This window comes from Telmatherina bonti (assembly GCF_933228915.1).
Source record: "Telmatherina bonti genome assembly, chromosome: 3".
In the NCBI taxonomy this organism is placed as follows: Eukaryota; Metazoa; Chordata; class Actinopteri; order Atheriniformes; family Telmatherinidae; genus Telmatherina; species Telmatherina bonti.
Window position 1 is genome coordinate 17,851,143 of NC_136621.1, and position 144,179 is coordinate 17,995,321.

At 39.4% G+C, this 144,179-nt stretch overlaps 9 protein-coding genes across 9 annotated transcripts; 5 read left to right on the plus strand and 4 right to left on the minus strand.

Annotated features, from left to right (window-relative positions):
• Positions 1–960: 960 nt before the first annotated feature.
• On the minus strand, positions 961–26,627 carry b3gntl1 (UDP-GlcNAc:betaGal beta-1,3-N-acetylglucosaminyltransferase-like 1). Its single transcript, XM_079261790.1, has 12 exons — positions 26,426–26,627; positions 26,036–26,152; positions 25,842–25,941; positions 24,197–24,261; positions 21,789–21,854; positions 17,104–17,199; positions 9,754–9,849; positions 7,175–7,299; positions 2,574–2,709; positions 2,421–2,489; positions 2,222–2,296; positions 961–1,523 (listed from the first exon to the last, which is right to left on the minus strand). The coding sequence occupies exons 1-12, from the start codon at positions 26,498–26,500 to the stop codon at positions 1,443–1,445; spliced, it is 1,101 nt and encodes a 366-aa protein (XP_079117916.1). The 5' UTR covers positions 26,501–26,627; the 3' UTR covers positions 961–1,442.
• A 5,374-nt stretch (positions 26,628–32,001) lies between these two features.
• epn3b (epsin 3b) lies at positions 32,002–42,377 on the minus strand (the record flags this gene model as incomplete). The annotated part of the gene is made up of 11 exons (XM_079264814.1): positions 32,002–32,294; positions 32,386–32,679; positions 34,632–34,727; positions 34,840–35,010; positions 35,096–35,219; positions 36,328–36,414; positions 37,033–37,151; positions 38,145–38,445; positions 41,604–41,687; positions 41,916–42,074; positions 42,309–42,377. 11 exons carry the CDS (start codon positions 42,375–42,377, stop codon positions 32,002–32,004), a joined length of 1,797 nt encoding a protein of 598 aa, XP_079120940.1.
• Positions 42,378–46,721: 4,344 nt separating this feature from the next.
• On the minus strand, positions 46,722–65,910 carry mycbpap (mycbp associated protein; the record flags this gene model as incomplete). Its single annotated transcript, XM_079262679.1, has 19 exons — positions 46,722–46,861; positions 46,911–47,003; positions 47,246–47,392; positions 47,552–47,621; positions 50,260–50,405; positions 51,885–52,012; positions 52,125–52,267; positions 52,468–52,566; positions 54,483–54,629; positions 54,774–54,961; positions 55,079–55,271; positions 55,594–55,642; positions 56,267–56,391; positions 60,606–60,724; positions 60,903–61,053; positions 61,134–61,249; positions 61,393–61,570; positions 61,670–61,776; positions 65,880–65,910. 19 exons carry the CDS (start codon positions 65,908–65,910, stop codon positions 46,722–46,724), a joined length of 2,370 nt encoding a protein of 789 aa, XP_079118805.1.
• Positions 65,911–65,920: 10 nt separating this feature from the next.
• On the plus strand, positions 65,921–67,187 carry rasd2b (RASD family member 2b; the record flags this gene model as incomplete). The annotated part of the gene is made up of 2 exons (XM_079262691.1): positions 65,921–66,536; positions 66,649–67,187. 2 exons carry the CDS (start codon positions 65,921–65,923, stop codon positions 67,185–67,187), a joined length of 1,155 nt encoding a protein of 384 aa, XP_079118817.1.
• A 4,455-nt stretch (positions 67,188–71,642) lies between these two features.
• Positions 71,643–73,678, plus strand: LOC306773014 (GTPase IMAP family member 9-like; the record flags this gene model as incomplete). The annotated part of the gene is made up of 3 exons (XM_079262704.1): positions 71,643–71,768; positions 72,798–73,526; positions 73,632–73,678. The coding sequence occupies exons 1-3, from the start codon at positions 71,675–71,677 to the stop codon at positions 73,676–73,678; spliced, it is 870 nt and encodes a 289-aa protein (XP_079118830.1). The 5' UTR covers positions 71,643–71,674.
• A 2,541-nt stretch (positions 73,679–76,219) lies between these two features.
• Positions 76,220–79,231, plus strand: LOC306774572 (GTPase IMAP family member 9-like). Its single transcript, XM_079264667.1, has 3 exons — positions 76,220–76,327; positions 76,563–76,634; positions 78,049–79,231. The coding sequence occupies exons 1-3, from the start codon at positions 76,318–76,320 to the stop codon at positions 78,981–78,983; spliced, it is 1,017 nt and encodes a 338-aa protein (XP_079120793.1). The 5' UTR covers positions 76,220–76,317; the 3' UTR covers positions 78,984–79,231.
• Positions 79,232–79,782: 551 nt separating this feature from the next.
• On the minus strand, positions 79,783–80,682 carry LOC306773023 (GTPase IMAP family member 9-like; the record flags this gene model as incomplete). Its single annotated transcript, XM_079262715.1, has 1 exon — positions 79,783–80,682. The coding sequence occupies one exon, from the start codon at positions 80,680–80,682 to the stop codon at positions 79,783–79,785; it is 900 nt and encodes a 299-aa protein (XP_079118841.1).
• A 2,006-nt stretch (positions 80,683–82,688) lies between these two features.
• On the plus strand, positions 82,689–84,417 carry LOC306774339 (claudin-4-like). The gene is made up of 2 exons (XM_079264353.1): positions 82,689–82,778; positions 82,899–84,417. The coding sequence occupies exon 2, from the start codon at positions 83,023–83,025 to the stop codon at positions 83,689–83,691; it is 669 nt and encodes a 222-aa protein (XP_079120479.1). The 5' UTR covers positions 82,689–82,778; positions 82,899–83,022; the 3' UTR covers positions 83,692–84,417.
• A 2,739-nt stretch (positions 84,418–87,156) lies between these two features.
• On the plus strand, positions 87,157–102,354 carry slc25a10b (solute carrier family 25 member 10b). The gene is made up of 11 exons (XM_079238152.1): positions 87,157–87,576; positions 94,435–94,554; positions 96,654–96,768; positions 96,848–96,896; positions 97,596–97,637; positions 97,722–97,765; positions 97,860–97,930; positions 99,056–99,148; positions 99,249–99,326; positions 99,423–99,479; positions 100,633–102,354. The coding sequence occupies exons 1-11, from the start codon at positions 87,487–87,489 to the stop codon at positions 100,732–100,734; spliced, it is 861 nt and encodes a 286-aa protein (XP_079094278.1). The 5' UTR covers positions 87,157–87,486; the 3' UTR covers positions 100,735–102,354.
• Positions 102,355–144,179: the final 41,825 nt, after the last annotated feature.

Consider the following 144,179-nt stretch of genomic DNA (forward strand, 5'->3'; position numbering starts at 1 on the left):
TCAGCAGAGGGAAGGGGCTTTCATCTCAAACCACACTGTCAGTATAAAGCCGTCACAAAGTGGCGTGGTGTTATTTTTAGTCGATGATAAACTGAAAATATCATTGCTGCCGTCTTCTAAACTACTGTGGCCAGTTTTACAGTAAAGGAGACCACGTCGCAAGAGCCCGGAGACGCCAGGGGGAGATTTTTTGCAGTGGAAGGTCTGTTTACCTTTGAGCTAAAAGCCCTCCTCTCTCTGTGAGGTAAAATAAACGATTCCATGTGTTTATGTATCACAACTGGACCTTAAAGAGGTTATTGTTCTATAGATTTCATAAGAGACGCGGTGAAAGAAAAACAAGTTTGAGCAGAACCATGTTTGTTCATGTGTAGCAGATGTGTGGGTGTATCTGATTTTACACGGTTGCCTCATAGAAGGGCTGTTTAGAAATCTGGTTGTAAAACAACCTTCCTTCCCCATTCTTCATTTATGAGTTGAATCTTCTGTGATGAGAATCTCTGACTTCCACACAAGTTCAAGCATAAAGTTTGGTAAAGACAAAAAGTCCAAGATTAGAAAACACAGTAACACCCCGACTGATGATTGTTCAGCATGAAGACGCGCCGCACCATCTTCTTTTATAAATCAGTCACTAAAGCATCTTTTATGTCTGACAGGGTTGCAACAGTTTATAGTAATGATGGCTGATATTCAAACATTTCTGACCTTTAATCAGTAATTTGCAACAGGGTGTGAAATCATGAAAAAATGTAAAAAAAACCCCACCAATTTATTATTTTAGTTATTTTAAACTGTCGTATAAATGCAGAGTGCCGTCTGAAGAGGCCAATCGCATCAGATGAAGGACGATTTTGATTGCCGTCTCTATAAATAAACAGGCAGGATTGATATTTTGTGCACAAAGGTGAGGGAAAAAAGACCCCATCTCGTCCCAAATTGGAGCAAAAAACAGCTGATATATTCATCCAACAGCCAACTTATACAAACTGAACAGATAAAAAAGTGAGACTTGATTGTGATGGAAAGTTGATTCAAGCTAAGCCATCTCCTTACTTCATCTAATTCCATCTTAATGCTCAGCAAGAAAGTCAATAAGCATATTTCTCTAAAATGTGGACTCAGTCCTAAAAGGCTCCACAATGAGAGCCAAACTCTTGTGCGGTTACAGAGAGAGGCAGAAAAACACGGCCGTCAAACCTTCCAAGTAAAACTATGATTTAAAAAGTTTTCACTGCCTTTTAAGACACATAAACCCCCTTTTTTTTACACTTCAAACTACACAACCCCCTCCTGTCCTTCACAATACTGCAGTGTTTGCTTCATCTCTCCTTTCTTCCCAGTCCGAGGCTCCGTCGGTGTTTGCTAATGCGATCCAGTCCTCTGCATTCCTCTGCCTGTTTAACCTGCAGGCCTGCCGGGCTCTGCACCACCACCAGCCCTCAGTTGAAATGGTAGTAATCTTTTCCTTCCTTCAGCTGCAACGAGTTGAGGTTTTCCTCTAGAACACCTCCTGTCATGTCCTGCAGATTAGAAAACACCAAGAAAAACATGGTTAAAGAACAGAAACATCCACCATCACACAACTTAAAGGTTCGAACAAAAGTAAAGGTATCGTTGCACACCTACAGGTCAAATGAATCTACTTGTTGAATAAAGTTATTTGACAACTGGCTGAAAAGCCAGTGTGATTGAGTGCAGGTGATGACAGATGTGTGTGGGTGTTGTAGCGAAACGCCAGAGAAAGCGTGATTGCGACCAGGCCCCCTTGTTCTCCATCTGATAGCTGCTCACAATTCCCATAATTGAGCAATTAGGAGACCCCCTTAGGTGGGGTCACCCCAGATTCGAATCTGACTCGGTGATAAAACAGTAATTGTGGATTTAACTGTGAGAACAGCTGTGAGTGTGTGTTGAAATTATTAATATGTTAAAAAAAAAAAAAAAATCTTCTAGCTGTGAGTATCGCAAGAACCATGACAAAATATTGGCACGTGTAAAGTGAGCGGTACTAACGGTTTCAGATGTTTAAACAAGCACCATGTGATCTGAAATCAGGCTGCCATCTGTACTCATTTCCTGCTGGCCTCCTGCATGTTTGTATGTTTTACATCCAGTACAGGGAACACGCCTTCAGTCATTATGTTGTTGAGTTGGCTCGCGGATCTAAAGAACAGGCGGACAGGAGCAACAATCACACAGAAACACTCCTTCTGCTCACCAGTTTAACACAGATGATGAAGGGGCCTGAGGCGTCTCTGTAGTGAAGTATTGGCACTTTGGGCTTTGGCCTTTCCTGGTAGGATAACGACAAAAAGAAGCAAAAAAAGCTAGATAAATGTCAGCCACAATGAAATTCACTGTAATAAAGAAGTTGAGTGATTATCAGTGTGAATCCGAGCTTTAAAACAAAACCTCACCTTGGATTCCTCGTATGTGTAGAAACCTTTCTGGATCTTATTCTCATCCACATCACAGAAAGCTTTGACCTAAATGCAACCGAATGGAGAAAGTCAGAAAACAAGGGAAAAAAGAAAGACTTAACTGGTGTGTCACATGTGAAATGAACATACTTTCATCTGATTGGTTTGGCTCAGGCTTCGGTACAGTTTCCGGCCCTGTTTCCCAGCATTCCATATGGTGAAGTTCTCCCACTGGCAGAGAACTCTCTCCTGCAGGAAGTCAACACGCAGCTTCCAGATAGTCTCTCTGGCAGCAGAGAAGAGTCAAAGCTTTAATGAGAGACCACCTCAACCAACATCTGTTAGGAGTATTTTATTTATCCTCTGGTCAACTGTTGGTTTGTTTATTTATTTTAAGTCTGCAGCAGGTATCAAACTACAGCCTGGATGTAGTTAGCTTGGTGTAAAGATTGGGAAAACAACCTGGATCTGCTGCACATGCTCTGTTTACATGTGATTGGCCTACTTCTTGGTAGGAAGTGTTAATTTAGCAGATTTTCCAGAGGTCGGTTGGTAACATCGCCTCATGAAACGACCTGAGTAAGTTGAAACCATTTATTTATCTATGTTATTATCGTCCCGACAAAATTCATTTCTGTCCAGACTTACATAAAGTTTTTTCCAAATGTATTTAACTGATGGGGAGTGGGCCCATCAAAGCCTTCTCCAGTATGATCCAAAGACTCCCAGTAGGAATCTGGATTATCTGGTGGCCAGTCAATGTGGGGAAATCTCTCTCATACTTTCCTCTGAATCCTGAGTCAGTCATCCTGGAAGAGGTCATGACATCAAGAGAAAATGTCTTGCATTGGGAGAAGCTACTCGGACAGTAAATTCAGTTGGTCAGCTGACTTCAGTCATTGTGGGCAACCACAGATCATGGCACTGCGTAGGCAGACGGCTGCACAACTTATTGCCCATTGGCTGAAAGGAGCAGCTCTCAAAGTAAATCAGGATTCATCAGACTGTGCGACCTTTTGCGACTGCTCCAGTTTATTCTTAGCGCTCTCCAGCCGATTAAAGCCTTTTTTTTTTTTAAAAAGACTTTCTTTCTTCTTGCTTATTTCCAATCCTTTTTCTCTGCATTAATCACACAGAAATATTTGTACTTCCACTCTTAACCACATTTATGAATTCTACTGTTGATCTACTTTAATTTTATGTTGCCAAACCTTTAAGTGATGGCGATCATTCAAGATTTTCTTACAACCACCTTTCTTCCTCATAGACGACTTTGCTTCCCAGTTTTCATTCGTGTTTAATCCAGTCTTGAGTTTCTTTATTTGCTTGATGCAGAGCAGTAATTCGACTCTCGTGAAACAGATGAACATCTTTTCCACAAGCAACAGGATGGGTCTTTGACACGGTTGTTTAAGTAGAAGCTACTCACTGCAGGAGTCAGAGTTAAATAACTCGACTCCAGCTGATTCATATTAATCACTACAGTATTTTTTTTCCCAGAGAAAGACTCACATATCTTCTTAGTTATATCCAGGTGGTGGCTTTTTTTTTTTCTTTTCTTTTTTTAGTACTAACACTGACAGATGGAGTAAAGCTTCCCGGTGAAATATTTAAAATTCTCTCTGCAGCGCTGGACTGGAAGGCCGTAATCTCCAGCTGCAGGCTGCTCTGTAGGAGTTCGCTAACCTCAGGAATGATCCTGGATGAGCCCAACTTGTATCTAGCTTCCTTACTTTCTAGGCAAAGTCAGAGAAAGCCTTTAAGAAGCATTTACACAAGCCGTGTGGGTTTTTACATGTTTCCAGTGAGGAACAAGGACCTTCACTTCAACGTGTCGTCTACATCTACAAAGCAAACCAAACAAATCCTAATTAATGTATGAATGAAATGGCATCTTTGTGAGGACATCACAAAGATGCAGAAACTATGGATGATGTCAGAATATCTGAAAAACCTAAACAGATGTGTTTAAATGAAAAGACACAAAGTATCAAAGCAAGCGTGTTTAATGTTCATGTCATCAGGGGGCGAAGAGGAAATACCTTGGTTCGCTTTTCAGCTGAGCTTCTTCTCCAATTTTATCTCTAAAAAGTGGCTTCAAATCGTCCGTTGTTTGCACCCAGTTTCACTGAGACGACTTGGGTTTTAATTCAATTCAATCATTTAATTTAATTCATCTCATTAACGGGCAGAAAAGTCACCCCCCACCATCTCAAGCTCTCTTATCTCAGCAACCACTTTCAGGAGCTTGAAATCAACTTCAAACATCTCGTGGTTGAAAAGTTTCTGCATCTCAGTGAGTGGAGTGAAATGGTGGGATAGAAGTGTACATGTAAAAAGGTTTTTATTTCGGTGGGTTATTAAAATGATGCAATGTGGTTGTCTGTAATGAGGATTTGGGACAATTTCAGACAGGAAGTAGCAAAGATGATTTTTAGTTAATAGTGGGGAAAAGGTTGCATCAAATGCTCCCTCCATCCCTCGTTTCTATTATGTTAAAGAAGGAAAAAACTTGACAGATTTTGGCACTTTGATGCACACTTTGTATTACCTCCGCCAAGCTGCCGGTCATATAGCGGTGTTGGTCTGTTGCTCTGTCTGTTAGCGACGTAGCTCAAAAATTTAAAGACAGATTTTATTGAATCTTGAGGAAATCTTAGAAATGATATTAGGAATAAGAAATTAGATTTTGGGGGTAATCCTGATTCCTGCCTGGGTCCAGTGATGTTTTAAATGATTCTTTATTAAGGGGAGGCAGGGATCATTTTGCCATCAGAGCTTCGAACTAAAAAAACAACAAAATAAAACCCCACACAATTACTGTCAATAATAAATAAATAAATATTCAAAAGTTTCATTTTGTTTGTTCTATTAATCAGGTACAATGAATACCCGTGTTGCTATCATTGATGCACTGAACCAGAGTTAGACAGAGGCGAAATAAAAAAATCCTACAAAAACAAATCACCCCTTCTGAATAAAAATTAAGAGTCAGTGGTTGGAGGTTTGAGTGGTTTCCAAATTTTTCTTGAGTTGAGATTGGATCTTAGAGAGCTAGCAGGGTGATAGCAGACAAGATCTAGTAAACATGCATGAATCAATATTTCTTTTCTCTCTCTCTCTCTCTCTCGCCAGTAAGTCAGTGCAATGCTGATCTTTTTATCTTTTTTTCTTGCAGCGTCAGTTTTTCTCTTTGTTCTAAAGCCCAATAATGTCCTCTTGACTCTCTTTGCTGTATCAGTCATGTTCACAACAACCTTGATGTTCATGTCCGGTTGCCGGCATGTGAGGCAATGCTGTAAAGCAACACACTGCTGCCATGTGACAGTCCAGGCTGAAACAACAGTTGTGAAGTGCAGTTCCTCAGCATGGCAGTGACAGGTCTGCTAATGTACATAATGAACATCAGTGTGCCGTCAAAACGACTCAGAACGGACTTTCCAAGCCAGAAACCTTTTTAATGTTGTCTAAAGTTCCTGTTACTACTAATCTCATTTCTTTCATTCAGTTTTACTTTCTTCCATGTTTCTTTTCTAGTCATAACATTTTCAAAATAAAGTATGTAATTACTGATCACACTTGGAGTCAGATGCAAATCGAGCATCAGCTTTAGCCGAAATGTGGAGCTTTAGGTATGTAAAACCTGTTCTGTATCATTACAAGTCTAAACAGACTGAGGCTGCTTTAAGCCTGGATGTGTCTACAGATTGTCTTTGTTCTCTTAACACCTCTTCCTCGTCTTGTCACTCACACTGATATGGACACTTTCATAGAAAGTACTTCCGTCATCTAAGGGTTTCGTATCGTGTCTGACAGGTTTCACATGGCGAACTAACTACAATCCAGCTCGTTAAGCCCAGGTGGTCTCCACACTCTATACAGGCTTTGCTTTCAAGACAGCAATAAGACAGAGATTTTCTATATAAATACCTTCCACTAACATTGATAAACACAGCCCTTCAGTGTTTCAGTCACTGTTCGCGCCTTTTACCATCTACAGTTATATCTATGTGTGAGAGTGACAAAAACAAGAAGGCGGGTTCATTTGAGTGAAGTGAGGAAGCAGGTAGGTGACGAGAGGTGGGGCAGAGTGGAGAAATTCCTGAAATAGAGCCCTAAAAATAAAGAGATGAAGACACAGAGGAGGATGATTGATGAAAGAGTGCGTCAACGCGTGCAGATATATGAGCAGAGGTGGGAAGGGAGGAAGGAAGGAGGGAAAAAGGAAAGGAAGGAAGGACAAAAGGGATGAAAGGTAGGGAGGTGCAGGGGAAGGGGAAGGGAAGGCAGGAAAGACCTTTTTCTTTTGTCTGATTTACATCTAGAAGTACATGCAACACACACACACACACACACGCGCAAATTCTGCTTGGTGAAAAACAGGCATGTCACCTCCCCCCCTCAACACACACACACACATGCACACACAACATGCCAAACACTTCTGTTCACACTAGGATCCGATTCCAAGCAGCGTCGGACAGATACTGAACATTCCAGCGAGAGAAAGCTGAAATACGCAACTCAGACGCTGGGAAAGTGACTGGAATTCCAAAAACCGTCTGAAAATCTCAAGATTATGAAAACATGCAAGCGTGTGTGAGTGTCTACGTGCATTTTTGGGTGTGAGAGCCCTGAGAAACTTTAGGATGCCAGTGGGCAGCTGTGTGTAGGTGGAGGATCAACACTGTGTCCAAGTATGAGTGTGTGAGTGCAGAGGAGCGCGGACGGGAGTGTACGGTTGGACTGACTCTGTTACAGAATGAGTGGCAGCCTTCTCATGGTAACGGTAAACCAGCAGGGACTTGTCCACCCTGAGCAGACCCCCTCCTTGGCGAAGAATCTGGTAGAAGAAGACCAGATCCTCCGGGACTCCCTGGAGACAAAGAAGTAGAGAGAAAACAGCGACATAAAATCCTAAAACAGCAGCAGCGTATTTGGTGCTGGTGCTCAGACTGGTTTAGACTTGGTTTAGACAGGAACACTGAAGTAAATTTAGGATGGGAATTAATTACTATTTAAATGGCTGATGTTTTATTTCCATGTATAATTTGAATAAAAAAGTGAATGTAAACACATTAAAAAAAAAACGAAAAAAAAAAATAGACGTGACTCTTTTGTAGGGTGTGACGATATGCTGTAGTCCTGATTTGATTCAGATTTTTTTTGGGTGCTGATTCGATTTAAATTGCGATTCTCACAATCCTTCAGTATTGCTAATTTTGGTAGACTAAAAGCAATAAACATGTAAAAAACTTTTGATGCATTTCATTTTTGATTTTAAAATTGTAAAGTAGAAAAATCCCAAAATTTGATTTTTCAATTCAATTTCTCACCCCTACTCTTCTGCATTTACATCTAATTTGGCAAAGATAAAAAAAAACAAAACATTACATGCTTCCTGTTTCTAGTCGAGTATCATTTGTCTAGAATATAATATTTATAATAAAATAAAGAGATGAAGGCATAACTAAAAAGTTGTGGAGATACACAAACAAAATAATATAAAATAATTTTATTTGTGTATTTTTAAATCATTACAAACAAACAACCGTCTAGATAGGTTCAACGTGAAAATGCTGCTTATCCATGTTTAGTCTGGACTCTGTCCTGGTCTACTTGACCTGAGCTCGGCTTGTTTGTATTCTGCGAACATATCACAGATGTATGCTGGGCCTAAACCGCTCTGGGATTTGTAAACCAACAGCAGGGCTTTGAAATCTATTCTGACTGCCAGGAAGCCATTGTAAAGATATTAAAACTGGTGTGATGTCCTCCGATATCTCAGTTAAAGCTCTTGCAGCAGCGTTTTGTATAAGCAGCAGGTGTTTAATGCACTTTTTAGGAAGCCCTATTAAAAGACCATTACAGTAAACTGGAGAGGAATGCATGGATGAGTTTCTCCTGGTCTCAATGGGAGACTAGACTTTAAGTCAGTTGATGTTTCTGAGTTGGTAAAAAGCTTCTTAGTGAAAGGTTGACGTGGCTGCTGAAAGTCAGATCTGAGTCTATCAACACTCCAAGCTTACAAACTTGCTCAGTGATTTTAAGAGCCTGAGTGTCAAGATGTTTACTAAAGCTGACACTTCTCTCTGTGTGACTGATCAGAAAAATCCCAGTTTAAACTTCCAAAATTCTCTTTCATGCAGATTTTTATGTCCTGCAGACACTGACATAGCAAGTCAATCGGAAGAAGCAATGGTCAGAAAGAAAACAATAAAGTAAAATTTTATTCCAGATATTCCCAGAAATGAATACAAGGCCTGGAGGGGAACTCTCCAATCTCTTGTGGATGTACGCCACAGTTATTTTATTTTTTGCATTTTCAACGATTCTTTCAAGGTAAGACGAGTGCTACTTCCAGGAAGTAGTATGAGGACGCAAGCCTGTACTGCAACCTGCATTTACAATAAACCAGGCTGAAAGAATTTGGACTTACATTTCTGTTTCGCAGCTTTCGAAGAAATATTTACTTCACTCATTAATATAAACGACTGGTGAAAATAGTTTTTCTTACGTTTCTTTGTTTCACATGAAAAAACCCCCCCCAAAATTAACCTCCAATGGTTTTATTATTGTTGCATTGACTTGTGACATATTTGCAGAAACATTACAGACCTGATGAAATTCCAAATGATGTTTTCCTGTTTTATTTTTACTTCTTTACCCAAATTTAGCTTCCATTTGGCAACCACTTTCCTGTTTGCTACACCTGGCAGTAATGCAGTTTGATGCCTGCCTGCTGAGCCTCATCCCCCCGTGCATCCTTGCTGTGCGTTTGTGTGCATGAAGCAAATTCTGCGTAATGTCAAATAGGAGAAGGTGATCTATGATAAAGCTTTGATTTGAGGCTTGTATTATCTCTGAAAATTCATCTGACTGATGGTGAATAAATAAGTTATTCACTATTTAGATTGCATTTTTTCCCCCAAATATATTATGTGATGCTGACTGGTGTTTGCTTGTCTAAGCATTGCTTCTATAAAGTTGCTTGTTTTTAAAAAGTGGTGTTTTCTCTGAGTTTCAGCAATCAGAAAACTTCCAGTTATTCAGGGATCCTTTACTTTTAGAAAAACCTTTTTAAAAATCTGTTGTTCTGTAATGAAAAACCACCTAAAAAAAGACAAATCCTTGAGGGGGAAAAATGTCTGAGTGTGTTTACACCTCTCTCTGATGGGAGGATTTTCTTTACACCAGAGTGTGTAGATGTTTTGCACAACTATAAACATGTCAGACTAGGTCAAATGAAACTTTCCACACGCTTCTTTTTTTTCTCATTATGGGTGTGCTGACACCTTTCAGAAGGAGCAGTGCGAGAGCAAACCCTTACCTTGCCTCCCTCGTCAAACGGTCCAACCTTCAGGAATAATTTCCTTGAGCAGAACCATGTCGGCATGACGACTGTTGGCCCATGAGAGGTGTACACCTGAAACCAAAAACCAATAGAAAATATAAAATGGACCACTTTGTCAATACATATGATTCAGTAATCATGACTAACATACCAGAGACAATACAACACACATTTTTATGTAACATTTATAATAGATACAACCGTATAACATCAATAGAAAATATTTTCAATTCAATTCAACTTTATTTATATGACGTCAAATCACGGCAATGCCATCTCAAGACGCTTTACAGACAGAGGGGAAAACATAATGAAGGCCAATTCATAACAGCCTATATAAGGAAACCAACTGATTGAGTTGAGTCCAACTCAATCTCCCATCCTGAGCAAGCACACTGGCAACAGTGGGAAGAAAAAACTCCCTTTTAACAGGAAGGAAACCTCCGGCAGAACCCGGCTCAAGGAGAGGCAGCCATCTGCCTCTGCTGTGGGGGGGGAAGAGGACAGAAAGACAACAGACAACAGGAACTGCTACTCCCGGCCAGGGAGACCTGCTGAGACAGGAGACATACATGTTAATGATGCAACACTGTTATGGGGGGGGGGGGGGTAAAAGAGAAAGATAAAGAGAAAAAGAAAGAAGCTCAGTGTATCAGGAAATGTCCCTCAGCAGTCTAAACCTATAGCAGCACAACTAAGGGATGTTAACCAACCCTAGCTATAGGACTTATCAAAAAGAGAAGTCTTCAGCCTAGTCTTAAAGGTGGGGAGGGTGTCTGCTTCCCTAACACTAACTGGGAGCTTATTCCATAAGAGAGGGGCCTGATAACCAAAGGCTCTGCCTCCTGCTCGGCTCTTTGAGACTCTAGGAACCACAACTAAGCCTGCAGTCTGCGAACGAAGTACTCTGTTTGGTATATAAGGAACTATAAGGTCTTTGATATATAGTGGTGCCTGGTTGTGGAGGGCTTTATATGTGAGGAGAAGGATTTTAAATTCTATTCTAGATTCAACAGGCAGCCAATGAAGAGAGGCTAAAACTGGATAAATATGATCTCTCCTGCTGGTTCTGGTCAGGACTCTGGCTGCAGAATTCTGGATCAGCTGACGGCTTTTCAGGGCATATTTAGGACAGCCCAGTAATAGAGAGTTACAGTAATCTAGTCTCGAAGTAACAAAAGCGTGAACCAGTTTTTCTGCATCACTCTGAGACAGAATGTCCCTGATTTTGGCTATATTACGTAAATGAAAGAAGGCTGTTTTAGTAACCTGCTTAATATGTGGGCCAAAGGACAGGTCAGGGTCAAATATTACTCCCAAGGTTTCTCACTGTAGCACTGGAAGCTAAAGTAATGCCATCCAGGTTCATTACAAAACCGGAAAATTTAGCTCTGAGTTTTTCAGATCCAACGAGAATTACTTCAGTCTTATCTGAGTTTAAGAGGAGAAAATTTCTAGACATCCAAGTCTTTATGTCTATGAGACAATTTTGTAGCCTATTGGGCTGATTTGTTTAATCTGGTTTAAAGGATAAGTATATATATATATCATCTGCATAACAATGAAAGTTTATGAATGTTGTCTAATAATTTTGCCTAAAGGGAGCATATATAGCGTGAAGAGTATTGGTCCAAGTACAGAACCTTGAGGAACTCCATGACTTACTGTAGTTTGGGAGGAGGACTTGTCATTTACATGAACAAACTGAAGTCTATCAGATAAATATGATTTAAACCAGCTTAACGCTGTACCTGTAATTCCAATCACCTGTTCTAGTCTTTGTAACAGAATGTTATGATCGACTGTATCAAATGCAGCACTAAGATCAAGCAAGATAAGTACAGACACAAGTCCTTTGTCTGAGGCCATAAGAAGGTCATTAGTAACTTTCACCAATGACGTCTCAGTGCTATGATGAGCTCTAAATCCTGACTGAAACTCTTCGCATAAATTATTTCTGCTCAGGTGGGCATGTAGCTGAGCTGAAACTATTTTCTCCAGAATTTTGGACATAAACGGGAGGTTAGATATAGGTCTATAATTTGCTATCACCTCTGGATCCAGAGATTGCTTTTTAAGTAAAGACTTGATTACAGCAGTTTTAAATGATTGTGGTACATATCCTGTCACTAAAGACATATTGATAAGATTTAGTAGTGATGTATTAATTAAAGGGAAAATGTCCTTAAAGAGGCTCGTTGGGAGAGGGTCTAAGATACAGGTGGATGGTTTAGATGAAGCTATTATTTTAGTTAATTCAGAGGGTTGGACAGGACAGAAACTATTTAGACACAAGTCAGATCCTGGTTCTAAGGATGCTTCGGAGACCACAACAGGCTCAACATTATAGGTAGAAGGAAGAATATTGTGAATTTGATCTCTAATAGTGTCAATTTTATTCCTGAAAAAATACATGAAATCATCACAGCTAAGTGAGAAAGGAATACATGGCTCCACAGCGCTCCGGCTCCTAGTAAGCCTAGCTACAGTGCTGAAAAGAAAGCGAGGGTTGTTTTTGTTTTCCTCTATCAATGATGAATAATAAGCTGTTCTTGCCATACGTAAGGCTTTTTTGTATACAATTAAACTTTCTTTCCAGGTTAAGCGAGACTCCTCTAATCCTGATGAGCGCCATCTGTTTTCCAAACGCCTTGACGCCTGTTTTAGAGCTCGAAGCTGGGAATTAAACCAGGGAGCCTTCATAATCTTACCTAATTCCTTCTTCTTTAGAGAAGCAACACTATCCAAGGTTGTACGCATTGAAGCTGTTATAGTATCAGCATGTTGATCAATCTGAGCAGGAGTAAAGCTTAAAGGGGGACTCTCAGTCATGCTAACACATGGTAGAGGTGAATAAATTGATTCAATTGATTGTTTAAATTTTGTATTATTGTCTGATAAACATCTGCTATAGTAGAATTTATTTTTGGTCAGTGAGTAATCAAATAAAGTGAATTCAAAGGTTAATAAGAAGTGATCAGACAATACCGGGTTTTGAGGAAATACTTTGAGCTTATCAGTCTCAATACCATATGTTAGAACAAGATCAAGAGTATGACCATGAGAGTGAGTGGCTCCATTGACATTTTGTGAAAACCCAATTGAGTTTAGAATAGAGCTAAAGGAAATGTTTAAACTATCATTTTCATCATCAACATGAATATTAAAATCCCCTAATACAATGACTTTATCAGTAGTCAGCACTAACTCAGACAAGAGATCAGAGAATTTGGTCAGAAACTCGGAGTAAGGTCCAGGTGGGTGATACACTAATGCCAAAAGGAGCGGTTTCTCTGAATTCCATTTTGGATGAGATAAATTTAATGTCAGGAATCCAAAGGATTTATAGTTCGTTTTGAGCTTAGGATTAATTAATAATTCTGACTGTAAAATAGCTGCAACACCTCCTCCTCTGCCTGTAGTTCTAGGAATGTGAAAATTTAACAGCAGCAGCACCAAAAATCAAACATTTTCTTGCATATGACTTTGTAAAACTTTACCGGAACATTTTAAAAGAAAGGGGCCAAACTGTGCACATTTAGTGACTCTTGAGAGAATTTTACCCCAAATTTCCATCTGTATTTTTAGCCACATTAAGCTTTGACGTCCCATTGTATTTGTTAGAACCAAAGAAATGCAGAGATCACACCAGATTTAATGCAGAGACAACTGATAAATGAAAAAAACATCAACAACAACAAATGAGACTGCCAATCAGACTACGTTGGAAGAGCACAGGATCAAACTATTTAGATGAAGCCACACACTTGCCAGCCAATTTGTTAGGAACATCTTTTTAATGGCGTGTTAACAGAAATAGCTAATATATCACATGACAGCAGCTTAATGCATTTTAGGCTTGAGACATGGTCAAGAGCAGGGATCCCCGACCTGCGTCTTCGAGGACACCTGATTCAAATCAGTGTGTATTTAGCAGACATGTGCAGAGCTTGACTGAATCTGAGTCAGGTGTTTTCCACCAGGAACACGTGGAAAACCTGCAGGGCGCCGGCCCTCGAGGACCAGGGTCAGGGATCCCTGGTCAAGACGACTTGCTAAAGTTCTGAGCATCAGAATTGGGAAGAAAAGGGAATGAAGTGACTTTCAATCTGCCATCGATGTTGGTGGATCTGAGCATTTCAGAAACTTCTCATCTACCGGGATCTTCTCGCACAACCATCTCTTGGGTTTAGAGAAAATGGTATGAAAAACAGAAAATATCCAGAGTAGCATCTGTCTAGACAAAATTACCTTGTAGATGTCAGAGGTTAGAGGTGAATGGGCAGACTGGTTGGAGATGACAGAAAAGCAACAGGAATACTAATTACCACTGGTTTCAACCACAGTATGCAGAACTCACAAGATGTACAACCTGGAAGCAGAGCTGCATAAGACCACACCAAGGAACCTGAGGCTAGAAGTCATGCAGACCCACCAACACTAGACTACATTGCCTGGTCTGATTTGTCTGGATTTCAGCTACACACACCCTGTGTCTTTTTAACCAATGCAATCTCCAACTCATGTGTGCCCCCCCCCTCCTTGCAGGCCCCATCCCATTGCAGGAGACCGATGCTGTGTTAAAAAACACTCATGTACTTTTCTCTTTATCTGTGTGTAGATTTTAACAGTGATGTTTTTTCACCGTGGAACCAGGACGTTATTCTGGTTTGATCCGCTTCTTCTTCCAACTGTTCATACACTGTGTGTCTGAATGTGTGTATGTGTGCCTTTTCTTGGTTTAACAAGAATACTTCTGCCTGACAGAAATGCATCACAGATGAAGGAAATTGTGCAAAACATCTGGACTCAGCCAGCTGAACAGCTGGACAAAATCAAATCTGGTGTGTGTGTGTGTGTGTGTGTGTGTGTGTGTGTGTGTGTGTGTGTATGTGCCTGTCCACCTTAGTAAATCTATTCGCCCTTTTGTTGTAATATTGCAACATTTTGCAGATGTAAGTTGTGGCCAAAACATGAATAAGAGGAATAAGAATGAGTTCTGGGAAACAGGAGGTTTAGAAAGGGAGACAAAGAAGTTTAGTGAGCAACTGGAGGGTTGGGAGGCCTTTCTGGCTGACCATATCTCACTCTATACAGATAGATTCTTCAACAGAATAAACACTGCAAACATCACCGGTGTAAACAGGTTAAAAAGGACTAAGCATAAGGGCAGATAAATCTGGAGGGACAGGAAGCAGCTTTCCAGTCTGCAGACTGAGTGAATGATCTCATTCTCGAGCACCATGAAACTTAATATCCAAATATCCTGGAATGTATGTTGAGTAGTTACGCAGACTGTACTAATGTACGTGTGCCAGAGAGACCGAGTCCTTGCTGTCTCGTATCCTTAGTGACGGTGTGTTTTGTTCATTCAGAAACATCAAACCTTCGATAGAATCAGAAAATTAAAGCCTTTGTTTATCAAGATGTTCACTACTCCACCTTCGTCAGCAGGCCTCTTAAGTTAGTCAAAAACAGATATAGTCTGTTATTGTTAAATATCGCACTGAGCCAGGCCTCATTTCTTAGTTTTACTGCCAAGCAGCCAGACATTCTTGTAATCTTTTAAAGTGGTCTTAAAACAGGGTTAAGTAAGTACTACTTTGAATACTGGTTGTTTTTACTCCACTAAAAAATGTATCTTTAAAAATTAAGTTAACACTACCTCAAAGGCTGAACCAGTGCTGTGCCTATAGGGGAACAACCAAAAGACCCCGTTATGAATGGTGTCTAAAGACACTTTGCCAAAGATAAAGGCTAATACACACCTGGTTCCCCCTTTTTTTTTTTTTTTTTTTTGGCTTTTTCTTTGAAAAACAGCAATGAATACACATTTTCAGAAGAGTAACAGAAGCTGTTAATGGGAACTAGTTTGTTTCTATTAATTTTTTTTATTTTTTATCTCACACAATATATGTGTTTAACATGCAACAACATAAAGGGTGTAAATACATCTACCTGTGAATAAATAAAATGTATATGTGTTATTTTTCATCTTTCTGATACTTAAAGCAGCACTTCTGATTAAATTTTCACACTTTGGTACTCATTTCAGGCCAATTCAGCACGCGTCTTACATCCCATTTCTTTTCTGAGCTCTCTGCGGCCCGTAGAAGTCAGTTTGATACTGGCTCTTGTTGCGACATGCAGAACGTCTTGCAGTTCAAACAAAATTGTCACAAGCTGCTCAGAGCTGGAACACAAATTTGTGAAGTGAGTTTTCTCAGCTTTGGCTCACTGGAAGGGCAACAACAGCTCCAGGAACATACATAATCTGTCTTGGTGCACCATCAAAACAAGTCAGAAGCACAAAGTCCTGAAGTCTAAAAGTTATGTCCTGTTGCTTTAACTACGAACATTAAGGAAGCAACAAAATGCATCAGATCAGTCAAACTAAACGCATTTTAAATAAGCACATGCTTATTTGTAGTTATAATCTGAAAACTTGGTTTTTACCAGGCAAGTTAACCAATAAAGAGATTGTAGTCAGCAATGAAGGTGGATCATGTCAGGAGCAGACAACGCTGCCTCAAACACAGATTAGAGGTAACAAAAGTCTGGAAAGTTCACTTCTTTCTATTCCAATTATGTTTCACTTATTCAATTAATTTCTAATCAACGCTGACTGGCACCCAGTTATATTTATCAGGCTGCTGTTCCCTCAGGAGATACATAAAGCTTTACACACCTATCAATAATTCAATCTGAAACCAATGAAGAGATTTTGATGGTTAAAACGAGTGTTTTCCTTCAGAGTTACAGCAGAGTTTCTTCCTGCTCTGACATGTCAAAACGACTCAGTGTGCTTGGATCCAACATTCGGTCACAACGACCCACACGCGTTTCGCTTTGCTCCTCCATGTTTCTGTGCTCACTTTGTAGTGCAGTAAGAAAAGAAGAGCAAAGTCCATTTCTTTCACCATTTCACACAGAAGCTCTTCATCCAGAGTGCAGACATCTTTTTCCACTTTGGATTTCGTTGACAGGACTCTGCGGCTGCAGGATCGGTTGGGAAACAAAATCTCCACAACAAGCTCACAACTTTTTCCACTGCAAACAGTTTCTATCACCCCCCCCCCCCGCCCCACTCCACCCCGCCTGACAGCTGGCAGCGTGACCCACTTCCTCTGCAGTGATGTACAGCGAGGTCAGGAGTGATGCTGCCTCCGCCCTCCGCGCCGCTGACATTTCCGTGGAAACTGCAAACAGCAGGTACGTATCCTGTTTCTGTCTGACCTAGTAGCTGCCTGACAAATGACCTCTCACACACACATTATGCACACATTCATCAACATCCAAACACTGTTGCGAGGCCGGTCTGTTTACCTGTGTGAGGAGCTGATCCGGAGTCAGTGAGTTGATCCAGCGGGTGTACCGCTCTGTAGATCCCTCTGGCAGCCTCTGAACTTTACAGCCAATGAGCTGTCGTAAAAAACAAAAACACACACACACACATGCAGACCTTCTGAGTGCAATACAAGTGTTTATTGGTCTTTGTAAGTCAAGCTGCAAAGAAAATCCCACATCACCAGAGATTCAGTCAGAAAACTTTACAATAACAAACATTTTGGGCAGTCTGCTTGAACACAACATTAAAGTTAACTTCACCCAAAACTTGGATGTCTTGTGTTGGGAATTTCTTTATAAAATCTTGTGTTATTCCTCAAACAATTCAGCAAACTATAAATAAAGACTATAAGGTAGAATAACCAAGAATGGAAAAAATGGGGGGAGTAGAAGTTCCAGCCACTAACAAGATGGTCAAAATTAGGATAACCCAGAAAAGACGGTGAGTCTTCTAAATTGTGAGAAAACTTAAGTGTGTCATTTGTTTACTTATTAAAATCTCAATATAACAAAAGTCCAAAGAAATTCTTTTATTGTCTTAAATGACGTGCTTCACCGGTTTATAAAATATAAACAAATCTCTCATTTCCTGCCAACAACACCTGCAGATACATCTGGAAGGGAGGAGAAGAGAGAGAGAAATTTATAGAATATATCAACACTGTTGTGGAGGCTTCTACACTGCATACAGGACAGGGTGTGAGGATTTGGATGCAACAGAAGCATTTAAGAAAAGATTAATTTGATGATCAGAGAATTATCAGTAAGTTCTACAAATATTATTGATTGAGAAATATCTTGTGTTTCTGAATCTGAACGACTTTAGTCATTCAGTATGCACAAGACATAACAGAAAAGATTTACGGAAGGTGAAAATCCATGTGAAATCACTGATGCATGGCTGACTTTGGAGGCCTAAGGTGGCTTCGCCTGAGAAGAAATCATGTCAGCCTGATCAGTGCAGCTACACGGGTTTGTTTATTTTCCAGTAGATGCCGATTAGCTGCAGTCAGCAACTGGCCCCATTCTTCCTGGGGTTCATCCTGAGGTTCAGGAGGACATTGGTGCTACAACCAGAAATTAAACCTGAAACCTTTTAACACATAATATTTGTTTACAACATCATCTCAGATAGACAGAGGATACTGGTTCTGTAGACAGATGACCCCATGTTTCAGCTCATTTACTGGTAAAAAAAAAAAACAAACAAAAACACTGAGGAAAAAGTCCTTTGACAAGAAACCATGAAAGGTATAAAAACTAGAATCTATGATAGTTTGGAGGTGCATAGATACCCATCATGAATAACTGGTATTTTAGCAAAGTTGAGAGTTGAGATTGATACAGAGGCCCACCCATCTTCTATTCTATTCTATTCTATTCTGCAGTGGGGATCGAAAGTTTGGGCACCCCTGGTAAAAATTTATTGTATTGTGCAAAAATAAGCCAACAAAAGGCGGAAAATATCCAAAAGCCGTCAAATTACAGAATAAACATTCTTATAACATGTGAAAAAAAAAAGTTCAATCTAATTTCCATCATTTAACCTTTCAAAATAACAAAAGGGCATCTGCAAAAGTTTGGGAACCATGCAGAGTTAGTACCTTGTACTCCCCCCTTTGGCGATTATGACAGCTTGTAAATGCTTTTTATAGCCAGCCAATAGTCTTTCAAATCTTGCTTGAGGCATCTTTGCCCATTCTTCCTTGCAAAAGTCTTCCAGATCTTTCAGATTCTGGGCTGTCTGTGACGCACTGCTCTTTTAAGGTCTATCCATAGACTTTAATTATGTTGAGATCAGGAGATTGTGAAGGCCATGGCAAAACCTTCAATTTACGCCTCTTGATGTAATCCACCCTGGATTTTGAGGTTGTTTTTAGGATCATTATCCATTTGCAGAAGCCATCCTCTCTTTAACTGCAGCTTTTTCACAGATGGCATTAGGTTAGCATCCAAAATTTTCTGGAATCCCATTGAATCCATTTTTCGTTCTATTCGTGACATGTTCCCCGTGCCACTGGCTGCAATGCAACCCCAAAGCATGATTGAACCACCCCCATGCTTAACAGTAGGATAGAGGTTCTTTTCATTAAATTCTGTGCCCTTTCTTCTCCAAACGTACCTGTGCTCATTCTGGCCAAAAAGTTCAATTTTAACCTCATCAATCCACAGAACTTGTTTCCAAAATGCATCAGGCTTGTCTATAAGTTCCTTTGCAAACTTCAAATGCAGATTTTTGTGGTAAGGATGTAAAAAAAATGGTTTCCTTCTGAAGACTCTTCCGTGAAGGCCATATTTGTACAAGTACCTCTTTATAGTGGAATGGTGTACCATGACTCCAGTATCAGCCAGATCTTCCGGAGGGATCGTGCAGTCAAACTTGGGGTTTGACTTGCTTTTCTTACAATTCTGCAAGCTGTTCTGTCTGATATTTTTCTTGGTCTTCCAGATCTTGCTTTAACTTCCTCTGTTCCCAATGACCGCCATTTCTTGATTACATTCGGAACAGAGGATATTAGCATCTGAAAACACTTTGCTATTTTCTTACACCCTTCTCCTGCTTTGTGAGCATCAACTATTTTCAGTTTCAGTGTTCTTGACAGCTGCTTAGAGGAACCCATGGTGCTGATTGTTGAGGCAAGGTCAGATGAGTCTGGGCATTTAAAACCTTCGAGATTGACATAACCTGGTCTTTCCAGACACCTAACAATCCAGGACACTGTCAGGTGCTCAGCTGTCCAAATGTGGGAGTACAAGGTACGAACTCTGCAGGGTGCCCAAACTTTTACAGGCACCATTTTTTGTTTTCTATTATTTTGAAAGTTTAAATGGTGGAAATAAGATCAAACCTTTTTTGACATGTTAGAAGAATGTCTAATCTGTAGTTTGATGCCTTTTGGAGATTTTCCATCTTTTGTTGACTCCTTTATTTTAACATTAAAGGGGTGCTATTATGGTATTTCGAGTTTTCTGAGCTTTCTACAGTGCTACAGTGTTGAATCCTCATCTGACATGTGAACAGCACAGTTTTTTTTATCACCTAAACGCATGTTTGAGTTTGAGTTCCAGCACTCTCTCCGTTCGGTTTCCATGGCAACGAAAAACGTGTCCTTTTAGAGAGTTTTTTCTACTTGGAAATCCTTGTGATGTCCCGGGGGATAAGGTTCGGTGATTGGTTACCTTCTACTGGTTAACAAGGGCATGTACAAATACACCAGGCGGGTGGAAAACGTTGGATATGGTTATTTCCAACGATGGCTGGTGAGTTTACCAAAGAGAAACATCCTGCTGCATTCGTTGCTGTGGGTTGCTGTTTTCCACTTCGTTTTCAGGGTCTGATTCAGGTTCCAACATGTAGGGCTGTATGCTATGTGTTGACATTGTATTTTGTTTTTTTTATTGAGTTTATATTAGCCTAATCCTTCTGTTTATGAGATGGCGGGGGCTTAATGCGGAAGAGTCTCAATCCACTCGTTTTGCCCGCAGGCTGATCTGACAGCCTACGGAGAGGGTCGGTCTGAAGTAAATAAAGCGATTTGTGACAATAACTCGATCAATCCCAGCCCTTCTGGGCTCAGAAATAAAAATAAATTTGCCTGAAATGCACATAATAGTTCCACTTTAAAATAATTTTTGTTTTACCAGCCCAAACTTTCGATCCCCACTGTAAATCCAATTCAGAGTTGCAGAGGTTTGAGGCTATCACAGCTGTTACCAGCCAACAGGCAGGTGGGATATTACATCCTGGACATGTTGCCAGCCCATTACAGGACCAACACAGAGACAAACAACTGCTCACAATCCCTCCTATGATGAATTTAGGATCACTAATTAACCTAACAGCCATATTTTGGACTATGAGAGGAGTCATCAATGTCTTTTTCCCAGGATGTCAGTGTTTTATTTTTCAGCTGAAATTTGGTATTCAGCCAGAATGGACAGATTTCTCTAAAACAAAACATAAACAAGTTGTATCCTTAACACCAAAACCTTGAATTTTATTCAAAGGAAGAATGATGGAATAAAACAGCAAACACACGTCTATATCCCAACATTTTTACGTCTCTGGTGTAACATCTGCGTTTGTTTACATTTTCTAGGGAAAAAAATTAAGTTGGTCACCATTTCTATAGACTTGTGTTTGTTAAACAGATGATAAATTTAAGTTTCATAGCATTTAGAAAACGGTCAATCCTCTCTAGAATTTAAGCTTGTACACACTGATCTCCCGAGGAAGGGGGAGAAAAGCTTCTGTCATGCAGGGAGAGACAACATAAAAAAGGAAAACAGGATCACTCTTTTTTTTCTAAATGATAAAATATTACAGTCGCAGCAGAAACGGGCAGGTTGTTTATGCAGGGCAGCAAGCCTGCTGTCTCCACACAGTCTTACTCACTTCCCCTCACACACGCAACCTTTAACCTCTGACCTGGCACGCCAAAGAAAGCATCAACACCGGATACTCACACTGTTCTGCGTGCCAGCTGCATGAATGCGCTCACATGCTCACTCACACAAACAACATGGATATATTTTCATATCAGGAGAACAAGAGAAAGGGAAGAAGAGTAGGAGAAGTGAGAAGAAAGAGGAAGCAGGAGTGACAGCAGTGCTCCGAAGAGAGGGAAGGATGTGAGTAAGCATCTACTGAAGCAAGAACTTACAGAGTTTTGATGGAGGACAGATGCATCATACTGCAGACGAACTCTTTGAGGAAACATAATGTCATCCTAGGGTAAAAAAAAAAAAAAAAAGGAAGTATTTATATAATTATAATACAACAAAAACACTTTACTTTCCTAAGAAAAAAGAAAGCAGTCTGTGCGTGTGCTGTTTTGTTTCGTTTACTTTCTGTAACTTGGCTAAAACAAAATTACTTGAATATTCTTAAATTGTAGTTTTTTCTATGCTTCTTTATTACTTAGTGTGCACTTTCAGTTGCCTGCGCAAGAAGAAGAAAAACCAATCTAAATAAAAGACTTCATAATAAAATCTTCCACTAAGACTTAAGAGGAAAAAACACATAAATATAAACAGAACCACTTTGAGCCAAGCAGCTAAGAATAAATACAATCCTAACTGCAATGAAGTCTGGACATGGTGCAAAACATAAAGAAAAACAATGACTTTCAATTCCTTTTAAACCCATATTGTACTGAATACATTACAAAGACAAGACATTAAAGGGCTACCGTGTAAATTCTGACCCAAATATCAGCCTAATGGATGATTTCTGGGTTATTATGCCGTTCTTCTAACAGCCACATTGATGGCCTTTAACTTGAAGGCTGTATCATACTCATTTCATCGTGTTTTCCATGATGAACGTGTGTGTGCATGGAGCACATTCAAATTGTGTGAATAAAGCATTGACTTTTAGTCAATATATAGCCCGGACATTACAGTAGCAACAGGCCCAGTTTGTTTTATGGTGTTTTTCATGCGCTGTTCATTAGGAAGCGGTATTGTAATGTCCCATAAGCTACGGGCTAATGCTAATGTTTTCATAACAATAAGTTATTGACAAGAGTTGTGCCAAAGTTACTGCTTCAATTGATACCTAAACTCTCGTTTAAAGGTGAGACTGTTTAAGTTGTTTGACCAGTGGGAAATGAAAGGTTTAGCTCCCCCAGTGGTCAGATGTTACACAGGATCAGTTTAATATTCAAACTAATAAATGTAATTGGGTTTTTTTTTGCAATTAGTCACACAATGTGAATTAGATTCCTGTTCCAACAAAGACGGGATAGAGACACATTTACCTCTTTGTTACATCATTTTTCCTTTTAAAGACAATCAAGAGACATTTGGGAACTGATGTCAGTAATTGTTGAAGCTTTGCAGTTGTCTCCGTTGTTGTATTTTCACATCATTGGGGGACATGTCTGGACTGCAGTCTTTCACAATCGGGTGCTTGGTATTGTCCTGCTGAAATTAAGTAGGGACTCTCCAGATAAAGGTTGTGCTTGGATACAGCATATGTTGTTCCAAATCACGCAAGTACCTTTCAGCATTAATGGTGCCTTCATAAATGTGGAAGTTACCCACGCCATGGGCACTAACCCACCCCCACACCAACACACATGCTGGCTTTTGAACTTGAGCCCGGAAGACACAACTTCCATAATTTCATAAAACAATTAAAATGTAGACTTGTCAAACCACATCACACTGTGATGTCACTGTGTGTCCATCTCAGATGAGCTCAGGCAGCGTTTCTGGGTGTTCTTGATATATGGTTTTTGCTTTGCATCATAGAGTTTTAACTTGTAGATGCAGTGATGAACTGTGTCAACTGGCAGTGGTTTTCAGATTTCTCCAGATTTTCTGAATCTTTTAATGATATTATGGACTTTATATATATATATTTTTAACCTTTATTTTACTAGAAAAAATCAATTGCGAAAAACTTCCCATTTACATGATGACCTGGCAAAAGGACCCATTATATGACAAAATCCTTTTATCTTGTAATTCTACGTTGAGAAACATGTTCACAAAGTGGTGAACATCACCACATCCTATCATGGACGTTCCTTTTAGATCCAGTCATGACAATTACCCATTTAAACCTTCCCAGTCTTTTATTGCCGCTGTCCCAGCTATTTTAGATCATGTTGCAGACATTAACTTCAAATTGAGTAAATATTTGGAGAAAAAAAGTTTAGCAGCTTAAACGCTAAATACCTTGTCTTTGTATTCAATTGAATATAGCTGGAAGGGCATAGGACTTTATTGGAATTGGGGTTGTATATATCTGTAGTGTGAGGGATGTAAAAAAGTCCCTTTAGGACCTTTTTTTTTTTTTTTTTTTTTTAACATTGTGTATATTGTATATAAAGTGCGGTGCCCAAAGCAGAGCAATTGTCTGATTAATGAACATTGTGTATATCAAACATCTTTCAGCTCATTAATTATGTTTTCTCTTGACAAGTCTGTCAAATAGTTTCTGGGCTGCTGCTGAAAGCCCTGTTGTGTGTGTGTTCGCTAACTGATTTGACTTCATTAACTCTGACTTACTACTGTTTGTATTATGAAATACATCTGGGCACTGAAACAAAAACACACCTACCGCATCCTGAAAGCACAAGTATCGTCCACAACTCTGAGATATCGCTCTATTCTTTGCATATCCCACTGAAAATAGAAAAAAAAAAAGCATTATTTTAAAATGAGGCAAAGCATTGAAAATGGCCTAAAATTCAAAGAAGTTATCAATAAATAAAATTATCAATAAAAATGTCAAAAACATCAAAGAATTAATGGGAATCCCCCATTTTTAAGTTGCATTTCAAGATCATTTTACCATCCTGCCATTATTCCAGTCAGTAGAAGGGGAAAAAGTGGATCCCAGAGATCCCATTCTTATTTTACACACTCCATGATTCCAACCACCACTGTCATCAGGGAAAACGGTGTAGAAGGAGGCCTAAGGCCTGCACAAAGCTGCCATCACATAGCTCATCAGGGGAATCGTCATGCATATTGATTGCTACATGCTTTCTATGTTGTAGCAGCGCCTGCCGGCCGAACCTGCATGGATTTAAGTACTGTTTAAGTAGTTACGCGACTTGTGCAGATTAATCCTGGAAATATATTGTGAACTGTCAATTGGAAAGTGATTCAATGGCATAGATGATGACATGTGAAGCCTTGCTAACGGATTGCACCATGTGACCAAGTGGATCATGATTATGTGCAATAATGAGAAATAATCCAAGCCTCTTGCAGTTTGAGCACTCTGTCATCCATTGGAACTACAATTTGTGGATGTCATTTACATGTGTACTGTGAGATCATGGAGCCAGTGAGAAAAATGAGGATTTCCTCTGTTTTCCTGAGTATTTTGATCAAATTTTTCCCAGAAAGATATGAAAATAAAATGAAAATAAAAAACCCTTTGTTTATCCGAGACTGAAATTTCAATGTAGTACATGTATGTATGCATGTACTGCATTTATGTATTTAATTATTTATGTATTTATTAATCTACATTCACTATCCCACGACCCAATTCACTCTGATCTGAATAAACTTTATGTACAGTACACTTTCCTTTATTATCACTGTATTTTGAGAACAAAACAGAATAACAATAAAAATATTAACTATACAAACCTTTTTCAAATAGATGTTTATACATACCAATGTTATGGACAGTAGATTTGATTTAATTCAGTAAGTTATCAACAATATTGTGTGCTTAAGCTGTTAATTTCTTTGTCCACTAGATGGCCTTATAGAGCAAATGAAACCTTAAAGGCTTTGGCCTTGAATGAACTCATTTAATGAAACGCTTCAGCGCTTCAGGAGGCTTCACCTGCAGAAACAAATAGGATGCCTTCTGCTAAGGCTGTTTATAAAAAAAAAAAAAGTCATCTTTAACATTTGATAAAGGCCTCGTTTTTCATTTGCACTCACTTCAGGCTGGATTAGACTTTTTTCACAACAAAAAAATGGATTGCTACACAAATTCCTTCTTTAATTAAAAAAGCTGGTCTTCGAGCACCACTATCCTGTAGCTTTTAGATGCATCCCTTCTCCAACACACCTAAATTGAACGGCTAAAAAGCATGCTACTCAGCTCCTCAGAGGTCTGGTAATGAACCATTAATTTGAAGGGAGGTGGTTTGCATCTAAAAGTTTTGTTGCATCTAAGAGGATAGTAGATCTCGAAGGACTTGGCTTGGGCACCCTCTGACCTAAAGTCTATTTACCTCCTTTGGGTTGGGCAGAGCTGTGACCAGAAATGACCACAGCAATGTCCTTCGCTTCCAGCCTTTTCCTCCAGCTCTCCACCACTTTCACAGAGTCGTCCTGAATTAATTGGTTTGAGAGATTTCACTTTGTGAGGTCTCACATTCTAATGCAAACCACATATTCAGATATGACGGCAAACAGAAGAACATACAGTGCTTGCATCATTGAACACTGACAGCTCCATGGATCCAGTAAAGTCCTGGTCTAATATGGCCTGCAGACACTCATCCAGCCAACATGATGCGTTGTACACTGGCATGATTATACTCTGAGGACAAAGGAAAAAGAAAATTCACACACAGTGTCACTATTGGGACAAGCAGACAGCAACCAGAAGCAGTAGCACAATCTGAAGCCGGGGACGAAAAGGAACTTAAAAATGACCAAAATAGTTCTTCTTACAAACTTCTGCAAGCAGAACCTTTGTAAAACACGAGCAGCTCCGCGAGTTAACTTCAGGAGGACTGCAGATGGTGTATCATCCAAAATGTAAGTGGTGGTAACTGTGACCAGCAGGAGCTGGTCCATCATCATCACCCACCACATCCACGGCATCTCCTGTCTGTGTCGTCTCTTCTTCCGCTGTCCGGAGCCGCTTAGGCGGGTTCGGCTCCATTTCTGACCCCGCTGTAATACCTGCAACCCACGTGCCGGATCCTTGACGTCAGGTTAGGTTGTTAAAAAGCATTGAAAAGTAATGGAAAAGCGTAACGAAGCTTTCTTAGCGAGACATTTCCTGTGGAGAAGCGAACCATGCGGCTAACACGTGAATAACATTACAACTAAATGCTCAGCTGGTGACTTTTTTTCAAAATTAAATGAATATCAGTAATCAAAGAATGTAAAATAAAATGGGTATTCTAAATTATCGAGCTCATCTCTGTATCATTTTCACAGACGTCTTGTTTAGCCTAAACGTGCAGTGCAGCGGCCACTTCCGCAAACAATGAGTCGAAGATTCTCATTGGCTCTTATGAAACACGGATGGACAGTTGATTGGCTGTACAGTCTGTCAATCATGTGAAACGCAAAACGTTGACAGCATCAGACTGAGAAAGGCAGTAGATTGTCCTAAAAAAAATACTTATATATGTATCTGCGTATATATGTATGACTCATTTGATAGTATAAGGAAAATGAGTTTTATATATGTCCAAATTTAACTAACAACTTATAAATTCATTCCGCAATAGCAGTCCATGATTGCTCTAGAGAGAGTGGGCAATAACGCTTTTTTTTTTTAATGATACAGAGAAAGAAATCCGCATTATTTCCTCTTGCTGCCTCGTTTAACATGTTTGCTACTAGAATTTATTTATTTATTTATTTATTTATTTATTTATTTTAATTCCTACTTAAGTAAACAGCTTTGATCTTTGTCATATTTGCTCACACTCATAGTAATGGCATGTTAAAAGCTCTATCTAGCTTTTATGTTATGTTGAAAGGAAACCAGTTAATGTTAGTTTTGGCAGTGGTGGCACCGCACATTTGTCTTGTTGAGAAGACAAAAAAAAAAAACCAGGATGGGCTGAAATATTATTCTGGACTGTTGTTTTCATTTTTTACTGTAACATAATCATGTGAAATGGGTTGTGTGAGTGTGTCTCTATGTCTTTGTGTGTGACTCTGGTAAAGATGTGATTTTAAAATAGATGTACTGGACTTTTAAATGGCAATGTTATGTTATTCATTGAGGCTATATTTACTGTATGAGCATGTTTTTGTTACACTTTTTGTAAAACAAACAAACAAAAAACAGGTTTATTACACAGTAAAAAGACCAGTTGCTGGACTTGCGTAAACTAGTTTATATTAACATGTCAAATAAGTTTTCCTCCTTTAGCTTGTGTTCTTTTATTTTATTACACACATGCACAGATATCAAATGCACCTCAATCAGAAGCTGTAGTTTTTGAACTGCTTTGGATGATTAAATGCTGTGTGTGTACATGTGCAAAATGAAGTTAGCTTCTTCTGCAGACTAATTGTTCCCACACTGCAGAAGCACCTTGGTCAGACTGAACTTGATTCATCACTTGAATGCTTCTTAAAATTGGATGACTGACTCACTGCAGGCCAGGAACAACAGCTCCAGGGGATAAGATTTGGAATTACTGTCTCATGCTTGAGTGCACATTGAGAAAAATCAAGAAAATGTCCCACCTTTTTTCACAGATGCAATGACTCACAAATACTTGTTAAACAGAAAAGGAGAAGGACTATTTATGCTTGTGTACATGACAAACCTTTTACTCTTGTGGATTTGTCTGCTTTCATCTGTTCCAGTTTCTCTGCACTGAACTGACGCTGAAAAACAAACCACTCAGTGAATTCTGACTAATAGAGACAGATAGCTGCTGAGAACCATGCACAATTAACTACAATTATATTATTTGGGAGTTTCTATCTTAGAAGTTCACATCAAGGTTAAAAGTCTATTCTCAGTCTTGACGTCAAGTTCCATACTCTGCAGGTTCACAAGGTCACTTATGATTTCATGGGCACTTTTGCTGTATTAAATAGTCTTCACTAACTCCCACAACTGTTCCCACAATAACTCTGTCTGTTTATGCCCCTCCTCTGCCAAATCAACACCACATGGCGAAGTTGCATATCAAGTGTGCACGCCAGTTGATTTACTGTATCAGGAGGTCGAGACTGCAGCTGTTTAGATCTGTGTTCCTTGATTCTGTTGGACACAAAAGCCAGACATTGAAAATAATGGAAGTGCATGTATGTGTGTATGTGTACGCGTGTGTAGGAAAATTATTTACTTGAATCAAACAATTTTGTTTTGAGAGTTTTTTTTCTTTATATATGCTATTATTTAGACAGATGCACACAAGCAGACACACATCAGTTAACGGTATGTTGGCAACCAAGAGCAGCTGCGTGCTAACAGCGGACATTCTGCCACAAACAGTAATATTACAGCTGCTGAAATACATGGAAATACAGAACAGGGTAATGAAACTTTCTCTCCTTTATCTCCCTTTTATTTTTCTTCATTCTTTATTTGTTGGGGTTTTCAATTACATAAAAATGTGACATTTAAAATAATTTTTAACTTGTTCAGAGGAGAGATGAGTGATTGATTAAGTAATTTTTCAATGAGTATTGCCGGTATCAATGGTCAGTGGGTTGTTGGGTCAGTTAGCAGTGGAGATCAAGCCTAAGATCAGATGGAATAACAATAATCAGTGTTACTACTGTGGAAGCTGGTTTCAGACCTGTGCTGACTGACTGACTGACTGACTGACTGACTGACTGCCAGGAAAGCTGTCTTAACAGTGTTGAGATCTTTATGGATTAGCAGAAAACCTGCTGGGTACCTTTGCAGAACTATGATTCAATACTACCATCTAATGGTCAAATGTGTAACTTTACTCTTTTGGTGCTCAGTGCTGAAGGAAAAGGCTTTTGTATACTGTATATATAAAAGGAAGTATTTTATTTTACACTAAAGTTACCTTTGATTAGGGGAATAAAGTGGGTGTAAACAGAAGATTTATTAAGACAGTGAATGTTATGACACAAATGGTTATATTTAGGTAATATACACTTCACAAAATTGATCTGTTTATCATGATAAAAAATTAAAATGATTATGAGCTTTAATTTTTGTATGACTAATCTGTAAACTCTTCTGTCTTCAATAATTCCTGCTGACTACTTAAAACTCAATGTAGAACACAACAGTACGATGACTGACCACTGATTCAGATTCATTTTTCAGTTAGATGTGTTGAAAGTATGGACATGATTATCTGAGGTGCAAACCAATACAGCACTGAATCATATCCTTTCACAGCTCACGGTTTGGGCTCTAGATGTCAGGCTTCACTTAGAAAATATTCCTTGTAATTCAAATTATTTTATCAGAGCTGCAGAGTCTCTATATCCTTTGTGTGGATATTTATAATGGAAATTAACTACAAAAATAAGGAAATTAACTATTTCAGCTAGTTTTGTAACATGTTAAATGTTAAAGTCTATGAATGAAATGTGTCATGTGGCTTGTCTGGAAGGGTTTCTAGTAGAAAGATTCTTTCTAAAAAAAAAAAAAAGAAAGAAAAAAAAAACAAACAAAAAAAACAATGTGACACTAAACCTGCAGTAAAAAGTTGTGTCTCAACAATGAATCAAGGTGTTGCAATGTTCTGGTCAAAATTCAGACCTCTGCCTGAACAAAATGATGTACTGACTTTCTAAGAACTATGCATAAACAAAGGCCTGTAAAACCTCATAAATTGAAGCACCTTTGTAAGAATGATGAATAAATACTCTGTTAAAATGATGGGACCAAAACCATAGTTCAGAAAACAATAAACAAATTGCTGCTGCTGAAAGAGGTTCTACAAGCTGCTGAATTTCGGATTTCACTTCATTTTGTCACACCGTTTCTGAAATCTGAAAAGCTCATTAATGATATTTTAAGTAAAAAATTAGAACTACGTTGTAGAACAGGGTGCACTTTCTTTTGCACCTGAATATAATAGTTTGCTTAGTTAGAAAAAATGTGTCATCAGCCCACCAGTGTATGCCACACTGTCACATGTGGTTATACTGGAGGCCAGACTCTTGGAGAGCACAAGTAGCGCATAATGTACAACTAAAACACACAGTGGTTTTTATTTCAGTTTGTTCAGCAGCACATTGTGTATCTTAAAAGTAGAATTCTTATTTATCTTTTTTCCACTTAAAACCTTCATGCTGCTTTTTCACAATTATGATTTCAATCAGGACAAAACTGTGGTTGAACATTGTTGCATTACTGGTTTGTGGGTCCTACCTGTAATCTAAATAAATAAATAGTGAACACTAGAGATTATAATGCAAACACCATCCATTTATTGGTATTATATTTCATAATACAGTGATATATTCTATTAAATACATATGTACTAAGCCTGTGTGTATTTATAGGCAGGCATTTCACATTCATGTTTGGGTTCAATGCAGTGATCAAACACCAAGTCACCTGACTCATGTCAGATAATCTTGTCCTCAACACAAGATCAAGATGCAATTCATCAGTTTACCATCTGTAATCCCTCCTCTTTCACATATTTATCTGTAATTTACCCATTCCGCTTCCTGTGACCTTCTCTGCTCATCCTGCATTTCTTTCTCAAATATAATCACTGAACTGCCCATATTTAATTTTCTGTATTGAGTAGTTGTCTATGAATAAGGTCAAATCTCATTGAAGGAGGGGCAGAGCTGTCTCCCTGAGGTCCTCCAGAATGATGTAGGGAATGTGGATCAGGTGTGGAAACAAGCACGGGTACAATCAAAGATCAATGTCCAGATTAAAACTGGAAGGTCCATCGTGATCTGGCTTGGGCCGGCGTTGAATCTACCGTGATTCAATACTGGACTAAACTCTGGAGCTATTTGCCTGAGCAAACTTAGAATCAGATGCTTTTGAGCTTGAAAGTTAACAAGACAGTAGATACTACACATCATTACGTATATGTGGAAAGGAGCTCTGTGCTTTCTTTGGACTTTGGACCTTCTAGGGAGAAATTCAGGTCAAGATACTGTTTGACTCGTAAGACAAAAAGGGATTTATTTGAGGGACTGATTTCAGGTGCTCTTTGGGGAGGTGGGGGAGGCATTCATGCTCTTGTCGGTGAAGCAGCAGTAAGGATCCTGGTGAACCTTGATGGACAATCATTAAAGTGTGTGGCTTCATCCCAATTTTCAAAAGGAACAGATCTGTGGTCAAAGGGTGCTCGGAGTCGTCGCTGTTGATGAGGAAAAGGCATCGAAGGGACTGTTTAGATGCTGTCAGTTTGGTGTTGCGTACACGTTTGTGTTCATCCTGAAGTGAGCCTGAGTGCATGTTTTTGTGTGTGCATGAGTGAGTGAGCTTCTTTTTTTTTTTTTTTCTTCAACAGTTTGTGTTATATAGCAGCTGGCGTGTCTTCATACAGACACGAATACATCCTATCCAAGTTTTATCCACTTCAGGTGAGTACAATGACATCAGACCAGGTCTCAGTTCAAGCTCATTACCACTAGTCTCTCTGTAGTTAGCATAGATGAAACCAAAACCAGTCTGTTCTGTCATCATCCTCTGCAGACCAGAGGGATGAGGGTGGGGGAGTCTCAGAGGAAAGGGTTATGGCTGTGCGTCTGTGTCTGAGGGCGAGATGCTGGCCGTGGAGAAAGAGGGAGCAAGGGCTGTGGGAGGTTAGCGGGGATGTCCAGGAGTCCAGTGGGAGGTTGTGTGAGGGAGGAAGGGAGGACTGGTGGTTGGTGAAGCAGAGGAAGGGGCAGCGATGGACTGTAGGAGAGCATGTGGGGGGGTAGCGGAGAGGTGGACGACGGTCGCATTTGGTTGAGGGTGAGGCGCGGCTGGTCGCAGTGGAACGGGTTGGTGGGAGATGGTGCGCTCAGACCTGGAAGGAGACAAATGGCAATTTAAAGAAAGAAATTCCTAATAATGTTTGTCTGAGCAGACAAGTGAATTCTACTGCAGCTGGATGTTACCTGAGAGGAATGGGTTGTTGTGCGTCTTGCTAGGGGGGTTTGGTGGTATCAGAGTGTCCAAATTGACCAATGATGCCCCGGTGGGTCCCAAGAAAGCCTCTGGTGTCCGACACATGCGTGTAGCCGGAGCGCTGAGTGGCGGAGCAAGTCGTGACAGGTCAAACATCTCCGGGCTGGCGGATTCCCGTCCGTTTACCTGTGGTTTAAATAGCGGATCCGGTCCAAACGGATCCGGCTTGGAGTTTTGTTCAGGAAAAAGGTCCGCTTCTTGTTTTGTTCCAAATACTTCTTCATCTACAAAACCAATGGAAAAGAATCTCTAAGTAAATGTCGAAATACAAGAGGCTAAGTACAAAAAGGTCAGAAAAATGGCTGAAAGAAAATACATACAGAGTGACAGACTAAACCTTAAAATGTATTTATTCCTATATAATTTAGAGATTGATGTCAGCAACAAGTTGGGACGAGACCTTCTACCATAAAGCCAAATGTTTCCTGATGTAGGTTTTTATCTGCCCAGTAAGTAGTGGCTCTGTCTGGAGACAGGCTGGTTCAGCAGCTGCACTGTTTACAAAACAAAGATGTGATGTAATACCTGCAGAATATGATAAAGTATGGTGCTACTGAAATGAATAAGGCATCATCTCAGTAGTAGGATTACTTTCTCCTAATCCTGTGAAAACTGTTGTGCATTCATGCTTTATTTACATGTGTGTACAGCAGAAATTAAACCAGTTTTCAAGGATTATGAATAAGGAAAAAGGTTGCACTATAAAGCTTGTCTTTTGTGCATTTATTCAGACAGAGACGTTGCAAAACAAGAGCAGCTGGAGTCCTGGTAGCAGAGTTCCCCCTTGTGGAGAACAAAAGTGAAAAAAAGGGCATCCTGACTTTTCCATCACAGAAGCTTCCAGTGTACTTATTTTCCACCACAGTGATAAATTTGCCACTTTAATTCTGGATGTGAAGGGTTTTGTTTTTTTTATTTTTAATGCAGTCCTGCAGGAGGACATGGAGATTAATACCATTCTGTTTATTGTTTCCAGCCTAGTCCGATGAATACAGTGGTTTCTTCAAAATCTCTTTCTCTATTCATGGTATCATACAACCAAGATATTACTGAAACCCCCAAACTCTTTGTACATAGAATGTTTCACGCGGCAGTTCTGAAATGAACTGCTCTGCATGTCTTGGACATGTTCCCACTCCAGCACACCTGATTCAGATTAATGACTTCTCCATTAAGTTCTCAGCAGCCTGTTAATGAGCCATTCATTTCATTTATGAGTGTTAAATTGGGGTTATCTCTAAAACATGCAGGGAAGTGGTACTTGAGGATCAGGACTGGGAAACACTGCTCTGGAGAGGTGGAATACACAAATGCACATTTGCAGAATTCACTGCAGACTTTTTCACAGTTTCCCAGTCAGTTGTGCATCAAGCGCTCCAGAAACTCACAGAGGAGACAATGTGTGAGTGTAACTGTTAGTCTGTGGGACATTTACTGAGACTGTGCAAATGAGCAGCAAAGCATGCTGAATAATTGGTTGACACTTTTTCCTGATGACTGGTGTAACTTCTGCAGCCATATTGTTTATAACTCACAGCAGTGTCAAGCCAGATACAGATGACAGAATCATAAAGTTATTAGTTTTTATTTTGGCGTCAGTGGTCGGAGGAAGGGTCGGGTTGTGTGCATGTGTGGGTGTGTGTGTTTTTAAATGTGAAACTGTTTTTAACTTTTCATTGTGAAGCACTTTTATTTGCTTTTGTATGAAAAGTGCTTTACAAATAGAGTTTGATTTATTTTGATTTGATTTGATTTGATAACATGTTTATATTTTGTTGCTCACTTTGGAAGCAAACTGATGAAGTTAATGAGTGAACAACAAAGTCCAGACCAAACTTTCCATGTGAGTCCCAGTGCTTTTCCAGTGTGTACGTGGAAAACTACCAACCTAATACTAAGGAACTAATTGAATTGACATTTGCAAGCAGCTTCTCTCATGACACTGACCTCAACATTTTTACTTCTCGTAACCACATTTTTTAAAGAATCATGCAGATTTATTCTACTTCTGTTTCGCATCAAAACAAGTTTACACAAGATTTTGTAGAATTCTTCTAATAATCAGTTCAATAAGAAAATCTTTTTTTTGTCTTCAGTATTATTTCATTACTGCCTCCGTAATGCTCATATGTAGCGAGAAACACACACAGGGCGTGTTTGCTTTGAGCTTCTCTACCTGTTGGGCTGGCAGGTTGAGGGGAGGACACTCTGGGAACCTCCTGCTTGCGTTTCTCATCTTCTTGTGCAGTGAATGGATCTGTGCCATCACCATCTGCAAAGGAAGAAGAAAACTGAATTAAAGGAGAAGGAAAACAAGTAGTACTTGCAAATTTGCATTTCAAAGAGAAAAAGAGAAGAATGCATTTAGAAAGAGGACAGTTCACCTCTGTTTGTTGGGCTGTCCCATGCATTGTTAAGAGGGCTTGAGGGTGCAGGTCCTGCCTCCCAGGGGTCTGTGCATGAGTTGGCACATGGAGCCCAAGGGTCAGTTGTGTTAGAGGAGGTGGGAGGAGCCTTCCATGGACTGCCGACTACAGGAGTACTGGACTGGACTGCTGTGAAGACAGACATGATTTGCTTTAAGTGTAAAGAAGCAAACAGCTCTTGTGTGGATGTACAAGTTTGTGATGAACCACCCACCTACAGAGTCCCAGGGGTTTGAAGTGGTGTTACAAGAGGGCTCAGCTGAGCTCCAACAATCACCAGTGGGGGCCTGTGGCTCAGAAGAAGGCCCAAATATGTCCACCAGGTCCAACATGGCCGACTATCGAGAAAGTACAAGGTCTTAGAATCTAAGTTTCTTTTTCCGTTTTTTTTTTCTTTTTAACTTTTTAAAACAAAAAAATATAATATGTGACAACATATTATATAACGTGAAACCAGTTAAAGTCTAAAAAACTCTTTTAAATTTTTATATATATACATGTATATATATATATATATATATATAAATATAAAATAATATAAAAATATATTTTATATATATAAAATAATATAAAAATATATTTTTATATATATATATATATATATATATATATATATATATATATATAAAATAATATAAAAATATATTTTATATATATATATATATATATATATATGTATATATATGTAATATATTATATATATATATATATATATATATATATATATATATATATATATATATATATATATATATATATATATATATATATATATATATATATAATTTTTTGTCATGAAACTTTAGTTTTGTAAGCAGATTAACTTTAGGTAAGTATTTGGTTCTAAAATAATTCTAAGTTTAAATATGTGATTATCACAAAACAATACATTACCAGCCAATGCAATCAGTAATATGTGTGAATATGAATGTTGTGTATTTTGTTGGTGTGAGAACCACAACATTCAGATTTTCCTAGTGTTTCTTTGACGTAGTAGAAGCACCTGGCTTTCTATCATAAGAGTAATATGAATGCAGCATAATGTGACCAATTACAAGCCACGTGGAGCTTTACATAACACAGATAGTGAGACTAATTGGCTTGAGGACAGATTTTTGAGGGAAAGAGCTTGTGCTACAAGATAAGGGGCTGTGCTCTCAGGGAAATGTCCTGCTGAGCTCAAGGTCAGATGAGACCAAATTATTATCATTCAGAGCGCTCCTCTTTCCTCCTCTCTCAGCCTTCTGCTGTTTCTCTCTAAAAAAACCCTCCCTTATGATGCTCTTCTATGTATTTTTGTCTCATTTACGCTTCTCATCTTTCAGTCCAAACCACATACTCAACTTCATGCCATCCTGCAGCAGTGAACCCACCTTCAGATGCAAATACACACTTCAGTACCATGAAGTTACCCACACACACCAGCTTATGCATTTTTAAACTAACCTCGTGTGTCCCTGACTGGCTCTCTCGCCTGCTCTCATCCAGTGCCTTCTGTAGCAGTGAGTCGTCTCCTTGGCGACAGCATTGCTCCTGCAGGGGTGGCATCGTGACATCATCATAACCATCATTGAAAACGAGCAAGCACTCATACGAACGCACATCCATAACCCAAAGAACTCCCTTTTGGCTCAGCTCACAGCAATTAATGCATTCTTTCCTTTTTTTGTACTAAATATTCTGCTTTGAAAAGCAACTGAGATTAAAAAAGTTTGTGCATTAGAGGGTCTGAAAATGTAAAACCTGACAAAAAAAGGAGGAAAGAATCACAGTGTTAGGAGGAAAATTATTAGTCAGGTGCACAGGACTATTTTAGTCAACACATATGATATTATACAACAACACACACAGCTGAGGTGTTAAAAAACACATAAACTGAGCCATTAGAGGTATGTTTCTGTGTGTGTACCTGCAAATGCTCCTTTTGGCTAAGGCTTTAAGCAATCTGTAGATCTGTCTTCATCCATCTCTATGGTAACAGGGGAAGAAGAGGCTAGCTGGATGATGGTGGGCGAATGTTCAAGACATTTGTAACATTAACATGGTTCCAGTAAAGAGGACCTCCGTGTGTGTGGATGGAGGCGATGCAATCATACTGGAGGGTCTGCGTGTTATTACATCATGAATATGTAAATTTGTGTGCAGTTTTACCTTCTGACTCTCCTCCCTGCTCATGGCTAAAGCCAGCTGGAGCTGCAGTTCCTCCTCCCCGCTGGTCTGCGGTCGAGCCTGCTCCAGGTCTGAGGCTGCGCGAGGAGACGAAGATGAGGCTGCAAAGGAAGCAAGCCAGAGAGTTTAGAAGGAAGGCAGGAGAAAATGTGAAAAATTGTCAGACTTATGGACAAAATCGAGAAGCACAGGAAGTAGCTAATGTGAATATTCTCATCCTGGGTTTGGCAACCACTCTGCTCTTTGGGATCCCCAAAAAGCAAAGGCAGTCCCTGAGGCTTTGATCATTCATAGCCATTGTGATTAAAGATTAAGACCTTGTCCAGACAAAGACAAGGTAAATGTGTAAACTAGTGTATACTGTATAGTCTGGACAATTTGCTCAAATGAAACTGGCATTTTTGTGAGCCTGAAAACACAAACTTTTTAAACAGATTTGATCAGATTTCTCCAAAGTAATTCAAATCAGCTATGCACTATTTTAACAAATGCATCCTTAGTAAAAATTAAAGTATATATACATAAAAAACCCACTTATATGGTTACAACTTGTGCATCCGATCAGTTTTCATTCATTTACTGGGGTTTACTGAGGTTAGTGAAAAAATTAGATTAACAGTAGTGGAGCACATCTCTATCATGGACATTAGATTTTTCTGCAACATTTAATTAATAATAATTAAGATATGTTTGAAAAAAAAGAACAGAGCAGCTGATTTGTCCCTATTAAAGAAAAAACAAACCCACAGTGGTTAAATGCTTTTTTTTAAAACTTTGGCTTAATTAAAGGATAAGACTCTGCCAGAATCCAGTCTTTATAGTCAGAAAGTTGCTAATAAAAGCATGAAAACAAGCATGGTTTTTAGCACAGGGTGGGACAATAGGTCCACTGCTTTTTGGCATTTGCATGAAGGGGTCCTCAATAGTTTGGGAATCACGGATTTATGTGGTGATAACAAGCACCAGATATTCAGGGTACACCCTGGACAGCTCACCAGTCCATCGCAGGGTTAACTGGTCATCAATTCATTAAAAAAAGTCAACATATTAAAAAAAAAAAAAAAAGCTCCTTAGGGCAACAAATAATGACTCACAGTTGAAGGAGGAAGGAGAACCTCTGGAGCGGCTGAATTCTTCCCCATACAGCACAGCCATGCTGGGCTGACTCGTCCGTCTCCCTGGATGATAAGATGGGGGAATACCTCCATACACACCCCCACCACCACCACCAGTGCCTCCTCCAGCCATCCGTTCTTTGGTCTTCAGGGCTTGACTTCGTTCCTGGCGGAGCCGCTCCTCATCCCGCAGCAAACACACCAGCTGGCGAGCTTTTTCCCGCACATTTGCCCCCTGGTCTCTGCCATCCCGGTCCACATACTGGAAGTCCCGCAGTGTCTGCATCATACACAAAGACATTTTCACATTTTTCTTTAGAAATCAGCATTAACTTTTCAAGGGGACAGTAAAAGAGACACCTCCCCCCCTTTTAATAATTCATGTTAATGCTGGTTTCACACAATCCCAGAATGTCTGTTAGGAGTTGGCTCATAATTCATTAAGATACACTCATAAAAGCCTTGGTTTCAGCCATGTTTTAATGCCTGGAGCTTCTAATCAAATCCGACTGAGCTGCTGCCAGCCGTCCTTTTCTGAAAGTTCAGTGAGTTCTAAAGAGGAAATAAATAAATAAATAAATGGAGCTATCCTATATATATGGAAACTAAAGCCCTCATCATTCTCCTTACAGAATATTAAACTCATCAGGAAATTTTGTTCCTGCATTTAACTCATGTTTGGCATGGTAGTCAGCAGGAGGAGGACTCAAAAGCTGATCCAAAGTTAAGGAAAAAAGTTTATTAGTAAAGAAAAACCAAAGTCCAAGAACAAAAACCAGTGTGGCCGACCACTGAGAAACATTTGATAACCGTATAGCAAAGAGTGAATACAGAAAGAGGGAACTTAAACTAGAGCATGGCTGCCCAAGTCCAATCTTTCAGATCTTCTATCCTTCAACTTTTAGATGAAACCCTTCTACAAGTTAACTCACATGATTTAAATGAATAGCTTCTTTGCCAGGCTTCTGCAGAGCTGGATGACATGTGAATGAGAGAATTGAGCCATTTGATTGAGGTGTACTGGATGTGAGTTGCATCTAAAAGATGTAGGATCGTAGATCTCGAGGACCAGACTTGGGCAGGGTCGCCAGGGAATGAGCCCTTTTTCCATTGCTACCTTCTCTGCCACACCTTGCTTGACTCTAGCAGGTTTCTGGGGTTTTCCAAAAGGAATTTTCCAGGGTTACTTTGATGGTACCAACTCCATTGAGGTTCCAAGTGGGGATAGTCAGGCTGATTAGTCACAGATTGGCGAGGGAGTGGCTTCACTGGACGAGTGATCAGAGCGACTATAGGACCAAATCAGCATTTTTAAAAAACCAGCGACTGTGACCTAATTATATTGTTGTTTACAAATGTAGTGTCTGATTCTCAGCATTACATAAGCATGATGACTAACTATGGATCTACTGACCAACTTCAGCTGTCTGTTTTCTGTTAGTATCACATGAAATTTAGATGCCAAACGCGGACAGTGTATATGCCTCTTGTAAGTAAGTCTTATGATTTGTCCAGATGTGAACTTAGGAATCTCTTTGTGTTGTTTATAAGGGAGTGGACAGAGATGGACAGTGTGATTGTGCAAATAGCTTCAGGAGTCCTCGCAAATTCTTTTTTTTTTTCTTTAGATGTCAGATTTTAACATGTAATAACACTTTTTTACTATTGATCAAACTGATGTCTTTTTTTCTTTTTTCTTTTTTTTTTTTTACCTCCAAACAATCTTTTCCACATCGTCTTTCTCAAGTAATAAACATCACAAATCACCACTACACACCAAAAGAAGAAGAAGAAGACTGTGCAAATTTAATATGTCTGAAAATGGAAATTGTTCCGCTTTGGTCATCCTGTAATTTCACATCCTTAAATGTACACTGAGGAGACATGGGGAGATGAGATTTCTGGAGGAACTCAGGAAAACAAAGTTCAGGAGTATCCGATACAGCAGTATTTCATGTAGTGTTGTGACTTGCAAATTTCGTTCCTCCACAGGTGACTTTCAAGGATTTCTTATAAAACAGATTTGGCTTCTTCATCTTCAGCCCCCTGAGGTTTTTTTTCACATCCACATCAGATGTGTGAGAAATAAAACAATTTAAATGAGGAAAGCAAGGAGGCACATTAGCATGATGAAAAGCACCAGCTGTGCATTACAGCTTATTTGCTCCATGCAGTGAAAATATGCTTGATGAGCAGTTCACTGCTGAAAATGCGTGCTTCAAATTTGCTGGAAAATTGGATGAAAACACAAGCAGAGATGAGGGAAAGTAAAAAAAAGGCTGAATCACTCTTATAGGTGACATGTCATCACATCCATAAACAATAAAAAATGCGGTTTCTGTATAATAATTTTTTGCAGCTTTTAAGTCATCAAACATTTGTCATAAGGAAGATGCAGGAAAGAGTAGAGTCCTGGAAGGAGCATGGCAACAAGTCTTAAAGTGAAAGCATTCCACTGTGTTCTTTTGGGAATGCTAAGGGGAATGCTTCAGGAGTATGGGGTGACCTTCTGAGGCCATACCCTCCCTATATAACCAGTGTCAAACTGGTCCAAATTACTGGCAGGAAGTCAGATCCATTTCTGGGATTTCAACAATGCTGGCCTTTGACAAAAATTCTGGTCAGGACTTTTATGAATGGATGGCTGGATGGATGGATGGGTGGATGGATGGATGGATGGATGGATAGATGGATGGATGGATGGATGGACGGATGTACGGATGGATGGATGATGGATGATGTGGATGGATGGATGGATGGATGGATGGATGGATGGATGGATGGATGGATGGATGGATGGATGGATGGATGGATGGATATGGATGGATGAATGGATGGATGGATGGACGGATGGATAGATGGATGGATGGATGGATGGATGGACGGATGGATGGATGTGGATGGATGAATGGATGGATGGATGCGGATGGATGAATGGATGGACGGATGGATGGATGGATGGATGGATGGATGGATGGATGGATGGATGGATGTGGATGGATGAATGGATGGATGGATGGATGGATAGATGGATGGATGGATGGATGGACGGATGGATGGATGGACGGATGGATGATGGATGGATGGATGTGGATGGATGAATGGATGGACGGATGGATGCATGGATGGATGGATGGATGGATAGATGGATGGATGGACGGATGGATGGATGGATGTGGATGGATGAATGGATGGACGGATGGATGGATGGATGGATAATGGATGGATGGATGTGGATGGATGAATGGATGGGCGGATGGATGCATGGATGGATGGATGGAGTCAAAGCATTCAATTTTTATTGGTTGAGTTTTCTGGTTAACGTTTAAATGGTTGTCCAGGTAACAACAGACAAACCACAGAGAACTGTGATAATAAGCCAGCTGTGTTGCGGAGCGGTTCAGATGCTAAGGCTTGCCTGTAGCTTCTGTCCAGTACCTGAATAGAGAACGCGTTCTCCCGGCACTGTTGGGCCACTCTTTCTGATCCTGTCTTCAGCAGGTAATCCAGCAAGGTCAGGGCCTGGAGTCAAACGCAGTTGCTGGATTATTTGTTACAGTATAAGAATGAAGTAAAATGTCTGTTCTGCTGAGTGACAATGATATTTTCCTTTAAGTTTTCTGAAATGTTAAACTAAGAATGCTTTGATAGTATTAAATGCACACTTTTATTAATGTCAAGAAATTTAGGGAACATACAGCTAACTCAGCAGAGATTAAGCTAAATTTGAAAACGTTTTAATAGGAATACCTTGTAGACATGTCTCCAGTTCTTTCCACTGTCATTAAGCCGTTTCCACACCATACCCATGACCTCAGCAAATGCCACCACATTGAAGGTCAAGTCAGCGATCTCTGACATGAGAGACGATGAAGGGCCCCATGGGTCATTGGAAGTGGCCTCGCGGACCTACACAATACCACAAAAAAAGCCATAAAATCTATTGGCAGGCCAAACATGCAGCATTATTTCTCCTCTGGAATATTAACATAAGAACATCAAACATTTCAATTGTCAATCCGTATGTGAGAGAAGGGATGAACATGGCATCATCTAAAATGAGAAAGTTTACTCTTTGTTACAGATTTGTCCAGGTGCTACCAAACAATTCAAGAGAATGCAGTTTGCAGTTTTCATCAATACCTTGATTTCTGCTTCTGAATAGTTGTGAACAATGTTCTTCACCTGCCGGCGCAGGGCTGAGGTTGTCATGGCGACACGTGATGGAGAGAAAGTGAAACGTATATGCTGAACAGGTTAAGAGAGGGGATGAGAGGGAAACAGTGGATGGAAGGAGGAGAGGGGAGGTAGCTATGCCATGGAAAGCTCCTCTTCTCTGTCAGCTGTTGCAACACGACCCTGTGAGAAGCACATACAGATCATACATTAGTATACGTACCAATAGACTCTACAAGTAACTCATTGTGTTGCTCACTCTGCACTGGTTGGTTAACCAGTAACTTCTAATAATCAGTGTTACTGGCTGGAATATTAGTATTTTATCCACTCCAAACTTGGATTTTAGTTTCAGTGGTTGACTGACGCAGAGTTAGTCATTTCTAAAAAAAACAATACATTGTGCTGTCAGGAAATGGGTGTATTGTTTGATTTGTTTCCTTATTTTCTGTGTCCAAGCAAATATACTCAGCATATTAAGAATGACGGATGATGGCGACGTGTCGAGCTGCTCACAACTGGTGCCCCATCATGAAAAAGTAGGTCACTCAGACGTTTGGCTCTCAGGTGTCTGATGAAGCTTCTTGAATGCTTGTCTGATTCAGGCCAGCAAGTGCGCACACACACACACACACACACACACACACACACACACACACACACACACACACACTCTCCCACAATCCATTTTTCATATTTTAGAGAGAACACGAGGGAATTGATGATTATGGTTCTCGTGACGCTACAGCCCTCCCTCTGGCTGTCACTATGAACATTATGAACCTAATTAACCCAATAAACTAAAGCTAAACTAGTGAAACTCGACTAAACTAAACCTCTATACATCAATCATCTGCCCAGGGTCAGACCCTTCAGAACAACTGTAGCGGTATTAAGTATTAATGAAAAGTTAATCCTCTGGATGTTTTTTGTTGCAAATTTGTAGCAAACAGCTTCTGGTCTTCTTTCATTTATTTTTACCTATTTTTAAGAGTGTTATTTATATAGCTATATATTTTTAAATGATCTATAAATCTGTTGTAATGATTTCTTTTGTTTGTTTGTTTGTTTGTTTTCCTTTTTTGCACTCTAATTGTTTTGGTTTTACATAATTGTAAATAAAAGTAGGAATCAAAAGGCTTTGGCTTTTAAACTTATTGGAGTCAGTTTGGTTTTACTTGTACTGATATGTTTCTTTACAGGAATGACAGTTTCATCCAAACTTACAAGTGAAAATCCAATTAAATTCTTCTGGTTGGAATAATTTAGTCTAGATTTTCTTTGTTCTTCCGTTAATTTAAAACAAATTCACAAGTCTACCTCAAGATTTAGTGTTACACTCGGAATAATAAACACTATGAGCTGTATATGTACTGTGCAAACAATAACAAAGCAGTCTGACCATAATTTTTAAGATATGCAGGATCTGAAATGATTTTTTGTTTATATGGAAAATAAAATATATTATTTCCAAATTTTCCAGATGCACATTACTGTATAAACAGGTGAATTCAGTGATTAATGAAAACATTCTATAATCGGAAACTTGTTACTTTTCCACATATTCAGTTTTCTGTAACAATTCTAGTCACATGAGTGTGTTAAGGGCAGTTTTATTCTAAATGGCAACAATGCAATATAAAATTTCAAGGAGGTAAACTGTGTTACAAACCCATGTGAACGGTCCATCCACTGCATTTTATAGACTCTTGTGTTTGCACTCATATGAATAAAATAAAACAGGATAAAATCTGAGAGGTTTCAGGGCGAAACAGCTGCTTATAAGAGCATTATATAATGTTTATAAGAGCTAATCTGTCTTCTTTGTGTCCAAATACTGAGGATTTTCAAATTCATAAGCTCCATCGAAAAAGCCAAAAATTCAGTTAAATATTAAACTGTGAAACATGGAAATAAATTAATGGTTACAATACTCGCATAATACTCATACCTGATCATACCGCTGTGTTTTTGTGTAAAGTTTGCATATTCTCACCTTCATGCATAAGTATAACACAGAGTATTCCCTCAAATCTTAAGATTTCTCCCAAAATCCTGCATATCAGTCACTCTGAGCTGAGGAGTGGTTGTGATTGTTCATATGACGGAGTGGTAATCCATCAAGGATGTAGCCCACCTCCTTTCCCATAGGCATCCCATCACACAGGGATGCAACGCTACCCATGAACCCAAGCATGCTTTGTGAGGTGCACTGTGTGAAAAGGGCTAATGGTTGCTGTCACCTTGAAATTGTGGCCTCAAAAGTCTTGATTTCAGATTGAGAATTCAGTCACTTTCTTATCCATTACACAGAAACCTATTTGGCAAAATTTTTGTGGTATTGTTCATCATTGCTGTAATTATATCTCCTATTGTAGAGTAGTTATCACTGAACCACCACTTGAATGAAAACAAGAAGGTATAAGATAAAAGATCCTTTTATGAAGTTGTCATATTAACCCACTCATACAATAACATACTTTGTAAAACTTCCTCATATCAGTATATCACAGCCATTTATAAGCTGATGAAAATGGCGTTCATCAGCATTTTATATTTTAAATACAAGCTCTTTTACCAATAAGGTCTCTTTGTGCCGAAAAGGAAACTTCTGTGATACGTTCACCTATTTCCCTCTGACTATGAGAATATTATAATATTGCTGTTGCTTTTATATTGATCCTCCTTTAAAGCATGCACATCCTATACAGATGTTTTGAGTCTGTCCATTGCTAAATATCTCATCCTGCTGAAAAGGGAACATCGGCAGAAGAACAGAGTACCTAAGCACACATGAAACTCTGAGGGGACAAACTGTTTGAAAGTGACTGTGTATGTGCAGTGGGGAGGGAGCAACAGAGATGGAAGGGCATAAAGAAGAAACTTATGCTCAGCAAGTGCAGCCAGTATCACCTTTCTGCACAATCATCTGCAGCTCAGACACAGAGGCCCCCCACATAGAAAGGTTAGAACAAGCTACCGCTGTTGACTGTTTGATGGGTTGAAATACACTGCATTGGAAATCCCTTTACCCGATCCTCACACCAGAGCATATATGTGGAAGTAACACGAACCTTTAGTGTGCAAAACTATTCTCAAAGCTAAGACGGTGAAGAGCAGCTATACAAGGATAAGTCCCTGTTTCTGTATTAATCTGAGCACATTATTAATGAGCTGACATGTCAACATGTGCTGGAATCATTCCATCAGATAGTGTATTTCACAAACCAAGACAAAAATAAAATAAGGCATGAAATCCCACAGTGTGGTTCTTTAAACAAAACCACTATGTAAATTGAATCCTCAAGTGCAATTAATGAGATTTTTCTGAAGTGCATGTTCCAGAAATAATCTAATACATTGGAGTATTTGAACAAACTGCTGAGTTGCTCTGTGAATGCAATGAAACACATTTACATGACTCATCTGGATGTAATAACTCAAATAAAATCTCCTGAAGCAACCATCTCGACACTGAAACCAGATCCAAGTTACCTTATGAAATCATCTTAATTAGGGTGTAATGTTCACACTGCCAGGAATACAGTTGTAATTGTCCCGAACCAGTGTGAATGCTATAGTGACTATCAGTGATCAGTTGTGATGTATTATTTTAATTTAGATTAAAAAAATTAATGAAATTGTTGTTATTAGAACTATTCTTGTTATAATGACACAGTAATGTGATTACTGTTAAGTGTTGCTGCTGGTTAGGTACAGCACTGTTAATTTTTCTAATAATAAAGAATTCTGGGTTACATTTCATCAGTAGGATATCTTATTGTGTGTTATGCGTCTAGATTGATGTTCACAGGGAAGTTGTGGGAGTGGTGTTAGTTAAAGTGCTGAAAGTTGACTGTCAGTTTTATGTTTGTCAGTGATGTGCTGTGGGTGTTGTTACTATTTTAAAAGATTGGTGTAACTTTCTGAATTGATATGAAAGACCAGGAAGAATAGCAGCCAATGCTGGTCCAAATACAGAAATAATTCATAAACTCCATTTAACCAGGTAATTAGGATTTCATTTCATTCACCACAAGCACACAATGTAATGTAGGGATCTGATGCGTCACATGTAACTGAGTTAATGTAAAACCTACGCGTGGTCCAGCACGCGCATGCGTGGTGTCAAAAGAAACCAAGCGTACCTTTTCACAGCGTAGGCTTCACATAAAATCCTAACATTTTAGAGCTTGTGTTAACTTCTGCTTAGAGTGAGACCAAATTGAGTTTAGTTACGATTTAAAATGAACTTAGTCCAGTTTATAGTGACAACGAACCCGAGAATATCTATCAGATGATAACTGAGGATAGGAGAAGAGAACACAGCCCACTGAGGGTCTGCAACTGCACCCCTTGCCCCCCTCGACACACGCCCCCTCATGCGGTGGATTCCCTGTGCGGCTTGCCATGTGTAGCACGAACCCCCCCCCCCCCAAGCAGGACCAGCTGCTGCTGGAGTTGTGTCACACTGGCGCGATCACGCTGCCACAGCATTAAAGTAATGCAGGCCTGCTCGTCTGTAGGAAGAAGGAAAGGCCAGGAGCATCACCAGAACATGCCGCTTACCATGCCGACTGCTCATCTCCTGCTTGGTCAACCGAGCCTCCCGTCTGCTTTCCTCCTCCTCCTCCTCCTCCAAGTCTTCACTGTGGCTAAAATCTGCCCAGAGGTTTACACGCAAATATCCTCGCGGCACCGCTGTCCTGCGAAGCGCGAGCTGCGCGGGCTGGATAAACCCTCAACAGGGATGTCTGCACCTGCGTCCCGGCCTACCCAGGATGATGCGAGTCCTTCTTAACCAGGGAGTCAGTGATGAAATCCGCATAGGATCAGGATAAAGCTACAACACACGGCTCACTCCCCCTCCTCTCTCGCGGAGGCAGCCCCGTCCACACACACACGCGCTCTGACGGCACCGGCAGGCCGGTCACGCAGAGCAAACACACGCAGCATCCACATCAGGGAGCGTAACAGACTTGAGGTGGGGGTGGGGGGTGGGCGGTGGGGGACGTCTTCTGCGATGTCAGCGGTTAACCTGACGGCTTTCTCTGATGCGCGTTTGTAGACATGAAAAGGACACATCAAGAAAACAAAAAGTTTATTGACTTCACATCAAGATAAAGCCCAAATCTTATCAGACGAGATTTATTACATCTGATTTAATATTCCCGTTCCAGCCTTTCTGTGTCAGTACTTTGTGTCCTGACCCTGCCTCACATTAATCTCCTCCATCAGGTCACACAGACTGTCCAACAGGTACTCCATCTGAGCATAAACCTGCCAGACATAAAGAAAGACATACATACATGTAGGTTTCATAGGAATTCTGGGTCTGGAGCTCACCTTCCTAAAAAATTCTGAGTAAGGAATATGTTGGAAGAATTTCTGTGTATTTTGCAGGCCTGGACAGTTTTTGATGGAAGGGGATGGAGAGAGACCCTGATACATAAGCATTACTGTTTCTGCACAGTTTACACATCCGGTGGTTCGATGACTTTTCTATCTTCTTTAAACAATATAAACAGTTTGGACAGAAAATATTATTAGCTCAGCATGTAGTTGGTGAAATGATGCTGTATAAATGCTGCATTATCAAAATTAACACAGTGTGGTTGTAGAATGTTATGTAAAAGTACATTTCATACGCCATTCACTTGCACATTTAAAATTTACCAGGTAAAGGTCAGTTTACACTATGAGTATGTGTACTTTTGGAGTGGTACCTGGGGGCAGTCAAACTCTAAGGTCCAGATACATAATGGACCTTATTGTTAAAACAGTAAGATTATAACTGTTCATAACTGTTTGTTTTGTTTTGTTTTGTGTTGTTGTTTCTTTTTTGCAAATGAATTACTTTGTATTCTCTTTTGGAGAATAAAGGCTGAAATAGAATAAATAAATAAGACGTGATCATTTTGAAATAAAGTAGATTAAAACTCTTGGGTATTCTTTTGCTCTCAGTCATTTTTTCCATGCACAACCTTTCTCATCTCATTTCATTTTAATCCTGCTGACTCAGCTGTGTCCTGTTTAAATGGGGCTGTGGCAACAAAATAGTTCTGAAGTTGAACAACTTAGTTTTTTTGGGAAAGAAAATGCAGGACTGAATTGGTGGAGGGATATTTTATTATTATTTTATTATTACCAGCATAAAGGAGGGCAGGAGATGGGATGCTGCAACAGTACCAAAATAACTCATAAAATTGTCTTCATAGTGGAGTTTGAACATTATATATATAATATATATATATATATATATATATATATATATATATATATATATATATATATATATATATATATATATATATATATATGTATATATATATACACTGTATATATAAAGTGATATATAAAGTTATATGGGCACTATTGTACTCCAAGTGAAGGATAATTACTTGCCTTTTTATGCAGAATCTGTGTGTACATGCTTATTATCTCTGAGTCGACACTTTGGTCACCAGGTGGTCCATGAATGATGCCTTCTGAGGCAATGAACGAGGCAGACCCCTTTCCTTCCTTTCCTCTGGAATGCCTCCCTACATCATCCTTTTTTCTCCCCGCTTTTCTGCTCTCCTATATGGAAGGATGAGCAGAGTTAGAAGATACTTTTACAATAAACAAAAGCATACAGCACTGTTAGCATATTGCTGTCTTTGCATCTTTCACAGATGGCGTCATACAGGTGCTGGCAGTTCACACCCTGACCAGTCTGAGAGCAGGTGCATGATTTCACACATTGTTCTGTTTCCATGGCACCATATGAGTAATGGGCTGCACCTTACCTATGACTAAACCATTTCACAGAGGGCGAAATCACTCAGCAAATTATAAGCGGATAAAAAAATGGTCTCCAGTTCAATTCTAAATGTTTTTGATGGTGGACAACAGAGAGGAGGAAACCATTAGAGGAGAAGCTAACAGGTCTGACACCACACCAGCAGCTCATCATAATCTTTCAACAACACAATTACCTGCTTCAATTCAGATGTGTGAATAGGACTGGTTATGAGTATGAGTACATGGTGGAAGGGAGCAGAAAAGCAACGCATTAAAATGAGTGAGTACTGCTGATATTTTTATCATTTTCTCCCTCAACCTGCCACTTTTTACTAAAACAGAAATGGCCCCCACCACAGTGTGTTGCTGGGCTATAGTAGTTACATCTCTGGGGGGCACACTGGTGTTCTACATTAACAGGAAACGTGAACACGGAGAAGCTGTTTTTAATACTGCTGATAGTTAGTGCAACATATCTATATATATATATATACATATATCTATATCTATATAGATATATATATCTATATCTATATAGATATATATATATCTATATATATATAGATATATATATATATAGATATAGATATATATCTATAGATATATAGATATATATCTATATAGATATATAGATAAATATATATAGACAGAGCACAAATACAGAAAAATAAATAAAGAAATGGTTAAAGAATTGTACAAAAACTCAATGAAAGCTCGCAATACCCTAAACTTGTGTTTTAAGGGACCATACAAAGTGATAATGTAGGCGTGAAAGCGTGATGGTTACTGTGCAAGTAGTGAGGAGGCAGTCAGTAGTAACAGAGGACAACAGAAGTTCCTGAATGGCCGAGGAATGACTGATGAACTGACAGCTTGGTTGAAGTGATGAAGATGATTCATGCTCAGATCAGCTGGAGCATCAGATGAAGTGATGAGTCATGTCTTACTAAACATGGTATTCATTCATGCTTATAAATCAAAAACACTTCCCTCTGCTGCCACATCATGGCAAAACATCTCATAAGTCTATCTCTGTGCTGCTGGTGGTCAATAGGTTAACACACACACACACACACACACACATAAACAGTCTTTTTCTTTATCTCTGCTTAATTAAAATACATTTTCCTCTCACCTCCATTGAACTCCCAGTCGTCAGTAGCCTGGACTCTGTTTTGCTATCATCTTTAAATCTGGATCTCATCACACTTCGTTCCTCTTTAGCAGTAGCTCCTCCCTTTTTCTCAATCTTATCTTCTTTATGTGTGTTATCAGTCACATCTGCAATACAACAACATCAGTAGTGAGCAAAACACATTTGTACATTAATGAAAATACAATTAGATTATTGTACTTTTAAGTTTATCAAGAGGCAATTTCCTTATATGCTGAAAGAAAGAAAGGCATCACAGCAGGACCTCATCGTTGTGATTTCCTATGACAGATTCTTCTTAGTACGAATGACACCAGTGTTTCACAAATCCATCTATTTGTGGGATTTTTGCAGTGTTCTGTGGATCATTACAATGATAAGAACATGAAAATTTGTTTCCTGGGAAACTTCTCAACTTTTCTTTTGGTTGTTTGTTTACTTTTGGTACATATATACAGGTTTTAAGGTGTTATCTCCAAGTGTCAGCATCTTTTGCATCATTACCCCCTCATGAATCACATCGTTACTTTCTAAGCTAAAAGTGATGTTAGCCATATTTTTTCCATTTAACAATTTGAGCTGAGAAAGAAAATTCTGGTGTAACTTATTAGATGTACTAAACATCTGATGATGTATGTAGCTGCAAGTGTTCTGCTTCCATTGTCATCTTTGTGATTTCTTACAATAAAATATTGCAGCTCCTCCAATGACTGTCTTTTGTGAAGACATGATGTTGACAGCCACAGTTCAAGTGACCATAACTGGTATTTAAAGGTTTTATTTTTTAATCAGTGGTGCAGTGATCATGTTTTCTAATTCTTAAATCAGCAGCTACAGCTGTATTCCCCTTTGTTTCTTTGGGCATGGACTTTAAAGCCTACATTTTTAGCAAAAGATTTCTTATTTTTCCAGAGGTTTTTCACACATCTTCTGATGCTCTAACTCGGTCCTATCATCAGTGTTGTGTCCTGGTATCTACGGGTGTTTCGGGTCTTGCAACATACACCCTCCACCAGGTGTCCTGACCAAGGTTGCTCAAGCACTGGCCTGTGTGTCAGTGGCATACTGGTGCTGGCTCCACTGGTCTCCCATTCTCAACCACAGTCATCTAGATGCCTTCTCCACATCCCTAATTTTACTGTTAATGTAATTTGTTCTTGTCAGACTGCCCAGGGTTATGTAGGTACTGTTGAGTGTGACTGGCAAACCCACTGCAGCCCACATCCACTGGCATACGTCTGTTTTTCTAACCATTCTGACACAATACTAGGCATACTTTGCCCACGTCTTCTTTTGCGCCTCTTCCATTTGCTCCTCCTAAAGCACTGCTAGTTCCAGCAGAACGAGCTGTCTTGAGGCTTCAGAGACCAAGATGGTGTTGAGTCTGAGCAAAGTCTATGTGATGTAAGATGGCATTTTCAGCCACCTCTCTAGATCAGCTGTTGTCATCCAGTCAAGTGTCACAAACAGCAAACCAACAGGAAAGAAAGACTTAAAAATAGTGTTATAATTGAGACATGTCAAAATTTTGGATCATTTAACATTAAGCCATACAGGCATCATCAGCTGTGGTATTCTGTATGTGTCAACCCAAATATAAGTCTCACCAGCATCAGAGATGATAGATTCACTTATTTTCTCAAACCGCATTTCTTTCTCTGGGAGACCCAGCAGGTTTCTGAGACTGGAGGCCTGATCAGCCATTGTGTCCAGCAGTTCCCTCCACAGCTGCTGCCTGCAGGGGGCGCCAAACACCATGGAAATGACTCACTACACTGAAGGTGCAAGTGGAGAGGAGTTCATGTGGAAAATAAATTTGATTCATGAATCATGTGTGCATGTCTCACCCTATAGTGACAGGTGTTAGACGGTGCTGTTTCAGTTCAGAAGGTTCAGAAAGTTGCAGAAACACAGTGTTGAGCTGGGCCAGAGCCTCTTCTCTGGTTAGAGAGTGGAGAGATGTTTCCTCATCGGGAAGAGACAGCAGAACCTAAAGTACAGGAAAAGAAAAGCAAAGACAAATACAGTGAGCTAAGTATTTCATCCATCAACGTGAGGCTAATTTATTTACATATGCTATGCAGGCCTCTTATAAATCTATATCTTTTCATCATGTTGCTACTTTTACTGCAAATTTACTGTGTCTGGTAGCACAAAGTACCATATCAATACATCGCAGCATGTGACTACCTGTCGGAGTGTGTCAACAGATAGATCCCAGATGGATCCTTGATTCGCTTCTTGCCAAAGTTTCTTTAGGTCCTCCACGGGCTGATAAACATACTGCAACTAAAACCATACACGGTGTTAAACAGAATGTGGTCACAATTTAGATGATCTATTGGTTGCTGTATGGGAATCTTTTGGAGTTTTCAGCATTTTGTAAATAAGTTTCACCAAAATGTTATGAAATTTTTACACAATCTGAACAAATGCAAAAAGAAAAACATATATTTTGTAATTTATCTCATGAGAAATGATCCAATCTTAGGTATCTGCGAGCATTAAAAGAAAGGGAACCTCAGTGACTAGCTGACAGATATCTGTTCTGCCAGATCTTCTCAGCATGTTCGCAGGAGAGACTGGTGCCATGAACAAAGAAGATATCTAATAAGCTAAAATACACACACACACACACACACATGAAAAAGCCCAAAGCAAAACAAAAAGTAATAATCTGATGTTCCAGCTTGAAAAGGTTAAAAAATTAAATCACACTTTGGTCTCCATCAAGTCACATAATAAAGACTCAAAAGGGAAGGCACATTTCTAAGCATCTGAAAGCCTCTTTCACACTAATATCAATATGCAACTATGATCAAGATAATAATAAACAGACTGCTCCAAAAAAAATTAAATTAAGAATTTTATTTTTGTACTTCTATCTTTCAATCAGCAGAAATGTGATGAGACGACCTGAGGCGGGCAGATCATGTAAGAAAACATCTTACAGTTACATACATGCATGAGTTCAATTGACACCAACTCAGAATGTCGGACTGGAAATGTTTTCGTGGAGGGACCCCTGGGAGTAAACCACATATTATAAGTAAGCGGCTTATGAAATATGATCAGATACTTTTCTATAAAATTACATAAAACAACTGGGAAGTTTTTGTCTCATGGGTTTCATTTTTTGTTTTTAACCTAAATATTTATTTGTAAATTGCAAATTGTAAATCGTAATTTCTTTTCTTTTTTTTTTTCTTTTAAACGGATGTGTGTTGAAAGGTGTGTTTTTTAAATATAGTATTTTTGCCTCAGATATTAAGTTTATTTTATTTTATTCTTATTAAAGTATTTCTGATTCCAATTATTCTGAATTTATTTTCTTTGTCTACTTTTTACTGTTGTATAAAAGTATATTGATGATTAATACCAAACTGATAAAATATTGATGTTCTTTTTAAGCAACACTGTCTGGACAGAAAGTGCTGTCACGCCACAGGATGATCATTTCCTCTGACATCAGAAAGATGCATGTCAGATCTCTACCTGTGTCACCCATTATGATAGAAAAACGTGACCAAGTGAGAGGCCTTAACAACTGTAATCATCCACTATTAATCGAAGTCCATGAGAAAAATATCCTATTGATTACAGGCGCAAATTAGATGAGTCATAATTAGAAGTAGTATTTTAATTTAGTAATATTTTTGAACTGACTCCTATATATAACGAGAACTGGCACTGAAACCGAACTTGGGAAGGAAATTTACTCATTCTTTCAATTGACCTACTTAAAGCAATTCTTCATTTGCATCACTACACAAAGATTACCTATATTTAAGAGGCAACTGTTTTGAAATCCCTAAAACATATGATCTGTTATTTAAAAAAATCAGCTAATATAATTCTAAATATTGGGTGAATGATGGCTACTTTTTAGAGGAAATAGCAGTCATAGGCTGATCACACTTTTGCTTCTAGCCAGTGAAATGTCAAAACAACCACACAATGAATGGTTCCATTATCAGGTCATCTCTCACTGAATCAGGTGATGTGACTAAGACTCAGTCTGAAACAAACAGACTTACAGAAAAGTGAATGACACATCAGAAGAACATGAAAACGGGGTACCCTGATGCACAATGAGTAAAGTGCTTCAGAAAACATGTGAAACAAGGGGAATTGAAGCACAATATGATCACAACTTCTATAATAACTGAGATTAAGGCAAGACACTTCCACAATCCAGTATTTACCTTTGGGTTTTTCCGCTGAAATTGTTGTTCTTCAGTAATGTAAAGTTCAGCAGGTGAGCTGGGTCTTTCTGGGGTGTAGACCCCATGCAGCACCTCATGCACAATTGACTGACAGATTTTTTCCGCAACTCTCTTTTCCAGCTTTGTCTGCCCATACACACAACCAAAAGGATGAAAATAAAAAAAATAAAAAATACAGCTGACATTACATTACTGTCTTTTCTGTTTATTTAAAATTTTCTCTCTCATTTAAACACAGTTAGAAACAATTTAGTTATAAAGATAAAGTACCTGTAAGAAAAGCCTCTGATCTGCAGTTTTGTCCTCATTCAGAGCCATTCCTTTCAATGTGAGACATATGGAGGCTCCTTGCAGTAAAACAGGATGGGTACTGAGCTGCCAAAATTCAGTTTTGATACCTGGCTTATCTGACTTAAATAGAAACTCCACAAGCTTGGTGTCACCAGGACAGATCACACCTAAAAGGGAGGAAAGCAAATTGTAATATTTCTGGTTAAATCCCAGCAAAAACAGCAGGTCGGCAGAAGTACAAACATTATGTAAAAGAATACTACTGTGTGTTTGTGTGTGTGTACCAGAACAGGAATTAAAGTAGAAGTGCTTATTTTTTGTTTGTGAACGCAGGCGAGGGAAGCTGTGTGGCACTGTGAGCTGCTGCCAGCTGTAAAAGATGGCGGTGCTGCCCTCATTGTGTAACTCCAGGTGGGATGATGCTCTTTCTCCAGTTATGGTCTCAAAAATTATTACTGCACTGATTCCTACTTTCCCCTGAAAAACAAAAGCACAGAAATGGCTGACAATGGAGTTATAAGTCTTAACAAATACCAAATTTTCACAAATTCTCAAGCGTCACAGAAGACCTGAAACCTCCGAACAAAGGTTTGTTAAAAAAGTAAAAACAAAAAGAAACTTTGTTGTAATTTCATAACTACAACAGTAGCATCATATGTACCAATCTGTCTCTCTGAAACCAGAATCAGGAAAACTGGGAAAGGACAGCAGGGTAAAATTTTTATTGGTTGAACAAGAAAAAAAAAGAAAGACTCCTCAAGATATGTATTAACTGACCAATGATGTGGGCTATTTGTACCTGGTTTAAGGAAGAATTTCCAGTCCAGTTAGCAAGTTGACCACAGAACCTTAAGACAGGAAATGGTTGAGATTTGACCTGAACATCATTAAACTGTGCCAGTGGATCACTGTTGAAGAAAATAAGAAACATAAAATATAAAACTCCATCACATATGCATAAATCTGAATCTGAATATGAAAAACATTAATCCTTGTAAGTGCTGCATTCTTTTATTCAGTGTTTTCCGATCTGTAAACATCAGAGACCTTTTGAGCCACAATCCCCAAAATAACAAGTTGGTGTTAAAAGTATCTATGTTGGTGTTTCTATTTTGACATTCAACTTGAATCTGGAACAAGGTGAAAAGCTAACAGACACATTACCTATAAATTTGCAATGAATGTTGTGTAACTTGTTACTGATTAATATAATTATCTTCACTTCTCCAAACACCTGGGAGAATTATTATATACAGAAACCTACATGCTGCTTCCTGATGTAAAATAAATAAATAAAAACCAATAAAACTCCTGATTAGAGACTTGAAAGTACCACTGTATTTGGCACACATACTTTAACACAGGAATGGTGTGGTTCTTACACATTCATGTTACACAAAGCCATATTTCAGTTTGTAAAAAAGCTTCGTACCATATAAATTAGTAAGGCAGGTAAGTGAGTTATTTCTTACACGTTATCCTCATTCATCGCCTTGTGTTCCTTCTCCTCTTGTTCTCTCTCCAATGAGGGACTTTGACACACTGTGATGAACCTGAAGGGCTTTCCAGAACCAATCACCTCCAGTCCACTGATCTCCTACAATAAGTCACACAAAGGGGTGAATATGAAGAAAAATATCACCATTCTCTGTTATCAATGAATAATTGGTCTCGACAGCCAGAAGAGAAAATTGCAAAAAAGAATGTTTCAGTGCTTTCCAGCCTCAATTAAGTCTGACACAAACACTGTCATTCAGTCTCTTCTAGTGCAGCTGTTTGAGGCTGCACTAGAAGAGAGCATGGAAGTTGTGTATAATCCACACCTTCCATGCTCTCGGCCTGTCCTGTATTTCATCACTGATGAGCTACATGATAATAAACATTCCCCACATGACAGCCTACAAATTAATTCCATGTCTTTTCAGTACTTTACAACTTTCCTTACTCTATGCTATTTAGCTCTGTTTCATAACAGCTCCCTGCCTGTCTCCATCACACCTTCCTCTCTTACCATGTATGTCACAAAGCCAAGTCAGCTGTGGACAGGATGATCTGTCTCATACACTGTATGTCAGAAGGCACTTCAGACCCCAAATCACAAGCATCACATTAGCCGCCTGGGCGACAGAACACACCGCACCCACTTTCTCAGATTTCACTAGCACAAATGTGTGTGTTTGAAAGAAAGAAGGGAAACGTGGAGCAAAGTCACCAGCTGAGACCGCCGAATATATAATGTCATTTGAATAAACCAACCCATAATAAGCCCCTGTTACTTAGGGTGTTAATAGGATTAAATGAGAACAGGTTGTGCGAAGAAGTACATTTGTGCTTCTGTGCTTACCACAGGACCTCCTGCCACCGCTGATGGACTCATTGTGATGCAGAGGGAGGCATAAGGCAGACTCTTTCTTGGACTCAGTTGGCTCACAGATCACAGAATTTAGACTCTTAATGACTTGGCATGCTCGAGATTTCATAATTGTACGAGTTCTGCTTTTGTTTGTAAGTGAACGCTCGACAGACTTCATTATCTTATTTTGCATGTGCACTGAATGTACATTTAACAGGCAAGAGGAGATAATAAACCCCATAAAAGTATATTTGCAACAGTTCCTGAACACCTTTTGGTGTGTAGGTGTGTGTTTATTTCTGTGAGCCTGCATGGGTATGTGTGCTTGTGTGAATGTGCGAGTACTGTCCGCTTTGTACATTTCCTAGAGTTTGTTCCTGCACAAATAACCCAGAACAGTGTGCCAAGGGCTGCATGATCACAGCCTGTTAAGATACAGAGTGAATACGAGCTACGTGAGAAAGTCTCCTGTGGGTGTGAGCAGCTCTAGAAAGGCAAGCAGTCCAATTAAAAAACTGTGTGTTAGAACAAAACATGTATGCTGATGAGTTCTGTTTAAAAGAAAAATGCTATTTGTGAACAGGAATTATTTACTTTACAATATGTTGGATAATTCAGAAATTGTACCTGAAATAATTGCGACATTATTTGATTTGGTTTGATTATTATTTGGTTTGATCTTCTTCAAGTCATCACTCAGAACTAAATCAATATTAAAAAAAATAGTTCAAAAGCCTATTTTTGGATTCAGTGTGACCTATACCACAGCATAAGTGTGTTTTGAGAAGAACTTTAAAAAAAAAAAAAAAAAAAAAAAAAAAAAAAAAAAAAAAAAAAAACAGAATAAGCATGTTATTAAGTTTTTTTTGTATCAAAATAATTCTGAAAAATAAACTGATTGTAAACTTTATAAATTGACAGCCATGTACACTTGGAAAAAGCCAAAATAAACTTAAAAAGGCATTATTCTCTTAATTTTGTATGACAAAGGGCTGAATGTGAAGCTATTTGATTGGTTCATTGCTCCATCAATGCCTCTGTAGTTATTATACCTGTTGTGCATTCTTGAAAATACCAGTAACGTTCCTGGTTCAACCTTTGGCTGCAGAATATCAGTGCGGCATTTATACGTTCTTCCTGTGCCTGTCTACGGTTCTTTTATTATTATGACACACTATCCTCTTGTTGTTCATTTTTATAGATATATCAATACATTATTATAATGCTTATACATCAATAAACACATAAAAAAGACAATTGCGTCATTAATTAAAACTATTTGTACGACAATCATTAACGGAATAAGATTTTATGACTGTAAATGCCTGATGTTGAAAAGGATGAGGAATGAAGGTGGCAAACACGGATAGCCTGATGTCTTTAGTATTTGTGTCTACCAGCAGCTGCTGGCTGAACCAGAAAAGTGTGAAATGGTCAGAGTCTCATCCTGAAAGAAACTTCATACTAAAAGAAAAACATGTCTGCTGAAAAATAGGGCATCAAATAAGTTTACCATTTCTTTTTATATTGCATGACTTAATGTTGGTCTACGCATCTTCCTCTGCAGTGTTGAAAAACTAAACCCATGTGATTTAACTTATTTTCAAGTTCTCTAAAATTATTGCACAATATTAACAAAAAAAGCAGATTGCTTGAGAAAATAGGATCCATTGTCAAATTAAAACAGAATGATTAACTTTAACTTCATTGACTTACATCATTGTAGGAATAACTGTTCTCTTCCACTAAAATCAGCTCAGATGTGGTTCAAGGTTTGTTTTCCTTAAATCTGCCAAAAATAATAAACTTTTTCTAATTCAATGCCTCTAACTACATACATAACCCTTACTGTACATGATTTTTATAGCACTCAGTTCCTACATAGATCAGACTGACTCAATGGCAGAGGTGTCAAGTAATTAAGTACAAATACTGCGTTACCATACTTAAGTAGAAATTTGGGGTATCTATCTACTTTATTGGAGTAATTATTTAGACGACTTTCTACTTCTACTCCTTACATTTTTACACAATTATCTGTATTTTCTACTCCTAACAATTTAAAAATATAAAGAAAATACTGTCATGATTTCTGCTCTGCCCTTAACAAGCTGCATTCTTCCCCTGCCTGATAGCAGATTACCTTCGCCCGTGCTGCTCTCTATTTAACACCTCCCCTAGATGTGCTCGGTGCGACATCGTCTACCTTTTTCCCCACAGCCTTCAAGCGTAGTTCATGTGTCTGTTTCTGAGAGAATATCAGGTCTTGACCCTGCCCGTCCCAAACCACTGTCTTCGCTTCATCCTGTTGGTATGAGATTGACCACCTGTTGCTGACCAGACCAGCAAGACCACCTTCCACACCATCATTTTTTCAATAAATCTGTTTTAGCTCCATTGCTGGATGGGTTTTGGGTTTTGGCTTTGTAATCCTTACAAAATAAAGCAGTTTACTCTTTACTCCTATTGTATTTTGGTTTTTTGTTCTTATCACTTAATTTTTTTGTCTCCTAATACAAATTTGTTGCCCTCACTGATTCCTGCAGCTAAGCTTATATGTACTTATAAATAAAGGTTGTTAACTTGCCTTTTGAAGTTGGACTTTTTGCAACATTACAATGCTTACAGTCATATCATCCAGGCCATGAAACACATCTTAATGCTAATATGGTTCTTTAAAATATTTGCATTGCATTCAAATAAGTTAATTTCTCATCAGAATCTATGTGGCTGAAAAGGTGTAGTACTTCACAACCTTTTCAGTATTAATATTCAGATAACAGTCATAACTTATAGAAAAATGTTATTTTGGAAGTGCCCTGTAGGCTCCGGTGTCACGGTTAAGTGTTCCTTTTTCATGGTATTTTTCACACTTGCATTACTTTTAGTTTTATATTGTTTTTAAATCAGTACTTTTACACTTAAAAAATCTGAGTTGGTACTTTTATTTCTACAAAAGTCTTTTTAAACCTGAGTAATTATACTTCTACCTGACTAATGAATATGAATACTTTTGACACCACTGCTCGATGGTAAAGGCATGTTACATTCATCTATTCATTTTCTATGCCACTGAGTCCAGTTCAGGGTTTTGGGAAAGCTGGAACCTATCCCAGCATTTTGCAGGACAGAGGCAGAATAAACCCTGGACAGGTCACCGGTCCATCACAGGCCAACACTGAGAGACAAACAGCCACTCACAATAACACTGAATCCTAGAGAGAATTTAGGGTGATCAATTAATGTAACAGACAGGTCTTGGGATGGTGGAAAGAAGCCCTAGTACTTGGAAAGAACATGCAAACCAGCGACCCTCTTGCTGTGAGCCTGCGGTGCTAACCACCTCGCCACCGCGCAGTGGCGAGGTGGTTGCACTTACATGGAGAAAAAAAAGTAAACATTGCTTTTTTTAAGTTTTTGGTAAAGGTTGAAATTCTTAATAAAAAAAAAAGTTTTACCGGCTTTCTGACGTCCATCTCCTGCAAAACCTCTCTGAGTTCTTGGTGTTGGTGATGAAGATATGCACTCTTGTCCCAAGTCCGAGAAGCTGGGCGCGCGGTCTCAGCTGAAATGATTCCTAAACAAACAGAAAATTTCTCACAGAGTGAATAGAACCTCAATTCATCTGGTTTCCAAAGCTTTGCACTAAAATCAAATACATTTAGGTACTCAAATACTTTTCAGGTGCAAGCACACTCAGAAGGAACAGGATTATGAAGGAAAATGTAGGACATGGCAATGTTGCATTTGTGTACCCAGTTCCTTGCGTATGCTGCTGGGTTGTCCAACATGCGTGACAGGTTTCTGTCTGCCAAGCTCAGTCTGAGTCAGAGTGGCTGTAATACCGCTAACTTCATCTCCTAAACGTTGTGGGAGACTCCAAAACTCACTGCCCACACGATAACCCTTGAGAAGAAAAAGACACAGCAGTGAAGAAACGGAGGAAACAAATATTGTAATAGACTAGAAAAAGCAGTGTTGCATACAAATCCAGGGTGGATGTGTGGCAAAACTTGGTTTAGAATTTCTCTCTGCTCCTGGGTTTCTCTGAAATTGTCAGCTTGGGTCATCAGTAATTTTTCCACTGGCCTTTTCTGCAAGTCTGAACAACACACACAGACGGGCATTTATGCAGACTTCAGAAAAAAGAACTTTTTTGAAGGAAACAAAGAAAACCATCTGGTAATCTGGTACAGGCTGTACAGAAATAAAGCTGCAGGTTGTTTTACTCCCCAAAATGCTCACTGGATAAGAAGTTCTGTTGCTGTCTGCGCTGGGTCACATGTTTATTCCAGTGCTGCAGGGCATTATGCTGAATGTTTCTCTGGCCTGATGGGATCTCCTTCAGCACGGTGTCGGTGGGAGGCCTACCAGTGGTCTCAGATGTCAGATCTCTTGAGGACTTTGGTATTCGCTTCAGGAACTAATTTTATGAGCCAGATGTGGTAAAACAGAGTTTACAGACACAATGAAGTCTTTCTGTTAACAAAGTGAAACTCAGATTAAATGGTTATGAATTTACATATGTCTCTCCTTTGGCCTCCAGATAATTTCTGAAGTCCTCTAAACTACCCAGGATGCTGTGTGGGAGAATCATCGCATCATCATCAAACTGAAGTCCCCGTGGGCCTAAGAGAGGATGCACATCGACAGAAAAATATATAATCTTTATAAGCATCAGCATACATACTTTTAAGCTACCTTTGGATGAATATTTCATCAGGGTAACTGCTATTATTACTGTCCAAAAACACAAATTAACTAAATGAACCTGTGTTGTCTGGAAGCTCAGCTGGATGTGCCTTGGTCCTTTCCACAGCATGTCTAACTTTATCCGCTGATGATCTCTGATTTAAATATCTGCAAGCAATCGGTTCTTGTGCTTGATGGCCTTTTGAAGACTTTGGTTTAGAAACCTGCAATCATAATACATTTGTTCAACATAAAATGGTTTTTAAATTACAATGCCACACATGTCATTTGTATTTCATACAGAAAACTCAAAAGATTTTCTGACAAATAATAAATACTGGGTGACTTTAAAGCAGTTTACTTTATCAGTGTGAACATGATGGGCTGTGGTTTCGGCATGGTCATGCGCCAAAGTAGACAAGCTCTCTGGTGTTTTTACCTCCTTGATCTCTGGAGAAGAAGCGTAAATGACTGATTTTATTATTTATTAAAAAAAAGAGATACTACACACAGACACACATACATTGTTTAAATGAATAATTTTGCACAACCTTTATGTTTAATTCCTATCTTTTTAAAAACATTTTTAGAAAAAAATGCCACTAAACAGAAAGAGAGAAAGAGCGAGAGAGAGAGAGAGAGCGAGAGAGAGAAGAGAGACATGGCTAGGTAATTCGGTTGATCTCTCTTTTTTTTTTTTTATCAGAGTGACTGATTATTGTTTCCATGGCCACAACAAAATTTTGTTAATCCTTGGCTTTTACAAGCATTTTTCTCCCTCCACAGTTTCAGTACATTTTTTCAGTGGTCTAATTTGCTGGAGGAAAAAAAAACTTTTCAAAACAGATTTTCACATTTAAAGCTGTTGACAATGATGAATGAGTCTGAATGAGATCTTGCTTGTTATGTGGCATTAAGTTTCACGCTTCCCTTTCAGCCTCTGTAATGGTGAATGCAACCAAGTGCACTTATCAAAGTACAGTGTGTACAATAAGTACCTGTTCTGTACTTGGGCATTTCAAGGTTGCTCTTTTCTATCCTTCTCCATTACTTTTCAAATTGAAATGTTGGACTTTGTATCCAGTTGAATTTACTCAGCAACTTTCTTGTTATTCCCCACGTTTGCACACATTCAAACGATACAAATCAACGTAAATACAAAGATACACAAATGTGAATTTTTTGCGCAGACCAAAATTAAGAAGAGGAAATAAAACACTTTTAATTAGGTGTAGTCTACAACATGAGCAAATAAAACAGAAAGACATTTTTTGTACTTTCATCAAACATATTTCTAAGGAGTCACTATCAGGAGATGCAGGAGATGAAGGTGAATTCGGTTTCAGCATTTAGCTTAAAATGACAACATTGGAGGCAGACAGCAATCAAATAAAAACAAACGGGGTTGTAGCTGACCTGAAACGCTTTGAGGTCTCGGGTCTTTCCTCGGTGACTCACGGCGATTCATTTTTATACAGACAAAAACCAAGTTAAACTTGCGAGAGCCTTGATAAGCATGCTAGGTGAGCTCTACGCTTCAGCTGCTGGGTTTTCTCTGGTTGCTATGGTAACGCACACCTCAAATCCACGAAGTGTCGCTACTCTTTCTTTCTGTTTCTTTCTTTCTTTCTTTCTCTGTTTCTTTCTTTCTGTTTCTTTCTTTCTTTCTATGCTTCTTTCTTTCTGTTTCTTTCTTTCTTTCTTTCTTTCTATGTTTCTTTCTATCTACTAAAACCATTTATAAGCAAAACAGACTAACAGAACTAACATGAATCAGGCTATTTTCATAGAGCTGATAAATTCCTACATACAAATAAAAAGTCAGGAGCTTATCAGGAGTTTTATTGTATATAACTGTTATCCATTATGGGAAATATTACATCGTAAATGTAAACATTTGTAGTTGCAGTTAGTTGGTTGCAGGGGCTCCAAACCTGTTTTTCTTTCATGCATTAAAAGAGGACTAAGTGAAATGAAAAACTAGCCTTTCTTAATGTTTTGAATTGGTACAGGTGATCTGCTATGTTGTGTTTCTGAAACATATTTTATTAATCAAGTGTTGCAGAAAAGTAACCAGGATAGAGATTAATTGCTCCACCTACACCTGCTCACTGATCTTACACAGCCTACATGAACAAAAATTGATTGGATGCGGAAGTTTTAGCCATATAAGTTTTCCATGTGAAGAAAATGTTTAGATGATTAAAAAAAAGTTTGAAACGACACATTTAAAACTCATGTCTGTGGACATAATAATTTTTAATTACAATGGCTCTGAACTGTCAAAGACTGGGACCCCCTGTGCATGCCAGACCCTTGCTGGACTTGCTTGGCAGACCCCCCTGTCCAACGTTAACCCAAAGTTGGGAACATTGATGTAAAAAATGTACATTGAGGTTAATCTCGATTGCTGCAACACATCTGATTCAAATCAATATCTCTTGAAAGGCTGGTACAGATCTTCACAACAAGCTCTTTGGGAATCATTTCATTTAAATTAAATTCAGAAGAGGACATATCTCAAACCAGCAGGACACTGGCCCACGGCTGGAGTTGGTGATCCTTTGTCTAAGTGTGTCAGTTCAAGTTTTGTGGGATTTGTTATCTGTTGCATCCATGCTTATCTGGGGTCAGGTCGTGGGGGCAGCAGCCTACGCAGGGAAGCCCAGACTTCCCTCTCCCCAGACACATTTGTCAACTCTGCGGGAGATCCCAAGGCGTTCCCAGGCCAGTCGAGAGATATAATCCCTCCAGTGTATCCTGGGTCTCCCCCTGGGATGTCCTCCCAGAGGGATGTGCCTGGAACACATGTGGTTCCAGGCACAGGCGCTGCTCCTCCACATTTTGATGTGGAGGAGCAGCGGCTCTACTCTGTTCTCCTCCCGGAAATCCTCACCCTATCTCTAAGGGAGAGCCCGGCCACCCTGCAGAGGAAACTCATTTCAGCCGTCTGTATACGAGATCTTGTTCTCTCGGTCACGACCCACAGCTCATGACCATAGGGGAGGGTAGGAACGTAGATCGACTGGTGAATCGAGAGCTTTGCCTTTTGGCTCAGCTCCTTCTTCACCACGACAGACCGGCGCAGAGTCCGCATTACTGCAGACGCCGCACTGATCCGTCTGTCAATCTCACGCTCCATCCTTCCCTCACTCATGAACAAGACCTCGAGATATATATGTTGCTGATCCTATACTCTTTTTTATCCTGCTCTTTTTTCTTTTCTTATAATGTAGCTTTATCCCTTTCTGTATTCTGCACTCTTCACTTCCTGTTCATCACACCTGATTTATTTTTCTAATTTCACCTGCTCATTTTACCATGAGTTCCCTCTGAAAGACTCTTGTTTTTCAGATTATGCGTGATCCTCTTAAAGTCATTTTCTTTTGTGTGTATCGCAGTAACCTTCATGTGTATCGTCAGTTATTTTTTTTTGCAAAAAAATGAATCATTAAAACTCAAGAGTTTATCACCTCTATTTATTATGCAGTGTTTTGGTCCATTTTATTTCCTTTATACCTTGACTTGTGACAAATGCAGTCATCCATCAGGGCAGCTAAAGCCTAAAACTAAGTGACACAATAATTTGCTTTTTTTTTTTTTTTTTAAATTACAGAATCCTTTTTAGCTTGCATGTGTCAATATGTAATGTGTTCTCATTTTTCTTTCTTTCCTTTATTTTTTTTTCCTTTCTTTCCTTTAAAGATGACAGATGGGCTAATGTCATTTACACGTACAGTATGGAGATCAGTTTTCATGCATTATAGAAATAAATATTGGAAATAAATTAAAGCTACTTTTATGGGTCCAAATATACCTGAAACCACCACAAAAGTAGCCAAATCACATAGTGATCTGCAGTTGTCTACTATGTTTTTCGTAAAACATGTTGTTCTCTTGCAGAAGACACTGTGTTTTCCTGTCAGTCAGCGTGACGCGAACGAATCGCCTGGTGGGGGGGGAGACGACTCTATATAAAGTCATCTGGCATCAGCTACTTCAGCAAACGCAAGCGTGAGTGCACCATTAGTTCTGCCCACTCTGCTGCGCGGAAACAGGGGTGACAGGCATCTTAAAAACGATGGATGCAGACACCGTGGTCACTGGCGCACAGACAGGCTCCAACCCTGCTTCTTCTCTACAAGTCAGTGATCAGTTCCACAACAATATGGATAGACAGTGCACCGGGTCTTCAAGCAAAGTCTTGCGGGCTTACAAAAGCGCTTCACAGCACCTGAATTCATCTGGAATCAAAGCGGGCTTGGGGATTCTCAAGGTGGCCACAACTCAGTGGAAACAGGAGAAGACGAGTTGCAGCAGCGCAGCCGTGAGCCAGCTCTCCACAGCAAACATCAGTCATCCTTGCAAGAAATCCCCACTTGATCATCTGGCTGCTTTAGTACTTCACGGTCAAAATCGGCACTGCCAGATCGGCCAAGCACACCGACAAGACCGGCCGCACTCCACCAAGCCGCAGAACTGCAAGCGCATTGTGGTTCTTGGTGCGCCGCGTGTTGGCAAGACTTCTATCCTCAGAAGATACCTCCGGGACGGGTTTGTGGAGGAATACAGGCCAACATCTGAGGATTTCCTCAGGAAACTCTTCCGTATCCGCGGGGAGACCTACCAAATAGACATCCTTGATGCGTCAAGAGAGAGGGATTTCCCAGCCAAGAGAAGGTTGTCTATCCTCACTGGTGCGTATTCACTATAACACACCCACATTTACTGTTCGAGAAACTTTATTTATATGCATTTAAAAAAAACAAAAAAGTCTGACTTGTTTTTCTTGTTTATTTGTTTCTGCAGGAGATATTTTCCTTCTTGTATTCAGCCTTGACGATCGCAGGTCTTTCGAGGAGGTGTGCGCCCTGCGCACGGAGATCCTGGCTGCGAAATCCAAACTCACCAAATCATCCGAGCATTGCGCACAGCCGCGGGTTCCCCTGGTGGTCTGCGCCAACAAAGTGGACCTCCCCGAAACCGAGAGAGAAATATCTGATGCAGAAGTGCTCCAAGCACTCGGAGAAGATTGCTGTTGCTTTGAAACATCCGCGAAGACCAGCAACAATCTCGACAAAGTCTTCGAGACCTTGGCGAAGCGAGGGGGTCTCCCCACTGAAACCGGCCCTTCTCAGCACCGCAAGGTGTCTCTCCGATCCTACCAAGCCATGAGAACGGGCCACATGGCGGGGAACGGCAGGAAAGTACCGGGGAGAGATGATCCATGTGGAACTCTGTATCCACTCGCGCGTCGGCCGAGCTTCAGCACCGATCTCAGACAGGTCATCGGGCCACACGCAGCAAGAAAGCGTGGGAAAGGGCTGGACAAATGTCATGTTCAGTGAGGGACACGCAGACCGAGACATGAGTGACAAAAACAAAACATGCAGTCCTGCTAATCGTACATATTTAAGGCAGTGTTGTTTATTTAAATGATATACATTTTTTTTAAATAAAATATTTTGGGGAAAAAATGCATCTTTCTTGGATCTATCTATCTATCTATCTATCTATCTATCTATCTATCTATCTATCTATCTATCTATCTATCTGTCTGTCTGTCTGCCTGTCTATCCCAGTCAAACAATCGTGAAGGACACAGTGGTGGGAGGATGTTGAGTCAGAAACTTGGTGATTTGATTATTGTGGCTGTTGCATAACTTGCATTCAGCAATCTATTAGTCTGAAACTCCCCTTCACCCACCTGTTCTTCTCTTCCTGTGAGTTCATTTTTTGAGTGTGTAACACTTGAATCATGACTGAAGTCTATGTAACCTAAATCCCACACATCCTGTTCAGAGTCAAATTTCCAGTTGGCATACCCCTTCCTATAACTATATAGATACTTCTCAGGTATGCCTGTCTCTTTGGGCCCTGTGATTTATGGGTCTCATTCCTGATATTGTGATGATGGAAACCCCAACAAAATGATTAAAAGGGTCATTTGGGATACAGAATGTAAAGGAGAACAGTCAGAAATCATGCAGAACGTTAAAAATGGGGGAATGGGAGCCACTGAGTGAGACAGATACATTGGTAAGCTGGTAAAAAAAATTTAAAAAAAACAAACAAAAATGCACATTTGTCATTGAATGTGATGAATAGTAGATGGACAGCCTGTGTGTGGCGAAATCTAAACAGCTTGTTCTTTCCTTGTATTGGGGGTCAGTAAGTGCGTCTCCATGGACACTGCAGTTGAGTTTGCTCAGCAGCAGATAACAGACCACGACACCAAACCAACCTTTTAGAAATCCCCACCCTACTCTTCCCTCCCTGAGCTCATTTATTAAAATTACACAGCTTTTCATGAGCCTTATAAAGGGATTAATTACATCCTTCTCACCTTGTCACTCAAAATAGACATTAAAGTGTGAGCTTTCAAATCTCTTTTAATTAATAATCACACTATGAAGTGGTTATTTTATCTTTTGGTTTTCCGCATAAAGCAGGGTTCTTTTGTAAATGTGTGCGGTGTGGATATATGAGTCATGATGACTGAAAGCCTCAGAATAATATGTGAACAAGGTTAGAACAAGCTCTAAGACAGACCACCGATGATACCTTTCTGTCAGTGTACAGAATTGCTTTTATAAAAAAAAGAAGCTATTACACATAAAAACATTCAGCTTGATATTACTTTATTGTTCCGAGCCACTCAACAGGTGAGCCGTGAAAGAGGTTCCCAACACCTCTTATTGTGAAAACATGAGCTTGTCTTTTAAAGCTCAAAGCTCCACTCATCTGCTCTTTCACAGAAACTGAGTTCCCAGCATCATTTCTGCAGGCTTGTAAAGTAGTATATTTATATTTGATGTATTTGTATATTTAATTTAATTAATTTATTTATTCAGTGGTTGCAAACAGTTTCCTTTACAGTTTTGCTTCTCAACTGTCAGCTATAAGAAAACTCTTCACCTGACCCGCTATATGCATGTGGACTTTTTTCAAGGATTTTCCTCTAATATGAAATAAGATCTCTAATAATAAATAAGATAGAGAGAAATAAGGAATTGTGCATGTTTTAACAACAGGTCGGTGAGGGAGATTTTGGAATTTCCAAATCTATATGAGCAGTAAAAGCTTTGCTTTACTCTCAATCTGATATATATCATGTCTTAATTTCTTTTGTATATATTTCAAAACTCACTTATTTTTTTCAAACTGAAAATGTAGCAGCAAAGCTTTCAACAGAGGACTACGCTGCAAATGTTTCTCATTCATGCTTCGGAAACAAGCAACTGTCTGAATCAACAGGCTACTACAATAAGGTGTAATAGTTGAGATGTTCCTTTATAATGGCCCAATGGCGCTTTCATACAGAAATCTTTCTTTGGTTGATGAATTGGCAGGTCGTACTTTTCTATTTGTCCATTTTGTCTTGGTCCTGCAACACAGAAACCCTCTAAATTTCAGGAGAAGGTTGTGGTTCACTGGTGAATAGTCATCAATGCTGCACAGAAAAGGGACATGTGCAGTTGTCAGTAAAGTAAATTTAGTTTTATATTCATCACATTCTTACACATCACATGTGCACATCTTTGAATCATAAAATGTCTTCTTAGCAAATCATATGTAAGAGCCTTTAGTGCAATTATGATTATACTTAATCTAAACTCCGAAGACGCAGAACATTTTGCTTAAGGTGATGGGACATTACACTAAAGAATGAAACTTAAATGTTGATACTTAAATATTTCTCATTTCAAAATTGACAACTGTGATGAAATTTAATACAAAAATTACCAGTTAAGGACGTTTGGTTTAGTTAATATTTCCTTTGTTAAAAGGTTGATTGAATTGTGTAGTTATAGTTCATTTTATTCTGTGGCACTTTCTGAGTCTGCCGGAACAAAGTCTGAACTTTGCTTTCGGTAAAGCTGTCTTGTGCTGGAAATTGCAGCTGTTTTTGCTTTTGTGCAGCTCCCAGCAAATTTACTGTAGATACAGAGGGCCGCTCTTTTCTTTGTCATAGCAATCACTGCACACATGCACAGAGAGACACACACACTTGGAACAGATGCTCCTGCCTCTGTTTGCACGTGAGGAGTACTCTTCTCTGACTCACGCATACACACTTATGGTTGCAAACACGCTTTGATGAATGGACGCTAGAAACGTGTTGCTGGTTTTTTTTCTTCAGCCTTGTCCTTCAGTGTGAAAACTGTCAACCGAGGCCATCATTTCTCCAAAGTGGACGTACAGTTTTGCCTTTTGTTACTCTCACATAGTCAACACATAAAACCATTCATGGAGAACAGTAAAGTTTATGAAGAAATATCGATTTTGTCAGCAATTTGGGAGAAAACAAACTTATACTAAAGGTTTGTTAAATAACATTAATCTTTTCTCTAATACATGTTTCTTACCAATCTCACAAATGTTCCATATTCAATCTATTACCGCTGTAATCACATCTTTTCTGAAGTTTCTATGACTTCAACCCTGCGTGGAATGCTCCTTGTCAACAATCCAATCAGTCATTTATTCAAAGCCACTCTGGCACCATCACGACACACAGATAAGGCCTGTGAGGACTCTGACAGCTTGTCATAATCAAATGGCAGAAATGGAAAACACCAACACCAACCTGCCAGCAGTGGATATTTTCCTTCAGTTCCTCTGGTGTTTGCCAGAACCTGAGACTAAAAGGTCAGTATTATTGTTTTGGACAAGGTTTAGTTTGATGTCATTGTTATGCTTCAAAGGGTTTCATCCACCTGCTGGTGTGTCATCGAGCAGAGGAAACAACTCAATCTTTAATAAAAATAAAGTAATAAAAACTACTTGAACGTTTCTGCAATAAGGTAGTCTTATGGATGTTTTTAATTTTACTTGTAAGCTTTTTGCTGTCTAAACAAAGTGGTTGAAAAAAAGAGATTAAAAAAAAAAAAGCAAACGACAGCTGTCGTGCTTTCTAATGGCCAGTAGAGGGCGACAAGAGCACACAGAGCAATATGAAGACGGCGTGACCCATTGGGAATAAAGGGAGAAGAAGAGTAGAGAACCGAGAACATGCAAGCAAAGATGTTCCTGTCTTGGAGACATTGGTTCAGAAGCTCCTTTTTGGTGTAAGGGATGTCGGCTGAACGGGAATCTCAAAAGCTGCCTGGGACCTGCTGAATTAACTGAGTCTGATATGTATACGCATGCATACGCACACACACACACACACACACACACACACACACACACACACATATATACACACACACACACACACACACACACACACACACACACACATATATATATATATATATATATATATATATATATATATATATATATATATATATATATATATATATATATATATATATATACATATATATATATTTCAGAGCAGAAAAACCAGTGCTGACTTGCAATGTCAATTATTTTTGGACTTAGGATGAGATGACGTGTGACTTCATAGTTAAGTTTCACTTTTGATCTTATTGTTGACATTGGGTGTAGCAGTTCAGTGTATTTGCAGTGCTCTGTGGAAGAAAGCTTAGCGATATCTGTAAGTTTCTTTAATATTCCATATGTTTTTTGTTTGTTTTTTTTATTTATCTGATGTTATTGTGTGAAGAATTTTGTTGTATACAGCAGATCTGTTGGTGTATCTTACAGTTTGCGGTTTAGATTAAATGCTTCTGTGTACAGTCACTATAATTCCAACATTTCTAGTTTGATAAGTATGTGATTATACACGTACACATTTAAAGACATAGTTCTACAAACTTTTATCCATGGACATAAATCAAAGTCTTCATGCTTCCTTTTTTGTCTGTTTTGAAGGATCCTCTCTTGATCATTTTGTTTTTTATTGTTTTAGGTCTTGACAGAAATGACAGAAATGTTTCAAGGGAAGACTTGGATATGTGGCTTCATCTGCCTTGTCCTTGTCACATTATGTGTTCAGTGCCAAAGTCAAAGCAAAGGTATTTAAATGGGCAAGAAAATTTAAGAACAGAGTAAACTTTCTCTCACAATAATGCAACTAAACAAATTGATTCATCAACTGATAAACTACAATAAACTGGCTATTTTCCAACACATATTCTTTTTTGTCGTATTTATGTCATATTATATTTGATTTGCATAAGTAAATTACTTGTGACTTATATGTACTACCAGAACCAGCCACTGGCAGTTCTGATTACAGTTCTGAGCTCCCATTATCCCATTACTTGGTGAAACCAACCAATAGAAACTCTGCTCTTGTTCACTAGCGCAGGCCCCGCCCATCAAATGCAGTTAAATTCACAACCAAAACTTTAGAAGTTGCAAGCAAAGAGGACTGATTTGCAAACAAAACTTTACAACTTGTAACCAAATGTTTTAAACTGTAAAGAGAATTGGACTTATTTTTATGCACAATGGTTGTAATTTTTTACTTACAAACTAAGTTTTGTTTGAAGAAAACTGTAGTTTTGATTGAAAACATAAGTTTTGATTGAAGTTGGAGAAGTTTGCTTTCTCAAATAGATATTCTTTAATTGAAACCTAATTCGTTTATATCTGTACAGAAAAAAAAAAATTGATTCTCACTTTTTTTTTCTCAAAAATAATTTTTGGTTTCAAATATAACTTATTTGATTGGATAATAAAGAAACAAATTTCTCTCCATAGGAGTTTCACATTGTGTGTCAGAACGTCCAATCAGAGGGAAGATAGTTCTGAAGCCTTCATTACACTCTTCAGTTTGGAGAGAAAAGTTTATTTTCAAGTTAATAAATGGGTCTGGTGCTTTTGTGAAACCATTTAAGCAACATTTGATGATGTTCTCTAAACTATAACAAAGCAATCCTTTGATGAACTGTGCAGAAAACATGCAGAGTCGCAGCTGCAAAGCTTTTCATTGTCTGTTGAGAACACACACAAAATTTCTGTGCACATCTACCAAAAACAAACCAGCTATTAAACTGACTGTTTAAATAATGAAAAACTTTTTTTCTCTTTGTCTACAGGCTCTACATGCTCAACACACTTAACACTCTTGATGGTTGGAAAAACCGGGTCGGGAAAGAGTGCATCTGGAAACACCATTTTGGGGTATTCAGCCTTCAAAGAGGATGCATCGCCCGAGTCTGTGACAAAAACCTGTCAGAAACAACAGGTACAAGATGGAGACAGGAACATTGTGGTCATTGATTCCCCTGGGTTGTTTGATACAATCCAGTCACAAGCAGAAGTGAAAGCAGGCATTGAGGAGTGCATCAGACTGTCAGTTCCTGGACCCCATGGTTTCCTGTTGGTAATCAACCTGCATTCAAAGTTCACTCAGGAGGAGCAAGACACTGTCAAGTGGATCCAAGACAATTTTGGTTCAGACGCGTCGGCTTTCACCATAGTCCTTTTTACACATCCTGACGCATTGCGTGGTAAGTCACTGGATGACTATATAGCAGAAAGTGAACATCTAAACAGGCTGGTAAACCAGTGTGGAGGACGATACCATTTATTCAACAATGAGATGATTTCAAACCGACTCCAGGTTAGAGAACTATTAGATAAAATTGATATGATGGTGACATCAAACGATGGAAAGCACTACAGTAGTAGCATGTACCAGAAAGCACAGAGGGCACGGGAAGAGGAGGGAAAAGAGAGGAGGAAGAGGGAAGAGCGAGAAAGACAGGAGGAGGAGGAGGAGAAGGCGAGACAGAAGAGGAACGAGAGACAGAAAAAACTATACGGTTGGTGTAAAGTATTACGTCGTGTTTCCAAGGCAGCATTTTTATTAGGAGGGTATTTTTCTCTAAGTTATATTATAAACCTAGGTTCTGTTCTTGACTTTGCAGTTGAAGACTGTGATTTGATAAAATATATGTTTGATGAGGAGTGGTAGATGTGACATAAAAAGTTACAGGTCAGTCAGAGGATGCAAATCTGGCAAACCTCACTAAGAATAACCTAAGAAATGATTCACAATCAAATGCTGTTACCACTTTGAGGAAAACTACAGGAAGTAGCTGAAACATGACAAAGGATTGTACTTTTTCCTACCTGTTTTACTAAAAAGATATAAAAGATATTAAAGAATATATGATACTAGAAAAATATGTGTGTTTTTGATCCAAGAATGTAAAGCTATTCTGTCAGGCCTAATTCAGCTGTGGATCCTATATCACTGCTCATTTGGAGCCATTGTGTAATGTTTCTTATGCCTTCGTTAAGGGATAAATTAGCTTTATTTTTCTTTGAAATACTTTCCATTCATTAAAATAATGCATCTTAGCAACAGTCTGTTACCATTTAAACTAGCCAAGTCAAGACACTGAGCGCTATGTTGTGCCGAATGGCATGTGTGACAATGAAAGAAAAAATATTATTGTATAAAATGTGTGATGAATTGGTTTTGGAACCAAGCCAAATAAAAAGATCAGGAAAACATAACCGTTTACATGTAAAAAGGTGTTTTTAAAGACCGTTGTGTATTTGAATAAGTTTTATCAAACAGAAGTAAGTGAATTAATATTAGTAAACTCATGTGTTTGTATCGACTCTACCAGTCAAAAGTTTGGACACACTTTTCCCTAAACTTTTGACTGGTTGTATATATATTAATTAATAAGAAAATACTTTTAAATTTATTGTCTTACTGTGAAAAGTTAAGTGCACTTATCAACTCCCAGGCCTAAACATACTAAACTTGAACTTGTGAAGGCAGCCAGTGGCCAATACGAAGTTGTTAGACACAGGATGAGATTTCTTCCTTCCCCTGACAAGCATTTACCCGCATTGACAACAGGATGCAAGACAGGCTAACAGTCTGTGTGAAGCGTGGCAGTGGTGGCAGTTTTTAGAAGGGAAAAGGTTTTACTTTGAATCTGCAGGAGTTTTGAATCTGCACCAAAAGACAGCCTGGGATAAAAAAAAATAAATAAAAAAAAAAAAACAAAAAAAAAACACTACAGCAGAAGAAACAAAAGGAAAAAGTAACAAAAACTAAATAACAATTAAATCAAATGATTTGATAAATTTAATATATTATTTCCGCTTTAATTCTTTGCAAAGATTTTTTAAACAATAGTTCTTTATATTTCCTTATTTTTTTTCTTAGTCTTTGCTATTTGTTTTTGTCATGCCGGCAACAATGAAATTCACTGATGTTTAAAGAATATACAACATGTACAAGTGCTTAGAATGATTGTTGTCAAAGTACACAAAATGTATCTTTGCTCAAAATATAACGATTATTTTTTCAACTTTATAATTAATGATATTACCTGAATCCAATAGCAGCAAGTCAACAAGGATATATAAGCTACAGTGAAAGTCTGTTTTAGGATAAAGTCTTATGGTTTTGACTAAACCTAAACATGAAAATGACTTGTTCTGTATCTGGTTGTTAAACAAGCATCCCATGGTTGAAATGCTGTCTTATATGTTATTCTGATGAGAAATTTTCAGCTTGTGTATGGAAATGCTTGATGTGAGCTTTGATGCAACGTTTATGTTATATTAGAGCAGTGGTTCCCAAATTGGGGGGCGGGTGCCCAGAGTTATCCCAAGCTAAATAAAACTTGGAGTTGTGGCACTGGACAAATTTGTAAAAGTACCAAGGGGAAACAATGATGAACCAACAAGAGCGGCTTCAAGACATTATTATCGTTGATGAAAAGGGGCCCTGCAGAAAAAGTTTAGGAACCACTGCGTTAGAGGTGCAGGATCGTATTAATGGTTACAGGAACAAACTTCTATCTGCTCATTTTAACTGAAGGGCATTTTGGGTTTCTACAAATAATGCATATTATGGTAATCAAATAATATTTTTGTATGTTTTGTTTAAAGGGTTTGCTTGAGGTTTCTGAGTTTAGAATCAGTTTTGTTATCAGAAAGATATGTACAGAGATTTGAGCATGTTTTTCATATGATTTCATTTAAGTTTGGAAACATTTTTTAAATAAAGTGACACAAATAAAATGGATTTTTTTTTTTTTTGTCTATTAATTTATTTTCCAGTTCTACTACTGATTTATTGATTATAGTCAGATACAAAAAACAAACAAACAAAAAAGCAAGACATTTTAAACATCTTTATTGTTTTCTCCAACAGATTATTTGAATCTGAAAGGAGGAAACATAAACAATGAAGGGATGTGACGCACTTTTAAGGCTTGCTTGACTCACCCCATGTGAACAGAAAGACTTAATTATGCCGTTAAAAACAGGTTACAGAAGGAGATTAAACAACGACAATGTTGTTTCGATGGTGTTGTTAAACACAGCATTTCAGCCATGCCAAAAGACAAATCTGTTCAGCACATTCATAGAAACATGCACAGCCATGGTATTTGCATATGCAGACCTAATCCAAAGACAATGCAAGGAAATGGGAAGACCCCAGTGTGTAGCCGAGACTTCCAGAAGTTTCCCAGAACAGTAATGTGAAAGTTGAGCGAAAGGTGCTCATATAAAATCACAACTCAGATCTGGAAGAATATATTTTAGCCACCTGGGACGAGAACAAAGTGGATCACAAGGATGGCTGAAGGTAAACCATTATTCCTGTCTGAACACTGAAACTTTAATCCTTGAAGACATCAGGAAGTAACGGTAACATGAGACAGTGATACTGAAAGGGGAACAGAAGAGAAACAAGAAAAAGCAGCTTAATAATAATAGCATAGATTAATCATAATGACAACATGGATTTACAATTTTGATAGTCTTTTATTTCTTATCGGCCTGATTTGATGATTTTTCATGATGTGATTTTAACAACACAGCAATACAACTCAGAGAGAAGAAGCAAAGAACTCTGCCTCGGTCTGATGGGTGTGGTCTGTGTACCTTTGACGGTATGTTCCTTTATCCTTTATCACTTTATGATAGGAATAAGATTCCTCATCTACAGCTACCGTGTTACTATTTTAAATCTATACTTCATCAGTTCATAAAGATCAGTATCAGACTGTGTTGCCATGTTGTTGCGAGATTTAAACAAAAGTTTTTGCTGTTTGCTAAAATGTGTTTATTGGACCTGCTGATGGATGAATGTTCTGATTATATTTATCAAGTTATGCATACTGTGTGTATTCTTTGCCCTCAAAAAGTGATCACATATATTTTTGTATGATGATAGGTTAAAATAAATCATACAGATTTTCATGTTATATTTTTGAACTTTACCCATTCATTTGAATGAAGAGTGCTCACCTTGGAAATAAGACACACGCATACACACAAAACAAAATATATTATAGTTTTGGTCAATAATGATTAAATAAATGTTTGAAGTTAACATCTGTGGAATCACATATTGTTGTGAAAATGTTATAAATATGCAGGCATTGATTGAGTCAAAATGATTTAGTTTGTAAATGTTTAATTTCAATCGAATATTACATGTAACAATTTTTTTCATTCATTCAAAGTTTTCAGGAACATTTATTTTCTGTTGCTAAATTCACTTTTTTTCATAGATGGCTTTAAATTCTGAAACCCTCCTAATAAATACTTATACTTTGCTTTTTGATTTACAATGGGAAATTCCTTAATAAGCATAAAGTTCCATACATTTACAAATGTCCAGCTCCACCATTCGTTGGTTATAAACTATTTCCTTCATAGCGAACAACTATGTTAAAGTTGTTTTTTAAAACAACCATGGGTCAGGATGGTGTATTTGTAATTTATTAGCATTTTATTATTTATTATTTAACCAAATCAGTGGACATCATTCAGTCACCAAATACAAAAATAAATTCTTATACCATATAGTTTGATGTACATGTACAGACATTGTAGTTATGTTTGTTGCAGTGATAAACAGAAACAAAATGATAAAGCTATATTTTTATATTTATATTTTTAGAATATTTATGTTCCATAAACATGACATTATTATATATGTTCAAAGAACAGATAACAGATAAAAAAAAAATCAAATTGAGAACAGTGTAATTAAAATGAGTAACATATGAAACAAAAAACATCATGTCTGTAGAAGTAAAATATTACATATGTGTTAATAATGCATGCTTAAAAATGTAAACAGGGCAATCAAAACATTGTTTCTTAGTGATACCAGACACATAACTAGTCTCCCTAAATCAAACAATAACAAGGTGATGTAAAATCTGCCGGCAGAAATGTAAACATCAGCAAATTAAGGTTCTTTCCATTTGCACCGTATGATCAAAATAACATCTACAACTAATACTTCATTTTTATTTGTGAAAAGCTTCAGTTGTTTTCTGCTATCTGTTACAGCTCTAGATTTGTCTGGAGGGTTGAGGATTGTCCTAGTGGGTAAGACCGGATCAGGAAAGAGTGCAACAGGAAACACAATCCTCGGAAGGGCCGCATTCAAAGAGGACCCCAGCCCAGTGTCTGTGACTAAACACTGTGAGACACAGAGTGGGGAAGTGGACGGGACTCCGGTCCAAGTCATCGACACCCCGGGGCTGTTTGATACAGGCGTCACAGAGGAAGAATTAAAGATCAGAATAGAGGAATGTGTGAAGATGTCCGTGCCTGGCCCTCACGCCTTCCTCCTGGTGATCAGGCTTGGAGTCAGATTTACAGAGGAGGAGAGGAACGCCGTGAAGTGGATCCAAGATAACTTTGGAGACGACGCCTCCATGTACACTATCATGCTGTTTACATGCAAGGATCAAGCGAAACCTGACAATGCTCTGAAGGAGTGCAAGGAGCTGCGAAGACTATCCATTACATTCGGACGCAGATACCACGCCTTCAACAACAACGATGCAGACGACCGCGTGCAGGTTACAGAGCTGGTTCACATGATCAAAGAAATGGTACAGGAGAATGGGGGGAAACACTACACGAACGAGATGTATGAAAAAGCCCAGAGGAAGCTGAGGGAGGAGGAGGAGCGCATGAAGCAAGAGGAGCAGGAGAAGAAAGAGGAGGAGAGGAAGCTGTGGGATGAAGAGCGGGAAAAGCAGCAGAAGGAGAGAGAAAAGGAGAAAAAGGTTAAGAGAAAGAACATCCGAGTTGCCGCGGCTGCTGCTGTCGTGCTGGTCCTGGCTGGGGTGACTATAGCCGTGGGAGCTGACGTCACGGTGGCGCTGGCTTTAGGGGCCCCTGCCCTCGTCCTTGGGGTGTTGTGTGGATTAGCTGCCATTTCTATATGGAAAGGCATAAAATGTAAAAAACCTAAAGCAAATAGCCCAGTTTGAGGGTTTTTAAGGGCATACTGATCATTCAGCAAGTGTTTGACGTGAAATTTAATGAAATATTCTAAATACAGTATTAGTAAACATATTGATACACGTTGGCCTTTTTCTGGGTTAAAGTTTGACTCCAAAGTGCAACAGAAATATGTGAATTTAAAGGTGATGGTAAACAAAAGAAATGACACACAAGTCACGCTCTTAGTTTCTTTTTGTTTTCACTCTTTTATTGTTTGAATACAAATTATATTTAAGCATCCTTGATTTTTGACTGGCAAGAAAGAGTTGGATTTTTTTTCCCCTAAAGGTTTATTTTTTACATAACTTATGTGAAAATTGCTCAAAATAAAACATCTTCACTTATAAACTGTCGTTCTTTTTTCAAAGTGTGACGTGCATTTCCTTTTTTGCGTTATTATTAGCAGCATTACAAGCTCAAAGGAAATGTGAAACAATGACACGCATTCACTGACCGATTACACCACATGGAAGTGGCGACCCCACAAGGTTGCCCTCAGCACCTGCTTAAACCAGGACAAAATGACAAAAAAAGACCTCAAAATGAGACCCAGTTGTCATAATCTCACATGACTGTAGATGATTAGCCACAGCACATAGTGGGTTTAGATGTGGAAAATGTTTCTTTAATTCCAAAAAGTTCATACTGTGATGTTTCATCATTATTTACTCATTTCATCAGTCAGAGCAAATAGCATTACTTCTTCTTCACTAAGAGATAATCAATACAAGCAGGCAAGTTGTGAGGAATACTTTGCACGTGATGTTTGGGAAGCTGAGCATGAGATCATAGTGGCACCACCTCGTCGTGGCTTTTAGGCTTGTCTTTAGTTCCGCCCCACCATCCGGCAACTGCTCCAATCAATGCACCACCCAACATCGACATAGGATGTCTGAGCACTAAATTTGTAGCTCCAGTTGCAAGTTTAAGGGCAGCTGCCGTTGCTGCTACTGTAATGAGTGCAGGACCTGCAGAGCTAAAGCTTTCTCCCATTTTGCTCCACCACAGTTTCCTCTGGGCTTCACTGTATTTGCTGCTGGTGTAATGGCCCCCATTTAATAACACTGCCATGTGTATTTTTTCAAGGAGATTGGCTACCTGAGTGCGGTTTTTCATGCACGTATTGTCAAACACTACATAGCCAGCGTTACATTCATCAGTGAGCTTCCTCAGGTCAGCATTTCTGTCCAGATAGCGCTCAATGGTTGTTCCCTTGAGCTCGCCGCCTCTGGTGAAAACCACTAAAGTGTACTTTGAGGACGCCTTGCCAAAGTTTTCTGTGATCCACTTGACAGCATTTTTCTCCTCCTCTGTGAAACGTGCATCCAGTCTGATCACCAGCAGGAAAATGTGTGGTCCTGGGAGAGACATCTCGATACAGTTCTGTATTTCACTTTTCAGCTCCACACCAGATGTATCAAAGATCCCAGGAGTGTCGATCACACTTATCGTGCCGTCATTAAATTTGACAGTTTCTTTTGTGCATTTTTGTGTCACAGAGGTTGGAGACATTTCTTCAACAAAGGTTTTCCTTCCCAGGATGGTATTCCCTGCGGCACTTTTTCCTGACCCAGTTTTCCCCAGCAGGACAATCCATAAGTCCTTTACAACTGGAGAGAAAGAAGTCAGTGCAGAAAGAGAAAATGAAATGTTTACTTTGTGGTCTTGGGTTTTATGCGCACGCATGTCTTTACAAAAGCAATAACACTTGCCTTCATTTGAGGTGAATCCCCCCATCTTGCAGCGAGAAGACATCTTAGAAATGCAGTTTAAAACTGACTTCAAACCAATAAAATCATGTTTTTTGACTCCAGGCTTCTTTGTTCTCATCTAAATATGTCTGTCGTTCTGTGTGCTCTTATAGCTGCCCGGTTGTCCCTCCCCTTATTCCTTTCCCTGCGCCTGCTGGAGCTTCCAGTGAAATGAAACTTATCCCCAGTTTCACAGGAAAGGAAACTCAAAACAGCTTCTCCAACAGGGTTGAAAACAAGGTTTATCTGCACACAGGCGACATTTTAATCTCATCTCTGGGATGCACTATACTGCAACTAATTATGCATCACATGTTTAAACAGAAATTTAAATTGTCAGGATTATCCACTAATCTGTCGTGTTTGTTGATGAATTATAATGAAATATTGCACAATAAAATTGTTATTGACTCTACTTCCAGAGACGTGCCATGAATACAACAACCTAAAATGTTTTTTTGTTTGTTTTGTTTTGTTTCTTTTATATATATATATATATATATATATATATATATATCACAAATGAAAAACTACCATGTATGATTGGCATTAAATTACTTTTACAGCACTGGTGAATGACCATCTGATTCAGGCCACAAATCTGACATGTCAGCATTTGCAGAGACAGGTGGAGCTAGTTTCTGCAGCTTCTCTGCCACTTTACTAGAAGATGTGAACAGTGTAGAGTAATAAATATGTTGAGAGTATTTTTATATTTACAGTTTCAAACAGAAGAGTAAAATTAAATTATGCAAATTATTTACATTTTCCTTTGTTTTAAGCACCTCTCTGATGAAACTAATTTGTTTTAAACATAAAACCAGAAGGTAAAAAGATCGTCACAATTTTTTTACTTTGTTATAAAAAAAATAAATTTTAAAAAAAAAAAAAATGGCCAAACTTGTTTGGATATCTTTGACAAAAACATTCATTCAAATATGGTCGAGAAGCTTGTAAAGAAGGAAGGGGAGGAAAAAAAAGTTGTGTAGGCGGGAGTGTATGTCCCGATGCAGAAATCATACGTAGTTTGTCTACTTCCTAATTACACCATGGTTCCAGAGTTCCGCCAGGGGCAGTCCTGTCAAGAATCCTACCAGACGGCACAGAAAATGACTAACATCTGTGTCTATGCAAAGTCATAAAAAGGAAAACCTGGGGCTCACTCCTCCTTACTGACTCAGAAAAATGCCAAAGCCCTCATAGGAATGTGGCATAAATGCCTTTCAAACCATCCGCACACAACTAATCTACAGTACTTCTTCACAACCCAAGTGGTTAATAAAATGTTTCTAGGATGTGACCGCCAAAATTAGTCACTGAGTGGGGATTACAGGGACCTGACACACGCTGAATCCAAGCAATTCAGGGTGTTTGTTTTAACCTCTTTGCTAAAAATTCACTTTGTCGTACGTTTTTGCTTTGTAATTGCAGAACTAGACGTATAAGACGATGAACTAAGCGGTCAACAGAAAGTATCGGCACCCTGCCTCATCCTCTCCCTGCACCAAGCAACAACATGCCACAGTGATTAAGCTCCACACACACTCCACACACATCCACAGGCAGACATTCAGACACACGTTGCCCCCTAGTGACGGACATGCAGAATAACATCCTTGCCTCTATGGTTTCTTTTAAACAATAACCTTTAGTGTAAGAAGACATTTGAAAGCACTGAATCCATGTTCGCATCACAAACTGATCGTCATTCAGCTTCTCCTTCGCTTCAGTCCGCCCACTCCAAGTTTATGAGATGACAACATGGAAGCAGGCTGCAGAATCTCTAACAAAGTGTCCTTTTGCTGCTGTGAAATGATGTTTCATTTACTTGCAACACTGCGCTGTGAATGCGTGTCTGTGTGTTTAGTATGCGGTACTACATTGCTGTCCTCCCACACCTTCTTGTTTGAGATCTGATGGGACAAGCTGGCCAGTCATAACAGAAAGGACACCATCAACTCGCATCATATGGCTGCATGGCGACCACAAACGCACAAAGGAGCACCAGGACATCTGTGGGCATCAGAAAAGGTACATTTTCCACTTTAAACCAAGGAAAGTTTTTATTGTGCTGTTATTTTTTTGGGAGACTGTGATCAGAGCCAATTTTAAAAAGTGTAATCAGCTAAAGATCGTTTCTTTTCTTTACAGTTTAACTGTGAACAGTCAACTGCATGAGCAAACCGAAAGCCTCAGTAATCACAAGTGACCGAGCCAAGACAAAAAACCTGGACAAGTGTTTAAGTCACATTATTCCCCAACGGTGAGCTTGACGATGGCATCGACTGGCCTCCAGTTGATGGGCCTGGTGCTGGCTGTACTGGGTTGGGCTTGTGGGGCATTGGTGTGTGCTGCTCCTCTGTGGCGTGTGTCTGCCTTTGTGGGTGGTGAACTGGTGATAGCCCAAATGTTGTGGGAAGGGTTGTGGATGAACTGTCTGTCTCAGACTACAGGCCAAATCCAGTGTAAGACCTACGACTCCACTCTGGCCCTGCCCATGTCTGCTCAAGTGGCCCGAGGCCTAACAGTCCTCTCCCTCCTTCTCTGCGTTCTGGCCCTCATACTCGGAGTAGCGGGAGCCAAGTGTACTCACTGCATGGGCGACAGTAACCAGGCCTCAAAGGCTCGACTGGCTAGGATAGCAGGAGTGCTCTTCATTGTGGCTGGCCTGGCTTACTTGACGCCCATCTGTTGGACTGCGTATACTATCATCAGAGACTTCTATGATCCAAATATCGCAGCGCCTTTAAAGAGAGAGCTGGGCCCAGCATTGTATCTGGGCTGGGGTGCCAGCGTGATGCTCCTGGTGGGGGGTTCTCTGCTGCATGTTGGCTCCTCGGCACCAGGAGGACGAGCACTACCTGTTTTTGGAGGAGCAGCGAAGAGCAGCCCACATCCAGGGACATCAGGAGAGGTGAAGCAACAGGAAAAGTCTTTTGTATGAGATGTTTTTTTTTATTTTTTTATTAACTTGCAAAGTAATGAAATACACTGAGGTTACAAGCACAAGTTTGGATTTACATGTAAATTTCATTATGTCTTGTTCTCGCAGTCTTTTAACACTCACTGATCTAATCAGGGTATCTTACTGTAAGAAGGCTCTGATTTTATTCTCATTGTAGGGTTGCTATGGGGAAAAGGATTGGCAAAGTCATTTAAAGTAAAAAAAAAAATATCTTACACCTCTTACATAATAAAACCATTTATAGATTGCTTTAATAAACATAACGTTCAAGGCTTTGTTTCAGGGTACAAAGGCTGAAATTAACTGTGGGAGGACTTTAGATGTTTAGAGTCTTATTAATGCATGTAACTTACATTTCTGAGATGCCACTCTGCCTCTGTTTGTGTGTGTGCACGCGTGTGTGTGGGTGGTCTGTGTACAGAAGGCCAGTGTGCACAGTGCATCTGTGTACGCCTGTGTTTTCAGAGAAAATATGTGTGGGCAGCAGATGAAGCACTGATTGTATACATGGATTTTTCTGTACTTTTTACATTTATTCTTTTCTATTTATGTTATCTATGACATAAACTGAAAGTCTAACAGCTTTTCAAAGATTGTGTGTAACATTTTTTGGTTTTTTTAAACAATACCTGTAAAACTTCATGATTTTTTGTTGCAATACTTTTCTCAGTTTTGTTTGACCAAATAAAATTGGATTGACTTTGTTTTCTTACGCTTTATTTTATTCAGTCAGTGAGTAATGTGATGTAGTTAAATATATAATTTATGTATGTATGTATATACAGACACACACACACACACACACACACACACACATATATATATATATATATATATACACACACACACACACATTTTTTTTATATATATGTAAATTTTCTGTATTTACATTCTTCAAGATACTTGATGGAAAAGAATGAGACATTTAGTCAATGCTTTAGTGTAAGGGAAGAAAAAAAAAAGAAAAAAACCAAGCAATATAAACAGAGATAAAACAAAAAGAGAAGATACACAACTGCATATCCTAAAAGGCTACTTGTTAGTACATGATGACAGGAAATTTAGCATGGATGTAGTCAGTGTTAGTTCAATTGACCCTGTGACGTCAAACCTATTTAAGCTGTCATAGCAGACTTAGTACACTTGGGGGCAGCAAACAGTTACGTTGCTGTCTGGCGCAGTCATTAGATGAGACATAAACATAGACTGTATATAGAGAGGACATAAAACAACAGAAAATAAGTTAAAATGATCATATAAAACAAAATTTTTCACCTACAGAGTTTGTGCTTACTAATATTAGACCTGATTACAACATCAGTCTTTAACCAATTTTTTATATTTTTTCTAAAATATGTGAAGTTTTAGTTTCCTTATCTCAGAAAGCACTTGCTTTGTTCACTGATTGACTGATTGTCTTTATTTAACACACTTTTACAATTTGACAAATGCAAAACTTGTGCAGCTGGGAGTATGTTGAAAGTTTAATTGTATCTCAGTTCCTTTTAGTTGAGAAGTTATAGTTGAGTTGTGTTGACATGTTAAAACATGCCTGTATTTGCAGCTATAAAAAAGATCTTCACACGTTAGAGGGTACATTTGGTTTAAGTTAAAAAAAACTTCCCCATATCTGAGTGTCTTCAGGTGATTTTCCTACACTCAGCCTTGCTGACTGCATCTCCTCTTCTGAATCTCCGCAGCCCTGTGAGACCACTGCAGTCAACAAACCAGTCTCACTCAGAACCGCGTCCTTCAACTCTGGTCCTCAAGGACAACCTGTACCGCAGGTTTAAGCTGTTTCCTTGCTTGCACAAGCATGTTGGTGAAATCAAGTTGCTAAGGAGACTTGCCTAGTTTTAATGAAGTGTGTTAAAGCAGGGAAACATGTAAAACCTAGAGGACAGTGGCCCACAAGGGCTGACATTCAAGGACCCTGACATAGATGTCACAGAATCCAGATTAAAATTCAGAGGGAACTGAGCTTATTTTTTCAGGGGCTGCTCTAAATCTGAGGTACATTTAACCCTTTCATAGACACACGGTTCAGGCTGTAGAGATGTTTAAGACACTGCTAAAATCTCACCTCCTTTCTTTGGCTCCCAACTCAAATGGAATATGATATCTAAATCTACATATTTCTTTATGTCTTTTATGCATTTTAAAAAATATGTTTATTACCTTGTCTGCTGTAAATTTTTACTGATTGTGAAGCATCAGGTTTTTGTTGTTTTAATCGTGCTTTACAAATAAACTTGACCCCGATTGGTGAATGAAACACTTTTTGACCAGGGCTTTGGTTGTTGTTTTACTTTGACATTTACTGAGAACCATCAAGTTGAGAAAACCCCTACTAGCAGGAACATGGGGAAAAATTACATTTACGATCAACAGGATTACTTGTATGTCATTAAAGGTACAGTAACCCTTGTACTGAAGTTTTCTTACTATTTCCCTGCTGAGAATTACAGCTGTTTATGTTCCCTGTAATAGACAGGTGTCATCAGGATGTAGCCAGCCTCATGCCTGGTAGTTGCAGGGGCAAGCTCCAGCCCCCCAAGAGACCCTGCATTGGAATAATCAGATATGAAAAATGCATGCATGGATAGATGTTTATTGTGCCTATATTTATTGTTTTTTTTAGATGAACTTCCAAAGGAAGAAATCAAATACAGTAAATTATGTGAAAATCAAGGAACAAAGGGATTCTTTCTATCACAGCATGACCTCAATATCACTTAAGTATTAGACCAATTAATTAATTTTACTGTCACAGCTAAATTAAGAGGACTATCACAACACCTGCACCATCTTCACTGCAGCCAGGGCAATCATGTCATATTTAGCCATTTTTGGCTTTCAGACCAGCATGTTCTGCTTCTAAACCATCATACTTAAGGTCAAGTTCACATACATGCTGCAACAAATACTTTCCTGTTTTGTTTTTTACATGTTAATGGAAGTCTTTAAAATACTGAAACCACTATTTCACAATAGGGACATACATTGTTTCATGAGTAAATGACATTAAACAAACAAAAAGTTCAAGTACAGTTGCTACCGGCTTCCGTAGGACAATATGAAAGAATCGTCAATAATTTTCAACAAGGGCATTAACATATTGAGTAATATCCACATTTATAGGGTCCGTTTGGGTTGTTTTAAGGTGGACACTTTAATCGCTGCAACTGTGGAGCAACAAAAATCCGCTCCTACCCCAAACAACTCATGTTTTCTGGGTTACTTTCTGTTTGCGTGAGAAAGTCGACCGTTGTCCTCTTAAAGAGACAGTCTGAGCGTTTCTTTCCCCCTCATTACAGCAGAGAGGATGCCTGTCGCTTTAAAACAGCCTGTCAGGATCTGGTGGAAGAGGAGTATGTGAGTTTATTCCGTTTTGCATTCTCATACCCCACCGACGACCTTTGGAGTTCGTCCCCCAGGGCGGGTAGGCAGCTCCTCAGTCCACGGAAACAATTGGCTCGTCTCTCCCTGCCTGCACCCGCTTCCTTCCACGCTCCAGCATCGATCTCTCACGTGCACGTCATGTGGCGCGAGCGTGCGCGATGCTGCTGGAACCCGAAGTCCTCTGTCCTCGACTCAGTCCCTTATCGGAACATTTGAAGACTAAAGAGGTCCTGCTCGTCCTGTAGAGCACGCGCCAGTGACACCTGGACCCTGCGGGCCAGGAAGCCTACCCAGCCGGAGGAAAGCGCGCCGAGTCGGACAGAAAGAGGCAGGAAGTCGCCGCTGCACCGGACGACGGCAAAGCCCGGTATCATGACCGAGAAACGGATGTCGCGGTGGTATTTCGGCGGGCTGGCGTCCTGCGGAGCTGCCTGCTGCACGCATCCTCTGGATCTCCTCAAGGTGAGGGGGGCTGAGGTGGATGGTAACCCTCAGGCCTGAATGCCAGGATGCAGCTGTTTCCAGCTGTAATAGCTCAGGACAGAATCAACGACAGGTTGTTCACCACTTCATCAGTTATCAGCCTTTTATTTTATGGCTCCAGGTAATGCAACACGCGTTATAAACCATCTGTTAGCTTAGCTCTCTGTTTAGGTATCCCATGTCACCTGTAGTCTTCCTGCGGGGTGTCCTGTTCAAGGCCGGTGGAATATAGGGCACAGTTCAGCCCAAATAGCTGCACAGAAATAGGATCACAATGGAAAGTTATGTGCTGCTTTAATATGCCTTTAAATTCACATGACCAGGGAGCAACTTGCTATTGGATGAAAATGTGCATTGGTTCCTAATTTCTCAAAGCATCTTTACCAAATGCCAAAATCTCTCTTAAACCTTCTCTAAAGCTCTCTGCACATGACCATAATAACACTAAATGGTTCTCAGGAACTCATGTGTTGTGTAATTATATGTGGGAAGTTGGTAATCAGCAGACTAGAGTTCCTCATGTCCAGCTTTTAGTCTTTGTTTCGGCTGCCAGTTCCACATAGTTGTACTTTCCTCACTGGTTCATTTTAAGTTTGACCTAAAAGAGAGGACACTATCAAAATGATAAAGAATGCAAACAACCTGTACTTTTGTTATCTTTAGACGCAGTAAAATTTGAAACATGATGGTTTCAAATCTTATGGGAAATTTAAAAAAAGGTTGGGAATATTTATGATTTATAAAAATATTTAATTTCCTTCTTACCAACAATAACCTTTTCCTAAGCAGCTATTGTAGTGGTGCAATACAAAGACTAAACGTCCATGTAGAGGCAAATAATCCAGATCAGTATGAGTTCTTTGATACTTATTCTGTTTGTGTGCAAACATTGAATAAAGTGTATTTGTAATGTTTTAATGCTTCAATTTAAATATACAGATATTTATATAAGATCAAAGTTTGTAGACCCCAAATCCATCATTTAAACAACATCATTGTAACTTTTCTTTAAAAAAAAAAGACAAAACTGAACTTGAGTGTAAAAAGAGAACAGACAGGACACAAAAGAGCTGAAAGTACACCATGATCTGTTCTGTGAGGGTGGCAGATTATGATTTTGTAGCAACAGTTTAGATGTTTACAATGCTGCGTACTTACCACACAGCTGTAAAAACTCACAGCAGGATGTGTGATTGTCGACAGACTGAGTTGTAATTTAGAGGAATGAATGGCATTTAAAAAAAAAAAAAGCTGGGAATTCTATGTTCAAGCACAGACGTCATGTAGAAAAAGTCACATTTCACTGACGTCCTCTCTTGCGTTAAAGCAGACACCATCAGATAAGCTGCTGTTTTGTTTTCCTCAGATTGCCTGACCCCACCTGAAGACACACATCTTAGTCAGACAGGTTGTAAAAGAGCATAAAATGTCGTTACACTGACAAAATGGAGCACTTTTAGTACAACCATTGAAATGTATCACTATCACAACGGTAAGGAAATACCTGAACTCCATTAAATAACACTATGGGTAACCAAGTGAGGCTGATGCAAACATCCGCTGCCTGGTCTTTTTTACATTTGTAGGAACAGAAACCTAAGTGAGGCTGCGACTGTCACAACAAGATATGTTTTCTCCTTGTAAGGATTTTTATTTGCAATTCAATTCAATTCAACTTTATTTATATAGCGTCAAATCACGGCAATGCCATCTCAAGACGCTTTACAGACAGAGGGGAAAACATAATGAAGGCCAATTCATAACAGCCTATATGAGGAAATCAACAGATTGAGTTGAGTCCAACTCAATCTCCCATCCTGAGCAAGCACACTGGCAACAGTGGGAAGGAAAAAACTCCCTTTTAACAGGAAGGAAACCTCCGGCAGAACCCGGCTCAGGACAGGCAGCCATCTGCCTCTGCTGTGTGGGGGGAAGAGGACAGAAAGACAACAGACAACAGGAATTGCTACTCCCGGCCAGGGAGACCTGCTGAGACAGAAGACATACATGTTAATGATGCAACACTGTTATGGGGGGGGGGGGGGGGTAAAAGAAAGAGATAAAGAGAAAAAGAAAGAAGCTCAGTGTATCAGGAAATGTCCCTCAGCAGTCTAAACCTATAGCAGCATAACTAAGGGATGCTAACCATCCCTAGCTACAGGACTTATCAAAAAGAGAAGTCTTCAGCCTAGTCTTAAAGGTGGGGAGGGTGTCTGCTTCCCTAACACTAACTGGGAGCTTATTCCATAAGAGAAGGGCCTGATAACCAAAGGCTCTGCCTCCTGCTCGGCTCTTTGAGACTCTAGGAACCACAATTAAGCCTGCAGTCTGCGAACAAAGTACTCTACTTGGTATATAAGGAACAATGAGGTCTTTGATATATAGTGGTGCCTGGTTGTGGAGGGCTTTATATGTAAGGAGAAGGATTTTAAATTCTATTCTAGATTCAACAGGCAGCCAATGAAGAGAGGCTAAAACTGGAGAAATATGATCTCTCATGCTGGTTCTGGTCAGGACTCTGGCTGCAGAATTCTGGATCAGCTGAAGGCTTTTCAGGGCATATTTAGGACAGCCCAGTAATAGAGAGTTACAGTAATCTAGTCTCGAAGTAACAAAAGCGTGAACCAGTTTTTCTGCATCACTCCGAGACAGAATGTCCCTGATTTTGGCTATATTACGTAAATGAAAGAAGGCTGTTTTAGTAACCTGCTTAATATGTGGGCCAAAGGACAGGTCAGGGTCAAATATTACTCCCAAGGTTTCTCACTGTAGCACTGGAAGCTAAAGTAATGCCATCCAGGTTCATTACAAAACCGGAAAATTTAGCTCTGAGTTTTTCAGATCCAACGAGAATTACTTCAGTCTTATCTGAGTTTAAGAGGAGAAAATTTCTAGACATCCAAGTCTTTATGTCTATGAGACAATTTTGTAGCCTATTGGGCTGATTTGTTTCATCTGGTTTAAAGGATAAGTATAGTTGAGTATCATCTGCATAACAATGAAAGTTTATTCCATGCTGTCTAATAATTTTGCCTAAAGGGAGCATATATAGCGTGAAGAGTATTGGTCCAAGTACAGAACCTTGAGGAACTCCATGACTTACTGTAGTTTGGGAGGAGGACTTGTCATTTACATGAACAAACTGAAGTCTATCAGATAAATATGATTTAAACCAGCTTAACGCTGTACCTGTAATTCCAATCACCTGTTCTAGTCTTTGTAACAGAATGTTATGATCGACTGTATCAAATGCAGCACTAAGATCAAGCAAGATAAGTACGGACACAAGTCCTTTGTCTGAGGCCATAAGAAGGTCATTAGTAACTTTCACCAATGCTGTCTCAGTACTATGATGAGCTCTAAATCCTGACTGAAACTCCTCGCATAAATTATTTCTGCTCAGGTGGGCATGTAGCTGAGCTGAAACTATTTTCTCCAGAATTTTGGACATAAACGGGAGGTTAGATATAGGTCTATAATTTGCTATCACCTCTGGATCCAGAGATTGCTTTTTAAGTAAAGGCTTGATTACAGCAGTTTTAAATGATTGTGGTACATATCCTGTCACTAAAGACATATTGATAAGATTTAGTAGTGATGTATTAATTAAAGGGAAAATGTCCTTAAAGAGGCTCGTTGGGAGAGGGTCTAAGATACAGGTGGATGGTTTAGATGAAGCTATTATTTTAGTTAATTCAGAGGGTTGGACAGGACAGAAACTATTTAGACACAAGTCAGATCCTGGTTCTAAGGATGCTTCGGAGACCACAACAGGCTCAACATTATAGGTAGAAGGAAGAGTATTGTGAATTTGATCTCTAATAGTGTCAATTTTATTCCTGAAAAAATACATGAAATCATCACAGCTAAGTGAGAAAGGAATACATGGCTCCACAGCGCTCCGGCTCCTAGTAAGCCTAGCTACAGTGCTGAAAAGAAACCGAGGGTTGTTTTTGTTTTCCTCTATCAATGATGAATAATAAGCTGTTCTTGCCGTACGTAAGGCTTTTTTGTATACGCTTAAACTTTCTTTCCAGGTTAAGTGAGACTCCTCTAGTCCTGATGAACGCCATCTGTTTTCCAAACGCCTTGATACCTGTTTTAGAGCTCGAAGCTGGGAATTAAACCAGGGAGCCTTCATAATCTTACCTAATTTCTTCTTCTTTAGGGGAGCAACATTATCCAAGGTTGTACGCATTGAAGCTGTTATAGTATCAGCATGTTGATCAATCTGAGCAGGAGTAAGGCTTAAAGGGGGACTCTCGGTCATGCTAACACATGGTAGATGTGAAAAAATTGATTCAATTGATTGTTTAAATTTTGTAATATTATTGTCTGATAAACATCTACTATAGTAGAATTTATTTTTGGTCAGTGAGTAATCAAATAAAGTGAATTCAAAGGTTAATAGGAAGTGATCGGACAAGACAGGGTTTTGAGGAAATACTTTGAGCTTATCAGTCTCAATACCATATGTTAGAACAAGATCAAGAGTGTGACCATGAGAGTGAGTGGCTCCATTGACATTTTGTGAAAACCCAATTGAGTTTAGAATAGAGCTAAAGGAAATGTTTAAACTATCATTTTCAACGTCAACATGAATATTAAAATCACCTAGTACAATGACCTTATCAGTAGTCAGCACTAACTCAGACAAGAGATGAGTGTTAAATCGTAAACATGTTTCAAACTCTTTAAGGTATAAATGGTTACACAGAGCATTTAAGTTTATTGATTTATGGGATCATGGTGTGTGTGTGTGTTCAATGTGTTTGTTTGCTTATGATAGCAGCTGAAGAAAACAAGAGTCTTCCAAGTCATCCTCCCTGCAAAAACAAGGTAGACATGAATCAGTTTGGTGAAGCAGGTGGAAAATAGGCACTGACATTTTTGACGTGATTTGTTTGTAAGTAACGATGCAAGTAAACTACCGGCTGTTTCTGTCCCCACGGCGATGTGCGTGGGCCAATGAGGTCTCAAGAGCTTTAAGCATCTTTTATTTGTTCTGCAAATCAGGTACTCAAGTTGGAAATTAGGGAGTTTGAAAGAGGAAATTGTGGAGAATAAATTGGGATAGCTTTGGCTAATCATCTGTTGGGTGATTTTATGACTTTTTGACTTGTTTTGGTTTTGTATATACATTTAGTTTCGATTTAAAGCTGGCTAATCATAAAAGGTTGCTAAATAGGCTAAATATGATGTCACTGTAATTTGACTTCATGCATTACTTCATTCACAATGATGTAGAATTCATTCACATATTTTTCTCTTGCTTTCATCAGACGGTTCGCTTTTTGAGAAATGCTGTGTCATAACTGGCTTGACAAGGATTAATCATAAATAGTCACAAAAAGGCAGTTAAACTCAACTCATGGTCCGTCTGATCATTTTCAGACTTGTGTGTCTTGGTTTTCTTTTGAACTGTGGGATCATCTGACAAAATTATTAATCAAGTAATTGTGTGAAAGACGTTTGTGCTGTGAATTGGTGTAAATTTGCATCAACAGCAACACTGAGGATCTCTGCCTTCAATTCCACAGCTTCACAGTATCATTCCTATTTTATGTCCCGGTCAGACACACATACAAGACCAATACTGTGGTTAAGTTACTGTAAATGTCTAGTCGAAGCTATAATCGTAGCTCGACTTTACATTGAACTTGTGGAATTACGATGTCATCGCGAATTTAGTACAAACCTTTGTGTTTAGCATTAACGATTGAAACATTATAGATTCTCTAACGTCTTGCTTAAAACTGTCCAAATTCTAATTTATTTCTTCTGCTGTGAAGCTTTTAACCTCTTAACCCCCATTGCTCAGCACCTGGGCCGTTTTTATGTCAATTTTTTAATTTAAAATCTTGTACAATCTGTTAGACTTTTCATATTTCCTGACTACTGCGTATGACGGACCGCCACATCATGATTGCTGATGTTTGTTGTGGGAAAGCTGTAAATAAATTACCCGTTTTAGATGAATAAAGTTTTCTAAACTAAACTAAAATACCTAGAATTACTACTATAATACCCTGCTTTGCTTTTAGTAGTAATTAATTTATAAGGTGCTAAGTCAGTGTAACGCGTGATGAAAATCAGCATGTTAGCATTTTCTTGCTGACTTTTGCATGAGATGCAAAGCATCAGTGCGTCACAGAACAGGCAGCGTGGCTGGAGTGCCTTTGTTTTCTTTTGTCTTTACAAAGAATGCCGTGACGACAGTAGATCTTTTCAGATTGCAAATATTTTTGCAGCAACCTTGTCTTAACAAAAACTCAGTCAGGTCTTCACAACACAGCAGCATTGTTTTTAAATGACGTTTAACAGGAAAGCAACTTGATTTAATGTCATGCAAATATGCTTGTTATAAATATCCGACTATGTACAACTTTTCTCATCATGACAAAGTCTATACATTTTGTCAAGTTATTTTTTGCTCTACTTCAACTGCAGTGAAAGGAATTTGGTAATTATTGAAGAATGCTTAAATTGGTCCCATTTAATGCTGAAGCCTGAGTGTTGCTGTTGACTGCAAAGATTTAACAGAAATGACTCGCACAAACTGCTTAATCCAGACTAGTGATGGGAGAGGAAAAGTGTGTTCTGACCTTCAACTGAGATCTTAATCAGGACTCTGTACAAATGCCACTTTGTAGAGCTTCTGACCCCATTTATGAGGACAACACACGCACACATTGCTGTGTTGAAAACACCCGTGGACACTGTCCTGACAGCCTGAAATAATCTTCAGTCTTCCAACTTTCGCTCTGTTTACTTTTAGGATAGCTCTGCTTCAGTCAGGTTGAGGACTTTCTGAAAATGATGTAAATCTTTCTCCAGGTACACCTGCAGACACAGCAGGAGGTGAAGAAGAGGATGATGGGGATGGCCATTCATGTGGTGAAAAATGACGGGGTGCTGGCTCTTTACAGTGGCCTCTCTGCTTCTCTTTGCAGACAGGTATGTGTGTCTGATATACTTTATTTTTAAGTAATGACTATCATCTTCATCATATAGAGAATGATTTTACAGATACTTCCAAGGCAAATGACCACCAGATGGCATGAGGTGACCAATTGCAAATGTGGATCTGGATCCAAATAATTCCAAAGAGAAGAAAAAGAAAAAAACTGTAATCCTACATAAAACAAAGATTGTAAAATCAGAATTCAGGATTAAGGCTATACACGTGTTGTAGGCAGAGCTAGAAAGGAAAACTTGCAGACTATTTGGAAAGAATAAACCCATCAAGCTTATCACCAGCACTGCTAACACTGCTAACAGTGCTAACAGTGCTAAAACTGTTAACACAGCTAACGGTGCTAACGGTGCTAACACTGGTAACAGTTCTAACACTGCTAACGGTGCTAACACTGCTAACGGTGCTAACACTGCTAACTGTGCCAACAGTGCTAACACTGCTAACGGTGCTAACACTGCTAATGGTGCTAACACGGCTAACTGTGCCAACAGTGCTAAAACTGCTAACGGTGCTAACACTGCTAACGGTGCTAACACTGCTAACGGTGCTAACAGTGCTAACACTGCTAACGGTGCTAACAGTGTTAACACTGCTAACACCGCTAATACTGGTTAACACCGCTAACACTGCTAACAGTGCTAACACAGTTAACAGTGCTAAAACTGCTAACAGTGCTAACATTGCCAACAGTTCTAACAGTGCCAACACTGCTATCGCTAACGATTAAGGCATTCGAATACAGTAGAACTTTTATTCAGTTAAGGAAATGTGCTGTTGTGAGTTCCTTTAGGGTGTCAGGCAGTATTTATTTCATATTGGCTGTAGCGTTTAACATCTACAACACTCTACTGGTTGTCAGTGGCTTAATGAGCTTACTACGTGTACTTCCTCAACAGTGATCCCTCCTCTCTGTTGTCGTGAGATCAAGTCTGTATTTATTATCTTTCTGTTGTTCATTTGGTTTTGAGATCAGAAGCATAACAAAGTCACTCAACGGTGTCAAAAACATGAATCTGCTGAATGTACAGTAGAAAAACTGTTTGCCTCTCTCATTAATAACAACCGTGCAACTAAAATCATGACCTTTAAATAACTCCCGCTACAAGCGTCACAATACATGATACCACCCCCTGGTGGATGGGGAACTTAGTAAGGAAACATGGCTCCTACATTGGCAGCTGCATCACTGGCCATGTTCAGCAAAGCAAAATGTAAACACAAAATCAGTTAAAAGAAAATGAGCATGCAGGCTTGTTATGAAGCGAAATAATGGTGACAAAGTGAAGCTAGCTTGCTAATATTAGAAAGTTAATGACTCTAATTTTCTTCAGCTTTGGCGTGTCAGGGGCTTTTCTTCATTCTTTGGGTGGTAACTGTCTGATGTGTGGATTGTGGCCACTATAGTTCAACAAAATGCTTTTGCTTACTGCTGCAGTCAGAAAGGTTCATTTTAGCTGTTTAAGCTTTTAAGCTTTTGAGTGTGTTGACACCTGAGTCATCGCCCAGAGGGCAACAGAGGGAGACTTTACAAAGCTCCCATAGAGATGCTGCTTAAAACTCAATACAACTAAAAAACACTTTGTTTTGTTCTCCTCTAAATTAAACAGTTCGGGAGAGCCAGATGTCTGTTCTAACAGACTTTAAACTCACTGCTTAATGACAAATGAAAAGGGTTTGCAGCAGAGTCAAATTCTTCAAATCAAATTAAAATTAAATTCTCAGTTCATAAAGTCACTCTTATCAACGTAGGAAGCCAAAGTGTGTATCCACACCACGTTTACGTCACAGGCAAACACCAATGCACTGAAAACTTACTATTGGTACATTTGTAGGAATGTTTATTTATGTTGAACGTCTCAGCAAAATGAAACCAGTCATTAGTTTAACACTCAGTAGGTCTCCAGAGGTCACACAGTCATTTTCAGGCAGAGGAAACATGCAATGTTTTTGTCTTAGTGGGCCCCCGGGTTAGGGGGCATAATGCCTTTTTTTGTCTTTGGACACAAATATTTTTCCATTTGGGAGGGGGGTCATCTGTGATGTGTTTGAAGAACCACTTCTCCCTTCCCCTCCCCAGATGTCATATTCCCTTACCAGATTTGCCATCTATGAGACAGTGAGGGACATGCTGGGCAGCACAAATAAGGGCCCGATGCCTTTTTACCAGAAGGTCCTGCTGGGAGCTTTCGGAGGTAGGAACACAAACATGCCACACATTATATTTCTTCCTGCCATTTCCTGTTATCTCTAACCCTATTTCTGTGCCAACAGGATGCACTGGTGGGTTTGTTGGCACGCCAGCAGACATGGTGAACGTCAGGTAATAGTGTTATGTTTTTTGCTCAGCTCAAAGCCCCAGTGTGAGATTTGCTCCCATCTAGTGGTGCGCTGACTGCATGCAAACAGCTGAGAAGTGCACTCTGGTGCCTCGCTCTTTAAGCATGCTATTACCACTACAGAAGTCACAAATGTGAAAACGTCAACATCTTGCACAAGTTAGAGCATCCCGTCAGGTGATGAGGAACGGAATGACACATAAATCCTTAATGATGCTGATAAGTTATAAGCATGTATTTGGTACCAAGCTACTGCTGATAGCTAATGCCATCGTGTGACGAGAGGGAGAACATCAACTCCCACCGACTTTGACCAATCGGCTGAAATAAATGATGAAACACCAGGAAACACTTTTGGAAAATAGAACTGAAAGAAGCGCATGGTTGCCTGCTGGGATGACTTCTGTAAAGAGTAACAGCAACTGTAAACTGTTGCAAAGGAGCTTTTCCACTGTAGGCTAACTAACAAATTACCCGTCTCTATCATTTTATATGGCAGGTAACAGTAAATTATCCGACTCAAACGGGAGGATTAAGCACTTGCTGGACTACCTGCCCTGTTTCTAACATAAGGGGAAAATAAACTTCACTGTTAGGTTGAATGAGCTTACCTGTCCCGCAGAAAGCTGCAGCCTTTGTCAGTTTTATGTCCCTCTAATGGTCTCCAATGTTTTCGCTTCTAGGATGCAGAATGACATGAAACTACCACCGGAGCTGAGGAGAAAGTGAGTTTTGTCAGTGCTAAATGTCTAATCTGAAAGTTTTCAGATTCTTGGGAATTTGACACCAAATTTGTGCCTTTCTTCCAGCTATAAACATGCCATTGATGGGCTCTATAGAGTCTTCAGAGAAGGTAAAAATAAAAGCAAAACAAAACAGATTTCTAACTTAATCTTTAGTTAAATCTGCCATCATGTCTGAGCTCTGATTTCTGTCTTGTCACGCAGAGGGTTTAAGAAAACTTTTCTCGGGAGCTTCAATGGCATCAAGCAGAGGAGCGCTGGTCACTGTTGGACAGGCAAGTCACATTAATTAAAATCTGATTAATGGCTAATATTTATGGTCCGAAGTTACAGAAATTTCTTCCAGAGGCAGAATATACAAATGTAAGGATTGAAAAAGTGTGTCATCTCTTCATTTAGGTCATATGACTCCCTTGTGTGTGTAAAGGTGTACATTGTATTTCTTTTGATTAACACTGCCGCTTACTGTCACCTGAGGCTCGTCGAGCAGAGTTGGACGGGTCAGGTTTGAATGCTGAACCTGAAAATAGTCGTTTACTCAGCCTTTAATGTTCTGGATGAAAATGACACTGTTGTTGTGTTTTTTTTCCATTGCTGCTTCACAATGTTTGAATCGGTTTCTTGCTTGGAATTTGTGTACGACTTAACGAACCGTAAATTGTAAGCACGTTCACACACCAACACCTCACTCGGGATAATAAACAAAATTGCTCAGTTGCCTTATATGAAAGATCCCTTTAACATGTAAGCGTGAAAATGCTTCAATCTGTGGATAGTTGAGGTGAAATTGCATCACCTCTTCTTTGTGTTGACCACAGGTCATAGGTCATTGCAATCCCTGGTGTGTTGTGTATGCTTACACATGTGGTTAGCTGCACTGACCTAACTTATATATTTTATCTGAAATGTCAGAGCATCATCTGAACTCTGGGTCAAGAATTTAAAGTGCAGGTCGGCTGTCTTTTCTCTTCTGTTCTTCTCTACCAGAATGTTGGTATTGCTAAAGGCTGAAGAACTCAAACATTTACTATAAGTAAAACAATAAATGACATGTAGTCATGACGTCGTCTCATTGTAAAGTTCCAGCTTTCAGTCATTAAAACGAAGAGTGACTGAGAGGTTACGTCATCACTGTGTGCCTTTAAGCAAAACAAAACAAATGTGCATGTTGGGAGTTGCGCAATCAAGTATGAATCAAGTAGCGTGACTCAATAAAGGGTTTTATGTGAAGCACTTCGGGTGGTTTGAAAAGTGTAACATAGATGTAATCTATTTGGTTTTATTGAAATTGGTCTTTGTGATATAATTGTATATCTGAAATGGACAAAAAGCAAAAGAAATTGAACAAACTTTTTGTGTTAGGTTAGATTTCTAACCTTGTTTTTGTTTTTTTGTCGTAGTTGGCATGCTACGACCAGGCCAAGCAGCTGGTGTTAGGGACAGGCATGATGGGAGATAACGTCCTCACTCACTTTGTTTCCAGCTTCATTGCTGTAAGTATAGATTTAGTTTGTTTGCTGAAGAAGGTACTGGCAAATTCCCAGTAGTCCTGTTGCATGTTGACCACAGCTTGTGTGAACTCTTCCTCTGCAGGGAGGCTGTGCTACATTCCTGTGTCAACCTCTGGATGTGATGAAAACAAGGTTGATGAGCTCAAAAGGAGAGTACACTGTGAGTGGGTCGATCAGTTTTCTTTGTCTCATCTCAACCTTTCATCCTTTTCTCTCTTTTTTTTTTTTTTTAAACACCTTTTGCTTCTTTCCTCAGGGGGTGGTCCATTGCTTACGGGAAACTGCAAAACTGGGCCCACTGGCATTTTACAAGGTAGAAAAACAACTAAGTTATATAGAGGGTAAACAAACACATTTTTGTCAGATGCCCTCTACATATTTCACAGAAACACTGATCAGTCAGCTAATTACAAACAGGAGTGAAGTCATTTAACAAAAAGCATTTCTGCTCAGATTTTGATGCGTTGACATAAAAATATTTTCTGAAACACCTTTAAAAATTTCCCTTTTTATTTAGTATGTAAAATAAATACCTGCGGTTTTTATTTTATTTTATTTGTTTTTAAAAACTGTTTTTTATTCATGAACAGTAGTATTTGTCATTAATGTAATTTTATTTAAAAGACACACTAAAGAACTTCAGCAGTTTTCTCAGTGATGCGCCGCTTATCGACAGCGAACTCTGCATCCACCTGTACTGTGAGCTCCTTCCAGCTCAGGGTTGCTCAACGCGGCTTAATGAGGTCTGCAATCCAGCAGCTTTTCATTAACACACCTAAATTATATTAAATGCACCTAACAGCCGATTACGTTCTGCACCATGACTCATGGAGTCGTGTCAGCTGGAGAAGGGGTACATGGAAAACCTGCTGCATTGAGGCTCTTGTAGGACCTGATGGAGTAACCCTGTTCCAGACAGTAAAATACAGTCTAATCTGACTCTTGTCTTGTTTTTTGTTTTGTCTCGTTCTTGTTCTTTTTTCTTCCTCCGAAAACATCTTCTGGCGTTTTTTTTGTTTCCCCCAAAATCAGCCATGATGCACATTTAAAACAGTCGTGTTTCTATCTGTTTAACAGCACAAGAAGTGCTACATGAAGCAAAACTCTGCTGCAGCATCACACGGCGTCCTGAATGGAAAGCGTTGCTTAGAGTGGTTGTTCAGCCTGGGGGTGCTGCTGCACCACCACTGCTCCACAAATGCACATGTTCCAGAGTGAAACACAGAGTTTTAAGACTGAAAAGTTGTGTTATGTGTATTTATAGCAGATACCACTAAATCTCAATATTCTATACACGCTTTTACAATATGTCGGACTTTAACTCTGCTAGCTCACCTAGGAGGCGTGTTCTGCTCCACGCCTTGCAGGCGAAGCTTTTAGCTTTGCAAAAGAAGGAATCAGAGCCCTGATGGGCCTTATGGTGAGTACAACTATAAATAATAAAGTGATTCTGTGTTTTGTTACAGGGTCTCGTTCCCGCAGGGATTCGCTTGGTTCCCCACACGGTGCTCACCTTTATTTTCCTCGAGCAGCTCAAGAAATACTTTGGCATCCGCATCATCTCCTGATCGGCGAGTTGACATCGTCACCGCAGAGCGCTGGGCTCTTTCCTCATCCTGCTCCACATCATTTCCAAGTGAAGAAGGGAAGGAAGGAAACAGGAACAGGTCATGGTTGGCTTGTGCGTGCTTTCCTTCTCAGTTTCCTCCTACCTCTACGCCACAATGGTTTTAATTGAAATGCATAAATGTCTGGAATCATCAGCCGCTGTATGAGAAATGAATTATTTACACATAAAGGTACTGTGATTATATTGTTAATAGGACAGATTGAGTTTAGGGGAGTCCAGCCAATCATCTGCCATGGTGATGATGATGATAATGAATAAATGGAATAAATTTTGTCTTTTAACTCCAAACCAAAATGTTGCATTCTGGTGTCACACAAACCAAACTTACCAGTAATGGGTGGTGCCTTTGCAGTCCACACCAGTTCATGAATACTAGCTGAAATGTGTTATATTTAGTCCACTAAAACATTTTGATATATTTGACCATGATATAGTATGTAAGTGTACAATGTACTCATCAAATTGTAAACAAACAGCAGATATTAGTCATCAGTGCCCCTCTAACCATCCTAACACATACCCCCAAAGTCATGACATAAACATGACTAAATGAGATTGTATGTACTGATGCATTAATCATTCCCTCCTTGGACTGACCAAATGTGTTGCCAATGCTTTTGTTGATCTCCTACTTGGTCTCCATTGAAATTTCAAGAGACAGAAATCGGCTACAAACTGGTCAAAATGTCTTGTACTTTAAGCTGATGCGCCTTGATTTAATTTTTACTGTCTTTGTTCCATGTAAAAACCGGAAAGGAGTGGACTGAACTCGTCAGTGTCAGGCTTTTTCAAGCAAGGAGGGAGTCGGTGGGAAAACTGTGAAAAAGAAAATGCAGATTGTTCAAAAGCTGGACATAAACGAAGCCTCTTTTCTTTTCTTTTTTGTTTTCTATCCAAGTGAAATTCTGTGTTGCATTGATTGAATTGGACTGTATGCCTGTTGAATAATCCTGTCGTGTCATACAAGTGTCACATTTCCACCTGTAATGTTACTTTGTCATCGAGAAGCCAGTTAGATTTTAGGACTCAGGATCCTACCCTGTTTTTTAAGGCACTTTATTATAAAACTAAAGAACCTTAACTTGAACTGAAGAACTGCTGCATAGAAACACATGCTGTATATTAGCTTGGGTCCTAAATGTAGAAGTTTATATTTTAATTATTAATGGTTCCTGTAGTTGGTACTCTGCTGTTGACCGTTATCGTTTTGTCAAAAGTTTAATCTGGTTTTGCGCCCCCTCGACTGTGCCTGCTCTGCTAGTCCTATCAAATCACGTTGCCTTACTACATGTGTCCTGCAGGGGGCAGTGTTGCAACGTCAATTAACCTGCTTTGTGCATCCTATTAAGTTCCCATCCTGGGTGAATTGGGTGAAAAGAGGTCACAGCACCTCCAGATAGTATCTTTTGTGCATGTTCACATGTTCCTCATCAAGCTTAGGGACTGTCCTGTAACTCAGTCATAATGTTGCTAATGATTTTATTAACACACAAATGAAACTAGAGGGACAATTAATGGTTACATTTTGTAGACCTTTACCTACTGAGTTTTGGAATTAAAGGACTAATTGAAGCTAATGTGTTGCTTTTTTAATATATAAACCTGTGGCAGAACCTCAAGGCTGTCCAGTCTGTGTCTTAATGAGACAAAGTTATTTGGTCTTTTTGCTTTTTTTTTTTTTTTTGCTGCCAGGGTCTTGGCAAAATGACCCTGGCAGCAACTGTGCATCAGGCTTCACCAAGGACAGTTTAATGTGTTCATATCTGCAGTTTCGGCTTGAATTGGTATTTTAAGGATTGTGCTCCCTCTGCAGTCACAGTGCAATAAACTTAGTATTCAGGAGATAATGATGAATGGAAGCAGTTTAAATCCGTCCCTTAGCTCAGATTGAAATATATGCCCCTCCCTTTATTAATATTATCCATCATATTAGGTGACTGTGACCCCTCACCTCTATTACACATATGTGAGAGTTTGCACCCTGCTCATTTTCATACAGTCAGAGCTGCCATAACCTTCAGACCTGTAATATTCACACAACAGGCACTTTATTAGGTACACCTGTTCAATTGCTTAACACATAGATAATCCGCCAATCACATGGTAGCAACTCAAAGCATTTGTTCATGGTAAAACTGAATGGATGAAAGTTCAGACTGAGCATCAGAATGAAGACAAAAGGGGATTTAAGTGCCTTTGAAGGTGGCAAGGTGGCCTGGTTGTTGATAGAACTACTGATTTACTGGGATTTTTACACACAACCATCTCAAGGGTTTACAGAAAATATGCAAAGAAGAGAATATATCCAGTGAGAAGTTGTTGTCTGGTTGAAAATGCCTTGTTGATGTCAGAGAATAAGAGATGGAAAAACGTTGCCTGGTCTGATGAGTCCATTTCAGTTCAGCCATATAAAGATGACATGGGTAAGAAGTTGGGGTAAACAACTTGAAAGCATGGATCCATCCTGCTTTGTATAAAACCTTCAGGCTGCTGATGGTGTAATGGTGGGGACTTTTGGGACACTTTGGGGCCACTTCAAACCAAATGAACGTGGTTTAATCAAACATTGTAGTCCACATGACTACTGCTACTGATTATGTCCAGCAGGATAATGCACCATGTCACACAGCATCACAGCATAGCTGAGAGGCAGAAAACACCCTGGACAGGTCACCAGTTTAGCAAATATCAGTAAGATATTGATGTAAATAAAGACAGAGGGACATGTCGAGTTAAAAAAAAAAAGGGTTAAAGTAATACAAATAGTAAAACGGTCATATATAAGGAAAAAATAGAGCATTAAAAGAAAGAAATATTTTTTAAAATATGTTTTAAAAATTCAATTCAATTAAAAGAAATATGTTTTTAGCCTAAATGTGGAAAGGATTTTCAGCCTGAACTGGGAGCTGGTTCTGCAGGAGAAGAGTTATCTCATGGTCATGTGTATTACACATCACTGTCTTCACATTTCCTGTTCCATTTATATGCAATTTGATCATTGGTATGTCATTTCACCCCATTAAATATACACACACTCCAAATGATGAGGTTTATGGTAAAAGGACCGGGCAGGTTTTCCTCTCATAGTCGATAGTGATCAAGAGGAATTTAAATTCATTCCTAAAATTTACTGGGAGGAAAAGAAAGAAAACGAAAGACTCAAATTCTGGATTCAGCCTTTGAGAAACATTAATTTACCAAATTTTCTCCTCAGAGGTTAACCAAAAAAAATTATTTCCTCATTGCAAATAAAGTTTTTTTAAAAATTGTCCTTTTATTAGTCACAATGCTGCCATCCTTCTTCATGCATATAATTCACTTGATTAGTTTGTTTTCTGGCTCATGTGACAGATAAAGATGTGAATGAACTAAATGTTGGCAAATTTATTCATGCAAAAAGAATGCAGTCAAGCTGGAGCAACAAATTTTCCATTAGTGTTTGTGCTGGATATTTAGATATGAACAGATTACATTCCATGCTAGTCAGGGAGCTTGGAACCAACATGTTGCTGCAAATGGCAAAACTGTGAAGAATAGCTTCACACGGGGGAAGGGTATGGGTCAGCTTTCTTTTTCTTTCTTTTAATCAGTTGGATAATTTCTGTTTAGAAAACATACTTTGTTTCATCAGATCGTGGCTTCTGCTGACATCTTTGTAACAGCACGTCATCAAGCACTCCATTTGTAATTTTGTAAAGAAATAAAAACTTTGAGAGTAAACATAAGCATAAAAGAGGTTTTCAGGGAAACAACAACCACACAAAGAATGAGATATCAAGCGAGGCCATATAGCAGAGTGTTGAGGTGACTTTTTCGTGCTGTGAGATGAAACAGGCTGGTATATTGGATTTTTTTTTCATGCAATAAGAATGGAGGTTGTTCTCCATCTCTGTGTCGCTCCAGTGATGGCGACCTGTCCAAGATGCTCCTTGTTGTTAGGACGGCTTAAGCCTCACATGATCCTGAACTGGAAGAAAGTGGAAGAAAGATTAAAGACAACATACGATAATAACTATGATTTTGTGATATTTTTATTTGTAATATTCCAGCAAGCATGTTTTTTTCATCTGTTACAAGTGCTATTAATAAAATATCCGTCTTACCTGATATTACCTTGAAGATTTCATATTTAACTACAAGATTAACATTAATCAGAATCAGATGGGCTATATTGATCCAAGAAAAATGATACGATTTAGGTTTAAACGAGATGTTTTGATTTTATAATAGCATTCAGATTTTGATTTAACACTTTGGATTTTAGCCAAAATTTATTTAGGCTTAATCCTTTAAATTTAAGTTTATAATTTAAATTTAAACATAACAATTATTTAAACTTTAAGAATTGAATTTAATATTTTGATTTAAGATGAAACATATAACATTTAGACTTAAACATTAAGATATAAAAAATGCTATTAAGATCTACATCTTACATTTATATATTTAGGTTTGACAAGTAACATAGAAAACTGTGCTGGAGGGTGATTGATCAACATTTATATGGCGAGTGCTCCCAGGTCCTGTGTCCAAGTTCTGCAGGAAAGAGGTCTGCAGGAAGGTTCGTGAGGCTGCTGCCCACGCTGGTGTTAATCGAACACTGTCCCAAATAAGGCGGTACTTCTACAGGCCTGACATGGAGAAGAATCTACGTAAGCTTCATCAGGATTGTGCTGCTTGCAGCACGCAGAGACGGGGACGAGCCAAGGCTCCCTTGCACCCTGTTTCTGTGTCCTACCCACACTAGAAGTTGTAGGCATTGACTCCTTGTCTTTATGTCAGCCTGGCAATACTTAACAGAACAGCCTTTTAGTCACGGATTTGTTTGCTCATTTTGCATTTGCCATTCCTGCAGACAGCTCAGGGCACTATGGACTCACTTGATTTAACCATTTGGTTGTCCTGCTTGGTTTCACTCTGATCAAGGGGAAAATTCAAGTCTGCATTGATGAGGGAGCTCTGTGAAACCAATAGCAAAGCTAAATCACACAACACCATGCCATGATGCAAAAAAGGGCGCTGCAGAGCTTTTCAACCAAACACTATTTATAACCGTCGCACACTAGAGGTCGAAAAGTTGAAATGTTGAGCAGAACCTTTACCAGAGATGGTCCACGTTACTGCACATGGACTTACTGGTTAAGAGCCTTCTTACCTGATGTTTGGGAGACATCTGCAGCTGCCTGTAGATGTGGGATTGAGTGTAGGTCCTTATCTGGAATGGCACAGTGTAGGTAGGTGAGTGGAAGATCCCCAGAACAAACTCTCACTAGCCTATCACTTTAGACAGATGCTGGATTGACATAGAAACAAACAAAGGTACGATAAGAAGCCAAAGGCCCTGCTATTGCTACCAGAGGGAAAGGGTATGGGTCAGGGAATGAAACAAAGAGAGGGGAAGTTGTGTAACTTCTGGAAACATGACCCTTGTGTAATTTTGGAACTTGTGAGTGATACTGGGTTGATGTATAAAGTAAGGCCAGAGAAAGGTGGTCGCGAAGAGGTGGTACACTAGAAGGCTCTAAAACATGTGTGCAGCCCAAAGAACATACACAGCTTGTTGCAGAACCTGTTTTACAGACTCAACAAACTGAGTTACCTCTTGTACAGATTTGATCCTACTGTCTCCACATTGCCTCAGAATCATGGACCGGACTGTGTTGCAAGATGGTCTAACAGAAACGGTACCAAGAGCGATGTGGTATCATGTCACAGGGACTGCCAACCAAAAAGTGTGTGTATGTATTAATGTGTATATATGTATATCTCTGAAGAAAGGGTTTAACTTTTTGATTGTGTATTTTCGAAATGTGTCTTCCTTCCAGGATGTCCTAAGCTACCTTCAACAGCAGCAGTTTTCTGTGCTTATACATGAGACAATAAATAACAGGAGGAAATCAAGTCTGTGAGCTTTTCTATCTCTTTTTTATTCTTTTCATTGCAAATAAAAAATAATTTTAAATAATTTTCATGCTTTTAGCAAAACACATACACCTCCACCACCGCCCCACTGCATAAAACTATATTGCTTGTAAGTGGTGCACGTCCATGACGCACCCAACATTTCCATTTAATGGGATCGATTTGAAAATAAGAAAAAAGAAAAGGAAAAAGCTTCACATTGATGGCTCACACGCTGCTGCTGTCAAGGTCACTGGAGACTCTACAGGAGGAATTAATCAACAGAGCACATGACGGTGTTGTTACAGCTCCTTTGGTCCGATTTCATGTCACATTAACAAGATGGAGGATGAGGTGCTTTGCAGAAAGGGGCAAGCAGGTCCTGCAATATCAGTCACCATCAAATTTTTTATAGTCAGTTGGGGGCAAACAAGTCACGATAACGTCAAGCAGCTCCAGTGAAAGCTTACCATCCCATTGGAGGAGAAGCAAAGTTCATTCAGGAAGACCTTGTTAGAAAATGCAATCCATTCTTTGCCTATGAGCACTTCTTTGTGTCAAATGAAAATGTTGAAATGAATTGCTCCTGATGATGAACCTACAAAGTATTGTAACCCTTTCATGCATGGGGGTCACTGCAGTGAACACTTGCTTACAAGCTTTTATCTTGCATATTTATTAATGAGGATGGTATATTTGTAAATGAACCACTTCAGTGTATGTTAGTGAGTCCTGCAACACATTACCACTCACTGAAGAAGAAACAAGTTTGCCTTTGTCATAAACAGGAAAGAAAATGATACAACTACATTTAAGAAAATAATTACATAATATAATTATAATTCTATATTGTTTTATAAATATTATATAGAGTACATTAAAACAAATAAAATAAAATCTATTTAAAATATCGCTATTAAACAAAATCAAATCATTGCATATGTCTGTAGAGGTAAAATATATTTTTAAAACGTGGCATTGTTCTTTATTATCGCATGAAAGGACCAAATGTTTCATTTTAAGACACCTTTTAGTTTTGAACAGTTTTGCAGAATGTTTGGATGCATTATTTACGTTTCTATCCCTCAAGAACTGTTGGAATCAATTTAGGTTCAACATTTAGTGTTCCTCTGCTGTTCAGGTCTAATTTCCTTCTTTTAGCAAAGGAAGCGCTCCTTAAAGCAACGCTACACAACTATACCTCTGGTTCTCGCTAGTTTTGTGAGCACGCTGACGTTCCTGCAGTCATTGCTCTGCAGGGCTGAGAAAAAACACTTCACAACCTTTTTCCAGCCCCGAGCATCATGTGACCGGTGCTTTAACATAGCAAACCAACAAATGCATAGATCCTTTTTTTCGATTTGTGGTGTGCCTTGTTGTATTTTTCAATTAAATAAATGTACTTTGGCTCAATAAAGGTTGAGAACACTGCTCTAAACCTGGACTTCCTAGGTGTCATATCATACACCTGTAAAGTATTGTATGCAATACATAAAGTATATTGCATAAACTAACTCAACAAAAGCAAACCAGTGCACACTTATCTTTTACCTTGAACAGTATAATGCCATCGTAATAAGACAGATGTAAACAGTCCTGCTACCTTTCCATATCAACTAAATCTTACTTTGTAATAGAGTATTGATGGGTGCCAATGCAGCTACTGCCTGCACCCAGTGTGGCAGCTGTTTTACAAAGACTGTGGTGACAGCAAATGTTCAAATGTGAGGGAGGGGTTTAGAACAGACTGTAGACACACCTGGAGTATGATGTATACTGTGTGTGTGTGTGTGTGTGTGTGTGTGTGTGTGTGTGTGTGAGAAAGCAGGAATAAAAGAGGTGTGCTAATGTGTACATCTGCATTTATTCGCTATGTGACAGCACCTAATCACTGATATCCATTATAAACCAATAAAAACAGCATCAATGTTAGATGTGTGCATTGAATGCAGGCATATCTCCCCCAACAATAACACTTTTAGTAAAATATATAGGCTAGATCTTAAAATATACATGGTATTTGGTCGTCACCTAAAAGTTTCATTTGTAAAAATTTCACTAGCTGCGTTTGTTGTGGTTCCTGCTCTGACCTGTGCTGCAGTGGGTGTGCCTGTTTCCCTGGCAATCAAGTCCACACCAGGTTCCCATCGGGAAATCAGCAGCAGCAAGATAAAAGGCCAGCTCAGTTCACCAGTCATCGCCTGATTGTTGTTTCATCTGTGGTAACAGCTCTCGGCCATTGCAGCATTTCTGCTTAAGAATTTAAACTGCTTGTTTCACAACTGTCTGTTCTGTCACCAGTGCATGATTCTTGCCTGCCTGCCCGTCAACCTGCCTGCCTGCCCGTCAACCAGCCTGCCTGCCCGCCAACCTGCCTGCCTGGCCACCTACCATTCTGCCCAGGAGAACAATAAACCTGTCCTAGTATCCACATCCAATCTGCACTTGGGTCCTTGTTTGTCCTACACTACAACAGAACAATCAGGCCATCAGGTATGGATCCAGCAGATTCTAACCCAGAAGGCGCCGCCGGACAACTTCAGCAAGCCCTATCCGGTCAGAATGCTCACTTAGCTCGACATGAGCAGATGCTTCTAACTTTGGACCAGAATTACCACGCCATCCTTACGCAGTTGTCTCAACTCACCAGTCATGTGGCTGGTCTGGTACAGCCTGCTCCCGATCAGCAACAGGTTCCTGACTCATCCAGGCATCCTACCGCTTCTGCCACCCCGGTAAGAGAGACACACATCCCGGACCCCAAACCTTATGCCGGGGATCTGGGTAAATGTAGAGGGTTCTTACTCCAATGCTCACTTGTGTTCGACCAGAAGCCCATCACTTATGCCAGTGACAAATCCAAGATCTCCTACGTCATCGGACTTCTGGAGGGCAAGGCTTTGTCATGGGCAGAAGCAGCGTTTGAACGGCAGGGTTTCAGGCACATGTCTTATCCAGCTTTTATGGATGAGATGAAGAAGGTGTTTGACCATCCAGTGAGAGGGGGCGATGCCGTTAAGCGGCTGATTAATCTCCGACAAGGAAAGATGAGTGTTGCTGAGTTTGCTGTGGATTTCAGGACTGCGGCTGCGGATTCGGGCTGGAATGATCAGGCTCTTTGTGGAATCTTCACAAATGGTTTAAGCAGCCGGCTTAAGGATGAGCTTGCCACCCGTGATGCATCAGATTCCCTGGACGACCTGGTTTCCCTCTCAATAAGGCTGGACAACCGCTTACGGGAGAGAGACAGAGAGCGGCAGACTCGTTCTGAGCTGTATTTTCCCGGCTCCACCATCGGAGCGGTCCGCCCTTCCCTTCCTAGCACAACACAGTCCGAGGAGCCCATGCAGCTGGGCCGAGCTCATCTGTCCACGGAGGAACGACAGAGGAGGAGGGACACCGGCGTTTGTTTTTATTGTGGAAGACCGGGACACCAGAGAGCTATCTGCACAGAACGGCCAAAAGATCTGGGTCGTCAGTAGCTGTGGGAGTACTGACGACCACCACTCCAAAGGTAATTCCCCACACAAAGACACTCATTCCAGCGGTGCTATATGTCAAGGGTTTCTCTCATCCAGTACAGGCTTTAGTGGATTCTGGAGCTGAAGCAAACTTTATTGACAAGGAATGGGCTGCAAGGATTAATCTAGACCTGGAATCTCTCTTCCCTCCTGTTTCTGCCCGGGCTCTAGATGGTAGCATTCTTTACTCCATCACCCAAGAGTCTGTTCCGGTTAAACAAATTGTTTCGGGAAATCACCAGGAGTTTATTAGTTTCTTTGTTGTAAACTCACCAAATTCACCCCTGGTTTTAGGACACCCCTGGTTATCGTTACACGATCCCCATCTGGATTGGACTACTGGGAGGATTATTAACTGGAGTTCTTATTGTCATGCAACTTGTCTTCACTCTGCCATCCCATCTGGTATAACCACTACCAGTCATTGCCCCACTTCTAAGGATTTGTCAGACATTCCTCTAGCCTACCATGACCTCGCTGAGGTGTTCAGTAAAGAGAGGGCCCTTTCTCTTCCTCCTCACCGACCATATGACTGCGCCATAGACTTGTTACCTGGGGCTCCGTTGCCAGCCAGTCGTCTGTACAATCTTTCTAAGCCAGAGACTGAGGCCATGGAGAAATATATTTCGGATTCGCTGGTTTAATTAGACCTTCTTCTTCCCCTGTTGGCGCAGGTTTTTTCTTTGTATCTAAGAAGGATGGTTCTCTTCGGCCTTGTATTGACTACCGGAGATTAAATGCTATAACCATAAAGAATAAGTATCCTCTGCCACTTGAGTCTGCCTTCAACTCTCTCCATGGCTCAACAATCTTCACAAAGCTAGATCTCCGCAACGCATATCATCTGGTCAGGATAAAAGAGGGAGATGAGTGGAAGACGGCCATTTTGAGTATCGAGTCATGCCTTTTGGACTTTGTAATGCCCCTGCTGTTTTCCAAGCCTTAGTTAATGATGTGCTGAGAGACTTCCTGAACTGTTTTGTTTTCGTCTATTTAGACGATATCCTCATCTTTTCCCACAACCTCGCCGAACATATACAACATGTCCGACAAGTCCTGCAGAGACTTCTGGAGAATCGCCTATTCGTTAAGGCCGAGAAGTGTGATTTTCATAAGAACACTGTTTCTTTTCTCAGATACATTTTTGAGTGGGCAGGTCCGAGCAGATCCTGAGAAGGTCAAAGCTGTTACCGAATGGCCAGTCCCAACTTCTGTCAAGCAGCTGCAACGTTTCTTAGGTTTTGCTAATTTTTATCGCAGATTCATTCGCAATTATAGCCGCATCGCAGCTCCCCTGACAAAACTTACATCGCCTACAGTCCCATTTGTCTGGTCTGAGCCGGCGGCTCAGGCTTTTGTCAAGTTAAAGGATCTATTCACCACTGCTCCTGTCCTCCTCCACCCTGATCTCAACCATCAATTTGTGGTGGAGGTTGATGCTTCAGATGTCGGCGTTGGAGCTGTCTTGTCCCAACGATCCCCAGAGTCTCAGAAGTTACATCCTTGTGCCTTTTTCTCTCGAAGTCTAACACCAGCTGAGCAGAACTACCATGTCGGTGATAGGGAACTCTTAGCCATCAAACTCGCCCTGGAGCAGTGGCGCCATTGGTTGGAGGGATCCAAAGTGCCATTCCTCATCTGGACTGACCATAAGAACCTGGAATACCTACAGTCTGCTAGACAAATGAATCCCCGACAGGCCCGTTGGTCTCTTTTCTTCAATCGATTCCACTTCACGCTGTCATACAGACCTGGGTCCAAAAACCAGAAACCGGACTCTCGCTCTCTCGCCAATTTCCACCCAAGACTGCAGTTTCACCTGATACCATCTTACCTGCAACCTGTGTTGTAGCCGCTGTTTCCTGGGAGGTGGAGGACAGGGTTAGAGAGGCCCAACAGCAACAGCCTGACCCTGGCACAGGTCCCCGTAACCGCCTTTATGTCCCCAATTCTGTACGTTCCCAAGTCCTCCAGTGGGGACATTCCTCCCGCCTAGCATGCCATCCTGGTTCTGTGCGAACACTTTCTTTTCTGAGACGCAGATTCTGGTGGCCCACAATGGATAAAGATGTCCGGGAGTTTGTTGCAGCCTGTACGACGTGTGCACGCAGTAAGTCATCGCATCAGCCACCTGCGGGATTTCTTCGTCCATTACCTGTTCCAAGCAGACCCTGGTCGCACATTGCTCTGGACTTCGTCACTGGTCTTCCAGCCTCAAGAGGTAACACCACCATCCTCACAGTTGTTGATCGCTTTTCCAAAGCTGTTCACTTTATTGCCCTTCCCAAACTTCCTACTGCCAAGGAGACAGCCAACTTACTTGTTCATCATGTCTTTCGGCTCCATGGTCTGCCCACAGACATAGTATCAGACAGAGGACCCCAATTTACATCCCAGGTATGGAAGTCGTTTTGTCACTCACTCGGGGCCACTGTGAGCCTGTCGTCTGGTTTCCATCCCCAGACCAATGGCCAGGCTGAGAGGTCTAATCAGGATCTGGAAACTGCCCTGAGATGTGTGGCTGAGTCCAACCCCTCCTCCTGGTGTGACCATCTGGACTGGGTAGAGTATGCTCACAACTCCCTTACTTCTTCTGCTTCAGGCTTATCACCTTTCGAATGCTCCCTGGGATATCAGCCGCCCCTGTTTCCAGCACAGGAGGAGGAGGTTTCTGTGCCGTCGGTCCAGCTACACATCCGCCGCTGCCGACGGATTTGGAGGAAGGCTCGAACTGCGCTCCTTCGTGCCTCCGTACGTACCCGCCGCATGGCGGATCGTCATCGGACTCCTGGACCCCATTACGCACCTGGCCAAAAGGTTTGGTTATCAGCAAAGAACATTCCATTGCGTACTGATGCCAAGAAGTTGGCCCCCCGCTTTTTGGGTCCTTTTGAGGTTGAGCGGATCATTAATCCCACCGTGGTCAAACTGAAACTCCCCAGTTCCATGAGAGTCCACCCTTCTTTCCATGTCTCCCAACTCAAGCCTGTTTCCTCTAGTCCTCTCGTCCCTCCTTCCAGACCCTCTCCTCCTGCCCGGCTTGTGGCGGGTCGCCCTGCCTATTCTGTCCGGCGTCTCCTGGATGTGCGGCGTCGGGGTCGTGGCTTCCAGTTTCTGGTGGACTGGGAGGGGTATGGTCCTGAGGAGCGTGCCTGGGTTCCGCGCTCATTTATTCTGGATGCATCCCTGGTCCGGGATTTTCGTCATGCTCATCCGGAGAAGTTTCGGTCGCCCGGTGGCTCCCGTGGAGGGGGGGGTACTGTTGTGGTTCCTGCTCTGACCTGTGCTGCAGTGGGTGTGTCTGTTCCCCTGGCGATCAAGTCCACACCAAGTTCTCATCGGGAAATCAGCAGCAGCAAGATAAAAGGCCAGCTCAGTTCACCAGTCATCGCCTGATTGTTGTTTCATCTGTGGTAACAGCTCTCGGCCATTGCAGCATTTCTGCTTAAGAATTTAAACTGCTTGTTTCACAACTGTCTGTTCTGTCACCAGTGCATGATTCTTGCCTGCCTGCCCGTCAACCTGCCTGCCTGCCCGCCAACCAGCCTGCCTGCCCGCCAACCTGCCTGCCCGCCAACCTGCCTGCCTGCCCGTCAACCAGCCTGCCTGGCCACCTACCATTCTGCCCAGGAGAACAATAAACCTGTCCTAGTATCCACATCCAATCTGCACTTGGGTCCTTGTTTGTCCTACACTACAACAGCGTTTCCTTATTTGTTTGCCTGCATGGAACCAGTTTGCAAACAGGATTGCCAGCACCTTTCTGTGCTGTGTACACAAAGGATTAGAAAACATGTCGCTGTGAAAAGCTGTTTAAAATGTAAACAATGCTAACATCAATGGCACAAATTTGGTTTTTCATCTTCAACGCCACTGGAGTGAAATTACCCTCTGCAGATATTTCTGTTTAATTTTAGTCCTTATAAATCTAAATGTTAAAAATGGATGGAAGTTTTGTTGTAAATCTAAGCAGGAAAACAAAAGGCTTTAATGCTGGATAAATAACTGCAGCTTCTTTTCATGGCAACTGTAGCCAAACATAATTAACTTAATGTTGACATTAACTTAAAGCATGACATGTGTATTGATGAGAAGGGTGGATCAGGAAAAAAAGGGGGAAGAAAACTACTGTAATGTGGATGCAAGTGAGATTTATTATGTGTTGCATATTTTGTGTTGTCGGGCATAATTGTTTGCTGCTGAATTGCCTCCCTCATCACACACATCCACAGCAGAGCACACACCTCACCTCCCTCTTCATGACTTTTCATCAGCCGAGAAGACGGATGCCTTTGCCTACAACAGTGTTATAAATTTCTATACAGCACGACACACATATTACGTTCCTGCTCAGAAGAAAACATGAATGGTGATAAGTCTCCTTCTGGCAGTGTTGCAAACAGAGAACACACTTTCTGTGTGTGTATGTTTAGAGGTTTGGGGTGCGTGTGCATTCATGTGGACCAGAATGAGTTTGCTTCTGATCGGAGTTGTTAAGAAAAATATTGTTTGGTGCTTTATGACCTGTGACATAATCCCTCCTGACCCAGAGTCTCATTGCACTCTTGTCACCTCGTCAAAAACAACCGTCAAGGGCTTTGAGACAAATTCGCCGATGTGGCAACCCGGCGTGTTTGTGCATTGGAGTTGCCGTGATGAAGGCGTGGGTGAGTGAGGACATCATGAAGGTTTGAAATGATGGAGAAGACAAAAAACCCAATTTATCTCTTTGTGGGTGTAATATATAGTTTATATGCAAAGATGCTGTTGTTAAAAAAAGCTGTTAAGACCTGATGTAGTCTGACAGTTTTCAGATTTAAGAGTAAAGAGAGTATATAAAACATCCATCAGTAACTTAATGATGGTGTTTCTCTGCTTGGTTTTACCTTCTCCAGCACGTTACCATTTTCTCCACATTTTCTACGCACAGTTTAGGATTATTTATTGTATAAGTAATGTGAACTGTGTTACCGGGGGGTTTGTGGCCCTGGAGATTATTGTGGAACTGCTTCACTGGGCAATAGAACAATAAAGAATGTTGTTTGTTGTAAATAAGCAGAAGATGGAAAGAGGAGCAAAGATCATTTGCATATGTATATATAATGAGTTTTTTGGTTGTTTGTTTTGGATTCAGGAGGTTTACAGTGAAGTGGTGGAATTAGTTTCCATGCAACATACTAAACTGTAAAAGCTTAAAAGATGATCATTATTGTTTAATATGTAGAAGACTTCAGTGTATCAGGATAAGATTTTATTATTCTGTTTCTTTCTAACAAACATGGAAATGGGCAAATACATCATGCCACTTTCTGGTACCAAGACATCAGTTTTTCTATATCAGAACAAATGTCCTTTTCAAGTCTTTCTTTTAAAGTAACATAAGTTTGTGACCTCACACGCTGTGCTTCATCTTGTACATTTCTGGAACCATAAATGGAATGCAGCCTCCTCAGAAAATATACTTTTCAATGTTGTTTCCAGTCACTTGCCAGCAACAGGATATTAACCCATTGGCCATTATGCATGTGCTGATGGCTGATTCAGCAAAGAAACTCAAAAGAACATGATAAATGGGAATAAAGAAAAGAAAGTGTTAGAATAAGTGATAAAACAGGCGTCAGCAAAGTAGTGACTTTTACTGGCTGGAGAGAGTTCACTGTTAGCTGATAGCTGGAAAAGGATAGATTGTCCTCTCCGGCTTGGGAGAGAAGTCCTGCCCCAAGTGTAGGAGTTCAAATATCTCAGGGTCTTGTTCATGAGTGAGGGAAGGAGGGAGCATGAGATCGAGAGGCGGATCGGTGCAGTGTCTGCAGTAATGTGGACTCTGCGCTTGTCTGTTGTGGTGACAGAAATGAAATGAGTTTCCTCTGCAGGGTGGTCAGACTCTCCCTTAGAGATAGACTGAGAAGCTCGGACATCTGGAAGGGCCTGAGAGCAGAGCTGCTGCTCCTCCACATCGAGAGGAACCAGTTGACGTGGCTCGGGGATCTGCTCAGGATTCCCCCTGGACGCCTCTCCGGTGAGGTGTTCCGGCACGTCCCTGCGGGAGGAGACCCTGGGGAAGACCCAGGACACGCTGGGTGGCCTGGGAACGCCTTGGGTTCCCTCCTGCAGAGCTGCCAAATTTGACTGGGAAGAGGAAAGTCTGGGCTTCTCTGCTTAAGCTGCTGACTCCAGATAAGTGGCAGAAGATGGATGGATGGAAGGATGGATGGGGGATATCGAAGTGAGAAAATCTAATGTTTAGTAGAGCTGCTTCATCTATCTATCTATCTATCTATCTATCTATCTATCTATCTATCTATCTATCTATCTATGAAACTGATAAACTATTTAATTCTTTTACTGCTTTTTAGAAATAACTTTTTTAAAAAACTTTTTAGAATTTTTTTTTGTATATTAAACAAATGAAGTTAACTTAAATAAATAAGATTTGACTGCATGTTTATAAACTGTGTGTTTGAGAAAATGTACTGTGCTAAGCACACACAAGGCTGCAACAACGCAAGGTTAGAGGGCACACATAGATTGAATTACATTTTTTATGAAGACCACCTGCAACATGAGAGATCAGAGGCAGACTGGGGGAAGGCAGAATAAAGAAAAAAAAACATTAATGCCAAGAACTGACACCGCTCAGAATCGAACTTCAGATCAAATTTCACCTCAGTGTTCCAAAATAACCCACCTCAGATCAACAGATTATACGTACCGCGGTTGGAACAAAAATAAGGTCTGGATTCCCTGTCAGTGTTTGAAAGATAATAATAATAATAATAATTATTATTATTTAAATTCTTTTGCAGCCAAGATAGCTTCATCTGTTCATCATCGGTTCAAGATTGTCTGCTTCACCAGACAGTCCCTGTGTCATCCTGTTTGCAAAACATTTATTTCCATGTCTGGGAAAATATTTGGGTATTTCGATTTAACTACTTGATTCCTCTTCATATTAATTTATAATAGAAATTGATCAAATTCCACAGATCCTCTTACCTCAGGATGGAAATGCAGCAAAATACAACTCAAGAACATGAAACAATTTCTATCCTCGGCTGAAATAGCATCAAGTTGATAAATCTGGAAATTAAGAAAGAAAACGTACGAGCTGGAAGCACCTTTAGTCTTTAGCTTTTTGAGGGTCCTTCATTGAAATGAAGACGAAAACAAAAAGATTTTTAGAAAATGAGAAGCTTTCGGCTTCAGACACGTAAATAATCAGAACAGTTCAGCATCGTTTACTTTAAAATATTGTTTTGAAAGGTGAGCTTCAGTCTCACTCCACTTCATTGCTTCACTCATTGCCTCTTTCCAGCCAAGCCTCAGAGCTGCATTTATATTTCTGAATCCCTGTGCTACAATTTTAGGCTGAAAATGAAAGGGCAGTTCCCTCCTTTACATCATATGATTGAAAAGACTATATTTATGCTCCACTGATCATGCAAAGATACACAATGATGCTAATGAGCACATAGTGGAGAAGCATCTTTTTGATTATCTGGAATAAAACCCGTCAACCTTGCTTATAATTATGACACTGTATCCAGAAAATAGCTCATAAACGGGATTTCCACTGTGATTTGTCTGCCTGCTTATTCAGAATGTGGGTTTTCTTTTCATTTTGCTTTTTTTTTATCAGATGATACAACTTTTCATCAGTCAACATACGAGTATCACTTATGAAATTGGAGTACTACTTGGTAATTTTACTTTTGAAACTTTTCAGTAGAGCTACTGTTGTAAAATACTTTAAAATTATGTGAAAATATTTCCTGTCAGTGTAAAAAAGCATTTTGTATATTAACTGCCAAAAAAGTGCAACATCTGACACCTCTGGTAGGAATGGAAGAGGGATCATGCAATAAGTTTACATACACAGTTTATTCTTTATAAAGTTTTATCGGACAATTGTCCTTGTTCCAGTTTACAAGCTGTGGAGGAGAATTGATTTATTCACCGAAGCATGTCAGACTCCATGACAGTATGTGGTAATCTGATCTCTTTCAACTTAGAAGTATGGCTTCTTCTGGTTGACTTAATATGTCACAGTCCCTGCATGCCACAGCAAGTTGATATATTGCTGACAGAGTGAACTTGAAAGCTTTAAAGTTCTGCAAGTTTTGTACATGCTGAGCATTTTTTTTTATTTTATCAAATGCACATTCTATTCTCTGTCACCACCTTCTTCTTTTGTGTATCAACTCCTTGTGTTACATCTGGACCAAGGCCCAGGTCAGTAAGTGTGGAGCGTGTGTCTCCTGCCAAGGTCAGTTGGAATCCCACTCAATGCATACATGCATGAATAATTTGACCTCCAACTGTATTATTTAGATGTTGAAATTTAGAAAAATTCCTTTTACTAAAAGTCCTGTTATAATCAAACTAATGAGATTTTTTTAAAATTCTAATACTGAGTAACTTTCCATTGATAGTGTGCAGAGCACATTACATGCTGCACTCAAAAGAATTTCTGATTGCACTGTAAGTAAAGAGCACAATACTCTAAGACATATAACACAAATCTTGTGTCCTGATAACAGAGTAATTCAGCATTCCAGGCAAGACCAAAAGGCAAAGATCAATTTAATCAATGGTGATGAAATGCCAACCCCCCTTCATCCCTCATGTGGGGGTAGTGCCAGTATTTCAAGCTTGGATCCTCTGTCAAAAGCTTAGGAATTTGAGGGTTCTGCACAGTATCCAACTTTACCGCTATGCTGTGTCCCAGTCGTTCACTCAGCACCTTGTATTTCTTGTTATTGCTCAACCTCATTTTCTTCTAATCCTCTTAATCATTTTCTGTTGTCTGCTCCCAGAAGTGCTCATTGTGCCATGTGAGACTATCTATTTCATGTATCAAGAGACGCTTGTTGTTCATCGTAATCCTCACTCTCCCTATTCTTATTGCAATTAAAATGTCAATATTCTGGAGTTTGTGTGCTTTATTGGTCTCAGCCAGGTCCTCCTATAACCAGCATAAAATTGTTACTGGTCATCTGATGATACAAGATAATACACTATAGCACCATTTTGCTCCTCTAGGTTTATAAAGAGTGCCCACTTTAACATGAAAACTAATATCTAACTCTTTGGTGCATATGTGATGGAGCAACTATCAATGAAACTATTGATGCCATGCCACTGAATAAAATGATTCTGCAGATTTATTGAACACATTTGGAAACAGCAACTTACGTATGACTTTTTGGCGGAATACACAAAAATTTAGCTGTTTCTATTCAGCATGAAAAAATAAATAAATAAAAGAAGCCAGCAATACATAACAGTCAGCTGTTGCAGGTCTGACTGTTGCTGGTGAGCAGAGGCCCACACATTGAGTAGCAAAATGGAATGTGACCAAGACCAGGCAGGGATACATACTCTAACACTAGCAAACACAGCGGCACAGTTAACTCTTTCTCACTTTATCCTGGGAGCGCAAATTTTCTTTTTAAATTCAAAACAGCAGGATCACCCAAGCCAAGGTTCTGCAAGTCCACGATGGATTACATGGTTGCAGATCATCATCTTGAAGAAGACATGACTCTTCACAGCAGCTGTCATTTAGGTACAATGTGACTCAATACGATATAAAATGACACGATACGACATGATACGATACGACATGATAAGATACGACTTGATATGATACGATATGATACGACATGATACGATAAGACATGATACGATATGATACGACATGATACGATACAATACGATACGATACGATACGACATGATACGATACGATATGATACGACATGATACGACATGATACGGTACGATACGACATGATACGATACGATACGACATGATACGATACGATACGACATGATACGATACGACATGATACGATACGACATGATATGATACGGTACGATACGACATGATACGATACGATACGACATGATATGATACGATACGACATGATACGATACGATACATGATACGATATGATAAGATACGACATGATATGATACGACACGACATGATATGATACGATACGACATGATACGATACGATACATGATACGATACGATAAGATACGACATGATATGATACGATACGACATGATACGATACGATACATGATACGATACGATAAGATACGACATGATACGATACGATACAACATGATATGATACGATAAAACATGATATGATACAATACAATATAATATGATCCAGTAGGATACAATACAATGTGATATGGTGTGACACAACAGGACATGATAGAATACAATGTGAAGTGATATGATTTGTGCAATACCACAGAATGTGATGCAGTATGATGTAATATTGTATAACGCAATACCTTGTTCTTTATACTCTTCCTACAGAATTTTCTTTGAGTTCTTACATCTTGTGCTGCTTTAACAAATTAAAATAAATAAGAGCATAATAAACATTTAACTGAAAGCATGTGACTCATATAGCTCAGACTGAGCCGTTTTCTCTGTACCTTCCTTGCCTTCAGATGAAATTTGACTGTGTTTGCATTTTCATCAGGGCCTCAGTTGGCCTCTGTGATCTCAATACTTGCAAATGACTTAAATCGCTGTTTTTGTTTTTTATTTACTGTATCCTTTGCATTCCAGATCACCAGTTTTCTCTTTTCTACCATTTTCTAGTTTAAAAAAAAGATCATATTGTCCTTGACAGTAGATGTTGGTGGGGTGAGACAATGAGTCATTCAGCTGGACATGAAAGATGGATTTGTCATTCTGTCCTCCATGTTCAAGTATAATGCCATATTAGTCACTGTTTCTCATAAAAACTTGGATCATCACTAAGGAGAACTTCTCCTCTAATCATCCACTGTGAAATACTGAAACCATTACTCGACAGATTTCTTTGGACAGGACTTTTAGTGATTGGAGTCACATGGTGTTTATTCAGCACATTCTACATCTGTTGAACAGCAGATATTCTCTGTTGCTCTGGACAAATGCTAATGTATTGATCACCTGATAACATGCTTTCTTATCAGGGTTTTGACACCCTTGATCCAGTTTCCCTGAAGTGTTTTTGAGACTCACACCTTACCTCAGAAAGTCTTGGTCTACCCAATATATCAGTGTACACATATCCAGCAGGCTTTGTTTAGAGGTGGGTGCGCTTCACAGCTGCATGTATTCTTGAGTATGACTAGCGCTTAACAGTGGCAGTCAAGGACTTCCATATGTCAAACAGCTGTTCACATGAACCACAGAAACAATCCTTCAGAGGATGTGAGCGCTGGAGACTTATGATGCTCATGTGGTCAGTTATTGTTTTTTCTTTTACTGCATTTCTGAATCTGCTTATTGTTCCTGTTGAAGTCTGAAGCGTGCATCACCCAAGAAGAAGATTTTAATAATGCTCCCCCTATTTCATACATATTTTTAGAAAGTCTTTTCTTTTTAATATCCCAAAATGTCTCCCTTTCTCTCTCTCTGTCTATTTTTTGTTGCATGTAATATTTCAAAATTGAGCCAAAGCTCACATGTTATGAAATTCTCATGGACTGTGAAGACAAAGCTGCCTATCTATCAGGGGTTAGAGAGGGAAAAGGTCCAGTTACATTCTGTGAAGAGCGCCGGTAAAATAAAGTTGACCACTTTTAGAAAGGCTCTGACCAGAAGTGCAAAGAAAATATTTCACAATACAGAGCAAACTGGTACGTTAAACTGGCAGTGGAGCCATTACTCAGACGCGCGTGACTGCATTTAAATTAGTTGAAACACAGTTTATTTGCACCCGATTTTGGTTTAGAAAAAGAGGATATAATACATTGAATATTAAAGAACACAAACATCTTCCTCATCTTGCATGAGCATTTTAATCTGATTTCTATTGTCTTGTTATTCTGGATTAATAATATTTTAGTTAATTGTTTTCTCTAGTTTTATCTAGTGCTGTTTTATAACGATTGTTTCTCATAATATTTTCTTTTATTCCTTCAATGTTTCCATAAGGGCTGATAATCCTAAAGTCACACTTTCAAACTTTCAAAGTCTTTATCTTACAACGTAATAATGGTCTGAACATAATGCAAAAGCGTCTCTATGTGTCAAGTTTTATTATAGTTCTTTTTTCTGTAACTAATTCTCCCAACCTTCTGGTAGCATCAGTCTGCATGCCTTCACACCACAGCTGTAGATTCTGTCACATGCAGCTGAAAAAACAGCAAAATGATTCATATCTGTAACAGCAGAACCCACACGTGCAGTACAAAGAGGCACAATCTGGTTTAGATTCACTACAAACGTTAACAAAACGTTTTTAGGAGGATATTTTGAAGTTTTCCACCGGAAATGAGTCCGCGTGTTCTGCAGCTTCTCGTGCAGGACGCACGCGTTCAGATCATTCAGACGCTGTCAGTCCGACGCACTCCTCTGTTCCTTCTGCACCAACACACTTTTCATGTAGGGAAAAGATAGAAAACAGCTAAAAGATATAGAGACGTGTGCAGAAAACCAATAAATAAGTGACTTTATGCTGAACTGGAGCAGAGCAAGTCAGTAAAGTCATAGGGCGAGTCTTTCTTTCTTACTTTCTGTCTGTCTGTCTCGCTCCTGGACCCGGTTATGCGCCCCAGTTCTGCGCTCTGGATCTCTGGACTTTACCTGCCGTGATGGGCCAGGTTGGGAAGTGTGGGACTACTATGGGCGCAGAAGGACGTCTGGGCGCTTAGGTGAGTTAAAAAGTCATCTGGCTGTCGTGTTGTTCCTTCAGCTCTGTTATCTGCTGGCTTTGGGTTTTAGTCCGGAGTTACCAGCATGGATGAGGGGCGTTCAGACTTATCTGCTGTTGATCCCGAAGAGAGCGACTGTTGTAAACTTTTAGTGGTTTCTATAATGTTTCATCAACCATCATGTTGTGAATATGTCGTATTATTGTTATGCACAACGTTTCACAGAAAACAAAGCGTTGCCAGTATTTCATGCATCTGTTTTTACGCGTTTTTTCTCCAGATGTGAGTGCAATGCAGAATGATTTGCAGTCACCTGAACACTAGATTCATCTAAAGTTTAAAAATAAGACAGTGGATTTGATTGTACATAAAGAAAGCTCTTTTTAAAGTCCCTCATTTATCTGAGCGGCTTCATACCAAATAGCCTACTGACAGTTTGCTGTGTTTAAGATGCTGAATTGTTGCAGCTCAGTTTATTTGGCTGACATGACATGATAGAACATTAGATGGTAAAACAAAAGGAATAAAAAGTGAAGCACATGTGGTCATGTGGAAATACAGATTGTTTGCTTTAGTCTGTAAAGTTTCTTTGGATTTTTGCTCACCTGAATTTTGTTTTTTGCAAAACTGAAATTCTCCAATGAAATGGAAAAGGAAGGTGCGTGTCCTTTTAGATTTGGGCTATGAAGCTTAATTCTTACGTGACTGCTGAGCAACATCTGTGGGTGGGAACAAGAGCTTCTTTTCTTGAGCCAGACATGTTGTCTTGTGATGCACCGTCTACAGACCAACCAACAGACTTTTGGCAGCTTTTTCCACTTACTGTAATGCATCCATTTGACACTTGCAAAAGAAAGTTTGCAGCTGCAGAGAACACACAGCGTAGGGTAACAGCAAGTCATCAACTACCAAGTAGTTGTAATATATTCCTATTACAGTGCGTGTGGTGGTCATCTATGGATACAGTCAAAACGTAACATACATTTAACTGAGTAATTAAGGTTAAATTTGTAAAAAAAAACAAAAAACAAAACAACAAAAAAAAAAAAGAGTTTTGTTTTCTGAAAGTGGGACTTTTTCTCTCCTTTCCTTTCATGTTTGCCCTCACCTCTGTTTCCTTTCACCGTCCGGTAATTAAAGCTGTCCTGCCAGAGGATTCATTGTTGTCAAGTAGACATGAGTGTGCTCTTTTGTGATGGCATGTTACTCATAGGATTTGATTTACAAAGGGCAGACATTGATTCACAGATACTGGTCCGCAAACAAGAAAGCAGGAAGATAATGGATTTTTTCATTAACTTCTTCAATTTGACATTAAAGCTCATGCTGAATAGCTGAAGCTTGTCAGTCGATAAACAGACGATCGTTGTGAGGTAGAACAGGAAAGATTTTGTTTAGCTACAGGCAGCTTTAATCTGTCTGACCATTGTATAGATAGATAGATAGATAGATAGATGGATAGATAGATAGATAGATAGATAGATAGATAGATAGATAGATAGATAGATAGATAGATAGATAGATAGATAGTTTTATTAATCTCACACAGAAATTTGCATTTCCAGTAAGATTAAATCAAGAATATATATATATTTAATAGTCCCACAAGGCTAAAAAAGAAAAAAAAATCAATTATTTATCTTCTGGGACTCTATATTTTTTATTTAATCATTATACAACTTTGGCACACTTACTGGGTTTTACTGTTTTATTATTTATCAGTCAGTAAGACATAAGTCCTGGAGACTTGCACCATGGCTCATCTATGTGACGAGTGTTTAAGCAGTAGTGTAAAGTAGGGTTGGGCGATTAATCAGATTTTAATCTTAATTACGATTTGGGTTTTAAACAATCATAAAAATGGAAGGGTGTGATTTTCTTTTTCTCTTTGCAGTTTCCTTTCCTGCTGCCTTCAGTTGCCAATCGAGCATCACTGGCATTGCAGCGCAGTGCTGTAAACTCCTCCCACAGCCGCTTTGGTTTAATTCAGCCACTGCTGCCAACTTTGAGTTTCTTGCTAAATCTGGCGACTTTTTTTTTTGTTAAAAGCGACTGGCGACAAATCTAGCAACTTTTACTGGAGTTATTGGAGATTTTTCTGGTGTTTTGGCGACTGACTTAAAGGCACATATTGTTCTGCAGTTACTGTAACGAACGAGCAGCGGGAGCCTCTCCCCATCGTAAAGCACTCCCAGGAGGCCGGTCTCATTCGGCTCCGGCTGCAGGTCAATGTAGAATAATTGCAGTAGGTTGTGGAAGTTCACTACAACATAGTTTATACTATGTATAACTGGCTGAGAACTGGTTGCATTATTTTTGCATACATAGTTCGGCAAGTTAAACACTGTAATATCCCTCTGTTATGGGGCGTTACCATAGCAACGTGCTAATCATCTGGTTCAGATCAGCTGTCTTTTAAGAGGTGAATGACAGAAACATGCTGTAGCCTGACAGCGGTTGTTTGTCATTAAACGTACATCGAGGCCAACGTAAAACAGTTCCTATCTAGTGGATTAAACAACTCGGAACCGTGCATTAGACAGTTATAATGCGCGACACGGAGTCGAGAACACTACGACGCGCAGCGTTGTTAAAAATACTGGATGATTGTGTTAAATAATTGAGATCTCAATTTCAGTAAAAAACAATCGTCATTATAATTTTTGTCATAATCAAGCAGCCCTAGTGTAAAGTTTTTAAAGCTTTGGGGTGCAGTGTGTTATTCTGACGTGGTCAGGGATTTAACTACTTTTTAGGACAAGATAAATATTTCTGAAAGGAGCCTGAGGCAACATAAACATCTGATTAGGGATTTTGACAGTCACACAACATCCAAATGAATATATATGCTATTAAACAAGACTAGGGAATGAAACATTTCCTCTTTCCTTTCTCCCCTGCTGCTCAGTATTAACACAAACGCTCCATAATTTAGTATGACGATGTAGTAATTCATGCAATTTAAAAGATAAGCTCTAAAGCCAACTGACTGAGTTGATTCCAACTTTATGTTACCACTGTCGTTGCTTTATGTGCAAATATGAGGAGGAGGAGAGGTAAGGGGGTGCTTACTTGTTTCAAAAGCACATCTGAAGTGTTTGGAAGCAGCTCCAAGTGCGACGATCGATGCACATATGCAGATTTCTGAGATTGATGGTGCAGAGAATATCTTTCTATGGGTTGTCAACTTTCAAATACCAGCAGTACTCAGCCGGGGGCAATTGTCTTAATGGATTCCATACCACTGGAGGTCATTTTATAATTTGAATGTACTGATCCATTCAGTAGCCCAAGAGGAGAAGCTGCTCTCAGTTTGGGGGAGGGGCAGAGTGGATTATTTACACAAAGCCAAACAATAACTGTCTAGCTATCTTAATATTTCATAGACATGTTTTTAAACACGGAAACGTCTTGACAATTTTTTATGTCATGTCAGTAAATAATCTGAAATGGTGTTAAAGGGGGCAATAAGTAAAAATGGATCCTTTTTGGATTTAAGCAATTAAAAGACATTATGTGAAGAAGAAGAGGTGTAATTTCATCTGGAGCAACACATGACAGCACACACCGTGTCTCTACGTTGATCTCCAGCCCCTTGTTTTCCAGCCAGTCTGACTGTGATTTCATATATGTTCATGTCAGCCTCCCTCCCAGTAAAAGGCTCCAGTAAGCGAGCAATGGGACAACACACTGTCTAAGCAAAATTTCACAGAATGGAACAAAATGTTTATTTGGAGACAGCTGGATATAATCGCTTAAGAAACAACGGTCATTGGCGAAAAAGTTGTTGGATCAAAAGAGGGGACAGAAGCGGATTAACATTGGCTCTGTGTTAGTGTGAAGTCTGTCACAATAGACAATCTTTGTACTTAGGTTTGTTTATGTCACAAAAAATCCAGGCACCTACAGGTTCGAAGCTGCACTCTATTTTTTTTTTTTTTTTTTTTTTTTTTTTTAAAAAATATAAATGCTGTTCTTTAAAACAGAAAACTTTTTACATTTCCAGAAGTTTATAAACATTACATAACAACAGTTTTTGTCACTTTTTAACTTACCTGTTAATCAGTTAAATGTACATAAAAACAAGGTCAGGATGAGGGATAAATACAAGACACAATTATGCAATAATGAAAATATACAATTAGATTAGATTAGATAAGATCATGTTGTCTGAAGGCCTCCTTGTATGAAACAGAAAAGACAACGAGTACATTTACATTGTAGCGCTGTTATGCTTTTGACATGTAGACAAACATATCTCAAACACACATGACTCAGCTGGATGCTTCTGCTGCCTCTGACTTGAGTTGCAAGCCAGCAGGTATGTCTGCAGAGTTGATCCGTAGAATGAAGCAGTAGATATTTACAAGCTGATAAAGAGCCTTATTAGTCATGGCGCAGAACCCAAATACTTCACGCACTGCTTCTTTTTTGCTTTTTTGGCATGGTCGTCTGTTTGTGCAGGAGGTCATTAGCACGGGCAAACCAAAACATTTTTTGGAATTCCACACCCATTCAAACTAAGTCCTGGACTATCCTGGTACGAATGTTCTGCCATCTTAGTCTCCTTTATTGCCTCCACCAAAGCAATAGTTATGTCATGATGTCGTTTTTGAGTAGTCTTTAGTTCTTCCTTCCTGTTTTATTTTTTAGTTGAGTTTTCTGTCTAGCCTCCTTTCCCATTCATTAGTTCACCTGGGTTCACTAAACTTATCAGTTACACCTGTGTCTCATTGTTTTCTCTGTTTTCATGCCACTTGGTTTCTGTTGTTGGTTCATTGTCTGTAGTTATCTCTGTTAATTAAAATGTCTTGATTGTGTATCCTGGAGAGGCAGGATACACTCTCCAGCCTGCATTTGGGGCAAACATCTCCATGCTGTAATTTGTGACAATTTCTGAATTTGGCAGTATTGGTTTGTCTTTTTGTTTGCAATATAACTTAAAAGGTTATGGAAAGAAATTTTATTAGAATTTCAGGAAATGTCAGAAATGGGGTAAAGAACATTTGCTTAGATTTTGGAGGTGCCTGGATTCAGGAATTAGTAAAAAACATCTTTATTATGGGGGTTAATTTTGTAATTAGAGCTTCTGACACCCTTCAAAAAATGCCCACAATCACTTGGAGAAAAAGGAGAAACAACGGCTCGGTGGAGGTCTATGCTCTGAATGCTTCTAGTTTTTAATTTTTCCTTCCTGGGTTAGTTTAAATCATCATCTGTGTGGTTTTGACATAGTTTTTCTTCCTGGTCTTCTTTTTTTTCCACACCTTTGGTTAAGCTCATTTATATTCTTCAGTTCCATGTTTCTATTGTCAGATTGTTCTTGTTTGCATAATTTTGCATCTCTGCTGATACTTGTTTTTGCCAAACACACAACGTTGTTATTTTCCTGGAATTTGCAAGATTGGTCCGTTTTAGATTCTGCTCTTTTACTTGCTCCCTGTTGTTTTTGTCTTATTTGCTGGCCCTGTGTGACCTCGCTCTGCTTGCTATTCTAAGTACTACTTCTGAGCAACACAAGTTTTATAAGATGCAGTAGTTTTAAATGTGTGTGGTTGGGTTGGGGACTAGAGAGCATCAGTTTGTACTAGGACAAGGAGAAAACACTTTCTGTCAACATTAATGTCAGGAAATGGCTTCAGGTTGTGTCAGTTTGCTTGTGTCAGTCTCACCTGCAGCGTCTCGTCAGCAGCCAGTTCTTGCGGATTATTCACAGATTGTCAGATAGCATGCTTACTCACAGGTTTTCATTCATGTCTGCATCGTGAGCCACACACTGAGAGTAATACACACTGACATTTCAGCGGTCAGTTGAACAGCTCTGTCTCTGGTATTGCAGGTGGAAAATCAAGGCTGTTTATTGCACCGTAATTAAAGAATGGACGCCATGGACAGTGATGGCTAATGTCAACATCTCTACATGTGCATTTGACGTGCACTCCATCTGAGCACTTGGACTCACTGTGGTGAATAAAATCAACAGGAAGAATGCAACTTCAGGAGAAACTCATACATAAAGCGTCATATGTGTCACATCAGATCAGGCAGGTTTTTTGGCCAAATGGGCTTTATGAAACACACATAAATTTAAATTTGCATAACAGTATGCATATTTTGTATGGACCAAAGAATAACTTTAGGCATTCAAGACAGGGGTGATTTTTTTTTTTATGATGACAGGTTGTTTGTGTTGCTTGAAGGAACTTTATAGTTTCAAACTGTCAGTAACATGTTAAGAAAGAGAGGGAGCTTTATGTAAAAGCCAGATGTGCATATTTAATGTAAATTTTCTTTTGTAGGTCCCTTCACTTGATCTCTCTGTTATTTATTCATTAAGGTGGATTGAGGTACAGGGTGAGTGATGAAGAGCATTCCTACCCTGAACATGCTTATATATGCATGCAGAGGGACGGTGCACACACACACACACACACTGAATATAAAAGATCCCCTCCTTCATGCCATACAAGCCTCAAAGGTATTTTTAACATTGCCCCTTATCAGAGATTTTAAAACATGTAAAAGATCCTGCAGCGAGCAGAAATTGGGCATAATAGAACCAAAATGAGTGTGTATGACAGTGTTTTTTTTTCTCCTTTTTTTTGTGAAGGGAGATATTCAGCTGATTTAAAGCTGCATGTGTGGATTTAATGAGGAAATAAAGATTACATCATGTTGGTTTTACAGATAGATACTCCTTTACGTATGTATGTTGAAAGAAGTCATGCTATGTAAAATGTTTATTTATTAACAGTGACCGAGACTAGTTTCTGTTTATATTCACACACACACACATATGCATACTGACACACACACTGGTGCTTACACACAAGATGCAAAGTGCTATTTTATAGAATGGTCCACTGTTTTGCATGAATTGGTTGCAGATGTAGTTGCCAAACTTAACCTAAACTGAACTTTTTATTATACCAATAAACCATATCACCTTAAAACCAATTTCTTTACATTGCACAGACTTGCTTTTTTTTAACTTATGAGGGAGAATCATTCACATAATCTGACAGTGTAACACACAGATGTACATTTAGACCACATTAGGAGCAGGTTGTCCCTGTCTGTTAAACAGGGATGTTTTCTGTGAGCGAAAATCACATTAATTAATCTCCCCAATGCGGTGCTGATGTCACTAATGTGAGACATCTCTGTGGCTATTAAGTGAAACGGCTAAAGGGTAGAGGGTCATGAAGCTGTTAGCTTTACAGATTTTTTTTTTATGGACTTTTCCTCCCTGGAGCACCCTGTGTGTGTTTGTGATAAGCAGATTTCCAGGCACAGTATTTTAAATGAAAAAAAAAAGCTGCCCTCTATTACAAGAGCTGAAATGGATGTTGTTTGGTATTTTTATTACACTAAATTTGCTGTAGCTGAATTTTGAAGAATGGGTTGAAAATTTTCACTTAATGCTTTTCTGTATTAAACCAAGAAAACACTTAAACACAACTCAAAAAAGACTGAAGTAAAATCCTCAGCTGCAGAAAATAATACAACTTTGGAGTGTTTCATTCTGGGTTGGTGAATTATGCTAATAAGGCTGTGCATCATTCAATAGGATAAAAATGTTAATAAAACTCTGTAAAGTCAGGCCATTAGTTCATTTTACTGTCACCCATGCAGGTGATTTTTTATACACTCAAAACTTTTGTTTAATTTCAAACTAGAAGGTGTACCATTTCAATTTGTTCTTGTGCTTCATGCAATGAAAAATATCAGTTAATTTTGTATCAACATACTACAGAATACCTTTGTTATGCTAAACAGCCAGTTAGAGTGATCCCTTTGTCCAGTAAGGGGTGGGGCTCACGCTGACATTATTGCTGACCTTATCACTATACTCCATCACACTGCGTGCTTACCGTGTGTTGAATTGCTACCTAGTGAAGGCCTTGGAGTGTAACTTTTATCACTACATAACACAAGAGGGTGCCGTATTGTGCCGGACTTAAACCCAGTGATGCAAGTCTTTGCTGAATCAGGAATTTGCAGAAATCACTGAAATGGTGCTTTATTGTAGTCTCCAGTGTGGCTGCAGAGAGGGGGGTTGACCTTCACTACAAAATTAAAGCAACCGTGTTTTGTTGTTTGTTCATGGCAAAGGCACAAAAACCTAATGCATAAGACCATCGCTTCTGCAGAACTTCCCCTCAGATACTTTCAATTTAAAGTAAGTCCAAGTGGATCAGAAGGAAGGTTTTAGTTCTGCCTAGAATCCATCAGATCAGTTTCACTTTATTGTATGCATTTTGCATTAAAAGTCATTGTGCAGGTGCAGTGTTCATATTCGCCTGTGTGGACATTATGGCTGCAGCTTTTTAGAGCCCTCTGTGGTCCCCGGAGGAAAAAAAAAGAAACTCATCCACTTGTAAAATTGACATATAAAGTAAAAACATGGTCAGTCTGGTTTGTGTACTTTCTTTTATGAACCTAATATGGGTGACATTTAAACTGGTTAAACATGAATTGTTTTAATGGAAGTGTTTCTGTAATGCTGTTAAGTGGCAACGACGCCATTTTTACATCCAGTTCATCAGTTTGACAGGCACTGGAAGTATGACGTAATTACTTTAAAGTGGAACTATTATGTGCATTTCAGGCTAATTTATTTTTATTTCTGAGACCAGAGGGGCTGGGATTGATGGAGTTATTGTCAAAAATCGCTTTATTTACTTCAGACCGACCCTCTCCGTAGGCTGTCAGATCAACTTGTGGGCAAAACGAGTGGATTGAGACTCTTCCGCATTAAGCCCCGCCTCCCGCCACTACACTACATCGGGAGCGCGCACCGCACCTGCTTTCGCCGTCATTGTAACATCTCATAAACAGAAGGATTAGGCTCATATGAACTCAATAAAAAAACAAAAAACAAAATACAATGTCAACACATAGCATACAGCCCTACATGTTGGAACCTGAATCAGACCCTGAAAACAAAGTGGAAAACAGCAACGAATGCAGCAGAATGTTTCTCTTTGGTGAACTCACCAGCCATCGTTCAAAATAACTTTATCCGACATTTTCCACCCGCCTGATGTATTTGTACATGCCCTTGTTAACCAGTAGAAGGTAACCAATCACCGAACCGTATCCCCCGGGAAGTCACAAGGATTTCCAAGTAGAAAAAACTCTCTAAAAAGACGCGTTTTTCGTCGCCATGGAAACCGAACGGAGCGGGTGCTGGAACTCAAACTCAAACTCAAACATGCGTTTAGGTGATAAAAAACAGTGTCGTTCACATGTCTGATGAGGATTCAACACTGTAGAAAGCTCAGAAAACAGAAATAGCACCCCTTTAAGTTTGTCCCCCTTTTTGTTGGACACACTTTTAACATGGGTTGATTATACTTTTTCAAGTACTTGAGGACATGATCATGACTGATGATTTATTTTTAATTAGGTGTTCATCTCTAGCAGCGGTGAAAACTGCAGTTTTTATTTACAGCATTTAAAATATTTCTTATAAACCTGAAAAATCTTATTATATATGAAAAAAAAAAAAGTGTATGAGTGAAAAAAAAAAAAAAAAATCCCGATTCATCAAATGTGCATATGCTCACTGGTAAATACCATGATGGTTCTCATTAAGTCTGTTTGCATTCAGAAGCACCCTCATTTAACCATTATAGAACACACAGCTCCCTTTAAAAGTCCTGCAAAATCACCTGCGTTCCTCGTCAGAGTGATGAAGAGAAATGAAAAATATTTCCTTCCTGAGTGAAGTCAACTAAACATCTCTGTTTAGTTGACTCATTCAAGGTCAGTTAAGATTTATTTTAAAAAATATGTCTGACGCAGACCTACAAAGTTTAAGTGCAGGAGATAAATATTTAATAATCCTCTTAAACAATATGCTGCACAAAAAGGTTAAACTAACAAAGAATGTAGAAACGATGCAGAAAGATGTGAATGATTGGAGATCAAGAAGACAACTCTTGGTTTTTTTTTTAAAGAAAATAATAAATAGACTGATATCAAACTATAAAAACAATTCACAAAAAAGTGTTTTGCAAAGTGTTGCAGTGCGGAGACAAGAAGCATCTGCAGCTGGAGGACAGAAGACCTTTAATTTTGCAGCTCGTTGCTTTACCTCAGTTGGCTTTTGTATATTTAATAGAGATCAAGGATACTTGGAATGATGCTACTTGCATACACAATTCGTGCATCATTCCCAGCATCATAGCAGCAGTCTCCTTGATCTGCTTTGAATTTTTCAAGAGAAATAAATGTGTTTTGGTCGGAGAAAAGAACTATCCAGTACGGATTGTGTGATGCAGCTCAGTTAGGTACTGCAAACCTGTTGGATATCCACTGGTGATGCTCACAGCACAGCATGGAGCCTCAAGTATTATTTAAAAACATCAGATTAGTGGTGATAAGTTCTCACCTGCCTCAGTTTAGAAACATGTTGAGCTCCACATCTGCTTTTTTTTTTTTCTACAAATCTACTTTCAGTACATTCGTTTTCACCAAATACAGAATATACCTGCAACAATGATGCAATTTCTCTGTTTTACTGATAGGGAGGTTCAAACAGTTTTCTTTCTGTGTAGAGTTTGCATGTTCTCCTCATGTATGCGTGAGTTTTCTCTGGGTTCTCCAGGTTCTCCAGCTTCCTCCCACCATCAAAAGCAGTGCATGTTAGGTTAAATGGTTACTCAAAATTGTCCATAGGAGTGAGTGTGAATGGTTGTTTGTCTCTGTGTTGGCCCTGTGATGGACTGGCGACCTGTCTCTCGCCCAGTGATTGCTGGGATCGGCTTCAGCTTCCCCGCAACCATTGACTGGAACAAGTGGTTAACAAAATGAATGAATAAATGTTCTACTGCTAAGTTTTGTGCATACATGGTAAGAAATGTGCTTGAATTTACAGTTTCTTACACACACTTTTCACACAAGTTGATAAATCTTGCTATACTTTGTGTGGGAATGTTTATATGCTCATATTATGCACACTTATTTATCAGCCATGCATACACAGTGTGTATCGATTCTTCCTCAGGTGAGCGCAGCAGCATTACACACATAGGTGCCATCCCCTACTAGAACCACCGGTGGTTTGTCCAAACCAGGGAAGAAGAAACTTTGGAGAAAATAAAAAACCATAGCAATGCATGATAAATTAAACATAGATGCTGATTAATGTGCTAAAGCAATAACACATCAACATGTCTAGATCTGTTACTATTTCCAGTTGGACACTGATGTGGAAGCAAAAGTTGTCCTTAGGCCTGTCACGGTAACAAATTTTGCCATGCGATTAATTGTCTCAGAAATTATTGCGATAAATGATAATATTGTGCTAAGCGATTGTAGTTGTCATTTTGAGACCATTTTCAACTAAAATAACAATAATACCATAATGATATAAGTACACCCTTTCAAAGATCAACATGCTTTTATTTCTAAAGAACGTTTAGCTTGATGTGCAGACTAGTTTATGCTCATACAGTTCCCTGTCTGCTAAAACAGATCAGGATTTCTCCTGGGGTTTTGGCAACATGTTTATCTGGAACATATGGTCTCTAAACACGATGTAACGCATTAATATAGTCTATGGTCAAGCTCTTATAGGGGGCATGTTTGGACTTGACCAGAGGTGGAATGGTAAAATTAAATGTCTTTGTTGTGGATTTACCGTTTGTCACATGTATGTTCATCCAGGCAGATTGTTAAGGTCTTTTTTTTCCAAGCTGGGAAAACTGCAGTTAATTGTTGTGTTTTAAGTGCAGATGGAAGCTTGTTGTGTTGCTGTGTTTAGTTAATATTGTCTTAAAACAAATGCGGCACTCGCCCGGAGTGAGTGAGAGAGAAAAGAAAGACATGAAAATTATTGTGTCCGGCAAACGTATTGCGCGTATTTTTTCTCATCGTGTGATTATTGACTTATTGCTTATTGCAACATGCCTAGTTGTCCTGTGTTGACCAATAAATGAGCCAGAGTTTGTTGTTGTTTGTCACAACAAATATGAGAAACAGTGTTATACATTTTTATTTGAGAAGCAGCAGCTAGTCATCCTGCAAAAAAAAAAAAAAAAAAAAGATGCATCAATAATTTTTTTCTAATCACATCACGGCCATCTGAATCGTAATCAAATCGAATCCTGATGTACCAACAGATTGCCAACCCTAAACCTGTACCAAGATAATGGTGGGAAATACTCTCAACAAATGGGAGCCGTTATCGCCCATTGCAAGCCTAAAGTGCAAACTGACTTCCTCCCGGCGGATGATTTGACTGAAATTATGAAATGAAAGTAATGTTGTTATTTCTGGTTTCTTCTCCAAACTCTGTGGTGGAAGCGCTCTCATTAAGCACATGGCATACAGTCTGTCGACTCACAGCACTTGTTAGTAGAAAAATGTGACTGAAGCTGTTAGTTTTTCTGTCTTCTTCATGCGCACGCCTGAAACTCATGTGAGGCACAGTTCACTGATGATTATCTACGTAAATCTGTTATTCATGTTTTTTTGTGAGTTGATGAGCTGACTGACAGTGAAATTGAAAGCCGTATGAATCAGGCCATCACTTTCCTTATCCACCTGCGTCATCCCTCCCGCTCGTCGCCGCTTATCCGCGCCGTGTTTTTGGCGTGCACCTTTTGTTCTTTTGCCGCTCTTTTTCACCCATCAGTGGTAATAACATCCACCTTCTCTTTTACACCCGTGTTGTTCGGCAGTGTGTCTTTCTTCTCCCTTTCCTTTTATTTCATTATCTCCTCACACTCTACATTAACCATCTCTCCATCCTCCAGTACATCCTCCTACTCCTCCTGCAAGGCTTGCTCTCAAATTACCTCAGTCCTAATCTCCCCACATTTTCTCGCTCTCTTTCTTGAAGCGTAAAATTAAAACTCTCCCGCCTCTACCCAGCCCACCCAGTGCATTTTATGTGATGTGTGTGTGTGAGAATACGCCTGTTTGTGGGTGCTATGCGTTTATCCATCCTTCCCCAGCCTCTACCCTTAACTTTTATTTGACCTCACAAATGAAAGTTTCACTGTGAAATATCATTGTGAACCATTTGTGTTTTCTTTCTGCCATGACAAAAGTGATTTATAATGAGATTTGTTAAATAATTATGTGAAGAGGGAACAACGTGAGAACACAGAAGAGAAATTAACTTGTTGAGTTGTAAAGGAAAATAACTTTTATTTAATTTTCGTGCGAGCTGTAGACACAAACTTTGGAATCTGATTGATTTTGGTCATTTTACCAGCTGCAATCCAGACAGGTATAAACTGTACTTCTATGTGTCACTTTATTCCTGTCCACACGTGAGATGCATCACATTATGGAGTTCATTAGTCTGACAGCAGCAGTTACACACTAATGGTCTGCTGGACACATTAATGCTAATGTTCCTCATAACTTCATTAAGACACCTATAAGTGTGACAAAGAGAGTTTAGTAAAGATGAACTCACACTATTGAATGATTTGACAACATCTAATTGACCATAGTTTGGCTGAGTGATGGTTAGGTATATGAAACTGACACTTTATGCATAGCAAAAATAAATCATATTACCCTCACAGTATGCGGCAGAATACAGGATGAATACGGGTCACACACCAATAAAATGGTTTAAAGCACTATAATTACTCATCCCTAAGGCTAAACAGTGAAAAAATCAGCAAAATTAGATCTTGCAACGGCACAGGCAGCGATAAATCAGAAAGATTCAAGCATAAATTGACATTGCCCACTTTGTCTCAGATATAAGTGCCTTATCTGCACTTTGAAAGTAAATATTGATTATGTTGTGTATAAATCTGGTAGCAGAGGCTTTTTGCAGACAGTTTGCTGCAGTCCATTCATTAATTTTCTACACTGCTTAGCCAAATTCAGGGTCACAGGGCTAGCAGCTAGCAGGCGAGAGGCAGGGTACACTGTGGACATGTCACCAGTCCATTAAAACATCATAAAATTACATTAAAGAAAGGATTTAGAGTTTGGAAAAAAAAGGGCAAAATGCCAGTAGAATGGAAATGGATTAAAGAGCATTAAAGTAACAGAAAAGTCTTGTTACAGAGAGAGGTTTGTTTGCAGAATATGAGCTGTCTGTGTCCTGAAATCCCCATAAGGTCAGGTTTGGTACAATGCAGTGATGCTGATAGGCTTTCAATTTAGTAAGTCCCTGGGACCCACGGGTTACAATTTAGGTGTGTTCCTGGAAAATTCAATGGATCCTCAATTTAAAAAATGGATGTTTTTCAATTTCTTGTATTCTTCTATTTATTAAATTGTAAAATTATAAGAGCGTACTTCAATGAGCTACTCATCCCTAAGGGTAAACAGTGAAAAAAATCAGCAAAATTTGATCTTGCAACGGCACAGGCAGCGATAAATCAAAAAGATTCAAGCGTAAATTGACATAGCCCATTTTGTCTCAGATATAAGTGCCGTATCTACAGTTTGAAAGTAAATATTGATTATGTTGTGTGTATATATCTGGTAGCAGGGGTTTTTTGCAGACAGTTTGCTGCAGTCCATTCATTAATTTTCTACACTGCTTAGCCAAATTCAGGGTCTTGGGGCTAGCAACTAGGAGGCGAGAGGCAGGGTACACCGTGGACATGTCACCAGTCCATTGCAGGGCCAACACAGAGAGACAGACAACCATTCATGCTCACATTTCCTCCTAGGGTGGATTTAAAGTGACCATTTAACCTAACATGCATCTGTGAGGTTGACTGGGAGGAAGCTGAAGTACCCAGAGAGCGGAGATGGAGAGAACATGCGAACTCCACTTAAAGCTCAGACCAGCGACCTTGTTGCTGTGAGGCCACGGTGCTAACCACTACACCACCATGCATTTTTTATGATCTTAGTTCCACGTGTTCATTCTGATTAAAGCAAAAACAAAAAAAGCAAAAACCGTCACATCAAGGCAAAAACAAAGAAGAGGAATGAAATGAAATAAATCACATTTAATAGGTCATTATTGTTTTATTGTGACTGTAAATAAGACATCAGAGGGTGTATTTAAATGTGAAGTAGTATCACATTTAAAAGCTAGTAGTGTTGGCCACGTATGCAGGAAGACGTCCTTTGAGAAGACGGGAAACTCTCACAGCTCGAGTAGGTCTGTGCAAGTTCACACTGAATGAAGCCAATGAACCAAAGACACGATGGGAGAAAAGCGGATTGAAGCTGGTTAGCAATCCAGGGCCTCAGAGCTGATCCATAATACATGAGGAGATAATGCATAGTGTGATCCGGTCTGTGTAGCCAGGGGAAAAGAAATGAGGGGGAGAAAGAGGTGAGGTTTGTTCAGTCTGATACTGATGAGTCACATCAGATATGTTGACACTATCAGATTTGCATGTTTCCTGACATGAAAAACTCATTAAAGGAAGGCATATTACGCTTTTGCATGATTTTTTTGTCATATCATTATAGGTTGTGAGTTCATATCAAATACTTCATGAGTTCTAAATCATTTGGCAAAACATTTTATCACCAGTCAAAATCTGAGGATTCAAATTATTCTGCATTTTTAAGCTAAAATCAGGTTATTATGCACTTCTACAGACAAATTGTGTTTCCAAAACCATGCTATTTACTGACGTAAATATGTGCATAAGCTCTTGCAGAACGCTCTGCTGCGTTGACTTGAAGGCATTTTAGTATTTTCCAGGATGCAAATAACTGATGGTGTAGAGAGAAAAACACTTTTAAGCTACATTAGCGTTGACATTTCCTGACAGCACACATTTTCAACCTCAGTCATGATCAGGTACCATTTTAAAACATCATAAAATTACATTAAAGAATGGATTTAGAGTTTAGGAAAAAAAAGAGCAAAATGCCAGTAGAATGGAAATGGATTAAAGAGCATTAAAATAACAGAAATGTCTTGTTACAGAGAGAGGTTTGTTTGCAGAATATGAGCCGTCTGTGTCCTGAAATCCCCATAAGGTCAGGTTTGGTACAATGCAGTTATATTGATGGGCTTTCAATTTAGTGAGTCCCCAGGTTACAATTTAAGTGTGTCCCTGGAAAATTCAATGGATCCCCAATTTAAAAAATGGATGTCTTTCAATTTCTTATATTCTTGTACTTAATAAATTGTAAAATTATAAGAGCGTACTTCAATGAGCTACTCTCGGTAGGCTGATCAGAGTCGGAGGAGTTCAGAGATAGTGGAAGCAGACAATACGGCTGCAATATTCTGCTGTCCAGCAACAACCTTTGTCTTGTTCTTCAGTGGCATTTTTGCGTTCTGCTTGTCCTGCTTACTTGAGACTGGACTTTGTCCAAAGCGGGATGTATGTGCAGATACTATATACTGTGATTTCAAACAGTTGTTTTTTTTTGTTTTTTTTATGGGAAAAATGAGGGGTGTCCCTGAGACACATCAATGCGGAGTTTATTGTTTGCTTTTAGAGTTTAATCCATCCGGGATGCAGGATTTTCAATATCAATGTGTTTTTTGTTCAGTCATACAGAACTCCAAGTGATGTGAGAACAGGATTTTAATTTAAAAAAAAAAGGGTGTAGAAATGGTACATATATCTGCAAGTATCAGCTTGTAGATTTTGAACAACTGACATATTTGAGGAGTTTTCTGACTTTTTGCCATATAAATGTTTTTTGCAATGACACTGATTAATCATGTTGATAAGTCTTCTAACATGCATTAGTGTTGAGGAGTCTCTCTCAAGTCTACCGTACTGCCTGGAGAAGTGCAGTCTGTATTAAAATGTAATTTCATTTAATTCATCTTTGTATTTCAGAATCATATTGGGTTACCAATTAATATAAAAAAAATTGAACCTACTGCTTTAGCAAGTGAAAATGAATGCATCCATAGATTGCCGGGTGGTCACTGATTAGATTATTCACTCATTCATTCATTATTCTAACCACTTATTCCAATGAAGGGTTGTAGGGAAGCTGGAGACCATCCCAGCAGTCTTTAGGCGAAAGGCAGGGTACACCCTGGACATCTCGCCAGTCCATCGCAGGGCATTGATTAGATTATTTAAAACTTATTTCTTTCCTTTTGTGACAATAAAGAAAAATCAACCTGCACTGGCAAAATGAGCAGAGAAAACATTCACAATCTGCCTGCTAAAGATTTTAAACTTGATCAGTTCCACAGATTTATTTTCAAAACAAAGTTTAAGTTCAAATTTCACTTAAAAAGACAAATTTTTCTTCATTTTTGCTTCTGCTGGAGTAGAAGTCTAACTGAATAAAAGAAAAACTAATGAATGCCTTGAATGTCTTGAGGAGGTCAGTATGCAGGAAGGCAAGATTTGCTGGAAGGATTAAACATCCCTTCTGCCTTGGGAATGCCTTGGAATCCCACTGGAGGACCAGTCACCTGTTGCTGGGGAGAGAGGTGTCTACTGAACCTGTTGCCCTGGAAAAACTGAGGAAAAAAAAAAGATGGATAGAAGGGATGGATATCTGACCGACAGGGAATGCGGCAACTTTAGAGATTAGGTTCAGTGAAGACATTCATTCATTCATTATCCTAACTGCTTAATCCAATGAAGGGTCGTGGGGAAGCTGGAGCCTTTCCCAGCTGTCTTTGGGTGAAAGGCAGGGTACACCCTGGACAGCTCGCCAGTCCATCGCAGGGCTCAGTGAAGACAACAAGAACACAAAATGACACACTTTCAGATATAGGAGGCAAACAAGATGATAATGTTGTGTTTTTGCTGGGAGTGTTTTAGCTGTAAAGATGTGTTCCCGTGTTTCATGTTTCTTAAATCATGGTAACTGTGCTATAAAACAGAAAGCATGATAAGCAGCATTGCATGTCTTCTTTTCCTTATTGTATAGATGAGCAGCAATCAAATGGTAACTTCACCACCACTGTAAGCTTTTTCCTTTGTAAGCTTTAACTTTTAATTCATTTGAACTCCAAGAAATCCACACAAGTCAGCAACTGGAGGTTTGAAGTGGGTGCACATGTCCAGGCTTGTCAGTGCTGACATCAGCCAGTCACACTGGTGATGACCATCTGAACCTCCCTGCAAGTTGTGGAAACCATGCAGTCTTTGTAGTTTGCATGATGCCATGTAAAAGTAGGCTGTGCTGGTGAAGACACTGTCTTTAATTAGTCTTGAACATTTACCCTCCAGGATATCTCTTACCCCTCTATGTTTTCAACTGACTCCTAATGTTTTAGTCATGCTGCATGTCTGTCGTCTTGACTCCTTTTGTTGGGACAACCATTATGTCAGCTTCCTGTCAGGCAGCTAAAATTTACCCCGTCTGCCTGCAAACGTCTCAACAATCAGTCATTTATCAGTAGCACACAAAAATAAACAGCTATATCAGAATAAATCATAACATTTTAAAGCTTTGCTAACCTCCAGAGAGAGATGGTAACAAATCCACTTATACCATTCGTTAGTTTTTAATTGGACGTGTGAATAGCCAACAGTGATAAGATTTGCAAAGTCTTTAAATCCCACAAGAATGAACATGAGACGCAGATATGAACCAGGGCAATTACATGGAGCTTTCCCCATTTTTCCTTTGCTAATTTAACCACAGTAGAAACATAAATCAAGGGGAAGCAGAGCTTTGGTAGGTTTCCAGCTCTGAAAGATTGCAATATTTTAACACCTGCAGGTAAGCTGCCACATTCTTCAGACCAGCTCTTCTCCGTCTTCTTTTGACCAGTGCCTCTGAAGCTAATGTCTTCATCTGAACTCAGGCTCAGTCTGGATTTGTGTGGATCACCAGTTAAAAGTTAAGCTACTTTACTACTGGAGCTGTAACGATATGCTTTTGTCCTGATTTGATTCCAATTTTTTGGGTGTTGATTCGATTTAAATTGTGATTTTCATAATTCTTCGATATTGCTGATTTTCGTAAGAACAAAAAAAAAAAAAAAACGTACAAAAGTTTTTTTTGCTTTTCATTTTTCTTTATTTCAATTAGGAAAAAAAACAACACAGTAACCAGACCATCATTTTACTGCTATAATGCCCAAGAAGACAAGTAAAAAGATTGGTAAAAACAAAAAAGTGACACATTTTATAATGGATTATTTTTATTTATTTGAAAAAAAAAAAAAAAATTTTACCAAAAAAAATCTAAAATCTAAAAAGTTTTAAATTGTAAAACAGAAAATCCCGATATTCTATTTTATTTATTCGATTTTCCCACCCCTATTAACTACACTGTAAAACTTTCATTTCAGCCCAGTCTCACAAGAAACTGAAATGGAAATATTCAATCACTTATCTTTTTATGAATATACATACATAACATACACACATTACTTTTAAACACATATACAATGGTGTAGTGATAAGTAGTGTTAATAAGTAGTGTGAGGCATCATGTGATAGGAACTGCAACGAGTGAGTATTGACCTATAGTCTGGGGCAGAGTGTTGAAACCTCAACCATTCACTAGAAACTCCAAACTGAATGCAGTTGTAGATGGGAGTGAAGTAGTAAGTCACCGTGGAAGTAAAAAAAAAAAATAAAAAAAACACTTGTAAAGACTGTGATCAGGGTTTTAACCATTGATCTTACTTTTCACAGGCAAGACATATTGGCAGCTTTCCACATCATTACACTGTAAATGTCAGTGTTGTTGGGTTGTGCCAGGATCGGAAAAGTCATGTGGTGCTGCAGAAAACTGAGGAAGGAAACTGCAAACAACCTTCTGTTTAACTTTAGTAAAACTTTTTTGATTGCAGTTTGATTTTATAGCAGTAATTGCACATAACTGTCAGCATAACTGTTTTCTCTGTCATCTATTTGCATTTTCTACTTCTGGTATATCAAGTTACTTTGTCAAAAATGACACACCAAAATGTTGGACTTAGGATGAAACGACAGGGCTGGGTGTCAACTCGATGTAAAAAGGGAAAATATATTAAAAATCACAGAAATCAGTGCTCACTTTACTCAGGATCCATTTGATTTCTGAGCTAAAACTCTCAATGTGAATATATAAAAACGCTGTGAGACTGATTTGACATAATAACACTGTCAGTTTGGCTGAATAATTTCACTAAATGTGAGGGCTGCTTCTGTGATTGTAGAACATGAGGGTTATTTACTGCAGACTGTGTGTGTGATTCATTCAGCAGACGGCTGACAATGAGAGAAGGGGGTGAGCAGAGCTGTGACAGGCTGAATGCCATCAGGTCTGTGACACTGCATGGAAATTTATGAATGATTTCTTAGTAACAGACTGTAGATCTACGAATCTCTACCTGACTGAGCATAGATTCCCATGTCGCTCCAAATTTATTTCAGATGCCAGGCAGTCATATTCCCACTGTCACTTCCAATACGCCACACATGTTTGGAGACGAGCTGTTCCATGTTGGACTTTTCACAATAAAGAGCAATCTGTAGAAGAACACATTAAATAAGTAACTAATGCACAACACTTTATTCTACTATATATTCTCATATAGGATTTAAAATAAGATTCAGCTTGTTTGTTTACCTTAAAGGTTAACATTATTAATAAACTAGCCAAACAAGAACTGGAAAAGGGAAGAAGCAAGAACAGCTTGAGGAAGTGGATAATATTTGATTTTGGCTGGAGTTGGAACTCAAAAAGGAGAAATGCAGAAGTAGAGCACGGTATGTGCCATGTTTCAACCTGAAAGGTTCTTAGACGAGTCTGAAATGTAGCTTTTATGCCACTACCATGGAGCGTATGACAAAATCAAGTTGATTTTAGTGTCATTTACACTCAAGCTTAAACCATGCTGTGGTTTGGATCTCACTGTGTATCATGAAGGCCACATATCTCGGTCCACCGTGAGCATTCAAGGACAGCAGCACAGAGGAAGAAGAGTATTGATTCTGAATAACAAGGAGGCATCTACATGCAAACCCAAGTCACTTTTGAGGTCCATTGTCAGCTTGTGATGTTGGGTTGACCCACCCTGTCACATCTTGAAGCCCAATCTCCTGCAGGTCAGGTCAGCAATCAGCCTCCAGGCTACTGCTAACCACCGTCGTGATCAATAGTCAGTGCAGTGTTTGCCCAACTCCTCCTATTATGCTGTAGACATGAAAGACTTGAGATTAAAAGGACAGTTAAGATCTTAAAGACTTCTCCAAATGTTTAACGAAGCAGACATCCACACAATCACCACTTCCATCAGTGCAAAAGATGCTGTTTTTAACATACCCCAACAAAAAACAACAAAAAAACCCCTGTTGATTATTACTATGTGAGAAACAGGCATCTAGAAGCTGCCTGCCTGCAGCATGGACCATATGGAAATTATCAAGCTTTCAGAATAACATCCTGCTCCAAAAATAAGTTTTA

Coding starts and splice junctions, on each gene's coding strand:
- b3gntl1 (XM_079261790.1), bottom strand. CDS start 26,500: ATGGAGCCGAACCCGCCTAAGCGGCTCCGGACAGCGGAAGAAGAGACG. Junction 2,710..7,174: donor GCCACTCATTCTGTAACAGA/GTCAGTCCAACC, acceptor CTCTGCTGCCAG/AGAGACTATCTGGAAGCTGC. Junction 1,524..2,221: donor TCATCATCTGTGTTAAACTG/GTGAGCAGAAGG, acceptor TCTAATCTGCAG/GACATGACAGGAGGTGTTCT.
- LOC306774572 (XM_079264667.1), top strand. Junction 76,635..78,048: donor TGGTCTGTGTACCTTTGACG/GTATGTTCCTTT, acceptor TATCTGTTACAG/CTCTAGATTTGTCTGGAGGG.
- LOC306774339 (XM_079264353.1), top strand. CDS start 83,023: ATGGCATCGACTGGCCTCCAGTTGATGGGCCTGGTGCTGGCTGTACTG.
- slc25a10b (XM_079238152.1), top strand. CDS start 87,487: ATGACCGAGAAACGGATGTCGCGGTGGTATTTCGGCGGGCTGGCGTCC. Junction 87,577..94,434: donor ATCCTCTGGATCTCCTCAAG/GTGAGGGGGGCT, acceptor ATCTTTCTCCAG/GTACACCTGCAGACACAGCA. Junction 96,769..96,847: donor CCTGCTGGGAGCTTTCGGAG/GTAGGAACACAA, acceptor CTGTGCCAACAG/GATGCACTGGTGGGTTTGTT.